Genomic DNA, 144179 nt, shown 5'->3' with positions numbered 1-144179 from the left:
GAGTTCCTGTTCCAATAACTGTGAATCTGAAGCCGCTTTTTTTAGTCTGTTTCCACTTTCCCTTCACACAGCTGATTTAGCAGTAGCACTTATCAGTTTTAAATTTGGAAAGATTTTTGTTTGATTAAAAAACTTCTTAGTATAAATATTTAGAGCCAGTACTACGATTTAGCTAACAGTTACAGACTCATTTAATCTAACTAATTCCCTCATCTGTATGGTTAGAGGTGGGGTGTGGACAAACAACATGTTTTCTTGAAAACAGATAACTGATGTCCTTTTTTTTTTTTTTTTACTACTTTCCCCTGCCCATGAAGCCTATGATTTGAATCATCTGGCCAATCTAACTTCATTTACAATACAAATAAGTTTATTATTACCTCTCTAATGAGTTCAAAACAAGTAATTGGCAACAGCTGAATAATTGTTGTTATAATACTGACTTGATATAATCCTGGCCCAAGTCATTTATTTGTTTTTTTGAAAAATGTTTATTAAGTGCCCATTGGGTATCACGTTCTGTTCTTAGGGATAATGGTGAACAAAAGAGAAAGCATCCCTGCCCAAGTGGTACTTGTATTCTAGTGGGGCTAGAAACAGAGAAACAATAGTTATCAAGATCAAGTAAATCTGTACAGCAGTATTTGATAATAAATGTATGACAACGTAGACTTCTAAATATTTGAAATAGCCTGTGGTTTTACACTGTTTCCTGTGTCTAGAGACCTCCTTTGTCCAGGGAGCTAGGGCACTAGATGCATTCTGAGGCTCCTTCTACCTTAAATATTCTGGTTGCATTTTTCCTGACTATATCAGTTTTCTATTGCAATGTAAAAAAAAAAAAAAAAAAAAAAGCACAAATTTAGGGGTGTAAGACAACACCCATTTATGAACTCACGGTTCTTTAGGTCAGAAGTCCAGGTGGGCTTGGCTAGGTTCTCTTCTTAGGGTCTCACAAGGCTGAGGTCAGGGTGTCGGCCTTGCGTGGAGGCTCTTCTGTGGAGGCTCTGGGACGATCTCACTTTTAAACGAATTCAAGCTGTTGGCAGAATTCGGTTCCTTGCAGATGTAGGGCTGAGGTCACTGTTTCCTGGCTGGCAGTCACTGGGGCCCCTCTCTTAGCTCCTTAAGGCTACACATTCCTTCTCATGGTCTCCTCCATAGTCAAAGCCAGCAAGGGCACACGGCATCGTACTCACACTTCGAATCTCTCCAACTTCTGCTGCCAGCTAGGGCAAGCGCTCCGCTTTTCAAGACCCGTATGATTCGATGAGGTCCACCTGGAGAATCGCCCTATCCTAGGGTCAGCTGTGTCCCATAACACAATCACAGGAGGGAGAGAGCTTCACATTCACAGGGGCTGGGATTAGGGTGGGACATTTTGGGGGAGCATTTCAGAACTTCTGCCTCAAGTAATCAGCCTTTCAGAGACCTTGGTTGCCAGACAGAAAGATTTCAGACCTGTGCCACAGATAAGGTTTTTAGAATCATATAAGGTTATTTTATTTAATCAAATAGAGGTCTTTTAATAGTGCATGTTGGAATTTTACAGAAAACTTTTTAAGATTGTTTTGGTCCCTTTTCTTTCAGGTCCTTTCCTTAGAAAATATCTTTTTGGGAAAGTGAACAGGTTAATCACAGATACAATGAGTACCTTCAAGTAAAAAGAATATTAATATTAATGAGTTGTCATTTATGGAAATCTTTTTATACCTAATCCTCCAAGGTATGAGTTAATAATCAATACAATTTTCTTTTGTCCATTTTGATCTATGATTCATTAAATTTTAGTATTTCACTATCTCATCAACAGTGAGATGTATTGTAATAGGGAAGAAACTTTGTATTCTATTACAAGTTAATCACTAAAGGGATGTTGCCTATAAGCTTAAATTATACCTAATGGCCCATCTTTGGGAACCCTGCCTCCCAGGTAATGGATGTTAAGCTAAAATATCTTTGCTTAGCTTACAGGAAACATCCTGACCAGGCCCACCTGTGAAGGCCTGCAGGGAGAAAGAAATTAACACATCCCCTCCGGAGGCTGACCAGAACCTGGAAATGTTTGACTTCACTCCCTCCCCTTTCAGTATAAAAGAAGCCTGAATTCTAACTCAGGCAAGATGTTTTTTTGCGACACGAGTCTGCCATCTTCTTCATCTGCTGGCTTTCCGAATAAAGTTGCTACTCCTTGCCCCAGCAACACGTCTCTAGATTTATTGGCCTATCATGTGGTGAGCAGTATGAGCTTGGACTGGTAACAATATCTGAAAGGGCAACATGGCAATAATGGTGCATAGAAATTTTATGCAGCATTTTTTACTTTAATGGAGTTGAAGAGTAAAGGAACTCATAGCTTTGTTTAAATTTTCTGATCTGTTGACTATTTAAGGTGACAGTTCAATTTTCCCTAAGTAATGATTACTTAAAACTCACTTCCTCCAACTTACCACGTGAGACATAACAATTGTTGTCATTGTGGTTGCAGTGAAATCATTTCTTATGCTAGCAGAGCAGAAAATGTATGATTTTAAGTTTCAAAAATCATTTATCCTTGATGGATGCATTATGGACAAATGAGTGAAAGCTTCAAAACACAAATCACTAAATATGATTTAGTTAAACATTTTTTATTAACCTACATATTTTCCTTAGTTTTCAAAAATAAGCTTATGAGGCAGACACCTCTACTCTCTGAAAATGATACCTATCCAAACGTATGAGACTAGGTTCATGGCCACCTACTTTAAAATCACCTGGAGTAGCTTGTTTACAATGAGGATTCATGGGGCAACCTCACAGTTACCACAACAGCTAGGACTTATTTCACTGCAAGTAATGACAACAACAAACAAACAAAAAACACCACAAACACACATATATACACACACATACACTGTTTCTCAAAAGAAACAGGAGTTAATGAGCCAAAGAAATTGAGTGGCTCATCAATGTCATTAAATACTTGGTCCCTTTTTTTCCTTCTCTGTCCTCCATGGGGTCAGCTTTATTCTGAAGAGTGGTACCCCTAACTCCCTGGGAACTTGCTTATTCTACCACATCTTGGAAGAGAGGAGGTTGTTCCTGTATGTTATCTATGTAAGAACACATCCTCCCCTAAAAGTTCCCATAAAACACTTCTTCACCTCTTATTGGGTCAGGTGCCCATTCCCAAGCCAAATACTGTGATGGAGAGATGGGATCATGCTGATGAACTCCAAGCAACGTGTCAACCCATACAACCAGACATGGTGACACGGTCTCCTGAAGCACACTGGGTGGGGATAGGGAATGTGTATATGAGGAATGCGTATTTACCAAAAGATGGGGAAATGGTTATTAGGAAGACTCTACAACACCCACTGTACTTCCAAGACTCTACAGGCACAAAGGTGGTACATTCACACTCTAGAGATTACCATTCTGTTGACTACAGCATGAAGGCCTGCCCTTCCCCCATTCCCACATGAGGATTTTGGAATTTGACAGTCTTAATCTCTGGGTGAAGTCTGAAAGTCTGAATTTTAAAAAGCTACCAAGAGAGTCTGCTACACAAAAGTTTGGGGACCATGGCACTACACTGTAAACTTCTGGGGATAGTTTCATAATCTTGTATCCTAAGCACCCAGTCCAATATGTTGCCTGCTGTATAGTAAGCGATCAGTAATGTTGGCTAATTGGTGATTGAATTATCAATTTTATCAACCAGATAAAGGTGGTCATGTAATCAAGCAGGACCCTACGAGGCCTTCCCAGAATAAGCCCCCATGCATGTCGTCTGGCTGCCTTTTGTCTGTAGAAAAAGTTTAGTAAAAGAATATAATCAGAGAAGTGAGAAAATGCAGAAAGAAAGGAAAACAGTAAAGACAAAATAATAATACTTTAGCCATTAAACAAAGTCAAGGACCTTTAGTTCTTCCTCAAGGACTACAGATACCATTCTGAGCCGTGTTCTTTGAGCTGTTTTACAGATACTGAAACCCCCCACCAGGTGGAAGAAGTTAACTTTATGCTGCCCACAAGCACTAGATCCCAGACCAGTTAGAACCAGAAGGTTGATGATGCTGACTCCCAATTATGTCACCACCAACCAATCAGAAGAATGCCCATGGGGCTTCTCTGGTGGCGCAGTGGTTAAGAATCCGCCTGCCAATGCAGGGGATGTGGGTTTGAGCCCTAGTCCGGGAAGATCCCACGTGCCACAGAGCAACTAAACCCGTGCACCACAACTACTGAGCCTGCGCTCTAGAGCCTGCCAGCCACAATTACTGAGCCCACGTGCCACAACTACTGAAGCCTGCACACCTAGAGCCCGTGCTCTGCAACAACAGAAGCCACTGCAACGAGAAGCCCTTGCACCGCAAGGAAGAGTAGCCCCCGCTCGCCACAACTACAGATAGCCCACACGCAGCAACAAAGACACAACACCGCCAATAAATAAATAAAAGAATGCCCACGAGCTGATCACACACCCCACAAACACACACCCCACAAACCCCCTTCCTCACCCTGTCTTATAAACCTTTCCCTGAAAGACTTCAGGAAGTTCGGGTCTCGGCACTAGCTGCCCTGGACTCCTTGCTTGGCACCCTGCAATAAAGCTATTCTTTTCTACCTCACCCAAAACTCTGTCTCCAAGATTTAATGCAGCACCGGGGCACAGAGGCCAAATTTTGGCAACAGTCAGGAACGCCTTCTAAAATTAAAACTTTCAGTGGCACATTATCTACAGTGGGAGATAGCCGAGGGCATTGACATTCACCCTGGCTTTTCTGGGCTTATGGACTAGTGTCCCATCTGCAGCGATGGACAAAAGAAACTAACTCTATGATAGGGCCATCACGAAGAGTACAAATTTATCGTTAGAAATGGGTTTCCAAAAGAGGTTTGTAATCAATATAATTATAAAAGCATTTGAGTATCAAGGTAGGCATGGAACTTCTTGACTTTCACCATGAGTTTTTTACCATGTATTAGTACTTCTACTCTGACAGCACTTTTTTTTCAAGTAGATGTTTTAGTGCCATATAGCATTCTGTCACAAAGCAAAGCTCCTGCATGGTGAAAAGAAGGCTCAGAGATAAGAAACTATGGTCCATGATCATCAGAATGCATTAGCACAGACCCTTAAGCAAGGAACTCCTTGACATTCTGGAAGGTGTCCTCGTGTTGGCAATCCTCACATCACAGGGTACCTTTATCCTGCCACTGATGAAGTGACTCAGGGCTTCAGCTTCCTATGAAGAAAAATCTGATAGAAATAGAGTCATCCCAGGAAGGTTTAATGCATCTCTTTTGGTTTTGGAGGAAATTTACCATGTGAGTGTACCCCCAAGTGCTAATGCCTCCACCTAAACAGTGATACTGGGAATCCCAATTTCATATTCGCCTGCCCTTCAGAAATAAACTCTAATACCTAATATATTTAAATAATGTAAGACTTATTCAGATCTTTCCAGAATATCCTCTGTTGCTCTCCTGATCAAAACATGACTGTAACAAAACATTTGCAGAGCCTCCAAAAGCAGCGTCTTGGTGAAACATTTAACATTCATCCATTCAAAAATGTTTGTTGAGCCTGTGGGCCAGGAGGTTACAAAAGGCTGGAGATCCTCTGTATCTGTCCTCAAAAACGTCTGGAGGCATGAGAAATTGTTAGCCAGAGATGCTGAACTTGGATTGCTACCTTAATAAAGGATGATTATTTCAGTATCTGTAGTAGAAAATATTCCATTAGGAAGTCAGGCAAGAGGGAAGTGCTGGGTAAGCCTTCAGTAGCCATCCTTTATCATGGCCAAATCTATGAGTTTACAACATCCTAAATGGTATACAATTACAGGATCTCAAAAGGAATAAAATGCACATCTGTTCCTGCCTTAAGTTTTTTTTTTTTTTTTTTTTTTTTTTTTTTTTTTGGAGCAACTATGCTGTGCTTTGTGGGAAGTAAAGAGATGAATCTGCACAGTCTACTAGATGATTCCTTAATTCCCCCATCTATAAAATGGAGATGAGACTGCTTACTGGTACAAATTGAAGAACCATGAAATAATTTCCCAGTAAAGTTCCAAACAAATATCTGACTAAAAAAGAAACTAACTGACTTCCGGGGAAGATGGCGGAAGAGTAAGACGCGGAGATCACCTTCCTCCCCACAGATACACCAGAAATACAGCTACAGGTGGAACAACTCCTACAGAACACCTACTGAACGCTGGCAGAAGACCCCAGACCTCCCAAAAGGCAAGAAACTACCCACGTACCTGGGTAGGGCAAAGCGGAGAGATTCCCGCACAGAGGATCGGTGCCGAGCGGCACTCACCAGCCCGAGAGGCTTGTCTGCTCGCCCGCCGGGGTGGGCGGCGCTGGAAGCTGAGGCTCGGGCTTCGGTCAGAGCGCAGGGAGAGGACTGGGGATGACGGCGAGAACTCAGCCTGAAGGGGACCAGTGTGCCACAGCTAGCCGGGAAGGAGTCCGGGAAAACTCTGGAGCTGCCGAAGAGGCAAGAGACTTTTTCTTCCCTCTTGGTTTCCTGGTGCGCGAGGAGAGGGGATTAAGAGCGCTGCCTAAAGGAGCTCCACAGACGGGCGCAAGTCGCGGCTGAAAGCGCGGAGCCCAGAGACGGGCGTGGGACGCCGGGGCTGCTGCTGCCGCCGCCAAGAAGCCTGTGTGCGAGCGCAGGTCACTGTCCACACCGCCTTTCCGGGAGCCTGTGCAGCCCGCCACTGCCGGGGTCCCAGGATCCAGGGGCGGCTTCCCTGGGAGAACGCACGGCGTGCCTCGGGCTGGAGCACGCCGGCCTCTGCCGCTGCAGGCTCGCCCCGCACTCCATGCCCCTCCCTCCCCCCAGGCCTGAGTGAGCCAGAGTCCCAAAGAGGCTGCTCCTTTAACCCTGTCCTGTCTGAGCGAAGAACAGATGCCCTCCGGCCACCTACACGCAGAGGCGGGGCCAAATCCAAAGCTGAGACCCAGGAGCTGTGAGAACAAAGAAGAGAAAGGGAAACCTCTCCCAGCAGCCTCAGAAGCAGCGGATTAAAGCTCCACAATCAACTTGATGTACCCTGCATCTGTGGAATACATGAATAGACAACAAATCATCCCAAATTGAGGAGCCCGGAGTCAGTGCTGTGCCTCTGAGGTGGGAGAGCCAACTTCAGGACACTGGTCCACAAGAGACCTCCCAGCTCCACATAATATCAAACGGCGAAAATCTTCCAGAGATCTCCATCTCAACACCAGCACCCAGCTTCACTCAAAGACCAGCAAGCTACAGTGCTGGACACCCTATGCCAAACAACTATCAAGACAGGAACACAACGCCACCCATTAGCAGAGAGGTGGCCTAAAATCATAAAAAGTCCGCAGACACCCCAAAACACACCACCAGACGTGGACCTGCCCACCAGAAAGACAAGATCTAGCCTCATCCACCAGAACACAGGCACTAGTCCCCTCCACCAGGAAGCCTACACAACCCACTAAACCAACCTTAGCCACTGGGGACAGACACCAAAAACAACGGGAACTACGAACCTGCAGCCTGCAAAAAGGAGACCCCAAACACAGTAATATAAGCAAAATAAGAAGACAGAAAAACACACAGCAGGAGAAGGAGCAAGATAAAAACCCACCAGACCTAACAAATGAAGAGGTAATAGGCAGTCTATCTGAAAAAGAATTCAGAATAATGATAGTAAAGATGATCCAAGATTCTATTTCCAAGATCCAAAATCTTGGAAATAGAATAGACAAAATGCAAGAAACAGTTAACAAGGACCTACAAGAACTAAAGATGAATCAAGCATCGATTAAAAACACAATAAATGAAATAAAAAATACTCTAGATGGAATCAATAGCAGAATAACTGAGGCAGAAGAACGGATAAGTGACGTGGAAGATAAAATAGTGGAAATAACTGCTGCAGAGCAAAATAAAGAAAAAAGAATGAAAAGAACAGAGGACAGTCTCAGAGACCTCTGGGACAACATTAAAGGCACCAACATTCAAATTATAGGGGTTCCAGAAGAAGAAGAGAAAAAGAAAGGGACTGAGAAAATATTTGAAGAGATTATAGTTGAAAACTTCCCTAATATGGGAAAGGAAATAGTTAATCAAGTCCAGGAGGCACAGAGAGTCCCATACAGAATAAATCCCAGGAGAAATACACCAAGACACATATTAATCAAACTGTCAAAAATTAAGCACAAAGAAATCATATTAAAAGCAGCAAGGCAAAAACAACAAATAACACACAAGGAAATCCCCATCAGGTTAACAGCTGATCTCTCAGCAGAAACTCTACAAGCCAGAAGGGAGTGGCAGGACATAATTAAAGTGATGAAGGAGAAAAACCTGCAACCAAGATTACTCTACCCAGCAAGGATCTCATTCAGATTGGATGGAGAAATTAAAACCTTTACAGACAAGCAAAAGCTGAGAGAGTTCAGCACCACCAAACCAGCTTTACAACAAATGCTAAAGGAACTTCTCTAGGCAAGAAACACAACAGAAGGAAAAGACCTACAATAACGAACCCAAAACAATTAAGAAAATGGGAATAGGAACATACATATCGATAATTACCTTAAGTGTAAGTGGACTAAATGCTCCCACCAAAAGACACAGATTGGCTGAATGGATACAAAAACAAGACCCATATATATGCTGTCTACAAGAGACCCACTTCAGACCTAGAGACACATACAGACTGAAAGTAAGGGGATGGAAAAAGATATTCCATGCAAATGGAAACCAAAAGAAAGCTGGAGTAGCAATTCTCATATCAGACAAAATAGACTTTAAAATAAAGACTACTAGAAGAGACAAAGAAGGACACTACATAATGATCAAGGGATCGATCCAAGAAGAAGATATAACAATTGTAAATATTTATGCACCCAACATAGGAGCATATCAGTACATAAGGCAAATACTAACAGCCATAAAAGGAGAAATCGACAGTAACACAATCATAGTAGGGGATTTTAACACCCCACTTTCACCAATGGACAGATCATCCAAAATGAAAATAAATAAGGAAACACAAGCTTTAAATGATACATTAAACAAGATGGACTTAATTGATATTTATAGGACATTCCATCCAAAAACAACAGAATACACATTTTTCTCAAGTGCTCATGGAACATTCTCCAGGATAGATCATATCTTGGGTCACAAATCAAGCCTTGGTAAATTTAAGAAAATTGAAATTGTATCAAGTATCTTTTCCGACCACAATGCTATGAGACTAGACATCAATTACAGGAAAAGAGCTGTAAAAAATACAAACACATGGAGGCTAAACAATACACTACTTAATAACGAAGTGATCACTGAAGAAATCAAAGAGGAAATTTAAAAATACCTAGAAACAAATGACAATGGAGACACGACGACCCAAAACCTATGGGATGCAGCAAAAGCAGTTCTAAGAGGGAAGTTTATAGCAATACAATCCCACCTTAAGAAACACGAAATATCTCGAATAAACAACCTAACCTTGCACCTAAAGCAATTAGAGAAAGAAGAACAAAAACATCCCAAAGTTAGCAGAAGGAAAGAAATCATAAAAATCAGATCAGAAATAAATGAAAAAGAAATGAAGGAAACGATAGCAAAGATCAATAAAACTAAAAGCTGGTTCTTTGAGAAGATAAACAAAATTGATAAACCATTAGCCAGACTCATCAAGAAAAAAAGGGAGAAGACTCAATCAATAGAATTAGAAATGAAAAAGGAGAAGTAACAACTGACACTGCAGAAATACAAAAGATCATGAGAGATTACTACAAGCAACTCTATGCCAATGGACAACCTGGAAGAAATGGACAAATTCTTAGAAATGCACAACCTGCCAAGACTGAATCAGGAAGAAATAGAAAATATGAACAGACCAATCACAAGCACTGAAATTGAAACTGTGATAAAAAATCTTCCAACAAACAAAAGCCCAGGATCAGATGGCATCACAGGCGAATTCTATCAAGCATTTAGAGAAGAGCTAACACCTATCCTTCTCAAACTCTTCCAAAATATAGCAGAGGGAGGAACACTCCCAAAATCATTCTACGAGGCCACCATCACCTTGATACCAAAACCAGACAAGGATGTCACAAAGAAAGAAAACTACAGGCCAGTATGACTGATGAACATAGATGCAAAAATCCTCAACAAAATACTAGCAAACAGAATCCAACAGCACATTAAAAGGATCCTACACCATGATCAAGTGGGGTTTATTCCAGGAATGCAAGGATTCTTCAATATACGCAAATCAATCAACATGATACACCATATTAACAAATTGAAGGAGAAAAACCATATGATCATCTCAATAGATGCAGAGAAAGCTTTTGACAAAATTCAACACCCATTTATGATAAAAACCCTGCAGAAAGTAGGCATAGAGGGAACTTTCCTCAACATAATAAAGGCCATATATGACAAACCCACAGCCAGCATCGTCCTCAATGGTGAAAAACTGAAACCCTTTCCACTAAGATCAGGAACAAGACAAGGTTGCCCACTCTCACCACTCTTATTCAACATAGTTTTGGAAGTTTTAGCCACAGCAATCAGAGAAGAAAAGGAAATAAAAGGAATCGAATTCGGAAAAGAAGAAGTAAAGCTGTCACTGTTTGCAGATGACATGATACTATACATAGAGAATCCTAAAGATGCTACCAGAAAACTACTAGAGCTAATCAATGAATTTGGTAAAGTAGCAGGATACAAAATTAATGCACAGAAATCTCTGGCATTCCTATATACTAATAATGAAAAATCTGAAAGTGAAATCAAGGAAACACTCCCATTTACCATTGCAACAAAAAGAATAAAATATCTAGGAATAAACCTACCTAAGGAGACAAAAGACCTGTATGCAGAAAATTATAAGACACTGATGAAAGAAATTAAAGATGATATAAATAGATGGAGATATGTACCATGTTCTTGGATTGGAAGAATCAACATTGTGAAAATGACTCTACTACCCAAAGCAATCTACAGATTCAATGCAATCCCTATCAAACTACCACTGGCATTTTTCACAGAACTAGAGCAAAAAATTTCACAATTTGTATGGAAACACAAAAGACCCCGAATAGCCAAAGCAATCTTGAGAACGAAAAATGGAGCTGGAGGAATCAGGCTCCCTGACTTCAGACTATACTACAAAGCTACAGTAATCAAGACAGTATGGTACTGGCACAAAAACAGAAAGATAGATCAATGGAACAGGATAGAAAGCCCAGAGATAAACCCACGGACATATGGTCACCTTATCTCTGATAAAGGAGGCAGGAATGTACAGTGGAGAACGGACAGTCTCTTCAATAAGTGGTGCTGGGAAAACTGGACAGGGACATGTAAAAGTATGAGATTAGATCACTCCCTAACACCACACACAAAAATAAGCTCCAAATGGATTGAAGACCTAAATGTAAGGCCAGACACTATCAAACTCTTAGAGGAAAACATAGGCAGAACACTGTATGACATAAATCACAGCAAGATCCTTTTTGACCCACATCCTAGAGAAATGGAAATAAAGACAAAAATAAACACATGGGACCTAATGAAACTTAAAAGCTTTTGCACAGCAAAGGAAACCATAAACAAGACCAAAAGACAACCCTCAGAATGGGAGAAAATATTTGCAAATGAAGCAACTGACAAAGGATTAATCTCCAAAATTTATAAGCAGCTCATGCAGCTCCATAACAAAAAAACAAACAACCCAATCCAAAATTGGGCAGAAGACCTAAATAGACATTTCTCCACAGAAGATATACAGACTGCCAGCAAACACATGAAAGGATGCTCAACATCTTTACTCATTAGAGAAATGCAAATCAAAACTCCAATGAGATATCATCTCACACCAGTCAGAATGGCCATCATCAAAAAATCTAGAAACAATAAATGCTGGAGAGGGTGTGGAAAAAAGGGAACACTCTTGCACTGCTGGTGGGAATGTGAATTGGTACAGCCACTATGGAGAACAGTATGGAGGTTCCTTAAAAAACTACAAATAGAACTACCATATGACCCAGCAATCCCACTACTGGGCATATACCCTGAGAAAACCATAATTCAAAAAGAGACATGTACCAAAATGTTCATAGCAGCCCTATTTACAATAGCCCGGAGATGGAAACAACCTAAGTGTCCATCATCGGATGAATAGATAAAGAAGATGTGGCACATATATACAATGGAATATTACTCAGCCATAAAAAGAAATGAAATTGAGCTATTTGTAATGAGGTGGATGGACCTAGAGTCTGTCATACAGAGTGAAGTAAGTCAGAAAGAGAAAGACAAATACTGTATGCTGACACATATATATGGAATTTAAGAAAAAAAATGTCACGAAGAACGTAGGGGTAAGACAGGAATAAAGACACAGACCTACTAGAGAATGGACTTGCGGATATGGGGAGGGGGAAGGGTAAGCTGTGACAAAGTGAAAGAGCGGCATGGACATATATACACTACCAAACGTAAGGTAGATAGCTAGCTAGTGGGAAGCAACCGCATAGCACAGGGAGATCAGCTTGGTGCTTTGTGACCGCCTGGAGGGGTGGGATAGGGAGGGTGGGAGGGAGACGCAAAAGGGAGGGGATATGGGAACATATGTATATGTATAACTGATTAAATTTGTTATAAAGCAAAAAAAAGAAAAAATAAAGAAAAAATAAATAAATAAATAAATGGAGATGAGTTCCTATTCTATGGCAATATTAAAAGTAGATTCCTAAGGAGAATACATGAACCTATCCTTGGAAAGTGCTTAGCAGATTCTCTTACCTAGTAAGAGCTCATTAAGTTAGACTTATTAAAATGCATTGTAATTCAAAAGGACTTTTGTTTGTTTTCTCATTTTGCTTCACAACACCCATGTAAGGATCAGGAAACTAACTCAAAGTTAGTTAGTTTTATTAATTAAAAACTGGAAGAACCAAAACTAAAAGCCAGTTTTCATAACTCCTAATCTCTTTCCAGTACCTTGAGTTGAAATTTAGAGGCATCTTTTCTAACTCTGAACAGTAAAGTTCATGCTTTTATAAAGGTTACTACAATTTTCGAAAATCTTAGAATTAAGATGAGACATTTTACTTGATTAGGGTTGTGTCTTTATAACTGAAACGACAGGTTAAACTAGTAGAAATCCAACCAATTAACTAGTTTGGGGATCAACTAAGAAAAAAAATTGTGGGTTAGTATGTTTGCAAGCTGAGTGTAAAAGAAATGTGTTTAGCTATAAACGACAGAAAAACCAGATATAGACAATCCAAGCTGGTATATCAGTTCCCCAATTCCATGAATATTCCAGAATCCTTCTGTCTTCCCACTACACTGTCCTGAGTCCTTTTACATTCATCCTCATGCTTGCAGCCTCATGGTTATAAGAGAGTAGCACCATATACACACATCATACCCTCATTTCAGGCAGGACAAAAGTAGCAAAAACTTCCCCTGAACCATTCAGCTTAAAGCTCATTGGTCAGAATTATGTCACGTGCCCACCTCTAGCTACAAGGAAGTCCAGAAAAGAAACCACTTTTAACTGGGCATATTGCCATGCCAAATTAAATCAGTGTTCTGCTAGCAACACAAAAAGAAAGAATGAATAACAGTGTCTGCCATTCTGACTTGTTTTGCCATCTTCAGCAACCTTAGTACATATAGAGTTTCTGTTAACTTAGACTCATGAAAATTTGAAATAGGTGCATCATGCATAGAATTATTAATTAAAATTATAAATAAATGCATGCTTTTATTGTGACATTTATTGTTTTATTTATTTTTGTCTCGTGTGTAGAAAGCAAATGTAAAATTGGGATTAAGATTTAGATGAGGTATAAATATATGTAGATATATTTATCTCTTTGGATATTGTTATTTCTTTGGAAATGTCTAAAGAGGGCATCCAAAACCAACTTGAAAACATATACAGACATTTCAACTTTACTGCCATTAACACTTTCTTCTCCGTAGCACCAGATTGCGGTCGTTTTTACATAGCACTGGGCTAAGACAAGAGGCAGTCAAATGTAGTTAATCTCATCCACTTCTGAAAATGCAAATTTCTGTGAAAATAGTAAAGAAAAGAACCGCCTCCCCCCCAAAAAGAAAGAAGCTATTTAGTCTTTTAGGCTTAGACATTTAGAGCTCGTTTAGACCTGCCCTCATCATTTGGGAAATGTTTGCTTGCATATATTCTGAAGCATGAAGTTAAGATACATTAGAGTTTATTAATAAGAGTGCCACTACTTTGGGGCTATTCTTTTCAAGTTCACACTCTAGAGCTGTGCTGTCCAATATGCTGGTCACCAGTCACACCCGGCTACTCAAATACAAGTTAACTAAAATTAACTACAATTTAAAATTCAGTTCCTCAGTCACGACAGTCACATTTCAAGTACTCAGTAGCCACATGCAGCTAGTGGCTACATATAGGACAGTACAGATAGAGAACATTTCCACCGTTGCAGAAAGTTCTATTGGACAGCACTGTGCTAGAAGATCAAGACTTTTTTAAGAAGCAATACCAGAACAGATCATCTAAATTAGTGCAGCTCAATAAAGAAGATGTGATATATATATAGATGTATGTATATATATATATATATATATATATATATATATATATATATATATATATGTAATGGAATATTACTCAGCCATAAAAAAGAATGAAATAATGTCATTTGCAGCAAAAAGGATGGACCTACAGATTATCATACTAAATGAAGTTAAGTCAGAAAGAGAAAGACAAATATCATATGATATCACTTATATGTGGAATCTAAAAAAAATGATACAAATGAACTTATCTATTAAACAGAAATAGACTCATAGACATAGAAAACAAGCTTATGGTTACCAAAGGGGAAAGGGGATGGGAGGGATAAATTAGGAATTTGGGATTAACAGATATACACTATCATATATAAAATAAATAAACAGCAAGGACCTCCTGTACATCAAGGGAACTATATTCAATATGTTGTAAAAACTTATTCTTTTCTAATAGAAAAGAATCTGAAAAAGAATATATATATACATATATATATATAAAACTGAATCATTTTGCTGTACACCTGAAACATTGTAAATCAACTTCAATTTAAAAAAAAAAAAGAAAAAAAAAGTGCATCTCATCACTTGAAGCATTTTTGTCATTCCTCTTTGGAAACAGTTTTCAGAGCCCCTTAAAAGCCACATTAAGAAAACATCTTATTTTCCTTTACTCTGAGCTTACTGAGTGCCTTCTCAACAGCACCCTCCAGCTAGTGTGCTACATGTGGGGATTCAAGGTGCAATTAGACATGGCCTTTCCCCTCTCTGCCATGACCTACTGGGGGAACAAATAACTACAGTGTAGTGTAACAGGTGCATAAATATGTGTGTACAACACTCTGGGAGCAGAAAGAAAGCAACAATTGATTCTAGTTAGGACATTAAGAAAAGGAGCTCTGGGCCTCCCTGGTGGCGCAGTGGTTGAGAGTCCGCCTGCCGATGCAGGGGATACGGGTTTGTGCCCCGGTCTGGGAGGATCCCATATGCCGCGGAGCGGCTGGGCCCGTGAGCCATGGCCGCTGGGCCTGCGCATCCGGAGCCTGTGCTCCGCAACGGGAGAGGCCACAACAGTGAGAGGCCCGCATACTGCAAAAAAAAAAAAAAAAAAAGAAAGAAAAGGAGCTCTTTATAAAGAATTCAGGTGAATGTTACACTAGGGGTTTCAGAGTTTTCCTTTGAGACATCATTGAAGTATTGTTAAAGAAAGGTCTGACAAGAAGTTATGTATTTTGAAAAGGGCATTCTGGTAGCAATATGAGCAGGTAAAACACTGAAGGCAAGACCTGTTGGAAAGCTATGGAAATAATTTGGGTTACAGATGTTAAGGGATTGACTAGGTTAATGGCCATGGGAATCCACAGAGAAAGAACAGATTCAAAAGAGGTCTGATTCAAAATATAAAGTTTGATCATCATCCACTCTATTCCTCAGTCTTGGCCCTCCATAACATTGAGTAATTTTAAAAAATTCATCCTCAAAAGATAGATTTACCACACCACTGGGGGTATTCTCAAGAATGAGTTGCATAGATACAAAACAGTATTTCAGGATGTTCTGTTTTTATAAAAACAAAGCAAGAAACACTATGTGTGTGTTTAGATAGATAGGTAGACAGACAGAGAGACGGGAGATTTTGTAAAGATACAGACCAAGGTCTTAGTGATTACCTGAAGTTGGGAAGGATCCAGAGTTTATTTTCTTCATTTTCCTAATCTGTATTTTATAACTTTTTCTGTAATGAAAATGTATTGTTCATGTAATAAAGACAAGCTATTTTTTTAATAGTAGTTTTTAAAAGCCACAGCAATTAAATCTAAGGAAGAGTTCTAACAATGTTTTTCAACAATGTCAACATGGCTAAAGTTAATTTATCCACGTTTACTACTGTAGAACAACACTCAGTTGAAATGTGAAAAAGATGTTTTCTTTAAAAAAAAAAAGTTCATGGCCCTGAACCAAGATGGCAGAGTAGAAGGACGTGCTCTCACTCCCTCTTGCAAGAACACCAGAATCACAACAAACTGCAGAACAGTCATTGACAGGAAGACACTGGAACTCACCAAAAAAGATACCCCACATCCAAAGACAAAGGAGAAGCCACAGTGAGACGGTGGGGGGGTGCAATCACGATAAAATCAAATCCCAAAACTGCTGGGTGGGTGACTCACAAATTGGGGAACACTTATACCACAGAAGTCCACCCACTGGACTGAAGGTTCTGAGCCCCACGTCAGGCTTCCCAACCTGGGGGTCCAGGAACGGGAGGAGGAATTCCTAGAGAATTAGACTTTGAAGCCTAGAGGGATTTGATTGCAGGACTCTGACAGGACTGGGGGGAAAAGAGACTCCACTCTTGGAGGGCACAGACAAAATAGTGTGTGCATTGGGACCCATGGGAAGGAGCAGTGACCCCAAGGGAGACTGAAAGAGACGTACCTGCTAGTGTTGGAGGGTCTCCTGCAGAGGTGGGGGGCAGCGGTGGCTCACCGTGAGGACAAAGACACTGGCAGCAGAAGTTATGGGAAGTACTCCTGGGTGTAAGCCCTCCCAGAGTCCAATATTAGACCCACCAAAGAGCCCGTGCAGCCTCCAGTGTTAGATTGCCTCAGGTCAAACAACCAACAGGGAGGGAGCCTAGCCCCACCCATCAGCAGTCAAGTGGATTAAAGTTTTACTGAGCTCTGCCCACCAGAGCAACACCCAGCTCTACCCACCACCAGTCCCTCCCATCAGGAAACTTGCACAAGCCTCTAGGATAGCCTCATCCACCAGAGGCAGACAGCAGAAGCAAGAAGAACAACAATCCTGCAGCCTGTGGAACAAAAACCACATTCACAGAAAGATAGACAAGATGAAAAGGCAGGGGGCTATGTATCACATGAAGGAACAAGATAAAACCCCAGAAAAACAACTAAACGAAGTGGAGATAGGCAACCTTCCAGAAAAAGAATTCAGAATAATGATAGTGAAGATGATCCAGGACCTCAGAAAAACAATGGAGGCAAAGATCGAGAAGATGCAAGAAATGTTTAACAAAGACCTAGAAGAATTAAGGAACAAACAAACAGAGATGAACAATACAATAACTGAAATGAAAACTACACTAGAAGGAATCAATAGCAGAATAACTGAGGCAGAAGAATGGATAAGTGACCTGGAAAACAGAATGGTGGAATTCACTGCTGTGGAACAGAATAAAGAAAAAAGAATGAAAAGAAATGAAGACAGCCTAAGAGACCTCTGGGACAACATTAAATGCAAAAACATTCGCATTATAGGGGTCCCAGAAGGCGAAGAGAGAGAGAAAGGACCAGAGAAAATATTTGAAGAGATTATACTCGATAACTTCCCTAACGTGGGAAAGGAAATAACCACCCAAGTCCAGGAAGTGCAGTGAGTCCCATACAGGATAAACCCAAGGAGAAACACGCCCAGACACATAGTAATCAAACTGGCAAAAATTAAAGGCAAAGAAAAATTACGGAAAGCAGCAAGGGAAAAATGACAAAAAACATACAAGGGAACTCCCATAAGGTTAACAGCTGATTTCTCAGCAGAAACTCTACAAGCCAGAAGGGAGTGGCATTAAATACTTAAAGTGATGACAAGGGAGAAACTACAACCAAGATTACTATACCCGGTATGGATCTCATTCAGATTCTTTGGAGAAATCAAAAGCTTTGCAGACAAGCAAAAGCTAAGAGAATTCAGCACCACCAAACCAGCTCTACAACAAATGATAAAGGAAGTTCTCTAAGTGGGAAACACAAGAGAAGAAAAGGACTTACAAAAACAGACCCAAAACAATTAAGAAAATGGTCAGAGGAACATACATATCGATAATTACTTTAAATGTGAATGGATTCAGTGCTCCACCAAAAGACACAGGCTTGCTGAATGGATACAAAAACAAGATCCATATATATGCTGTCTACAAGAGACCCATTTCAGACATGGGCACATACAGACTGAAAGTGAGGGGATGGAAAAAGATATTCCATGCAAATGGAAATCAAATGAAAGCTGGAGTAGCAATACTCATATCAGAAAAAATACACTTTAAAATAAAGAACGTAACAAGAGACAAAGAAGGACACTACATAATGATCAAGGGATCAATCCAAGAAGAAGATATAACAATTATAAATATTTATGCACCCAACATAGGAGCACCTCAATACATAAGGCAACTGCTAACAGCTATAAAAGAGGAAATCGACAGTAACACAATAATAGTGGAGGACTTCAACACCTCACTTACACCAATGGACAGATCATCCAAAGTGAAGATAAATAAGGAAACAGAAGCTTTAAATGACACAATAGACCAGATAGGTTTAATTGATATTTATAGGACATTCCATCCCAAAATAGCAGATTACACTTTCCTCTCAAGTGCGCACGGAACATTCTCCAGGATAGATCACATCTTGGGTCAAAAATCAAGCCTCAGTAAATTTAAGAAAATTGAAATCATATCAAGCATCTTTTCTGACCACAAAGCTATGAGATTAGAAATGAATTACAGGGAAAAAAACGTAAAAAACACAAACACATGGAGGCTAAACAATACGTTAATAAATAACCAAGAGATCACTGAAGAAATCAAAGAGGAAGTCAGAAAATACCTAGAGACAAATGACAATGAAAACACGATGATCCAAAACCTATGGGATGCAGCAAAAGCAGTTCTAAGAGGGAAATTTATAGCAAACAAGCCTACCTCAAGAAACAAGAAAAATCTCAAATAAACAACCTAACCTTACAACGAAAGGAACTAGAGAAAGAAGAACAAACAAAACCCAAGTTAGCAGAAGGAAAGCAAACATAAATATCAGAGCAGAAATAAATGAAATAGAAATAAAACAATTGCAAAGGTCAATAAAACTAAAATCTGGTTCTTTGAGAAGATAAACAAAATTGATAAACCATTAACCAGACTCATCGAGATAAAAGAGGGAGAGGACTCAAATCAATAAAATTAGAAATGAAAAAGGAGAAGTTACAACAGACACTGCAGAAATACAAAGCATCCTAAGAGACTACTACAAGAAACTCTATGCCAATAAAATGGACAACCTGGAAGAAATGGACAAATTCTTAAAAAGGTATAACCTACCAAGACTGAACCAGGAAGAAATAGAAAATATGAACAGACCAATCACAAGTAATGAAATTGAAACTGTGATTAAAAATCTTCCAACAAACAAAAGCCTGGTATCAGATGGCTTCACAGGTGAATTCTATCAAACATTTAGAGAAGGGCTAACACCCATCCTTCTCAAACTCTTCCAAAAAATTGCAGAGGAAGGAACACTCCCAAACTCATTCTATGAGGCCACGATCACCCTGATACCAAAACCAGACAAAGATACTACACAAAAAGAAAATTACAGACCAATATCACTGATGAATATAGATGCAAAAATCCTCAACAAAATACTAGCAAACACAATGCAGCAACACATTGAAAGGATCATACACCATGATCACGTGGGATTTATCCCAGGGATGCAAGGATTCTTCAATATATGCAAATCAATCAATGTGATACACCATACTAACAAACTGAAGAATAAAAACCATATGATCATCTCAATAGATGCAGAAAAGACTTTCAACAAAATTCAACCCCCATTTATGATAAAAACTTTCCAGAAAGTTTCCAAGGCATAGAAGGAACTTACCTCAACATAATAAAGGCCATATAAGACAAACCCACAGAAACACCATTCTCAATGGTGAAAAATTGAAAGCATTTCCTCTAAGATCAGGAACAAGACAAGGATGTCCACTCTCACCACTATTATTCAACATAGTTTTGGAAGTCCTAGCCACAGCAATCAGAGAAGAAAAAGAAATAAAAGGATTACGAATTGGAAAAGAAGAAGTAAAACTGTCACTGTTTGCAGATGACATGATACTATACATAGAGAATCTTAAAGATGCCACCAGAAAACTACTAGAGCTAATCAATGAATCTGGTAAAGTTGCAGGATACAAAATTAATGCACAGAAATATCTTGCATTCCTATATACTAATGATGAAAAATCTTAAAGCGAAATGAAGGAAACACTCCCATTTACCATTGCAACAGAAAGAATACCTAGGAATAAACCTACCTAGGGAGACAAAAGACCTGTATGCAGAAAACTATAAGACACTGATGAAAGAAATTAAAGATGATACCAACAGATGGAGAGATATACCATGTTCTTGGATTGGAAGAATCAACATTGTGAAAATGACTCTACTACCCAAAGCAATCTACAGATTCAATGCAATCCCTATCAAACTACCACTGGCAATTTTCACAGAACTAGAACAGAAAATTTCACAATTTGTATTGAAACACAAAAAACCCTGAATAGTCAAAGCAATCTTGAGAAAGAAAAATGGAGCTGGAGGAATCAGACTCCCTGACTTCAGACTATACTACAAAGTTACAGTAATCAAGACAATATGGTACTGGCACAAAAGCAGAAATATAGATCAATGGAACAAGATAGAAAGCACAGAGATAAACCCATGCACCTATGGTCAACTAATGTACGACAAAAGAGGCAAGGATATACAATGGAGAAAAGACAGTCTCTTCAATAAGTTGTGCTGGGAAAACTGGACAGCTACATGTAAAAGAATGAAATTAGAACACTCCCTAACACCATACACAAAAATAAACTCAAAATGGATTAGAGACCTAAATGTAAGACCGGACACTATAAAACTCTTAGAGGAAAACACAGACAGAACACTCTTTGACATAAGTCACAGTAAGAGCTTTTTTGATCCACCTCATAGAGTAATGGAAATAAAAACAAAAATAAACAAATGGGACCTAATGAAATTTCAAAGCTTTTGCACAGCAAAGGTAACCATAAACAAGATGAAAAGACAACCCTCAGAATGGGAGAAAATATTTGCAAATGAATCAATGGACAAAGGATTAATCTCCAAAATATATAAACAGCTCATACAGCTCAATATTAAAAAAACAAACAACCCAATCCAAAAATGGGCAGAAGACCTAAATAGACATTTTTCCGAAGAAGACATACAGATGGCCAAGAAGCACATGAAAAGCTGCTCAACATCACTAATTATTAGAGAAATGCACATCAAAAGTACAATTAGGTATCACCTCATACCAGTTAGAATGGGCATCACCAGAAAATCTACAAACAACAAATGGTGGAGAGAGTGTGGAGAAAAGGGAAACCTCTTGCACTGTTGGTGGGAATGTAAATTGATACTACCACTATGGAGAACAGTATGGAGGTTCCTTAAAAAACTAAAAATAGAATTACCATACGACCTAGCAATCCCACTACTGGGCATATACCCAGAGAAACCCATAATTCAAAAAGACACATGCACTCCAATGTTCATTGCAGCACTGTTTACAATAGCCAGGTCATGGAAGCAACCTAAATGCCCAACAACAGACGAATAGATAAAGAAGATGTGGTACATATTTACAATGGAATATTACACAGCCATAAAAAGGAATGAAATTGGGTCATTTGTTGAGACATGGATGGATCTAGAGACTGTCATACAGAGTGAAGTAAGTCAGAAAGAGAAAAACAAATATCGTATATCAATGCATATATGTGGAACCTAGAAAAATGGTACAGATGAACTGGTTTGCAGGGCAGAAAATGAGACACAGATGTAGAGGACAAATGTATGGACACCAAGGGGGTAAAGCCGTGGTGGGGTGGGGGTGTGATGAATTGGGCGATTGGGATTGACATGTATACACTGATGTGTATAAAATGGATGACTAATAAGAACCTGCTATATAAAAAAAAAAGTTCACTAATTCATAGCTTTACCTTATATAATTAAAGTGTTATTTATACCCCACTTTTAACCAACCTGTCAGAACTTACTTTGCTACTGTTCACTGTAGTATCACTGTATATAATTACAGTAGAATGTTATCTATAATTTATACCTTTCATTACCTTGTAATTTGGTCTTTGCTTTTCTTTCACGGAAAAAAACAGATCTCTAGCTTCCCCACCCTGCCCCCAAACTCCTATACCCCATAGGTATATGAATGAGCTCACGTTTTCCTCCTGGACTTAGGAAGGTGAAATGTTTCTCCTGTCTCACTCCCAGGTTTTCCTGGGCTAACGGGTTTGTACTTAGATGCCATCACTGTTGCACTTTTTGCTGACACTTGGCAGAGCTGAAAGGCATCTTCTGCACACCTCTGTACAGAATGACCAGAGCTCTCTGTATGTCCTGTACCACAACCCTCTCACTCCTACCTGGGCCTTCAGAAGCATGTTGGTGGCACGTAGGAGTATGTTTCTCAAGCCCACTGGAGCCATCACTCTGCAGCTTTCCAGCAGCCCCTTTCCCACTCTCCAGCCTCCATCCTGGAGCCCAGGAGGATGAAGAAGGGAGGCGGTGGTGCATTGAGAGCAAGGTATTTAACAGGAAGTAAAAGAGAACATCAACGAATTATCATTTTTTTGTATGTAACTCACAGGTGAATTAATCAGTGGACTTGTGTAGAAGTGGATTATCTATTCTGGTGCAGTAGCAGAAATTAAAATTTCCGACTTGCCTTGTTTTGCCAGTATTAAAGCATTTTGTTCTATTGAATGTGACATGTACAAACTTTTATTTAGTCTCACACATGAAAAGAGAAAGCATAAGGCATGTAATTCACGTGGCTTCTCATCCAATCATTTTAGTCACCGATTACTAAATCTAGTTGAAAACAATAGGAAAAAGGATACAGTTGTCCCTCCAACCAAGGGGGATCGTTTCCAGGGCCCCTGTGGGTACCCAAATCCAAGGATGCTCAAGTCCCTTATAAAATGTTATAGTCTTTGCGTATAACCTACACATATGGTCCCACATACTTTATTCATTTATTTTTTAATAAATTTATTTATTTTTGGCAGCATTGGGTCTTCATTGCTGCATGCAGGCTTTCCTCTAGTTGTGGCGAGCGGGGGCTACTCTTCGTTGCAGTGCTTGGGCTTCTCATTGCGGTGGTTTCTCTTGTTATGGAGCACAGGCTCTAGGCGCGTGGGCTTCAGTAGTTGTGGCACATGAGCTTCAATCGTTTTGGCGCACAGTCTCAGTAGTTGTGGGTCGCAGGCTCTAGAACGCAGGCTCAGTAGTTGTGGCGCCCGGGGTTAGCTGCTCCGCGGCATGTGGGATCTTCCCGGACCAGGGCTCGAACCCATGACCCCTGCATTGGCAGGCGGATTCTTAACCACTGTGCCACCAGGGAAGCCCCCCACATACTTTAAATCATCTCTAGATTACTTATAATTCCTAATACAATGTAAATGCTATACAAATAGTTGGTGGCAAATTCAAGTTTTGCTTTATGGAACTTCTGGAATTTTTTTTTCTAATATTTTCGATCGGTGGAGGCAGAGCCTGTGGGTGTGGAGGGCTGATCGTGCTATTTTCCCTACTATTTGTTCTATTAACCTAGCTTCGCAGTATAGACTATCTTGAACTGTAAAGTCTTCCGTTTATAAAATAACATTTCAGTTGTTGTATCAAAAGATCTGCATACTGACCTGCTAAAAGTAGGAAATAACTGTACGTTCCTCCCTATAGAATGAGTATTTCAGAGGTCTAAAAAGGAAAGAAAATCCTGAAAAAGAATTCAAGAAAAATAGAAAGGAGAATGCTTCAAAGTAATGTGTCCACATCATTTCCCTCCAAGGCTAATTAGCAATGAAATACTTTTTGCCGACTATATGGAACTTCAAACCTTTTCCTAACTAATATTTAAATAGGTGATGACAGCAACTATAGTAAAACTAGAAAGCCTTTCTACAAATGAACGTCAGAATTTACAATTTAGAAGGTAATCTGGAATACTAATTATTATATTCATTACATGGTTTGCTTCAGATCTGCTTGTTACAAAGTCTGGGTTTGAAAAACATGCAACCTCATTTCACGATGCACTGTAACTAGTACTTAGTTATGCTAATAACTCTGAATTATGTAAAATAATAGATAACCCAAACATCGTCCCAAACATGTTTCAGAGATATTTTTGGTTATTTGGATCTCGGTATCATTGATCTGAAAATTCACTCAATCTCAAGTAAAATAACAAAGCCGCAACCGAAAAATCTGAAGATGTGAATGTCAAGAAATTCCCTATTTTTAATAGGCGATGCAGCGCATTCTTGCTCTCTCCCTTCCCTTAGATCAGCAGGTGTCTCCGCAGCTCCAGCAGACTGAAGAAAAGCAAAAGGAGGGGCGGAAAGGAAAGGAAATGTCTATGTGGCTTCATCGTGGGGGTGGGGATGGAGGCGGGGCTGGGGGTGTTTTAGTATCATGATTAAAAGCTTTCCTCCTCGGTTTTAAAGTTCGTTCCCATATTAATGATGACATTAAGGACTATGCGGCAGAGCTTGGGTCTGTCCATCTGTAACTTATAAAAGGAAGGCATCGGAGGCAGCAAAGGGATGCAGGGAGAGAGCGAGATGTAGGCGCGTGGGGACGGGAAGGGAGAGGCGGATTTGGCAGTCCAAGTGGGGACGAGAGGAACAGGAATGGAAAGTGTGGCCTGGCCGTCCTACCCAGCGGTGCGGAAGGTGGAGCCCACGACGTCTCATTTCCCTTCCTCCCACCCTAGGCTTTTCCTCTGTAGGTGGGGGATCTCTGGGCATCTAGAAAGGGTCGGTCGACTAAAAAAGGATGCGCAGGCTCGAGACCTCTCTCCTGGGGCAAGCGGGCGGGTGGGCGGGCAGGGGTGGCAGGGACAAGCAGCGGCCCCAAGGCGACGGCTTTGCGGGCGCTGGGGAGGAAAAGGCCACCAGCCTAGATCCCGCGGGTGTACGCGCCCCAAGTCAGGGCCGTCCGTGCAGAGGAGGCCCCGTCCCACAGGCGCCACTCAGGCACGCTCTATCCCTGCGCGACCCTTTGCAGGCCTCGCCTTGTCCCCCCCAGTCCCGAGCCTCTAGTCCGAAACCCCTCCTTGCCATCTCGGGCGACAGTCCGCAAACAACATGGCGACGCGGCGGCGGCGGCGCCTCCTCTCCTGGCCCCAGGGGTTAGCGAGGGCGGCCGCGGCCAGCGTCCCGGACGCCCGACCCGCGAGCCCAGTAGGGGGCGGGGCGGGGGCGATTGAGGAGAGCAGCAGGCGGGAGCGGCTGGCGGGTGGAGCGAGCGGGGGCGGGGGCGGGGCATCCGGGCGCGCGCGCGGAGCGGGTGCGCGGCGGGTACGCGGCGGGTGCGCGGGCGCGGGCGCGGGCTGGGGCGGAGCGGCGGCTGAGGTTGGACGCGACGGCGCGGAGCCCTCTCGCGGCCGCGGCGGCAGCAGCGCCAGCCCCAGCAGCAGCCCGGCCGCCGCCGCCGCCGCCGCCGGTGCCGCCGCCGCCTAGCGCTCCCGCTGCTCAGCCTGACATGAGTGAGGTGGATCAGGTGCCCTCGCCCGCCGCGCCGTCGGCGGTGGCGGCGACTGCGCCCGAGGAGAAGAAAGGGAAGGAACCGGAGCGCGAGAAGCTGCCGCCCATCGTGTCGGCTGGCGCCTGTGCGACTGCGGTAGGTGCCGGGCGGGGGCCGCGGGGCGCCCCGACGGCAGGTCGGGACGGGGGGAGAGGGGCGCCTGGGGACCCGCGTATCCTCCGGGGAGCCCCGGACCCGCCCGGGGAGAAGCGCTCAGGGTCCCCTTTCTCGGGCCGAAATCAAAGAGTTGTGCCTCGTGGGCAGCCGTGATCACTTCGCGATCTGCACCTTCCACCCTCGGGAAATGTCAGGGTGGCCGGATACGCTGGCTGTTTTCGGTTATTTTCTGGCTTGGGGGGTTCCCACTTTCTCTAAGGAAATGACCAGCATCTTGGAGTCGGCATCATCTGTTGGATAAGGATAAGGTGTCAGGCAGGCGGGAGTGGGTTTTCCGCTGAGCTATCTGCCTGTCTTGGGAGAGCGAATATTTCCCCCTTTTCCTCGCTTTTCTTTCCGTTCCCCCATCAGATTGAACAGGCTCTGCGGCGAGTTTCCACCTAATTGTGACCTTTCCGTTGCTGTCAGCCTCGATGGTGGTTTTATTTTTCATATGATACAGGCGTGTGACGTAAGGTGGGGAAGCTTTTTTAACCTTTTATTTAAACTCAAGTGATCTAAGCTTCACGGGGATGATTTCCCAGATGGATTTTTTTAAGGATTATTTGGAGAGCGCTCTCAGGCTTCAAACTACATATTGCCAGATGATGTAATGGGACAGCCCCCCTTCCCCGTTTCTACTGGTGGTTTTGACTGTTTACTTTGGAGCACACACACAAAATTAACCTCTGATTTTTGAGATTTTTATTTGACATCATATTTAAATACTTCTTGAAACTTTAGTACATTTAAAGCGCATGACTTGTCATGCAGCCGTGCGTGACAAAATAGTAAAAGTTTAGAGACCATGGTACATTTTGTTTATTCCTGCTTGCAATTCATTTCTTAAAACCTCCCTCTTAAATGACTAAGAACTTACTAAAATAGCTCACTCTAAAGTATTATAGGAATAATGTTTTGATTTGGTAGGTTTTTCGAAAATGTGTAAGGACTGTGAACTGGAAATTGTTGGAACAAGCTCTTTACGTTAAATGAGCACAGCAGAGTGTAGACAGTGATAAAATGACACTTTAAAAAATTAGTACAGTTGATTGATAAGTTGGAGTTGTGGGTAGAAATTGCCTTGGGAAATACTTTGAAGGAATTTGTCACCCAACTGCTTGTAGACCCAATTCTTGCTGTTGGTTTCCTGGGCTTTCAGAGCTTATCTGGGAAGTTCTTAACTGGCAAATAGGCAGTGTTTCAACAGTTCATTTCTAAGTTAGTTTAAAACAGTGAATGCATACATGCTTATAGGAACAGTTATGTGAATGGGTTTAGGTCCTCAAGTAAGCACGCTCCCCCAAACTTATTTATTTCTGTGTAATTGAAAAACTGAAGGCTTGAAATAAAAACTTGGAGAAATTGATACAGCGTGGGTACAGGTCTACAGACTGTTATCTGAAACCTTGGGGCTTTGAAATTCAGAGTTCTTCTGATTTTAGAAAGGTAATTCAGTACATATATCATGTATAATATCCACAGTGGGGTCCTGGCCAGTTCCCCATAATCAAGCATATGAACAGCTCTGCCGTGAAATGTATGTGTTGTTCACACCAAATGAGGTAAGGTCTATCAGTAGCTTCCTGTCAGTTCAGCTCAGCTTGGACTGTCAGAGAGTTCAGATCAGGTACATGTTTTATCACCAAATAAGCTCTTTCAGTTTTAAGAGCTTAGAGGATTTTGGAAGTGTAATAAAGGAATATGGACTTGTACTACTAGACAAACAGAAGAATAGAATTCAAGAAGTTTTTTAAGATCTTGAATAAAACCTTGAGAAGACATAGGTTAAATCAGAAGAGGATACGAATGAATAGAAACACTTGAGATTTCTGAAGGCAGTTTCTGGTGCCTTACAAGCAGGGTTGTTAGCATTGTTTTTGTTTTGTTTTGTTTTTTTAAGTGGCATTCAGAATTTAAGCCTCTTAGAAATGACAGAGGTTTATCATTAGCACTGATGTTCTGAGTCACATCAGGAGAGAAAAAGACTTAGGTTTTGCAATAAGAGTTAGGAGAGCAAGGGAGAGATGAGCAACTTATCGATGATGATATGTGGTGTGTATTTGTCAAAGAGCTTTCTAGAGCTGGAATTCTGAGCTATAACAATGTAAAGCCTTAGTCAAGAAAATCTGTGCTTGGTCCTCCAGAGGGCGAGAAAACCAGGGAGCTGGCACAATGTCCGAATTCATCTGTAGGTGGGGAATGCCTTGGTGTGGGGGGCAGGGAAAGACAGCTTGTGGCCTGCTTAGCTGTTTTCCAGCCTCCATGTGGATCAAATAGAGCTTCTGGAGGTTTGCTTAGGAACCTGATTGCCATCAATAACTTATCTCTTTGAACCATTTTAGTGATTCTTCCTTTTTGCCCCAGGTTAACAGCTCTGTCTATGTAGATTGAGTTTATGACTCAATTACTGTAGCCCTACAGTAATAGCTTTTTCCAAAAATCATTGTATCACATTTCTGTGAGAGTTTGGAAATAGTTTAGAGTGACGGTTCCCTGAAATAAGTAGAAGGTCAGGTTATGATGACCCTAATTAAGCTTAAAGAGTTGGGATTGTATCCCAAAATTTTTTTTAAAGGTGCAGGGCTGGGATTGAGGGTACAGGAAAGGACAGGCCGAACATGATTGATCCTAAGACTGCCTAAGTGTGCAGGAAGTCCATTCTAGCCAGTAAGTGCCTAACATGGTGGTCTCAAACCTGGCCATCATTGCCCGGGCCCAAATGCAGGCCAGTTAAATCAATTTCTGGGAGCGGGGCTCAGGCATCTTTTTTTTTTTTTTTTAATCCTCAGATGTAGCTAAGATTGAAAATTGATGCTCTGTGTAGTGAATTAAAAGCTCCATGGAGTCTGTATTTTAAGTACACTGCCCCGAGTCTGCTTAGTTAATGGAGCAGCATTTGAAATGGAGTAGTGAAAGGTATGGATTAAGTGAATGAGGCATAGCAGAAATCAGATGTAGTGGGAATTGAGAGAAATGGCAGTAAAGGTGGTTCTAGTTAGAGATGCTCACAGGTCCAAGATAGAGCCCTCAGAGGGCTGTCAGTGTTCGGGGTTTGGCCTTGCTGCTGTGGAGAGGTGATACAGACCTACAGAGCTAAGGGCAATAAGGAATATGAAGGGCTAACGACGTGAATATTTACTGAAGTTGACAGATTAGAGTGGAGAAGAATATTATAAATTAGTTGCTGCTGTAATACAGAAGTTAGAAAAAATTGGTGAATGGGGAAGAAGAAAAGGGTCAAAGGAGGAGCAGATAATAGTGATAAGTGAGGATGAGTTTTTCTACTTCATCATTTAAATCAGGTGAGAAGAGAAAGGGAGATTCTCCATGGCATAGGGTTCAAGAAAGAGCTAGACTTTACTTAGGTCAGAGAGGTGAAAGGAAACGGAGGAAATCATTTTAGGATGGTGAAGGGAAGTTTGCCCACAATGAAGGTCAGGAGACTTGTCAAGCAGGGGGAAGGTGAGAGCAAAGCTAAAGGTATGTGGAGAGGATTTGGTAGGAAGTCGGTAACAAGAGTGAGAAGTTTGTACATGTTGTGTCAGGAGTGTGTAAATGGGCTTGATGGAACCTCTGGGCCAAAATGTAACTACCAATTATTGAACATCTATTATGTTGAGCTTTGGGTTAGATGCTACAGAAAACACAAAGTTTAAAAAAAAAAAAAAAGATTCCTGCCTCAGGGTAGGCAGGGCTGACACATGAAAACACAGCATAGCAAAGCAATGTGTAAAAGCCACCATGTGCCATAGAAACAATTTGCTCTATAGGAGATCAGAGAAAGGAAATCAGTGTGTACAGAACTGCAAAGAAAGGGCTTAAAGTAAAGGTAATTATTTAGGCTGGCTGGCCATTGAAGGATGATAGGATTTGGATGGGCAAAAGCAAGTGGGAAAAGTAATCCAGTGGGGAAAACAATGTGAACGAGGCTTAAAGGGAAGAATTAGGGAGTAATAAAGTAAGCCCAATGGAAGCATGCTGGCAGCTTGTGGGAGGTAAGTGAGATTGCATGGGGGCTGGACCAAATCAGCAGGTGGGGAAGTTGGGACTTTTTTTTTCCCGTTCTTAGCAGGAAACCATTGGAGTTTCTTAAATAGAGGAACAACATAATGAAATTAGTGGTAGTAATTAGAGGTAGTTAGACTGGAGGAGGAAGGAGAAAGAGGACAAGGAAGGAGCTCTGCAGTTCATACTGGAGATGATGGGGCATCTGCTAGAGTTGTGGCCATGTGATAAGGTATAAGGGATGGAAGAATCCACATGAAGTGGAATCTAGTGGAACCTAGATAACAGGGATGAAAGAGAAGGAAGATTAATAAAGAAAAAGGATTCTAAAGTTTGCAGATGAGTTCTCTCAGAGAAAAACATTTACGTAAAAAGGCAGTCCAGCCAACAGCATTCCAAATAAACGTGTATGTTTGAACTTCGATAAAACTTGCCCATCTAGGTGTTTGGAACAAACTTATTTTTGGAAAATTTTGTACCCTTTTTAAATGAGATGAGATGGGAGAGAATGAAGGCTATGGTGGTAAAAGTGTCTTAAGCAATTTAATAAACCACAGATATTATAAAAGTGCATCATTTATGCATATGTGTAATACATGTAAATAATACAAGTAATTGCCACTATTTACTTCAGTACCTACTCAGGCATTTTCCATGTATCTTTCATCTAGTCAGTTAGTGCAACCAAAGCCAATCACCTAACTGCTGTGACCATGAGGAAGATACTGTTCCCACTTAACAGACAGGAATCTGAGAGTCAGGTTATGTGTAGTATACCTTGCCAGAGGGTAAAATGGCTAGTAAGGGGCAGAGCTCGGTTTCAGTTGAGACTTTTCTGACTCAAAAAAATGCCATGCTCTTTGCCGTATTCCATGTACTCTGTATCTGTGGTCAGGGACCATGGGGTTCAAAGAACCTGTACCTATAGCAGTATTTCCTAGTTTAGAAAAAAGGATGTGGTCCAGTGACAAATTTGTTCAAAACTTTGTTACTAGAGATAGAACTGTTACGGGAGAGAAATATGTATTCTAGAATATCTGATAATATCAGTTTTAATTATGGTATGAACGTATCATTAAATTCTATGTAAAATAAAGCAATCTCATTAAAGAAGAGTGATCAGAGAGTCATAAGACACAAAAAGGGAAGGCTGTCGCTACATAAATACATAACCAAGGTGTGTCTAATTTTGAGTGGGTTGTAAAGTCGTCTGCCAACTTATTTTTAATTGCAAAGCCATATTGTAGTTGCCTACTTATCCTCCCATTCAAAATTAACTCAGGATGTTAGGACATGCATAATTTGACTATATTTACAGTTGAAGAAAAATGGTCATTATAAGTTACAAATCAGGGGCTTCCCTGGTGGCGCAGTGGTTGAGAATATGCCTGCCAATGCAGGAGGCACAGGTTTGAGCCCTGGTCTGGGAAGATCCCACATGCTGCGAAGCCACTAAGCCCGTGCACCACAACTACTGAGCCTGTGCTCTAGAGCCCGCGAGCCACAACTACTGAGCCCGTGAGCCACAACTACTGAAGCCTGCGCGCCTAGAGCCCGTGCTCCTCAACAAGAGAAGCCACTGCAATGAGAAGCCCGTGCACAGCAATGAAGACCCAACGCAGCCAAAAATAAATAAATAAATAAATATATTTATTTATTTTTTAAAAACCCATAAGTTATGAACCAGAAAACCTCTAGAAGTGTCCAGTATGATACTGCCTTGCTATTTGTAGCTCCCTTTCTATAAAATAGGGAAAATAGTAATAGAACTTACCTCACAGGGTAGATAAGAAGACTAAATTAGTTAATACACATAAAGTATTTAAGAAAGAGCCTTGACAAAGTAAGCATTCACGTAAGCCAGCCAGCCCTTTCCCGTCCTGTCCTGTGGCTTCAGTACTTTCCTTTACAAGCTTTCTTTTTTTTTTTTTTTTGGCTGCGACTTGCACGCATCTTGCGGGATCTTGGTTCCCTGACTAGGGGTCGGACCCGGGCCACAGCAGTGAAAGCCCCGAATCCTAACCACTAGGCCACTAGGGAACTGCTTTACAACCTTCTATATCAAGCCTCAAGCTCTACAGATACTACCTTTATCAACCTACCTGACTCCCTCCTCTTCCTGCACCACCCCCCTCCACACACACAAACACACACACACACACACACACACACACACACACACGAGCACTCTTTGAATTAAGGGATGTCATGTGCTCTCTGAACTCTTCAGGGCTGGGGTATGGTACATATGAATTTTTCTGAAAGGGAAAAGTAATGGCTTCAGAAAGGGGTACTGCTCACTGTTCCAGTGTAGCAGCTTAGTTTGGCATAGTGTTTGGAAATTAACTTGCTTATATTTACTTGAATTGAGGAAGAGAGAGTAGCGAAAGATCAACAGAAGATGAATGAAGAAGTAGGTGGAGCTGAGAAAGCTCTGGAAAGTTTGGATTTTTCTACTTTTTCTCCTGTGACAAGGATCCCTTCTTGCACTATAAAAATTTTAGACTGCTAAGCCTTATATGAATAACTAGTTGTTCTTAAGTTGATATTTATAAGTTGGTGACAGTTTAGTAAGCAGTCAAAAAACATTTTACAGGGAATAATTATAATAAATGTCTGCCTTTTAAAAATAGAAATTATTAAAATTTTACTAATTCAGCTTAATTGAAAAGTCATTGTGAAGTTTGAACCTAGTCATTAAAGAAAGCTATGTTTCAAATTAACTTGGTTTTGATCCAGACGTTTTTATTAAAGAACAGTAAATTGGTTGAGAGTTGTGACTACCTCAAATCACACATTTTAAAAGTAGTATTTTATCCTATAAGGGTAATCTGTTGATGCAATTTCTTTTTTTCCCATCTTGTCAAATAAGTGAGTAAAATCACCCAAGCTACTTTACCTTTCTGATAAGCAAACACTGAAATTTCTGAGCATCAGGACTAACATTTCCTCTGTATTAAGTAGAGTTAGTTTTCAGTTATCTATAAGGTCAATCGCATCGTGATTTTTTTTTGAGTGTTAAAATTTTGTTTCAGAATCCACATCCTTCCTAGTCTCCTTTGAAAGATGTGGTTTATATCACTTAAAGAAAGTAATTTCACTTGGGCCGGTGCTATTTAGTTGGGGAGGGAGATTCTTCACACCTTGAAAGTAGCCAACTTTTCACATCTTAGTAGAAGGATATAGAGCACTGATTTTATAACCTAGTATCCTAATAAGGAACTGTGAAGAAACATACAAAAAAGAAGAACAGGGCTTCCCTGGTGGCGCAGTGGTTGAGAGTCCACCTGCCAATGCAGGGGACACGGGTTCGTGCCCCAGTCCGGGAAGATCCCACATGCCGCGGAGCGGCTGGGCCCGTGAGCCATGGCCGCTGAGCCTGCATGTCCGGAGCCTGTGCTCCGCAACGGGAGAGGCCACAGCAGTGAGAGGCCTGCGTACCGCAATAAAATAAATAAATAAATAAATTAATTAATTAATTTTAAAAAAAGAAGAACAAAATATCTTTACCCAGGAACAGGGCCTCAAATAGTCTCCTTTGTAGACTCTAAATACAGTTAAGTTCTCTCATCTGGTGTGGCCCTAACTGGTAGTTTAGGTCAGTTTATTTTAAATGTTGGTAAAGCAAAGTATATTCAGTGCTTTTTATTTTAACTTAAAACATATAAATGTACATTTGTTCACCAATCTTTTGACATAGTAACATTTGTTCAGTATCTCAGGAAGCCACTCAAGTCTTTTGTAAAGTAGTTTTTCTATGCATCATAGGTATTCCCTGGACTCATTGAGACTGAAGGATCCCTGCTTTATATTAAGAGCACTTAATGTATTGCCGAACTATTCATCTTTGGGTTTGAAAAATAAATTTCATTGAGGTGTGACCGAAGTGTACAGATCGCCATTGTCCCTATATACATATCTGAAATGACCAAAGCAAGAAACTCAGTTTTTATTACTTCAGATATCTTTGATTCTTCGTCTATCTTTTATACCGTATTTAAATTTGCTACCTGTCCAGCAAATCTTTTCTTCCAGAATGATGCAGGGAAATGATGAATCAGAATAATAATTCTGTCCTAATTCCTAAGATTGTATGTTGGATTGGATCTAGTTTAGGAAAGTATGCTTTCATCTATATCAGCTCTGTCCAATAGAAATAGAATGTGAACCACATACGTAATTTCAAGTTTTCTTATAGCCACATTAAAAAGAATAAAAATAAAGACATAAAATAAATTTTAATAATGTATTTTATTTAATACAGTATATCAAGAAATTTACCATTTCAACATTTAATCAATATAGACGCTTAATGAGCTATTTTAGCTCTTCTTCATACTAAGCCTTTGAACACTGTGTATTTTACACTTACTAGCACATTTTAAGTGCTCAGTAGCAAATGGTTATATTAGTGCAGATTTAAATGTTGTCTTCTTGTTCTCCCAAGATTTCTTAGGTTCATTTTTTGTTCTAATTACTGTTTATTCCTACTGCAGCAGTACTCAACATGTGGTCCTCAACATCCTTTTAGACGTCCATGAGGTCAAAACTACCTTTGTAATGATACTGGGATGTTATTTGTGTTGTTTTGTTCTCTCTCGTTCTCTCGAGTGTACGGTGTAGTTTTCTGTGTGACACATGATATTGCAACAAGTTGAATGCAGAAACAGATATAAAAATAGATTTGCGGGCTTCCCTGGTGGCGCAGTGGTTGAGAGTCTGCCTGCCGATGCAGGGGACACAGGTTCGTGTCCTGGTCTGGGAAGATCCCACATGCCGCGGAGCGGCTGGGCCCATGAGCCATGGCCGCTGTGCCTGCGCGTCCGGAGCCTGTGCTCTGCAACGGGAGAGGCCACAACGGTGAGAGGCCCGTGTACCCCCCCAACAAACAAACAAACAAACAAACAAAAAATAGATTTGCAAAATGTAAACCATGCCACTCTTCTCACTGATTTTTGTCTGGGAAAACATTTAATTGTCCATAAATGGGTTTATTCTATTTTAAAAGGAATTGTACGTACATACAATAATTTTTAAGAATGCGGAGAGGTCCTGAAACTAGAAAGTTTGAGAACTACTATGCTAGTGTATGTATAATTTCCTTTGTATTATTACCATTAATGCTTTTTATTTGGTATTACTGATGACAGATATTCTACATTCACTTATCCTACATAAGTGAATTTTCCAACTAGCCAAGTGTTGTTGGACATTTTAGAATACCCAATCATTTATTGTATGGAACATTTTCTGAAATAACATTATGTACATCTCTTCTCAAATAGAAGATACTGAACATAATTTAACATATCCTGGTGACTGGATCCCCTATGACAACTTTGCACAGCCAACTAAACCAAAGAGCTCTATGTAGAATCCATCTACCTATGCATTTGTGTGTGTTGTCTCTATAATAAATAAAACTTCTGCCAGTCTCACTTATCTAATAGCTAGAATGCAACATTAATTTTTACTTGACATGATTTAAAATGCTAGCATTTCCAGCTGGTTGCAAAGCTAGTAGTTTAAAATATGTTGTGAATGAATTTTGTAAACATTACAAAATAATGAATTTTGTAAACAGTTTAAAAAATTTTACTTCAGAGACTCTAATATAGTGAGATATTATGACTTTAAAAAGTGTTTCATGATGGAACAGAGCCAGCAATTATTCTTCTATCAAAGATTGGTTTAGGGACTTCCCTGGCGTGCATTGGTTAGGACTCCACGGCTTCCACTGCAGGGAGCAGTTATAACAAGGAATGATATACTTTTTCAAATGTATAGGTTATTTTAATTTTATTTTTCTAATTAGCTAGGTCTGTGAACTTGAGCATATTGTTTTAATTTACCAAGATTATGCAAATTATGTAATTTACAAAGACTTTTATAGAAAAGTACTACATATCGCTATTTTATTAATCTCTTTCTCCAATTTTCTCTGTCCTCTTTGGGAATCTACATTATAAATCTGTTAAGGATTAGAACTGATAGTTGTTAAATGGCTTTATTGATTGAATCAATTACTTGTGGGTTTTTTTTTTAATTATTTGAAGATTCCACAAGTGAACCAAGCAATGTTCTTTGGGATCTCCTTTTATTAAGAAGGGGTAGGGGAGGGCTTCCCCGGTGGCGCAGTGGTTGAGAGTCCGCCTGCCGATGCAGGGGACACGGGTTCGTGCCCCGGTCCGGGAAGATCCCACATGCCACGGAGCGGCTGGGCCCGTGAGCCATGGCCGCTGAGCCTGTGCGTCCGGAGCCTGTGCTCCGCAACGGGAGAGGCCACAACAGTGAGAGGCCCGCGTACCGAAAAAAAAAAAAAAGAAGGGGTAGAGGAAGGGGGAGAAAAATAAAATATTGAGTCTTTCCCAGAGTGCTAGAATATCAAACATTTTCCTAGTTAGTTTTTCTGCTTATGTTAATTTCCTCTGGTTAGGTGAGTTGCTCCTAAAGCTATTATATTTCATTCAGCATATATCTATAAAAGTAGAGAAGATAACATCCACCACAAGAGTTGTGAAAACTGGCTGATATGTGTAACATACTTCCTATCACATGATAAATCCTTAATAAGTGATAGCTACTGTAGTGAGAAACTCTGAGCTATAGTGGTTTAAGAATACAGACATTAAGGTTATTCAGACTAGAGTTTGAATTCCCACTTCCCAGCTCTGTGAACTTCAGCATGGTACTTCAGTTTCCTCATTTGTAAAATGAAGTGTGAATGTGCAACTCATAGGAATGTTGTATTAAAACACCTAATATAATAGTAGGCATATACCTAGTACTCAATACATGACTTGTTTTAGTGTGTTATTATCATAGGAGTAACCATTTGTGGAACACTCAGCGTGTCATATGTTCTGTACAAGACGCTAGATGATGTTGTCTGTGATTCTGAAACTTCAGATTCATATCCTATATCTGTTAGAAGATGATTTTATTTCAGTTGGGCAATATGTTTAACTTTTTTTAGGCTGGATCATGTAGCCTAATCCTAACACAGAAATATTGATTCAGACTTCACTGAGCCTAAATCTAGCCAAAAAGCAAGCAAAAACAAATAAAGCAAACAAACAAAAAAACAAACCCAAATTCTTTGAGCAGCCAAAGATGTCACACACACAAAATCACATATGTACTTTCCTTATGGAAGCATTCCTCAAGTTCTCATTTAGTGCCCCTCACATCTCTGTGGCTTTGTTAGCTGAATGACTTTAGGTGAGTCTCAATTCCATTTTCCTCATCTATGAAATAAAGAAGTTAAATAACTAATTTCTAGAAATCTCAAGTCCAGAAACTTTTAAATTCTATGTGTATAGTATCTGAATTTTTTTCTGGGTTATTTTTCTATACTAATCTCTTAAAAAGAAAAACAATAAATTTACTCTGAAGTGTAGGATCTATGCACAGGATTCCCTGGACGTCGAGCTCTGTGATGAATAAGGAATTTCTAGTCCAGCATGAAGGACCAGTATGAGACCAATTATAATTTCAGTGGAATAATTTAAGTAAATCACAAGTATAAATAAGAGTGATTGATTTTTGTGGAAATGGTGACCACCAGAAAAAGCTTTGCAGAGAAGTTATGATAGAATGGGTTAGGCTGCATTTACAAGGTAGTCCCAAGTTTCAGTGTTTGAAAATTGTAAAGGTGCATTTATTGCTGATGGTATAATCTAATGTCGGTCAGCAGTGGCTCTGCTCCACATAGTGATTCGGGGACCCAAGCCAACGAATGCTCTAGCATCTCAGTTTGTAGCCTCTGGGATTACTGCAGTGGAAGAAAAGAGAGAGGAACTGGTGATTGGCCCACCAGCCTTAAATGCATTCGTACTTTCTGGTCCAAAAATGGCAGACATCACTTCTGCTTCTGGCCTATTAGAATTAATCAGATGACTCTATTTAGCTGTAAGAGAGTGGGCGATGTGGGAGAGTGAATATTTGGTGAGTGTAAATGTTTTTGCAACATGGCATCTGAGTTGATTCTAAAAAGCTAAGTGGAAATCAGTCTGGTAAATGAGGAAGGAGGAAATGAAAAACTCTCTACTCTGAAAGCAAAGAATGCCTAGCCATATTTTTCTTAAGTCCCCTTATACCCAAAGTCCAATCTCGTGTTTAGAGAAATAAATGAACTCTAAAAGATTTATCTTTTGACCTGAGCTTTTGAAGTTGCATCAAGACAAGAAAACCTTTAATGAATCAACCTGCGAAGTATCATATGCATGTTAACTACTGAAAAAATATTTGTGGAGGTCACAAAAACAGTGTTACCTAAATACCAAGTTAAAATAGCAGTTAACATGAATGGAACATGTACTGTGGACAAGGAACTCTGCTCATTGTTTTACACGCATTATCTCAGTTAAAACTCACAGTAACCCTGTGAGGAAGGTACTGTTATTATCCCCATTTCCAAACTGTATCAACCTGTAAGCAGTTAGATGGCATGACTGTTTTCCTTTTATACTTAAAACAATTTGGTCTGGAAAAGGTAAGTCAATAATATATAGAGGTTTTATCTATCTATCTATCGTGCATCTATCATCAGATTAAAATCCCTATTTTAAATGTTTATGATTTTTGCAAGAAAATAATTTAAATAGAGTGACTAGGAATTATGCTGCAATGTTAACTTTTCTGTTTTTAGGGTTTGGACAGGGGATCCAAAGGCCAGATTTCTACTTTCAGCAGTTTTATTTCAACTGTTAACCAGAAGAAAGAAGCCGCTGAAAACAGAAGTTCACCTACACATCTTGTTTTCCCTAACATCAAGAATGGTAAAAAATTTTTAATTTTAAAAATTAATGTAGTTACAATTATTAAAAGTATATGTAGTATGTGTATCTTGGTGCAAGTATATTATTGAACTATTAAAAAGTAGATTTTAATTATTCAATGTTCTACTAGGTCTAGTTAGTTAATACAATAAAAAATAAGCTATAAATATTTACAGAAAGGAGCAAAATCATTATTTTTAGGTAATTGTTACCTAGAGTAAGAGAATGACATACAAAGCTTATGAATAAGAAAGTTTGGTTAGGGAGCCTGACACAATATAAACATACAAAAATTCAGTAGATTTCCTTTATTTGAGCAGTAATCAATCAGAAGAGTTAATGGAAAATATATGAAATATTTAGAAATAAACCAAGGAGAAAGTGAGCAAAACCTATACAAAGAAAAACTATGAAACTTTATCAGAAGACTAAAAGGTGGTTTGAATGGAAAAACTTAAATATCATAGAGATGTCAGATACACCCAATTTACTCTCTAACATTCAATGAATTTTTCAACAGTTTTTTGGGGAGAAACTTAAGAAAATGATGCTCTATTTGATTTATAAGAATAAATGAGAGGATGCAAGAAAAAGTAATGAGGGAACCCATTCCTTCGTATTACTATATATTATAAAGCTGTACCAATGGTAGGACTTCCACCAAGGTAGCCAAATACATGGAGATGGATCAGTAAAACATAGTGTATATAAATGATATTAAATTATTCAAAAGATGGAATTAGGCCAACTAGCCAACTTTTTGAAAATGGTAACTTTAGATTTTTAAAAACTACAAAAGTACTAGAAGAAAACACAGGAAATTGTTTTTATAATAAAATTCTTGGAATGATAGCAATGTGAACAGCCATAAAACAAAAAAATTGAAAAGTTTGAAGACATATGAAAATTTTAAACTTCTATAGGAATTTTAGAAGGTCATAAACAAAGTTAAAGTAAGATGTCATAGTCAGTGAAAACAAACCCTTGAATCATAGAGATCATTAATAAATCAGTAAAATGAACATTTCATTAGGAGAAAAAGACAAAGTGTATGAACAGACCAATCAAAAAAGGAAATATGAATAATTAATACACGTGAAAGGATGCTCAGTCTCACTAGTATTAAAGGAAGTACAGATTAAAACAAGGAGCTAACATTTCTCTACTCAGTGGCAGAGACTGAAGGCATGTGTATCTGTTGGGTTGTCTAGGGAGTGTGAAAATGGGCACCTTTATGAATAGAGGGCTTGGAAATTGATACAACTTTTCTGGAGAGCAAATTATTTGACATACATTCAATTTTTAAAATGTTCATATACTCGTTGACCGTGTGTTAACATTTCTAGGAATTTATTCTAAGGAAATAACGTATGTTGAAAGACCTATGGAAAGAATGTACATTGTTTATAATAGTGGTATTTGAAGCAATCTAAATGAATTGGTTGACTAAATTATGGTAATCCATATTGTAAATACCATGCTTTTATTAAGAGATGACAGGTATATAAATTTTCTAGGAGAAATACTTATAATACATTGTAAAATAAAAAATGCAAGTTAGGGCTTCCCTGGTGGCGCAGTGGTTGAGAATCCGCCTGCCAATGCAGGACACACGGGTTCGAGCCCTGGTCTGGGAAGATCCCACATGCCAGGGAGCAGCTGGCCCCGTGAGCCACAATTACTGAGCCTGTGCGTCTGGAGCCTGTGCTCCGCAACAGGGGAGGCCGCGATAGTGAGAGGCCCGCGCACCGCGATGAGGAGTGGCCCCCACTTGCCACAACTGGAGAAAGCCCTCGCACAGAAACGAAGACCCAACACAGCCATAAATAAATAAATAAAATTAAAAAAAAAATAAGGACAAGCAAATGCTATTTTTTTAAAAAAATGCAAGTTACACAGTAATAGGTAGAATATGACTCCAATTTTTTTAAGTGTGGGGAAACCTTTTATACTTCTTTGAGCAGAATAAAGAAGTATGGAAGGATGCCCACCAGCCTGTTAATGGTTTCCTCAGGAAAGTAGGATTGGGTGGATATTATTAATATGCTCTATTTCTTTATACAACTCTATATTGTTTTATCACAGGGAACATATACTACTTGCATAATTTTAAGTGCCCCTTGCCCTGTAATGAAACAAAACAAATCTGCAAAGGTTTAAATGTCCCTCACATCTGGACAAAAAAAAAACAAACCTCAGAATGTTTAAGGACCTTGTTCCTGGTAAATTGCTGTGTCCATAAGCTGCACATGGCATAAATTATTCTTGCACATATTTTCTGTTGACACTCCAAAGGATTGCTAGACATATTCTACACTCTTGCAAGTTAGTATTTATATTGTCTCATTTATCAACCTTTGCCTTTGATAATTTCTTTCTTCTTTTATTTATATTTTTTTGGATTTTATTTTATTTATTTTTTTATACAGCAGGTTCTTATTAGTTATCTGTTTTATACATATTAGTGTATATATGTCAACTCCAATCTCCCAATTCATCCCACCACCACCACCACCCCCACCCCTGCCCCACTTTCCCCCCTTGGTGTCCATACGTTTGTTCTGTACATCTGTGTCTCTATTTCTGCCTTGCAAACCAGTTCATCTGTACCATTTTTCTAGATTCCACATATATGCATTAATGTACGATATTTGTTTTTCTCTTTCGGACTTACTTGACTCTGTATGACAGTCTCTTGGTCCATCCACATCTCTACAAATTACCCAATTTTGTTTCTTTTAATGGCTAAGTAATAGTCCATTGTATATATGTACCACATCTTCTTTATCCATTCATCTGTCAGTGGGCGTTTAGGTTGCTTCCATGACCTGGCTATTGTAAATAGTGCTGCAGTGAACATTGGAGTGCATGTGTCTTTTTGAATTATGGTTTTCTCAGGGTATATGCCCAGTAGTGGGATTGCTGGGTCATATGGTAATTCTATTTTTAGTTTTTAAGGAACCTCCATACTGTCCTCCATAATGGCTCTATCAATTTACATTCCCACCAGCAGTGCAATAGGGTTCCCTTTTCTCCACACCCTCTCCAGCATTTGTTGTTCATAGATTTTCTGATGATGCCCATTCTAACCTGTGTGAGGTGATACCTCGTGGTAGTTTTGATTTGTATTTCTCTACTAATTAGTGATGTTGAGCATCTTTTCATGTGCCTCTTGGCCATCTGTAGTGTTCTTTGGAGAAATGTCTATTTAGGTCTTCTGCCCATTTTTTTGACTGGGTTGTTGGTTTTTTTAATACTGAGCTGCATGAGCTCTTTGTATATTTTGGAGATTAATACTTTGTCCATTGATTCATTTGTAAATATTTTCTCCCATTCTGAGGGTTGTCTTTTTGTCTTGTTTATAGTTTCCTTTGCTGTGCAAAAGCTTTTAAGTTTCTTTAGATCCCATTTGTTTATTTTTGTTTTTATTTCCATTACTCTAGGAGGTGGGTCAAAAATGATCTTGCTGTGATTTATGTCATGGAGTGTTCTGCCTATGTTTTCCTCTAAGAGTTTTATAGTGTCTGGCCTTACCTTTAGGTCTTTAATCCGTTTTGAGTTTATTTTTGTGTACAGTGTTAGGGAGTGTCCTAATTTCATTCTTTTACATGTAGCTGTCCAGTTTTCCAGCACCACTTATTGAAGAGACTGTCTTTTCTCCATTGTATATCCTTGCCTCATTTGTCATAGATAAGTTGACCATAAGTGTGTAGGTTTATCTCTGGGCTTTCTATCCTGTTCCATTGATCTACATTTCTGTTTTTGTGCCAGTACCATACTGTCTTGATTGCTGTAGCTTTGTAGTATAGTCTGAAGTCAGGGAGTCTGATTCCTCCAGGCCCATTTTTTCCCTCAAGTTTGCTTTGGCTATTTGGGGTCTTTCTTCTTTTATTTACATACACACACACAAGCATATTTCATTACCTCAGTCTTACTCTAAGGAGGCACCAGTGCCCGTACGTCACAGTCCTGCAACCCACAACAAAACAAACTTATAATTGTGATACCATTATACCATAAATAAAGTGAGCCTATTTGATGGGGGAGAGAAGTTGAGAGAGATGATTTCTATTTTAGACATTAACTAGATACTAACTGTAACCTTTATTTGTATAATATTTACAATTTAGGGAAACCTTTCATATAATTTTCTTTGAGCAATCACATAAAATAGAATAGATATTAGAATCGTTGCTGTATAGTTTTCTGTTGCTGCTTAACGAATTATCACAAACCTAATGTCTTAAAAACAACACCATTTATTAGCTCACAACTCTTTAAGTCAGAGGTCTTGGTGGGTGTGGCTGGGTTTTCTACTTGGGGGTCTCTCAAGGTGGAAACTGGGCTGGACTCTGGGGAAGAATCCTCCTCCGAGGTCCTCAGGTTGCTGGCAGAACTCACTGTATGCAGTTGAGACTGAGGTCCCATCTCCTCGCTGACTGTCAGCCAGGGCTGCTCTCAGCTTCCAGGGACCCCCACAGGTTGCCACGGGCTTCCCTCAGGCCCTTTGGCGGTATCCCAGCCTACTGTTTCAGGACTGGCAGCAGGAGCCCTTGTGTCGAATCCCCTTAGTGCTTCCAGTGCCTCTGCCTTTCCCTTCTGCAACCAGTGGGAGAAAGCCCTCTACTTATAAAGGCCTCACGTTACAAGGTTTTGCCTACCTGGATAATCTCCCTATTTTAAGGTCAACCAGTTAGTAGCCTTAATCAGATCTGCACAACCCCTTTTGTCATGTTATGCAAGGTGATCAGGATGGAACACTAGGAGGCTGAGAATCGTCCAGCCATCTTAAAATTCTGCTTCTCACACCCATAAGAAAATTGGCTCAGACAGGGTAAGTGACTTTGCTGCAGTCATGCTGCTAAGTGACAGAACCACAATTCAATCCCACATTTTCTGACAACAGAACTCTTGTTCTGAGAGACTGAGGAAACTCCTGATTGACTTGTTTCTCTTGCCTGATTAATCATATCACATTAATCACACAACTCTAATTACATCACCTCCATACTCCCTAGCTTCCAAAATTAAATAAAAATTTTTTACCTTGACACACAAGGATATTTGTAATATGACAGCTTTTCAACTTTATCTTCCGTCTTTCTCCTACATACTTACATTTCAACTATTCTCCGGGATGCCTCACACCTTTTTACCACAGAGATGTGCAGTTTTTTCCCACTGCCTGGAACACTCTCTCCCCTCTTCTCTACCTGTCAGATCCTGTCTGTTCTTCAAAGCTACCTTTTTTTTAAACCTTTACTGATTCTCCCTAACCAGATGTAATTCTTCCCTTCTTACAATTTAGGGTTTTTTTTTTCTCACCTCTTTTCGTCTCTCAACCTTGTGTAGTATCACTTGTGTACTTTAATCTCCTAGACTGTATGTTTCAAGAGGGAATAAATACCTTTGTAACCCCTGCAGAGCCTAGGGCAGTCCCCTTATTCATCAGGGGATCTTAGCAAGTATTTATCGCATAGGGTGAAACAAGAGAGAACTCAGGACTGGAAAGAGCTGTGCGAGTGGGCACACCAGAGCAGTAACAACAGCAGCCACACCAGCCACTTCATATAGTGCTCACTGCATGTTGGCCACAATTCCAAGCACTGTACAGATATAGACTCCAGTAGTCCCTACAGCAGCCTGAGATAGGAATTATTTTCCTAGTCCAAGGGTAAGGAAACTTAAGCCACAGAGAGTTGTAAGTGCTTGCCCTGCATGAATTTATGTAGCTAATGAATGGCAGAGACAGGAAAAGAGAGTCAAAGGTAGTTTAAAAGAAGGAGAGTTGGTAAAAAGAAAAGGAAATGAGCCCTGAAGGAGCTAAGAGACCCAGGTTGTGCTATGACTTGGAAATTCAAGGGAAAGGAAAATTTAAAGAAGAGGATTTAGCCAATAATGCCATTGGTAAGAGAGAACAAGATGAGTAAGCACTGGGGCAGAGCCAAGGGTTTGTTGGTTAATGTGTTTACTGGTGACCTTGAGAACAGTTTCAGTAGGATGGGATGAGGAGAATTCAAACTGTAAAAAGTTAAGGGGTAGGTCTAATGAAGGCTACTAATTGGTCGACCTTAAAATAGGGAGATTATCCAGGTAGGCAAAACCTTGTAATGTAAAGCCTTTACAAGCAGAGAGCTTTCTCCCACTGGTTGCAGAAGGCAAAGGCAGAGGCACTGGAAGCACTAAGGGGATTTGACACAAGGGATTCTGCTGCCAGCCCTGAAACAGTAGGCTGGGATACAGCCAAAGGGCCTGAGGGCAGCCCGTGGCAACCTGTGGGGGTCCCTGGAAGCTGAGAGCATCCCTGGCTGACAGTCAGCGAGGAGACGGAACCGCAGCCTCACCTGCAAACAGTGAGTTCCACCAGCAACCTGAGGACCTCGGAGGAGGATTCTTCCCCAGAGTCCAGCCCAGCTTCCACCTTGAGAGACCCCCAAGTAGAAAACCCAGCCACACCCACCAAGACCTCTGACTTAAAGAGCTGTGAGCTGATAAATGGTGTTACCACTAATCTGGTAAGAATCTAGGGGCAGTATAAACAGCCTTTAGAGTAGCTTGAACTGGAAGGAAGAAAGAAAGAACAGTGGAATCTTTTTCTTTTTTTAAGCCGAGTCAAAAGAAATTTTTTTAACATCTTTATTGAAGTATAATTGCTTTACAATGGTGTGTTATAAAGCAGAAACTAGAACAGTGGAATCTTGCAGGGTAGTGTGGTCAAGCAAAAAGATCTGACCCAGGGAGAGGTTAAAGTTGCAGTAGGAACATAAAATAATAAAATGAACAGAGAGAATAGGATCCCAGATGAAGACAAGCACAGGGGTTGAGGTGTTGGCTCCAGCAAGGAAAGAAGGGCACTTCTTGCTCAGACTGTGGACTTGAGGGAAGAGAGGAAGTAGGAGAAGGAAATGGAAGTTTTTCTTGCCATGAACTTAGTCATCTCCTTGGAGAATGTGTTAGTCTCCTAGGGCTTCTGCAACAAAGCACCACAAACTTGGTGGCTTAAAACAACAGAAATGTGTTCTCTCCTGGTTCTGGAGGCTATAAGTCTAAAATCCAGGTGTTGGTCGGGTTGGTTCCTTTTGAAGCTTCTGAGGGAGAATCTGTTCCATGCCTCTCTCCTAGCTTCTGCTGGTTGCCAGCAATTCTTGGTGTCCCTTGGCTTGTAGATGCCTCACTGCAATCTCTGCCTCTATCTTTACATGGCCTTCTCTCCTGTATGTCTTTCTGTGCCCAAATGTCTCTCTTCTTGTAAGGACACCAGTCACTGGATTAGGGCCCATCCCAATCCAGTGTGACCTCATCTTAATTCAGTTACAACTACAAAGACCTTATTTCCAAATCAAGTCACATTAACAGGTCCTGGGGGTTTAGGACTTGAACATATCTTTCTGGCTGACACAGTTCAGCCTACAGCAGAGGGTTAGAAACCTTATGAACACTGAATTGTCTGCTAAGGAGAATGATAGGAAGTCAAAAGGAAAGGATGCATAGCCATAACCTTCTTCGTTTGGGCTGTTCGTTCAAATTCCTTAGCTTTTGATTCCCGCTGACACTATACCCCATTCTTTCTACACTGCTACTATCTTAGTCTCTGAGCCCAGCTCACCAGCATGTTGCCCACACCTGCCTGTCTCCTCCCTGGGTGCATGTATTGATTCAGAATGTGGTCCACCTACTTGGGCTCCCACCACTTGTCTGCTTCCCTCTCATCTGTTCCATTATTGTGGAATCTGCAGTCAGCCCGACCCTAAACTTGGAGTATTTGTATATATGTCACTCTACAGGAATAGGCCTGTTAGCAGACTTCCTTTACCATGTTGGAACTCCTAGTGCTGACTTCTCCTAGCTGTTCTGTCTGGATGCTGCTTGAATTCGGCATGGAGTTCATATGTCAAGGCTGCTGCAAAAGAAGTCTTTTATTGAGTGGGAAGTTAGACAAAGTCTTCTGAATGTAAGCGTGTTTATAATTCCATGATCTTTTGCGAAGCCTCTCTTGCCAATAAGATTGTTTCCTCAAAGATGCCTCATTCTTGGCATTTACTACAATTTCCCTCCCTTTAGCGGGACCTGTGCTGGGTATTCTCTAACAGCTTGTCTCCCCGTCTGATCTTCAAGTGGTATTAGAGAAGCTGCAAAAGCCCAGCGTGGGTTTACCTAACAGCTGAGGGATGCCTTTCCTCCCTGTAGATCACATGACTAGGTATGCCTCTCGAGTTGGCTGTCCTTTTAAAGATCAGAGAAGTGTGGGAGTTTTACCTACTATAACAGCTGCTGGGGATGATACATCTTCAGAAAAACAATGTAAATGGTAAGTAATGGTGTGGGGTGGTAAGCACTACATCCTCTCTTACTCTTTTGTACCTTCCTTTCTACAGTGATTATGCTCCTGTCAGATTATTTAAAACATCTTTAAACAGCACAGGCCATCTTTAAAAGAAAGGAAATTATTCCTCTCCAAACCTTTTAAAATATCTTTGCGCTCTTGGTAATTCAGAAAGAGTTGACATTAAAACTCTGACAGTGCTCCGGGGCACTGTTCCTCTCCCAGCTCAGTCTGTTTTATGAGTTTACTCTAGAAGAGCCCTGAGGTGACATAATGAACTGTGCAGTATTTACACACTCTGGAGAAATGCGTCCCATGCTCTTTGCTGCTCTGAAAGAGCCAAGAGAACAGAGTGGTCTTCAGCTCAGATGGTGCTGGATCTGTGTGTGGTGGGATGCTGTGATCTATTTGCAGGTGAAGTACCACAGAGTTTTCACAGTTTCTCCAAAAGCAGCTTTAGAGGCAGACAGGGAAACAAACTGTGAGAAGAAACCCAGCACAGGACTTGCCATCTGGGGAGAGAAAAGTACTCACAATAACTGCTGTAGGATTTCCATCTTAGAAAAAGTATCTCCAAGGCCTCGAATGACCCCATTTCCAGGATTCCTGGGAGAATGACTTGATTTTGGACTAAATCTCCAAGATCCTTTTGTAGGTCACTCAGTAACCTTGGACTTAGCTTTTCTTAACCATGCCTATGGGAGCGATATTATCTGTCAAGAACTTAGAGTACCTTGCTGGATTGATTTGTTGATTCGTCTATCTCTTTACTAGTCTATAAACTCCTTAAGCTTCTTTTTGGAGAGGGAAAAGCCTAGTCTAATTTTTTTTATATTAAAGTTAATTTTTTGAATGGATAGCACGCTTCTGTGTTTCAAAAATTAAAACTATAAAATTAGGTATGTTTCAGATGTCTCACTTTCACACTCTTCCCTGCTGTCTTCTGTATTCTTTCCTGTGTTTCTTTATGTAAATGAAAGCAAATATAAATATTCATTCTGATTTTCCACTTTATCTTAAAATAAAGTAACTACCTACACATTATCCAGCACCTTGTTTTTTTTCCTTAATGTACCCTGGATATCTTTCTATGTCAGTACATAAAGAGATTCCTTACTCTTTTTTTATAATTATATTCCATTGTATTGGGCTTACTAAGATCCTATTAAAATAAATTAGTTGTTTTTTTGTCTTTTGCTATTGTAAACAATGCCACAATGAATGGCTCTGTACATATGTCATTTTGTTCCTATACAGGTTTATCTGTAAGATTTCTTAGAAGTGGAATTGAGTCCAACAGTAAGTGCATTTGCAATTTCTATGTATCTCCAGGATCCAGTGTCCATGGTACACAGAGTCTTTACTCAGTAAATAATTTACTGAATGAGGAAATATATGGGAGGTACTTTTTCTGGGTTTCTGGCCAGTTCACTCTGTATCCTATCTCAAGGCTACAATAAGTTCTCTAAGATACATCCAGTATAGGGCATCTATTCTATTAGAGATAACCTTGTATAAAAAGGACTTTTGAATATTTTTATAACTAGACCCATAAAAGAACATTTTATGTATGCTTTCATTGTAGTTTTACAAACACACATAGCATTGAACTTAGTAAAAAGTACATCTCCAAACACTAATGAATGTGTCACTTTATTTGGCTCTGATGGCTAAAGTCCTGTGAGTCAGAGTGGGGTTTTTTTTCCCTTCTTTCTTCCTTTCTCTCTCCCACCTTCAATTTTATTTTTTGCCAAATGTTCAGAAAAGTCATCCTATAGACAAGGATGTAAACACCACCTGTTATGAGTAATCCACTCTGGTCTCTCCCTGTTTCCACGGCTTGCCACTACTGAAGTAGTCAGAAGCAGTACAGAGTACTGAACTGCTAGAGGGATCCTTCAGATTGTAGCTCGCTTATTACCTGCCCAGCACTCACAGGTCATCAATTATGATACTAAATAAGAACTGCGTCTTTGAGTTTACTACTACTAGTAGCTGTCATTGGGACCTTAGACTTTAAACCTAGCCCTCGAGACCCTTCGTTTACTCATCTATAGACTGAGAAAATGAGGAATTATGAGTTGTAAAATATCTTCTACACCTGAGTTTTTTGATTTAAAGGGTTAATTTTCCAACATACTGATTTTGTTTGATCCTTGTTGAGTTTTGTTTGACATTTCATAGTTTACTAGCACCTTCTTCCATGTAAATTTAGGATTTAGTTTTGCTACTTGTTTTTATACGTGATAGAAAGTTCAGCTTTATTCTGTAATCTAGTCATACAGCATTCTGCCACATTTTTCATCCGCAGAGAGCCAGGTTCAAAGGGAAAAGAATTAGACTCCATCTTTTGATAGGAGGAATATCAAAGAATTTATGGACATATTTTAAAACTACCACATCATGTGAATTGTAAGATGCAGATCAAGAAAGAGAAGCCAGGTCTTTTGAGGCTTATTTCAGAACTTTTCCCTTTACCCTGTTGTAGGGCAGGAGGTTGTAACTAAAATCAGGTGTTTAAATGACATATTCACGTTAAGTTTCCAGGCTCCTTCAATTTTTCTATTATAGGTCATTATATTATATTGTATAATAGAGAATTTTTACCTTTTTTGGTCGGTTTATAAGTCCTGTCCATTTTGTTCTTAAAAGTTTTAGAGATGGAAGTTAGAAATTATTGAACCAGTGGTTTTCAAACCTATTTTTATTACTTTTATTTTCAGAGCAAAACACTTTTTGAAAAACAATTTTTCTCAGACCATCAGTATATTAAGCAGAGAAAAGCTGAGCTTCCCTGAGTAGACACGTTGACACAGCACCATTCCCCTGAGGTGGCCCTTGAAGTTCTTAGGAGCCTTGGGAACAACAGACTTAGGCCATCTGTTTCATTTTATAATGTCACAGCTGAGGCCCAAGGAGTTTCACTGACTTGTCCACAGTTATGAAAGTTAGTAACCTAGCCAGCAACAGGACCTAGGGCCTTACTTCCAAGGCTGGTGCTTTTTCCATTACTTACTACTTATTTAATTACAAATTATTTGGGATGACACTTACGGTATAGCATTTTGCAACAGTGTGTCACCAGCAGCAAACCTTTATATCAGTGTTTCCTCTCCAGCAGTAGGGGGTTAAGGAACAGAGACCCAGGTTCCTCCTGTTGGACAGCTAACCTACATAGAGACTCTTGTTCCCTTTGATGCTGCTCTTGCTACCTGTGCTGGCCGACCAGGAACTGTCTTCAGTCTCCTAATCATATGACCAGTTTACAGTGTCAGTCTTCATCCTGGTGGTGCAGCTGTGGAAAGCTACATATTACTCGTCTCCAACCAGAGTCAACCTGCACTAGCTTCTTGAAAACAGTGAGCTGGTAAAATTTGGCTAATAATCTCACACCCATATATATCGTTATATTATGATCTTCACATTTTTAAAAATACACTACCAGCCCCCACCATAACCCTTATTCTTCTTGCATTGCATTAAGTGTTTTACTTAATGTTTCTAAGCAACCAACTAAAATTGGCAACACTATATTAAAAGAAAGGGAGAATGATTACCGTTTATCAGTTTAGCACAGAGTAGTCCCAAGTATTGGCTGAATGAAACCTAAATGACAGGTTCACTGGTAAATATATTTTGACTTTTTTCAGTGTATTATGATATTCTGTATTGCAAAGAAAGCTGCATATGATAGAATAAAGATCTGCCTGTTCTATTTATAATGTCGGTTTGAGATTTAATTAATCCTTCATCACCACAGTTATTGATTTTCTCTTTTGAATTAGATTTTAATAACCATCTGCGAGAACAGGCTGAAAGCCTGTCTCTGGAAACAATGCCTTGATATTCAGGGACATGAGAGCAGCTGTGAGCTGTTATTCTTCCTTTCTTAATAGCTGAATGTCATATCCTGTAGATTGGCTTTCATTCACTAATGTGAGCAAAGGATTCTGCCTTTCTTTCTGACTGAAGTCCCATTAACATAGTATGTTAGCATTCTGCATTACTCTTCAGTCCAAGTTACCTTCCAAACTAAAAATAAATTCCATCTAGGCCTCTAATTCTAACCTCACCCTATAATCCTCTCGGCTTTGGCATTGCGATTTCTCTTATGTAAGAATCTCCCCACTCTTAGTCTTTGCCAAAATCCAGTTCTCTTACTAAATAAAATTTCACTCTTCCACCTCAGTATGGTATTAATAAAAATGAGTGGGTATAAAAATGTGTATATATGCTCTATGAGTGAATAAGTTAATTTATATATGCATGAGTTTGTTTGTTTCTAATAGTGGGTGTTTATAGCCAGGTTGAGAAAGGTGTGCAGGAAGGGATAGGAAAGGGTAAGCCTGGTGAAGAGGAAGAGAAACTGAAGAGGAGCCTCAAAATATAATAATAAAAGACTGATGTTGGAGAGAGGTTCTTTTCTGCAACATTCTTTCCCTTTAATAATGATTGCCAAACATAACCCATAACAAATAATTTACAGAGATACCAAATTTTACTCACAAATAAATTGAACTTCTGTCCAATTTGTGCTTAAAGTACAAATTGTTAGAAATTAGTTATTTCCATATTTAATAAAGGGTTTAAAACTCAGTTATAGAACTAAATTAAAGAAATTTAATCATCTGTTTTATGTTGTCGGCATCATTGTTCTCTCCTTAAACCACTGAATAATATTTCTCAGTGTGATCCTCAGACTTGCATGTTAGAAATGCAGATTCTTGGGCCCCACCCCAGACCTACTGAATCACAAACTTTGAGAGGGCCTAGTAGTCTTTGTTTTAGTTCAACAAGGTCTTCAGGTGATTCTGATAAACAGTAAAGTTTGAAAACCGTTGCTGTTGAGTATAAGAAATTGGCATCTCTGTACTATCTTCTAATGTGAAAGGTTATTTTAAAAGATACTCTTGGGACTTCCCTGGTGGCACAGTTGTGAAGAATCCGCCTGCCAATGCAGGGGACACGGGTTTGATCCCTGGTCCGGGAAGAACCCACATGCCACGGAGGAACTAAGCCCATGCGCCACAACTACTGAGCCTGCGCTGTAGAGCCCACAAGCCACAACTACTGAGCCTGCATGCCACAACTACTGAAGCCCGTGCACCTAGAGCCCGTGCTCTGCAACAAGAGAAGCCACCGTAATGAGAGGCGTGCGCACCACAACAAAAGAGTAGCCCCGGCTCGCCGCAACTAGAGAAAGCCTGCACACAGCAACGAAGACCCAATGCAGCCAAAAATAAAATTAAATTTAAAAAAAAGATACTCTTAACACTAATAAAATTTGAAGTCAGTGATAGATCCAAAGTTAGCTGCTTGATTGGGAGAGTGAATAAAGAAGGAAGGAGGACCTTATAGCTGTGTTACTTCTGTGATGATTGGTGATTCTGTTTGCTTAGTAGAAAATATATTCTGATTACATTAGAATGGAATTAATGGAATTACATTTCATTATTGTAGAATTTAGAATCTATAGAATATTAATCTATTCTATTGGTTTGGAAGTATTAATACTTGACAAAATACAGTAACCAAAGTAAAATGCTTAAAGGATAGGCTCAGCAGCAGAATGGAAAAGACAGGAATTAAAAAGCTGGAATATAGAACAATGGAAATTACCCAGTCTGAACAATAAAGAGAAAATAGACTGGAAAGAAAAAAAGAATCATCTCAGAGACCTGTGGGACTATAACAAAAGACATTACATTCTTTTTTTTTAACACCTTTATTGGAGTATAATTGCTTTACAATGGTGTGTTAGTTTCTGCTTTATAACAAAGTGAATCAGCTATACATATACATATATCCCCATATCTCCTCCTTCTTGTGTCTCCCTCCCACCCTCTGTATCCCAGCCCTCTAGGTGGTCACAAAGCACCAAGCTGATCTCCCTGTGCTATGCAGCTGCTTCCCACTAGCTATCTATTTTACATTTGGTAGTATATATAAAAGACATTACATTCTTGTCATTGGAGTCTTAGAAGGAGAGGAAGAAGAGGGTAGGCTGAAAAAGTACTCAAAAAATAATTGAAAACTTCCCATACTTGGCAAGAGACATGAACCTATAGGTTCAAGAAGCTGAGCAAATCCCATACAGGGTAAACCCAAAGAAATCCTCATCAAGTCATATCATAATTAGACCTCTGAAAACTAAAGACAACAGCAACAAAATGTTTAAAAGCAGCCAGAGAAACAGGATACCTTTACTGCTAGGGGAAAACCTTTCAAATAACAGCAGATTTCTAATCAGTAACCATGGAGGCCAGAAGGAAGTGGCTGGGAGAACTGCCAGCCCAGAATCCTACACCTGGTGAAAATGTTTTTCAGGAATGCAGAGGATATCAAGACATTCTCAGACGGAAGAAAACAAACAGAATTTGTTGCCAGTAGATGGTCTAAAAGAGTGCACGAAGAGGTTCCCTAAACAGAAAAGAAACAATAAAAGAAGGAACCTTGAACATCAAGAAAAAGAAATAACATGATGAGCAAAAACTAGGTAGTACAATAGACCTTCCTCTTCCTTTTGTGTTTTCTAAATTATGGTTGACAATGGAAACAAACATTATAACACTGGTATGGTTCTAAATGTATGTAAGTAAATACTTAAGATAATTATAAACAGAAGTGTAAAGAGATGTAAAAGCAGGTACAATTTCTACACTTTACTCCAACTGGTAAAATGATGACACCGTAGACTAAAATAAGTTATGTGTATATAATGTAACATCTAGAGCAACCTTTCGGTAATGCTACAGATAAATCAAAATGGAATTCTAAAAAATGTTCAAGTAACTCACAGGGAGGCAGGAAAAATAAGAATGACCAAATAGAAAACAAAAATATTAAATGGTAGAACTTAAGCCCTAATATATCAATAATTATATTAAATGTAAATGGTCTAAATACATCAATTAATAGAGATTGGCAGAGTAGGTTAAAAACATGCCCCAACTATATGCTGTCTACAAGAAACTCAATTAAAATATAGCAATATAGGCAGGTTGAAACTGAAAGGATGGAAAAAGGTATACAGTAATGGCTATATTAATATCAGATAAAGTAGACTTAGAACAAAGAAAATTACTAGAGACAGAGATATGTAGTGATAAAAAGGATGATCATCAAGAAGATACAGCAATCATAAATGTGTACATACCAAACAATAGAGTTATAAAATATATAGAGCAAAAACTGGTAGAACTGAAAGGAGAAACTGAAAAATCCACAATTGGGTGTTGACGCCTCTAACTGTAACTGTGGATTTGATAGACCTAGACAGAAAAATCAGCAAAGATATAGAATATAGAAGATGCAGCTCAACAGCATCATCAACCAACAAGATCTAATAGACATTTGTGTTCCACCCAACAACAGTAGAATACACATGCCTTTCAAGTGCCCACAGAACGTGTACCAACACTGACCACATCCTGGACCATAAAACAAATCTCAATAATTTTCAAAAATTGAAATAATGCAGAATATATTCTCTGACCACAGTTGCATCAAATTAGAAATCAATAACAGAAAATAAAAGGAAAATCTCCAAACACCTGGAAACCAAACAACATACTTCTAAATAACCCATGGGTTAAGGAGGAAGTCTCTAGGGAAATTTAAAAAAACGAATGGAGCTGAATGAAGATTAAAATACAGCATATCAAAATACTTCTAAAGCAGTTTGTAAAGGGGAAATATATAGCAATCAATGCATGCATTAGGTAAAAGGGAAAGTTTCAATACCAACATCTAAGCTCCCACTTTAAGAACCTAGAAAAAGAAGATCAAAATAAACCCAAAGCAAACTGAAGGGAGGAAATATAAAGATAAGAACAAAAAATCAGTAACAAAGAGAAAAGAGAAAAATCAGTGAAGCAAAGAGCTGGGTTTTTTTTAACAAATGAATAAAATTGACAAACCTCTGTCATGAAATTGACAAAAAGAAGACATAGCTCATCAATATCACAAATGAAATGGGATATCACAACAGACCCCACAGGCAGTAAAAAGGGTGGGTGGGGGATGCCACAAACAACTCTGCATAAATTTGACAACCTACATGAAATTGACCAATTCCTCAAGAAAATACAAACTACCACAACTCATCCAGTATGAAGTATATAGTTTGAATAGCCCTATAAATATTAAAGAAATTGAATTCATAATTTTAAAACTCTTAAAAAAGAAATCAGCTCCCGATAGTTTTACTGGAGAATTCTACCAAATGTTCAGAAAAGAATTAACACCAATTTTATCCAGTCTCTTCCCAAAGTAGATAAGGAGAGAACACTTCCCATTTCATTTTATGAAACTGATGTTACTCCAACACCAAAACTAAACAAACATAGTAAAAAAAAATTATAGACCAATCTTTAACAAAATATTAGCAAATAGAATTCAGCAATATATAAAAACAATTATACACCATGATCAAGTGGAGTTTATTCCAGAAATGCAAACTGTTTCCATATTTGAAAATCAATCAATGTAATTTACTATATTAACAGTCTAATAATACAAATCACGTGATTATATCAAAAGCATTTGACAAAATTCAACACCCCATTCATGGTAAAAAAAAAAAAACAAAAAGAAAGTCTCAAAAAATAGGAAGAGACGAGATCTTCCTTAACTTGGTAAAGAGCATCTATAAAAAATGTACAGCTAACATTTTACTTAATGGTGAAAGACTAAATGCTTTCTCCTTTTAAGATTGGGAACAATGCAAAAAAATGTCTGTTCTCACCACCCTTATTCAACATAGCATTGGAAGTTCTAGTCAGAAAAATAAGGCAAGAAAAAGAAGAGCCATCCAGATCAGAAAGTAAGTAATAAAACTGTCCCTATTTGCAGATGACATAATTATCTACATAAAAAAATCCCAAGAAATCAACAACAAAACTCCTAGGACTAATAGACGAGTTTAGTAAGTTGAAGGATGTAACATACAAAAACCAATTGTGTTTATGTTAGCAATAAATACATGTGCCCTGAAATTTAAAATATATATCATTTATAATCACATTAAAAAATAAAATACTTAAATATAAATCTAGCAAGCATTACAAGACATATGCTAAGAATTACACATTGCTAATGAAAGAAATTTTAAAAGACTTAAATAAGTGGAGAGACATACTGTGTTCAGGGATGGGAAGACTCGATGTAGTAAAGATGCCAATTCTCCCCAAATTGATATACAAATTTAACATAATTTGTATCAAAATCCCATAAACCTTTTCTTTTTTTTTTTTTAGCAGCTATAGACAAGATTATTCTCAAATTTATGTGGAAAGGCAGAGGAACTAGAAAAACAATTTTGAAAAAGAATGAAGTGGGAGAAATTAGTCTACCTGATTTCAAGATTTACTATATAGCTACAAGTAATCAAGACTGTGAGGTATTACTGGAGGGATAAATACAGGGATCAGTGGAATAGAGAGCCCAGAAATAGACTCATGTAAATATGCCCAGTTACAATTTGACAAAGGAACAAAAGCAATTCAATAGAAGAAAGATAGCCTTTTCAACAATTGGTACTGGAGTAATTGGACATGTATAAATATCGACCCAGATCTCACACCTTATACAAATATTAACTGACAATGGATAACTGACTTAAATGTAAAACCCTAAAACACTTAGGGGAAAAAACCAAAACAATAGGAGACAATCTTCAGGATCTAGGGCTAGAAAAGAGTTCTTAGTCTTGACACCAAAAGCACAATTCATAAAATGAAAAAATTGTAAAATCTGACTTTTTGGTGATGGCCATTATGAGTGGTGTGAGGTGATACCTCACTGTGGTTTTGATTTGCATTTCTCTAGTAATTAGTGATACTGAGCATCTTTGCATGTGCCTGTTGCCCATCTGTATGGCTTCTTTGGAGAAATGTCTATTTAGGTCTTCTGCCCATTTTTTGATTGGGTTGTTTGGTTTTTTTATATTAAACTGTGTGAGCTGTTTGTATATTTTGGAAATTAATCCCTTGTCTGTCGCATTGCTTGCAAATATTTTCTCCCATTTCATAGGCTGTCTTTTCATAATATGGTTTCCTTTGCTGTGCAAAAGTGTTTAAGCTTTTAGGTCCCATTTGTTTATTTTTGTTTTTATTTCCATTACTCTAGGAGACAGACCCAAAGAAATATTGCTGTGATTTATGTCAGAGAGTGTTCTGCCTATGTTCTCCTCTAGGAGTTTTACAGTATCCAGTCTTATACCTAGGTCTTTAATCCATTTTGAGTTTATTTTTGTATATGGTGTTAGAGAATGTTCCAATTTCATTCTTCTACATTTAGCTTTCCCAGTTTTCCCAGCACCACTTAGTGAATAGACTCTCTTTTCTCTTGTATATTGTATATACAATATGTCTTGTATTTTCTCTTGTATACTGTATATACAATATGTCTTTTCTCTTGTATATTGTATATACAATTTCTCTTGTATATATATATTCTCTTGTATATTCTCTTGTATATCTCTTTTCTCTTGAATATACAATAAGAATTGTATATTCTTACCTGCTTTGTTGTAGATTAATTGACCATAAGTGTGTGGGTTTATTTCTGGGCTTTCTATCCTGTTCCATTGATGTATGTGTCTGTTTTTGTGCCAGTACCATACTGTTATTACTGTAACTTTGTAGTATAGTCTGAAGTCAGGGAACATGATTCCTCCAGCTCTTCTTAAAAAACTAAACATGCAATGACCATTTAACCCAGCAATTGCCCTCCTGGGCATTTATCTCAGAGAAATGAAAGTTCACCCAAGAACCTATACACGAATGTTTATAGCAGCTTTACTCATAGTAACTCCAAACAGATGTCCTTCAATGGGTGAATGGTTAAATAAGCTGTAGTACACCCATGCCATGGATTACTGCTCAGCAATGAAAAGGAATAAACTGTTCATACATGCAACAGCCTGAATGAATATCTGGAGAATTATGCTGAGTAAAAGAAAGCCAATCCCAAAAGGTTACATATATATGATTCTGTTTATATAGCACTTTTGAAATGACAACATTATAGACATGAAAGAACAGATTAGTTGTTGCCAGGGATTAAGCAAGGTGGAGGCAGGGGGAAGTAAGTGTGGCTGTAAAGGACACCATGAGGGCAACACGGTGATGAAATGTTCTATATCTGACTGTGTCAGGGGTACATGGGATGTCTCTGTATTATTTCTTACAACTACATGGGATTCTACAGTTATCTCAAAATTTTAAAAGTTTAATTATAAAATTAAGTATGGTAACTCTAGAAGTTTAGGGAAAAACAGGTTTTTGATCCTCAGATGTACAGAATTTGATTAATCACAATTCTGGTTCATGACACTGACCTTGGTCCATTCAGAGCTCTATTGGTTGCTTTATTTTAATAATAGGGATATGAAATAGTATAATATAACATATTATAGTGTCATAGTTTATTTCCACTGAATGCTGTGTAAATACTGTGTTGTCTAAATATACCACAATGTATTCAATTCTCTGAATAATGGATAATTGGATTATTTTCAGATTTTTTTCCTGAAACAATACTTTTGTGAATATTCTTGTATATGTCTTCTGATGTACTTATGCAAAATTTCTCTTGGACATGTGTTTAGGAGTGAATTGCTGGAAATGATTATAAGATAATGCCAAACTGCTTTTCAGTTTTTTAAAGTGTTTGTGGAAGTTAATACACCTACCAGCAATACGTGAAATATCAAATTAATCTACATCCTCTCTAACAGTATCATACTTTTTAATTCTTGCCAGTTGAGTGGATATAAGATTGTGTCTCATGTTCTTTATTTGCATTTTCTTAATCACTAATGAGACTGAATGTCTTTTGATGTGTGTATGGTATATGTGTTTCTTTCTCTAGAATGCCTGTTTGATTCTTCTGCACATTATTCTATTGGATTTTTTCCTCTTTTTCTCAATGATTTTTAGGAAATATCTTTCTATTCTTGGTGCTCATCCTTTGTTGTATGTGTTTCAGATTTTCCCTCCAACTTCTAACTTATATTTTTAATTCAATATATCTTTGATGATCAGAAGTTTTTAATTTTAACATAGTCAAAAATGTATGTTTTTTTATAGTTGCACTTTTTAGTTTCTCTTAAAGAAACTTCTCTGTCCCCAAATCAGAAGGATTTTCCTATTCCTAGTTTTTAACGTATGAGATAGGAATCCAACTTCATTTTTTCCCCATGTGGTTAACCATATTTTCAAATCCTTTCTTTCTTCCAATGATCTGCCATATATTTCATATATTGAACTTTCATGTGTGGATGGATATGATTCTGGGTTCTCTAGTCCACTGGTCAACTTATCTAATCCTGTGTCAGTAAAACACTGCCTTAGTTACTATAAGCTCAAAATTTTTGATATCTGGTAGAGAAAGGTCCCCACTTCTTACTCGTGTTTCTTTAGAAATGCTTTAGCTATTCTTGTGCACTTGGTCTTCCATATGACTTTCAGAATCAGTTCTATGACTTTTAGAATCAGCAAGTTCCAAAATATTGCTGGGATTTTTATTGAATTGCATTGACTCTGAAGAACAATTAAGAAAAATTGTCTTCTTTATGATCGTCAGCATTTCTAGCCATAAACATGGCATTGCTTTCTATTTGTTTAGATCTTTTTTTCAATCTCTCAACAATGTTTTAGTATTTTCTCTACAGAGATTTACAATTTGTTTATTAGTACTTAATTTTTAATAGTTCTACAAATTTTTAAAAATTGTATTTTCTAGTTGTTTGTTTCTGGTGTTTACAAATGCAGTTGACTGTTATATATTGATTTTTTTAATCCATCAACCTTGCTAAACTCCTGTATTATTTCTAATTGTAGATTCTTTTGGATTTGACTGTGTTTATAATCAAATCATCTGAAAACGACAGTGTTTTATCTTCCTTTCTAATCCTGAGTCTTTAAAATCTCTTTTCTGTCTTTATACATGCTAGGACCTCCAGCACAGTGTTGAATAAATGTGCTGATAGTACCTTTATTCCCATGTTATTCCACTCCTTATTTAAAAGAGAATGTTTATAATATTTCTCCATTAATTATGATGTTTGCTGTAGTTAACTCACTTTGTTCCCTTCAAATAGAATATAAATTTTTTTAAAACAAAATTTCATAATATATGGACAGAGTTGTTTTCAATAAATTATTCATATGAGGAATTGTTAAGTTTATATTCCTTGACCGCAATGCCACAAAACTAGAATTAATAATAGAAATTTAAGCATACTGACTAAAAAAAAATTTAATAGATTCTTTAATTTCTACATTAAAAAAATTAAAACTGAACTTACAGGTTTAGAAAATAGCAACTATGAGAACTATGAGAATACTGCATGATGAATTATGAGATAAGACTAGAGCTGTATTCAAAACAAAAGTCAAGCCTTTAATATTTTCACTCTGAAAAAAAAAGGGGGAGAATTAATTAGCTTCCAGTGTTGGATTGCTCCAGGGCTCAGTCCCCAGAACTCAGTTCTCAGGCTTCTTCTCTATTTACACTCTCCTTATGAATCTCATTAATCGAGCATTTTAACTGTGAACTATAAACCTTCACACTCCCCTGAACTCAAGATTCATAACATACAGCTACACGTGGAACAACTCCTACAGAACACCTACTGAACGCTGGCAGAAGACCCCAGACCTCCCAAAAGGCAAGAAACTCCCCACATACTTGGGTAGGGCAAAGCGGAGAGATTCCCGCACAGAGGATCGGTGCCGAGCGGCACTCACCAGCCCGAGAGGCTTGTCTGCTCGCCCGCCGGGGTGGGCGGCGCTGGAAGCTGAGGCTCGGGCTTCGGTCAGAGCGCAGGGAGAGGACTGGGGCTGGCGGCGAGAACTCAGCCTGAAGGGGGCTAATGTGCCACAGCTAGCCGGGAGGGAGTCCGGGAAAACTCTGGAGCTGCCGAAGAGGCAAGAGACTTTTTCTTCCCTCTTGGTTTCCTGGTGCGCGAGGAGAGGGGATTAAGAACGCTGCTTAAAGGGGCTCCACAGATGGGCACGAGTCGCGGCTGAAAGCGCGGAGCCCAGTGACGGGCGTGGGACACTGGGGCTGCTGCTGCCACCGCCAATAAGCCTGTGTGCGAGCGCAGGTCACTGTCCACACCGCCCTTCCGGGAGCCTGTGCAGCCCGCCACTGCCGGGGTCCCAGGATCCAGGGGCGGCTTCCCTGGGAGAACGCACGGCGCGCCTCGGGCTAGAGCATGCCAACCTCTGCCGCTGCAGGCTCGCCCCGCACTCCATGCCCCTCCCTCCCGCCCGGCCTGAGTAAGCCAGAGTCCCCGAAGAGGCTGCTCCTTTAACCCTGTCCTGTCTGAGCGAAGAACAGACGCCCTCCAGAGACCTACACGCAGAGGCGGGGCCAAATCCAAAGCTGAGACCCAGGAGCTGTGAGAACAAAGAAGAGAAAGGGAAATCTCTCCCAGCAGCCTCAGAAGCAGCAGATTAAAGATCCACAATCAACTTGATGTACCCTGCATCTGTGGAATACATGAATAGACAACAAGTCATCCCAAATTGAGGAGCCAGCAGTCAGTGCTGTGCCTCTGAGGTGGGAGAGCCAACTTCAGGACACTGGTCCACAAGAGACCTCCCAGCTCCACATAATATCAAACGGCGAAAATCTTCCAGAGATCTCCATCTCAACACCAGCACCCAGCTTCACTCAACGACCAGCAAGCTACAGTGCTAGACACCCTATGCCAAACAACTAGCAAGACAGGAACACAACGCCACCCATTAGCAGAGAGGTGGCCTAAAATCATAAAAAGTCCGCAGACACCCCAAAACACACCACCAGACGTGGACCTGCCCACCAGAAAGACAAGATCCAGCCTCATCCACCAGAACACAGTCACTAGTCCCCTCCACCAGGAAGCCTACACAACCCACTAAACCAACCTTAGCCACTGGGGACAGACACCAAAAACAACGGGAACTACAAACCTGCAGCCTGCAAAAAGGAGACCCCAAACACAGTAACATAAGCGAAATGAGAAGACAAAAACACACAGCAGGAGAAGGAGCAAGATAAAAACCCACCAGACCTAACAAATGAAGAGGTAATAGGCAGTCTACCTGAAACAGAATTCAGAATAATGATAGTAAAGATGATCCAAGATTCTATTTCCAAGATCCAAAATCTTGGAAATAGAATAGACAAAATGCAAGAAACAGTTAACAAGGACCTAGAAGAACTAAAGATGAATCAAGCATCGATTAAAAACACAATAAATGAAATAAAAAATACTCTAGATGGAATCAATAGCAGAATAACTGAGGCAGAAGAACGGATAAGTGAGGTGGAAGATAAAATAGTGGAAATAACTGATGCAGAGCAAAATAAAGAAAAAAGAATGAAAAGAACAGAGGACAGTCTCAGAGACCTCTGGGACAACATTAAATGCACCAACATTCGAATTATAGGGGTTCCAGAAGAAGAAGAGAAAAAGAAAGGGTCTGAGAAAATATTTGAAGAGATTATAGTTGAAAACTTCCCTAATATAGGAAAGGAAATAGTTAATCAAGTCCAGGAGGCACAGAGAGTCCCATACAGAATAAATCCAAGGAGAAATACGCCAAGACACATATTAATCAAACTGTCAAAAATTAAACACAAAGAAATCATATTAAAAGCAGCAAGGCAAAAACAACAAATAACACACAAGGAAATCCCCATCAGGTTAACAGCTGATCTCTCAGCAGAAACTCTACAAGCCAGAAGGGAGTGGCAGGACATAATTAAAGTGATGAAGGAGAAAAACCTGCAACCAAGATGACTCTACCCAGCAAGGATCTCATTCAGATTGGATGGAGAAATTAAAACCTTTACAGACAAGCAAAAGCTGAGAGAGTTCAGCACCACCAAAGCAGCTTTACAACAAATGCTAAAGGAACTTCTCTAGGCAAGAAACACAACAGAAGGAAAAGACCTACAATGACGAACCCAAAACAATTAAGAAAATGGGAATAGGAACATACATATCGATAATTACCTTAAGTGTAAGTGGACTAAATGCTCCCACCAAAAGACACAGATTGGCTGAATGGATACAAAAACAAGACCCATATATATGCTGTCTACAAGAGACCCACTTCAGACCTAGAGACACATACAGACTGAAAGTAAGGGGATGGAAAATGATATTCCATGCAAATGGAAACCAAAAGAAAGCTGGAGTAGCAATTCTCATATCAGACAAAATAGACTTTAAAATAAAGACTACTAGAAGAGACAAAGAAGGACACTACATAATGATCAAGGGATCAATCCAAGAAGCAGATATAACAATTGTAAATATTTATGCACCCTACATAGGAGCACATCAGTACATAAGGCAAATACTAACAGCCATAAAAGGAGAAATCGACAGTAACACAATCATAGTAGGGGACTTTAACACCCCACTTTCACCAATGGACAGATCATCCAAAATGAAAATAAATAAGGAAACACAAGCTTTAAATGATACATTAAACAAGATGGACTTAATTGATATTTATAGGACATTCCATCCAAACACAACAGAATACACATTGTTCTCAAGTGCTCATGGAACATTCTCCAGGATAGATCATACCTTGGGTCACAAATCAAGCCTTGGTAAATTTAAGAAAATTGAAATTGTATCAAGTATCTTTTCCGACCACAATGCTATGAGACTAGATATCAATTACAGGAAAAGAGCTGTAAAAAATACAAACACATGGAGGCTAAACAATACACTACTTAATAACGAAGTGATCACTGAAGAAATCAAAGAGGAAATTTAAAAATACCTAGAAACAAATGACAATGGAGACACGACGACCCAAAACCTATGGGATGCAGCAAAAGCAGTTCTAAGAGGGAAGTTTATAGCAATACAATCCCACCTTAAGACACAGGAAACATCTCGAATGAACAACCTAACCTTGCACCTAAAGCAATTAGAGAAAGAAGAACAAAAACATCCCAAAGTTAGCAGAAGGAAAGAAATCATAAAAATCAGATCAGAAATAAATAAAAAAGAAATGAAGGAAACGATAGCAAAGATCAATAAAACTAAAAGCTGGTTCTTTGAGAAGATAAACAAAATTGATAAACCATTAGCCAGACTCATCAAGAAAAAAAGGGAGAAGACTCAATCAATAGAATTAGAAATGAAAAAGGAGAAGTAACAACTGACACTGCAGAAATACAAAAGATCATGAGAGATTACTACAAGCAACTCTATGCCAATAAAATGGACAACCTGGAAGAAATGGACAAATTCTTAGAAATGCACAACCTGCCAAGACTGAATCAGGAAGAAATAGAAAATATGAACAGACCAATCACAAGCACTGAAATTGAAACTGTGATAAAAAATCTTCCAACAAACAAAAGCCCAGGACCAAATGGCTTCACAGCCGAATTCTATCAAGCATTTAAGGAAGAGCTAACACCTATCCTTCTCAAACTCTTCCAAAATATAGCAGAGGGAGGAACACTCCCAAAATCATTCTACGAGGCCACCATCACCTTGATACCAAAACCAGACAAGGATGTCACAAAGAAAGAAAACTACAGGCCAATATCACTGATGAACATAGATGCAAAAATCCTCAACAAAATACTAGCAAACAGAATCCAACAGCACATTAAAAGGATCCTACACCATGATCAAGTGGGGTTTATTCCAGGAATGCAAGGATTCTTCAATATACACAAATCAATCAACGTGATACACCATATTAACAAATTGAAGGAGAAAAACCATATAATCATCTCAATAGATGCAGAGAAAGCTTTCGACAAAATTCAACACCCATTTATGATAAAAACCCTGCAGAAAGTAGGCATAGAGGGAACTTTCCTCAACATAATAAAGGCCATATATGACAAACCCACAGCCAGCATTGTCCTCAATGGTGAAAATCTGAAACCATTTCCACTAAGATCAGGAACAAGACAAGGTTGCCCACTCTCACCACTCTTATTCAGCATAGTTTTGGAAGTTTTAGCCACAGCAATCAGAGAAGAAAAGGAAATAAAAGGAATCGAAATCGGAAAAGAAGAAGTAAAGCTGTCACTGTTTGCAGATGACATGATACTATACATAGAGAATCCTAAAGATGCTACCAGAAAACTACTAGAGCTAATCAATGAATTTGGTAAAGTTGCAGGATACAAAATTAATGCACAGAAATCTCTGGCATTCCTATATACTAATGATGAAAAATCTGAAAGTGAAATCAAGGAAACACTCCCATTTACCATTGCAACAAAAAGAATAAAATATCTAGGAATAAACCTACCTAAGGAGACAAAAGACCTGTATGCAGAAAATTATAAGACACTGATGAAAGAAATTAAAGATGATACAAATAGATGGAGAGATGTACCATGTTCTGGGATTGGAAGAATCAACATTGTGAAAATGACTCTACTACCCAAAGCAATCTACAGATTCAATGCAATCCCTATCAAACTACCACTGGCATTTTTCACTGAACTAGAACAAAAAATTTCACAATTTGTATGGAAACACAAAAGACCCCGAATAGCCAAAGCAATCTTGAGAACGAAAAATGGAGCTGGAGGAATCAGGCTCCCTGACTTCAGACTATACTACAAAGCTACAGTAATCAAGACAGTATGGTACTGGCACAAAAACAGAAAGATAGATCAATGGAACAGGATAGAAAGCCCAGAGATAAACCCACGGACACATGGTCACCTTATCTCTGATAAAGGAGGCAGGAATGTACAGTGGAGAACGGACAGTCTCTTCAATAAGTGGTGCTGGGAAAACTGGACAGGGACATGTAAAAGTATGAGATTAGATCACTCCCTAACACCACACACAAAAATAAGCTCCAAATGGATTAAAGACCTAAATGTAAGGCCAGATACTATCAAACTCTTAGAGGAAAACATAGGCAGAACACTGTATGACATAAATCACAGCAAGATCCTTTTTGACCCACCTCCTAGAGAAATGGGAATAAAGACAAAAATAAACAAATGGGACCTAATGAAACGTAAAAGCTTTTGCACAGCAAAGGAAACCATAAACAAGACCCAAAGACAACCCTCAGAATGGGAGAAAATATTTGCAAATGAAGCAACTGACAAAGGATTAATCTCCAAAATTTATAAGCAGCTCATGCAGCTCAATAACAAAAAAACAAACAACCCAATCCAAAATTGGGCAGAAGACCTAAATAGACATTTCTCCACAGAAGATATACAGACTGCCAACAAACACATGAAAGGATGCTCAACATCTTTACTCATTAGAGAAATGCAAATCAAAACTCCAATGAGATATCATCTTACACCAGTCAGAATGGGCATCATCAGAAAATCTAGAAACAATAAATGCTGGAGAGGGTGTGTAAAAAACGGAACACTCTTGCACTGCTGGTGGGAATGTGAATTGGTACAGCCACTATGGAGAACAGTATGGAGGTTCCTTAAAAAACTACAAATAGAACTACCATATGACCCAGCAATCCCACTACTGGGCATATACCCTGAGAAAACCATACTTCAAAAAGAGACATGTACCAAAATGTTCATAGCAGCCCTATTTACAATAGCCCGGAGATGGAAACAACCTAAGTGTCCATCATCGGATGAATGGGCAAAGAAGATGTGGCAAATATATACAATGGAATATTACTCAGCCATAAAAAGAAATGAAATTGAGCTATTTGTAATGAGGTGGATGGACCTAGAGTCTGTCATACAGAGTGAAGTAAGTCAGAAAGAGAAAGACAAATACTGTATGCTGACACATATATATGGAATTTAAGAAAAAAAATGTCATGAAGAACCTAGGGGTAAGACAGGAATAAAGTCACAGACCTACTAGAGATTGGACTTGAGGATATGGGGAGGAGGAAGGGTAAGCTGTGACAAAGTGAAAGAGCGGCATGGACATATATAGACTACCAAACGTAAGGTATATAGCTAGTGGGAAGCAGCCGCATAGCACAGGGAGATCAGCTTGGTGCTTTGTGACCGCCTGGAGGGGTGGGATAGGGAGGGTGGGAGGGAGACGCAAAAGGGAGGGGATATGGGAACATATGTATGTGTATAACTGATTAAATTTCTTATAAAGCAAAAAAAATTTTTTTAAGTTAAAAAAAAGATTCATATCTACTCAACATCTGCATTTGGATATCTCATGAGCATCTTACCTTTAATGGGGCCAAAAGAAAACTTTTGACTCCTCCCGCAGCCCAACTGCCCCATGCCAAAAAACTTTCTCTAGTGTTCTATTGTTCTCTATTTCAGTAAATGGTCTCACCGTTCACCCAGTTGGTCAGGCTAAATTATCAGTCATTTTGGCTCATCTCTATTTTAACAGATTCTGGCATTTCTACCTTTCTGCGAGTATACCTTCCAACAGCATATCCTATTAATTCTCTACGCAGAATATGTCACAAATCCAACCATTTCTCATCAGTTCTACTACCACCGCTCTGGTCCCAGCCACCAGCCGTCTCTCACCAAGCCTACTGCCTTACCAGGTATTGCTAGATGTTATTAAACTATAGTAATTGAAATTATTTGGTACAATAATAAACAGGTCAGTGAAATCATATGCATAGCCCAATAATAGACCCCAGTATATAAAAGAACTTAATATATGATAAGAGTATCAAAAAACATTGTGCAATGACATACTTTCATAAACGATATTCTGAAATGGGCCATTTAGGAAAAAATACTTATATTTTATATTGTACTACCTCTTATATAATAAAATAAATTCTAGAAATGATAGAGAACATTTATTGAGCATTTACTCTTTGCCAGGCAATGTGGTAAGTGTATCCTTCACAAGTGCTACAATGAAGAAAACAAATTAAAATAGATACATAGTTATCTGATCTCTAGAGAGGGAAGTCTTGGCTTACTAATCATAAAAAATACTAAAGGAATAGGTTGATAAAATTAACTAATACAAGTATTACAAGTATTATTTAAATACTTTTCTGTTTTCAGAAATAAAATTAAAAGGCAAAACATTTTGTGAAGGTAGCAGCAGAAGCAGCATTGTTTTTTAATCTCCCTGAATCCCCAATGAAACATGCACACCACCTATATAGCAGAATTAAACATCATGGACATCATTTACCACAGAATTAGCTCATAAGATGTTCCCATAATCCCCAAAGGATAGCAGGAGAGATCACCAAAATCAGAAGATCTCCATGGTGTAAGCAGAAGAAAGCATCTGGGCTGTTTGATGGACCTGAGAACAAGAGAGCTTAAGAATAAGCAACATGTACCTGTCCAGTTTTCCCAGCACCACTTATTGAAGAGGCTGTCTTTTCTCCACTGTATATTCTTGCCTCCTTTATCAAAGATAAGGTGACCATATGTGCATGGGTTTATCTCTGGGCTTTCTATCCTGCTCCATTGATCTATATTTCTGTTTTTGTGCCAGTACCATACTGTCTTGATTACTGTAGCTTTGTAGTATAGTCTGAAGTCAGGGAGCCTGATTCCTCCAGCTCCATTTTTCATTCTCAAGATTGCTTTGGCTCTTCAGGGTCTTTTGTGTTTCCATACAAATTGTGAAATTTTTTGTTCTAGTTCTGTGAAAAATGCCAGTGGTAGTTTGATAGGGATTGCATTGAATCTGTAGATTGCTTTGGATAGTAGAGTCATTTTCACAATGTTGATTCTTCCAATCCAAGAGCATGGTATATCTCTCCATCTGTTTGTATCATCTTTATTTTCTTTCATCAGTGTCTTATAATTTTCTGTATACAGGTCTTTTGTCTACTTAGGTAGGTTTATTCCTAGATATTTTATTCTTTTTGTTGCAGTGGTAATTGGGAGTGTTTTCTTAATTTCACTGTCAGATATTTCATCATTAGTGTATAGGAATGCCAGAGATTTCTGTGCATTAATTTTGTATCCTGCTGCTTTACCAAATTCATTGATTAGCTCTAGTAGTTTTCTGTTAGCATCTTTAGGATTCTCTTTGTAGAGTATCATGTCATCTGCGACAGCCTCTTCAATAAGTGCTGGGAAAGCTGGACAGGTACATGTAAAAGTATGAGATTAGAACACTCCCTAACACCATACACAAAAATAAGCTCAAAATGGATTAAAGACCTAAATTTAAGGCCAGAAACTATCAATCTCTTACAGGAAAACATAGGCAGAACACTCTATGACATAAATCACAGCAAGATCCTTTTGAACCCACCTCCTAGAGAAATGGAAATAAAACAAAAATAAACAAATGGGACCTAATGAAACTTAAAAGCTTTTGCACAACAAAGGAAACCATAAACAAGACCAAAAGACAACCCTCAGAATGGGAGAAAATATTTGCAAATGAAGCAACTGACAAAGGATTAATCTCCAAAATTTACAAGCAGCTCATGCAGCTCAATAATAAAAAAACAAACAACCCAATCCAAAAATGGGCAGAAGACCTAAATAGACATTTCTCCAAAGAAGATATACAGATTGCCAACAAACACATGAAAGAATGCTCAACATCATTAATCATTAGAGAAATGCAAATCAAAACTACAATGAGATATCATCTCACACCGGTCAGAATTGCCATCATCAAAAAATCTAGAAACAATAAATGCTGGAGAGGGTGTGGAGAAAAGGGAACACTCTTGCACTGCTGGTGGGAATGTAAATTGGTACAGCCACTATGGAGAACAGTATGGAGGTCCCTTAAAAAACTACAAATAGGGGCTTCCCTGGTGGCGCAGGGGTTGAGAGTCCGCCTGCTGATGCAGGGGACACGGGTTCGTGCCCCGGTCCAGGAAGATCCCACATGCCACGGAGCAGCTGGGCCCATGAGCCATGGCCGCTAAGTCTGCGTGTCCGGAGCCTGAGCTCCACAACAGGAGAGGCCACAACAGTGAGAGGTCCGTGTACCGTTAAAAAAAAAAAAAAAAAACTACAAATAGAACTACCATACGACCCAGCAATCCCACTACTGGGCATATACCCTGCGAAAACCATAATTCAAAAAGAGTCATGTACCAAAATGTTCATTGCAGCTCTATTTACAATAGCCAGGACATGGAAGCAACCTAAGTGTCCATCATCGGATGAATGGATAAAGAAGATGTGACACATATATATAATGGAATATTACTCAGCCATAAAAAGAAATGAAATTGAGTTATTTGTAGTGAGGGGGATGGACCTGGAGTCTGTCATAAAGATTTAAGTAAGTCAGAAAGAGAAAAACAAATACCATATGCTAACACATATATATGGAATCTAAGAAAAAAAAAAAAGGTCATGAAGAACCTAGTGGTAAGACAGGAATAAAGACACAGACCTACTAGAGAATGGACTTGAGGATATGGGGAGGGGGAAGGGTAAGCTGTGACAAAGTGAGAGAGTGGCATGGACATATACAGTACCAAACGTAAAATAGATAGCTAGTGGGAAGCAGCCACATAGCATAGGGAGATCAGCTCAGTGGTTTGTGACCACCTAGAGGGGTGGGATAGGGAGGGTGGGAGGGAGGGGGATGCAAGAGGGAAGAGATATGGGAACATATGTATATGTATAACTGATTCCCTTTTTATAAAGCAGAAACTAACACACCATTGTAAAGCAATTATACTCCAATAAAGATGTTAAAAAAAAAAAAAAAGAAGCAACAGGTATTCATTGGAAAGCTCAGGAGCCCAGTTTGAGAACAAAAGCTGAAACTGGGAGGGGTTTTGCCAAGAGCAGGTGAATGCAGAGGGCCCATGCTGAGATCTGAAGGGAGCAGGTAACCCCTGTGAATTCTCCAAACTAGGGATCCCTTCCAGGCAGGGGGGCGGGGGGGGTGCATTCTGAGATCAAAATCAAATTTGAGCAGCACTGGGACAATAAAGATTAAAGACAGAGATCACCTGAATAAAAGTGGAGGAGGGAAACAGGGCCTGGAAATCCCAGAAAGAAGCTACCATGTATCTGAGTTCTACATAAAAACAAAAAAAGGGGGAGCTACACCTCCTTCTGAAAGTTTGGGAAGATTAATTTCAAATAAAATTGGCTACAGAAAAGAAACAAGATCAAATTCTATAATTTTTAATTACAAAATTGTAATAAAAAAGAATAAGAAACAGAATAACAGCCACTTGAACAATGGGAGCACATCAGAAACACATGCCCACAAAAATAGATAAAATAGTATTTCAAAATGAGCTAAAGTTCATTAAGAAAATGGTATGACACTTGAAAGAATGCCATAAATCAGAATTGCAAACAATGAAAAATGAGGTGACAATAAAGGAAATAATTAGATTTTTTTTAAATTTTAGAAATAAACTAGAAGGAACACAAAAGCAAACAAATGTAACAGATAATGCCTTAAGAGAAGTAGAAGAGGAGAAGAAGGAAGTATTTAAAATTTTAAAAAGAAATGAGGAAAGAGATAAAAAGAAACTGAGAGAAATTAAAATTAGAATAGGCAGAAAAAGAAGGGGTTGGTAGCACTATTCCTTGACTGGTTAGTGGTTTCAGAGGTGTTTGCCTTATAGTAATTCATTAAGCCATACATTTGTTTTGTGAGATTTTTGTGTGTTTGTTTTATTTTACAATTATAAGATTATAAAATGCAGCAAAAAGGCAAACGATGAACTGGCGGATATTTGGGAAAAAAGAAAAATACATAAAATGTTCGTGCAAATTGATGATAAAATGCTAAAACTCCAATAAAGAATTGCAGAGGATGTAAATAAATGATTTACATACACAATTGACCGTTGAACAACATGGCTTTGAATTGGGTGGATCCACTTAATGTGCTGATTTTTTCAATAAATTTCAATAAATACATAGTATAGTACTACAGCATCTGTGTTTGGTTGAATCCACAGATGCTGAACCGCAGATGTGGAGGGCCAACTGTAAAGTTACATGGGGGATCAGTGCCCAAACTCCACATCATTCAAGGGGCAAGTGTATTCAAAAGCTAATAAACACTAAAAACATCTAGTCTCACTGAAATAATCCCTGAAAGAAAATTTATGGGAAGGGAGGCGATGAAAGAAAAACTCTGTATTGTATCAATAGATTACTTTTAATATCAGATACAGCCTAATTTATCTGCTATGGGTGAAGTTGGGTAGGTGGCAACAGACCCTCCAGTAAGTGCCCTTCAGTGTGCTGGGTTTTTCTGTTATATGATCCCAAGGGAATGCAATACAAACTAATCCATTGTTTTCTGTTCATGTTGAGTTAGCCTGGCATTTTATAATTTGGAAAAAATTTATGATTAATTACATTGAAAGCTTTTTTATCCTTCACAGTGAGAGACCTACCACCAATTTGCCTTGATGTTAGACAGAAACAGCGCATCTCAACAGATGCTTTGTCATCTGAAATGAAGCCCCCAGTTCTTCCAGAACCCATCCTTCCCGTTCAGCCCAAAACTATGAAAGACTTTCTGTAAGTTTCGACTCATTGTTACATGTAGACACATAGTCATCTGCATGTCAGCACTTTACATAATTTAATATTTTTGTGTGAGAAATTAATTGAACTTGTGGCTCATTATAAGGTATTAGCCAAGAGTGAAGACACAGAAGACTAGATGTCTCAAGTTGAAGGTGAAAACAAACATATAATTAACCAGTAAGGGATAGATAATGTTGCAGCAAAAGACACTAAATAAGAGAAAATGAGTCAAAACAGGCAAGAGAGACTTCCCTGGTGGCACAGTGGTTAAGAATCTGCCTGCCAATGCAGGGGACACAGGTTTGAGCCCTGGTCCGGGAAGATCCCCCATGCCGTGGAGCAACTAAGCCCGTGTGCCACAGCTACTGAGCCTGCACTTTAGAGCCCATGAGCCACAACTACTGAGCCCACATGCCACAACTACTGAACCCCATGCTTCTAGAGCCCATGCTCCACAACAAGAGAAGCCACCACAGTGAGAAGCCCGCACACCACAACGAAGAGTAACCCCTGCTCACCACAACTAGAGAATGCCCATGTGCAGCAATGAAGACCCGACACAGCCAAAAATAAATAAATTAATTAATTAAAATAAAGAAAAACAGTCCAGAGGAGGTAAAGGTGGTAATAAAATAATAGAACGTGTCCTTTTTAAAAAATGAGATTTCATCTACTATGTGACTTATAAATCATAAAAGCCATGTTAGTAGTAAAAACTACTAAAAAACCCAAATGGAGACTTGAAGGACTAAGTGGGAATGAGAAAGTAGAGACAGAATGTAAACAAAATCTGTCAAGAAATTTCGCTATGAAGTGAAGGAAAGGAAGAGTGATCATTGTAAGGAGCATGTCAAAAATTAACTTTTTAAAAAGCAAATAGGAGGGCTTCCCTGGTGGCGCAGTGGTTGAGAATCCGCCTGCCAATGCAGGGGACACGGGTTCGTGCCCCGATCTGGGAAGATCCCACATGCCGCGGAGCGGCTGGGCCCGTGAGCCATGGCCGCTGAGCCTGCGCGTCCGGAGCCTGTGCTCTGCAACGGGAGAGGCCCCACCGTAAGAGGCCTGCGTACCGCAAAAAAAAATAATGATAATAAATAAAATAAAATACTCCTAACTAACTAACTAACTAAATAAATAACTGGGGAAGTTGAAGCTGGATTAATATCTTAATCCAATTAAGAATTATAAATTCATAAGCTACCTTTACATTAACTGGAACATATTTCTGTATTCAGCTTCATTATTTCAAGTTGCATGTTGGGTGACATTTATCTATAAAGAATTAATGCTATTTTATCTGAATAACATTTTTATCTGTTATGGCTAATAAATGTTTTTATTTTAGGGAAGATGTAGAAAAAGCTAAGTCATCAGGAGATTGGAAAACAGTACATGATTTTTATCTCACAATGTTTGATTCTTTCCCAGAACTAAATGCTGCATTTAAGGTAATAATACATAAAGCACATTTTTCACTTTTAGTTTAAATTTTTCAAAGAAAGATACTATAAATTAACCTCTTTTTCTACCCAGTATTGGCTTAAGCAGCTGTTTAAGCAAACATAAATGGGTATTAATTCTGAAATTGTATGTATCACAAATAAATATTACTTAAGTGATATCTTAAAGATTGTTTTTATTTGTACTAATGTTAATGTTTGACTCCATTCTTTCAGTTTTAAAAAAGAAAGTAATTAAAATAACCCTTATATATTTATTTTTATTTTTAGCAATTTTGCCCTCACAGTCCTTTTTTATCATCATACTAGGAATATTAGAAATTATGTAGGAATAGTTATGGTACAGATATTACTTAGATTAGTTCTTAAAATGTTATATACACTTGGTTCTTTAATTGAATTTGCAGAAAGATGCCTCTGCCTCGTTTAATACTATCGAAGACTCTGGGATTAATGCTAAATTTGTGAATGCTGTATATGATGCCTTACTTAATACTGTAAGTATTATTTATGAACACATGCAAATAGCATAATTGTTTGACTCTTCTGTATTTTAAAAGCAGCCAGACAAATATTGTAAAACTCACCTTGTAACATAATTACATGAGAAACTCTGATATAATTTTTGGTAAATTTAGTTGAAATTCTCAGAGAGTTAGATCATTTAATTAGTGAAAATTCAGCAGAAAATACTTTTACGTTCAGTCCTTATTTAGAAAGGCTTGATAAGATAAAAATCATGCTTTACTGACTCAGCAAAAGGAGGTAAATTATTTGGTTGTATTGGAATTACATTGAATCTGTAGATCAGTGGTTCTCAAATTTTAGCATGTATCAGAATCACAGAAAAGGCTTCTCAGTATTCAGTAGGTCTAGGATAGAGCCCCAAAATTTGCGTTTCTAACAAGCTCCAGGATATGTTGATTCTCCTGATCTGGGGGCTCTCTATGGCCATGTGAGTTTGAATTTCATTGTAATTATAATTGAAAGTCCTTGAAAGATTTTAAGCTGGGAACAAAGGGATGACGGACCTCATTTATAGTTTAGAAAGATCTCTCTGGATGTTATGTGGAGGATGATCTATAGTGGGGCAAGAGAAAGGAGTTAGGAAGGCATTGCCGAAACCTAAACAAGGGTCAGTGTTTGGACTAGGGTTTTGGCAGTGGAACTAGTGAGACATATTCAGACTCTGAGTATATTATGGAACAGAGCTAAACATACTTCTGTAGATTGGATGTGGGACTTGAGGGAAGAAGGAAACTGAGTGGATGGTATTGCCATTTAATTAGATGGATAGGGCTCAGCCATCAGCAGAGAGAAAAAAGGTGTTTCAAGGAGGTAATAATCTTGTCAAATGCTGCTGAGAGATTTAGTAAGATTTGGACAGAGAATTGAGCACTGTCTTTGATAAGGTGAATAATTGATGACTGACTAATAAGAGCCGTTTCCGTGAAGTTGTGGAAACAAAGCCTACTTGGAATGGGTTGAAGGGACCATGAGAGGAGAGTAAGTAGGGATAGTGAATACGGACAGCTCTTGGAGAGTTTTGCTGTGAAGGGAAGCAGAGAAATGAAGGGTTAGCTGAAAGAGTACATGGGTCCAAATGAAAGGTTTTTAGCATGAGCAATATATTAGCCAGGGTCCTGGCAGGAAACAGATGACACACTCTAACTGGTAACCTGGAGAGGACTGTTTACAAAAGTGTTAGCAGAACAAGGGAGGCCCTCAGGAGTAGTACAGTAGAGTGAATCTGGAGATGAGCTGTCGGGGAGAGGGCTGCCTTACAGGAGATGAGGGGCATAGCCAGCCCATGGTGACCTTGCAGGGAGGGCGTTGAGGGAATAAATACCCCAACTTTCCTCTCTGCCCTCTTCTGTCAGTGTTCCCTATGGCTGAATCCAACCAGAAGGCAAAAAAAGGCAAAGGAGTCTGGTTGATGTAGTCCTTAGTAGTCAGCCTCTTAGGGCATAGACCAGGGTGGAGCAGAGTGAAAATGCAGAGACACATCCGTGCAGATGGTATTAGGATGTAGTGTTCTACTGATGGGAACAACCTAGTAGTGTGGGAGAAATGGATGATATGGGGGAGATAGAAGAAAACTGAATAACCAGGTCCTTGACAAGGTGAGAGAGGATGGAGCATAGGGCTCAAGTGAGGGGGTTGGGCTTGGTCAGTTGTAGTGCAGGTAAATGATTAGAATAATAGTGGCAAGATGAATCTGTTCTCATTTGGGTGCATCTGTTTTCTCTCTAAAGTGTGTGGCAAGATCAAAGCTGAGAGTGATGATGGGAAGGAGGTGTTGGAGGTTTGAGGAATGAGAAAAAGCTTTGAAATAGTTGTCATGGAGACCAGGGAAGTAGATGAACTAGGGAAATGTTGAAAGACTGTCAGTGGTGTTGAGTGTCCTTTTGAGATTTGTGACATAAACTCAGTGTGTCTAGTCAGCACATTTGTGTGATTTTTCTCCTGCAGGCTTCCATTGCTCTGGGGCGCTGTTTGCCTTCTGGGTGTGAAGGGTCACTGCAAGCAGAGGAGGAGAAAGGAATGATGTATTAAATAAGTATATTAAGAAAGGTGCTAGGCTGAATGAGTGCTGACAGACATGTCTTAGAAGTGATGATTGTGTTTTTTTTTAAATAAATCCATGATATACGCTTGTTTTCTTGACGTTTGCCCCTTTCATATAACAACATGACAGAGAAATTTTAATGACTGTTTGGAGCTTCTAGTTAATGAAGGTTTTAGTCATTACTTCTTATAAGCTAAAAGCACCATCTAGATGTGTTTTCATTAATTCTTATGGGACATGTTTGGTAGTAATTAAGTTTTTTTAGTATTTGAATTATTAAACTATAAAAAATGTTATTTAGTACCTTTTTCAGATCCTATAACAAAAAATCTTTATCTTGTTATTTTTTTTATTGAACATAATTTGGTTGTACTTAATAATGAATTGTGGGCTTAAGTGCTAATTATAACATGGTATTGGTAGGACTAAATATGTCCAAAATATATGCAGTCATTTATATTGTTAAACATGCTATTCTTAGATTTATGTTCATGATTTTATCCTGTCAATCCAGAGAAAGTGAAATTGTTTTTCTTTTTCTGTTTTCACTGTTATATAAAACTGATGGTAGTCATCAAACAGCCACCATGTATATTTGTGCAGGTTGTACAGTGCACATCCCAGGGAGCATTCTCATTATAATCTCTCAGATGTGAAATTGAGACTACCATTAAGTGGTAGTCCTTGGTCATCAAGTCTGGTTTTAGCTATTGAAACAGATCTGTAAATATAATTAACATATAAAAGTCACCTAAATAGCTAATCCTAATTATTTCATGATTTTCTTTTGCCTACAGCCTCAAGACATTCAGAAGACAGTATTAAAGGGAATCATTAACAGCCTGTTACGAGAATGGAAAGGGTAACTGAAACTAATATTTGGCTAATCAGTATAGATGGTTAATATACACAGCTCATCCATCTTTAATATATACGTATGTGTTTTACTCTCAGAAAAGATTTTAGTTGCTACAATAAAAACATAGATCAGAATGAAATTATAAACCATTTATAACAAAGCTTTTTAACTTGAGACTTATGACTTCTCAGGACGGTCCACAGGTGAGCTTCAGAGGATCTGTGAATTCTTTAAAACTGTATATAAGATTTGTCATGTACAGATATATGTGCTTTACAAAAATAGGATGGGTAGTTAAATCAGTCACCTAGAATGAAATAATATGGGCGTTAAATTTAGCCTTGGGCTTTCTGGTAGCAGAGCAAAATTTTTCTCATTTCTAATATAAGGAAAGTAAATTTAGCTACTGAAATATTTTTTCCTGGAACTAAATATTGAATTGTTACGTAAGGAATGATGTACATTGTAATTGATAATGTTTTGAACTGTGAATATGCAGAACACAAAAATATACTTTTAAAAGCACATATGATTTAAATTGGTGTTACTTAACATTATAATTTAAATGATAGCTTCTATTAAAGACAAATAATACCATTAAATTATAATTTAAATGTTTAAATTTAGCACAATTTGAAAATACCAAACTAGAGTTCTTAAATATAATGTTAAATGTACCCTATCTATTTTAATAACATTGTTCCAATTTTCAAAGAAACTTGTGGTTTTTATAGAAAATTGAGAAAAGTCAAGGTAGTATAAAAAAGTAAAAATGTAACATTTTGCAGTTTTTTTCTAGTCATCTTTTTAAAACAATTGAAATCATACTGTATTTTTCATGTGATTTTTAACTTAACAGTATTTTCCTAGTTTATCATTCTAGTAATACTTTTGCATTTTCCTTGAATTTTATGTTTCTGGTTGAATACATAATGCTTCATTGAAAATGAAGGGGAAAATTTGGAATGTAAAATGAACACTTAGGAGAGTGGGGAAGTCCAGTGGTCCAAAACTGCTGGGACCTCAGTTCCCTCCAAGCATGCTCACACAGCTTTCTAACCGCTGCTCCTCAAATGTGTGCCGGAGACAGATTAAAATAATTTGATGCAACTTACTTATCAAAGGATCATGTGGTCTTTACCCCCAAAATCTTGTTTTATTTTGGATTTATAATAATGACAACAAGATCTACAGTTTATTGACTGTTTACTATGGGCTAGGCACCTTTCAAACAATTTTGCATGTATTTCTCATTGAATCTTCACTACAATCCTGTGAAATAGATAATATGATTAGTTTCATTTCACACTTGAGGAAACTAATTTACAGAGAAGTAAATTGCCCAAGTTAACACAGTAAGTGCCTGAGTCAGAATTAGAACCCAGGCTGTCTGGCAAAAGAACCTATGGGGCTTCCCTGGTGGCGCAGTGGTTGAGAGTCCACCTGCCAATGTGGGGGACACGGGTTCGTGCCCCAGTCCAGGAAGATCCCACATGCCGTGGAGTGGCTGGGCCCGTGAGCCATGGCCGCTGAGCCTGCGCATCCGGAACCTGTGCTCCGCAACGGGAGAGGCCACAGCAGTGAGAGGCCCACGTACTGCAAAAAAAAAAAAAAGAGAGAGAGAGAGAGAGAGCCTGTGATCTTAACTACAATTTCTGTACCCAGAACTGTATACTGTACTAAAATACTAGTGCATAGAACAGGAAAATGGAAGTTTTCATGGCACAGCTATAAAATGGGGGAAAAAAAAAAACGGACTCTCCTATCACCAGGAATTTTAATATTTATGAATTGCTTTGGGCTTTTTAAAATGTTTTCAAATATAATTTCTAAAACAAAACAGTAGTCCTATTGAGAAAATAATCTGACAATTATGTAGAATAGTATAGAAAGAAATAGTTTAGATTTTATTTAAACCTAAATAATTTAAATCATTATTCAGTCAAGATAATTCTTCCACAGAGAAATATTACTACTAATTTAAAAATTATATATATACATTTGTATATATATCAATTTCAAAATGTAATACATATGTTATATATTTATATTTCAGATGATGTGGCTTTATGTCTTGTAAAGATCATCTAGTACACTTGGGCAATGATTTATGTTTTCAGGTTTAAGTCTAGTTTTTGGCTTTTATCAAGTCAATTCTCACAGAAACATTGAGAATTTTTTATTAGATACTATAAGATTAAACATTCAACTCTAATCAATTACAATTATTTCTGTTTCAGTCCACGAACAAAAGATGATCTTAGAGCATATTTTATACTTTTACAGGTAAGAAAGCAAAAACATAGTTGAAGTGTGTAATTCATATCTCAATCTATGCATGTGTAAGTGAAATGATATCAAATACTAAGTATTATTTTGAGCAACATTTTGGATACTTTTTTAGATTATAATTACTTATAACCAGAGAATTAAAGTTATAACAAATAAACAGTGGAAGGCTAAATTATCTCCAGGATTAATATTTTAACTTGCCTTCCTGCTGTGGGATTCTGGAACAAACAGAATGGAAGCACTTTTCCTCCTCCAGTCAACTTCCTTTCTTGTAACTAGTTTTTTAAGGGACTCTAAAACTTTCTTTTATTTCCCAATTAGTGGGTTTCTAACTTTTCTGTGTATTTTCAATAAATGTTTAAACTAGAATTCTAATGGAAAAATCAAAGTGGTTGTTTATATTTGCTAAAGCAAATATGATTAACTTTTTCCTCTTGAGAGACACAGATTCATTGATACAAAAAAAAAAATAAGGTCCAAACAAATGAAAAGCAATTTTAGTTTTTATAATTTTTTGAGAAGTATGTTATTCTCATAGCTAGTATACTATGTTTGTATTATTCTTTACAATTTACCAAAGGTGTTCATATAAATGATTAGCTCATTTAAAGATAAGAAAAAGTTATAATAAATAAGATAGGATGTTTAGTTCAATATTATGTCCAATAAAAGGAAATATGGAAGATAGGGGTAGAAGAAGGAGAAGAGAGGAAACAAAAACAGGGGAAATAGATAAGTGGTAATTGAGGGATGTAAGGAGAGGAAGGGAAGTAAAGAGGTAAGAGGAGAAAGACAAAACTAGAAAAAAGAGGAAATATACCTGGAGAATAGTAAAAGCTAGAAAGTGACAACATGAAGCTCAAATTTTTAAGTGAGTGTATTGGTCAGCAGTAAGCTCTGCTCATGACATCTTGTTCTTATGAGCTATCACTTGATGAGTTTATCATCTGGGGTCACTCCCTCATTTTGAACCATCCTGACCATAAGTCAGTTTTGAAAAACACATGGTGCTCTTTTATTTTTTACAATTTTCGTTTATTGTTCAATAGTACTCATTTTTCCCATGGAGCTCTGAAATGTACACTGTGATGGAGTTTTAGATTTTGGAAATATAACTAGAGGTTTTGCTTGGTTTACAAGCTCTACTCTAATGCTTAAAAGTTCTCTGAAGCTATTATGTGGTTCTCCCCTTGTTCTTTGTGAAATATGCAAATAACTCATTTCACAATGGCAAAATTTCATTACCAGCTTTTATTTTTCTAGCATTCTCTCTCCCCCTTTTTTAATCAAGGAAGAACCAGGTTTTTGTTTAGTTGGATAGTAGTAATTGCCACCATTTATACCAGGCAGTGAGCTACGTGCTTTACATACAGTTTTTTTTAATACTCAAAACAACCTCCAAGATAGATACTATCATTCCCATTTTTCAGATGAGGAAGTTGAGAATCAAAGTTTAAGGAACATTCTTAAGGGCATATAGTAGTAAGTGGTAGAATTAGCCCTCAGACCCAGATCTGTCTTAATTCCAAAGCCACTGGACCATAGTGGAAATCCAAGTCTCTGTTAATTAAATAATTAAACAAATAGATTCTTGTTTTCAAGGATTTCACCTAGTATTTCATAATCTCAAATTTAGTTTTCTGAATTTGCCACTTAGCTCATTAAGCATAGTGTCTTTCCTTTTACATGTTAACAAAATTTTAACGCAATTATCTTTAATATCTTTTTCAGAATCCTCAATTTAATAACACATCTACATATGTCATCTATGCTCACTTGCTACGACAGATAGCTACCTTAGTGGAAGCTGACCATCATTTCCTAGTTCACTGGTTTAAAAAGTAAATTATTCTATGATATTAAGAACTTTTATAATCTTAAAGTTTTAAGTTTGTTAGTAACTTTATAAGAAAATATATTAAATGTTTTCAGGTCTTGAGAAATGATACTTATAATTCACAGTGCTTCAGAAGCCAATTATAAGCATATTCTTTAGTACTACATAGAGGATACATTAAAGATCTGTTTTGTATGTAAGTAATCATTTTGCTTGTGCCAGCTGTTGTTGAGATTTCTTTCCACTGCTTTTGCATTTTATACAGCACATTCCTATCATTGATTTTTCATATATCTCAAAGATGGTGACTGGATTTGCTCATACATTACTATTTTAATTTGTGTCTTTTTATTTCCTATCAATAAATTTTACCATTATTTACACAATGCCTTTTCCTTACCTAAAAAATCATTGTAAAACATACTAGCCATCAATATCAATTTATAAAAGTACAGTACTTTTTTTACACAGAAAAATACTTACATTAACAATTACTTTTCCCCATGACTAATAAAAGTTAAAGAAGCTAAATATTCCCAAAATTAATTTTAAATACGGTCAATTCTTATTATTAACAATAGTTATGTTCTATAAAGCTACTGGGAACACTGAATTGGTGAACAGTGAAATACAGGGTTAGCTTCCTGCGAGCCTTTGGTCACAACATTTTTATCAACCAATCAGTACATAACCTTGCTTTATCTGTATTTCTATTTAAAGACACCTATTTGATATAAATTTTTGTTTTATTAACATTGAACTCACGGCCAACAGCACCATAACTCATGTCTGAGCAAATTTCATCTGACACAAGTACCTTCTCCATAAGGCACATCACATCCTTCTTTACTTAGGAACACTAGACAGAACTTTAGCACTATAGTTAAGGGCCATTTTAAAACAGCAGAATCGCTAACAAAAAGCACAAGAATTTGAAAAACATGACCCTAAGTAGACTGCATAAAGGACACTTGTTTGCAGTATGAGAGCTAAAACAAGAAGGCAGAGCGTGGCCTTGTTCAGCCTCGGCATAAGCAACTCCCATTTTTTGCCACTCTTTGCACAGCCATGAAATGACCACGAAAGCGCCACAATTATTGATTTGGGGATCAGAATTAAATTGTAGGGAATGGGTGAATTTGCAAATACAAAGTCTGCGAATGAGGATTGACTGAATACTAAAAGCCTTAAAAGTGAAATGTTTAATGCTAACTTTATAGTAATTTTGGTGTTTATTTCTTATTTAAGAAATGAAATTCGAGGTAAGATTTTGCATCTTTTCAAATTTTTGGCAATTTAAGAAATAGAATTGGGGGGAATAGTCTAAAATTTTATGTATAAAGGATGAACTTTGATCTCTAACAAATATATTGCCAAAGTAGAAAATGTGAATTTTGATTGGAATTATTTCAAAATCTTTACCAGATTATCCCAGAAGAGGTTCAAACAATTGGTAGAGAGATTGCTGCAGTTTATTTCTTTACGCCTGTTTCCTGCAAAGCCTGAAGAATTTCCACCTATATCAAAGTGTTCCTGGTGGATCCCATCAGCATCTAAAGTGTTGGCTTTACTTAGTAGGTTTTATTATTCAATCATCTTTACTTTTCTTTTGTTAAATATAAGGACATTTCCATAAGGATCTCAAAATACTATAGAAGCATTCTTACATCTTAAACCATTCCTTTGAGGAGAAGAGTTGTAGTGATTTATTTTCTATTTTGCTAATGGATTTCACAATTAATATATAAGCATGAAAAAGCTTTATGCATTTTATTGGACAATATTCTGTTTTATGGCTCTCAACTGCATATGACCTGCTACATAGTGATTCCTAAGAATACAAGAACTTCCATTCATTCCTGCAGCCCCCTAGAACACCCTGATGGGGAAATAGGATGCGTAGCTGGCCAGCTGCGTACTCCCTTTACTATAATCCCCACGATTCAAGTTTTTTTTTTTTTAAAGCAAGAAATTATTGGCTTCATTTTGACCACAATTTTAAAACTACCTTTTCGTTTGGCACTACAATTGCTTAAAGTAGGAATTTCTAGATAAAGCTTTCTGGTGGGCATTAAAGTGTTCTTCTTCTTATTAGAATGAATCATGTACATGTTAGGAAAGATCATTATGTTAGAATTTATCTTTACAGATACTGCAAACAATTTGGTTCATCCTCCCCTTATTCCTTATACTGATTTCTATAATTCTACATTGGATCATATTGATCTCATGGAAGAATACCACACCTGGCAGAGCTTTGGAAATTCTCACAGGTATGATCAAAAGCTCATCTGATTACTCACCTAAATAAAATGCTATTCAAAATAATGACTGGCTTTTAAGTTTGTGTAAATAAATTTAAATATACACATACCTTTGCATATAAACTTATAAATGTAGTTTAGATATCCAGCCTTGAAATATCATTATATTTCTTAAAGCATTTTCTTTTTCTATTACATTTTGAATTTATAGTTATGTTAATATGGTTTTGGCTCGATTAGTAGCATCTTTTTAAGAAGGGAAAAGTTCTATCTTGGTATGCAGTTTCTTATATCTTCTTATTCTATGTGCCGTCACCTAGCACAGAGGTCAACAAACTTTTTCTGCAAAGTACAGGATTATAAATGTTTCTGGCTCTTTGGGCTATACAGTCTCTGGTCTACCATTATAACACGAAAAACAGCCTTAGAAAATATGTAATTGAAGGGGTGTGTCTGTGTCCCAAAAGCTTTATTCACAAGCCTAGGTTGTAGGCTATATTTGTCCCATGGGCCATAGTGTGCCGCTGCCTGATCTAACACAGTGATCACACGTGTGTGCACATACACACATACATTCACTCTTTTTCTCCCTTTTTCTGTGGATGAAGCGTTTGTCCTTTATACACAGTATTAAAAGAATGGATGTTACAGAGAAATGGCTTTACTAGAAATGATTTATTACAGTAGTATAATAGATTTCGGAAACACTTGGCCGAATTCTTTATTACCCTGCACCTTATATTCACACTTACATTTTGGATTAAACCAGCAAGACTATCCCAGACTTAATTTATTCCCAGACCACAAGATATCCTGCAGAATGCATTATTCTAAAGGAGACTGACTAAGAAATAGGATGTGGATATAAGTAATCTAAAACCCCAGGTTACTTCATAAATTGGTTCAAGCTCCCAGGGACCCTTTCTACCAGAATTGGCCTAAAACATAGACTAGCTTTCTGGACGTATCTCTGTCCACACCTGAACTAAGAATTCCGTTTCTGGGGACCTTGGTCAGTCTGATGGATATTTTCTTGACAAAGTTTATCTTACACTTTAATGTAATTGTAATGTTGTAGACAAAACCACAATACAGTTCCGAGAGTTATTTTGCATATTTCAGTGACATCTTTTAAAAATGCAGAGCTCCTCTAAACACTGTGCCATAGCATTGTTGTACCAAAAATGAGTTAACAGAGGTTTGATTCTATGATCCCTTCAGCCCTTGGGAAGCCACCCTGGACCTAGAGGGGGACCGGAGCCCCAGGGCAAGTCACATGTCTGGCCATGGGCAGCCTCATCTGTTTATCTCAGTGTGTCATACACATAGTATGGTTTGTCTATGTGCCGTGACTGGGGAAAGGCTGAGACACACCGTTTTAAAGTACATAAGACCAACATTATCCTACTAAGTTCATTGCACTTTTTTTTTTTTTTTTTTGCGGTACGCGGGCCTCTCACCGCTGCGGCCTCTCCCGTCGTGGAGCACAGGCTCCAGACGCGCAGGCTCAGCGGCCATGGCCCACGGGCCCAGCCGCTCCGCGGCATGTGGGATCCTCCCGGACCGGGGCACGAACCCGTGTCCCCTGCATCGGCAGGCGGACTCTCAACCACTGCGCCACCAGGGAAGCCCTGCACTTCTTTTTATTTCCAAATTTCTAGTTAGCACTTAGTGATTCAAAATTATTACACATTAATCCTGAACAGTTTTCTTACTGCTTTCTAACAGTTTCATCCCAAGGGGAAAGCCATTTCATTTTCAGTTCACACTAGGGCTATTTCCTTTTTCCTCGTCATCCCTACATTGCACAGTGGTCACAGATGCACTGCTTGACTGTCCTCAGTGCATTCCAACTGTAACTGATGGATGCATTACAGCCACTTCTGGTGGGAGTCTAACTCCTGAAGTGTCATTGCTACGATACTAGTTCTTTCTAAGTGCATTTCTCTGTGTGGTTTGTGGCTCTTTTATATAAATAACATAGAATGAGCTCTGACCCAGGAAAGAAGTTATTTTCATAACTTTTGATCATATGTTGTATTTTTACAAATACATACCATTTCATCTTACTACATCATTAAATACAGTGCTAAAGCAACACACCTTTTTCTAACTTTTATTTTATTGCTCTTAAATTTACTACTTTTCCTACCATAGTTATTGCTACATTTCCCATTTCTGAAGCTCACGCATCAGAAAATATCCATATAGTAATGGATTCTTATATTAATTTCTGCACATGAATTTTCTGTCCTAAATCCTTCATCAGCACTTCTGCCTCCTGGTTCTGCTGTTGCCCATATTTTTCCCAGGTAATGATATACAAGTGACTATCTAAACTGAAATTATTTGTACAAACAATATAAGCAGTTAGCACATATTTCAGAACATTAGGTGTAGCTTCCTCTAGAGAATAAAGGCACTGCACATCTAATAATGAAGCATACTTCGCAGGGCTGTGGGGATTCAAAGAAGTGATGCATATAAAATCATTTTGTGAATGGTAAAACACAATACAAAAGTAATGTTTAATATTGTTAGAAGGGGTACCTTAGATTCCCTTAGTATAATTTTGCTAAAAATACACCATTTTGCTTTTTCTGTTTTCACTTGTTGAGCAGGTTTTCCTTCTGTCAGTACCCATTCGTTATTTCTGTAGCTGCAAAAAAAATCATTATTCAAAGAGACTCAGAGCAACAGATGATAAGCATCGCAAGGGTAAGCCAGCTATGAAAACATTTATGCTGACTGTAATCAATATATAGTAAATAATTTAACAAATAAGTCAAATGTCTTGTGAATTGTTCTAGCATAATCAGGAAATGTTAAAAGTAAAATTCATATCATACTCCCTCAAAAAGTACTTAAACCTGTTCATGATATGGGGAAAAGATACCCCTCATCAACTTCTCATTATATTATAAATATAGCATGGAGATTAAATGCCTCTCACAGATCCAAAGTACTCGGAACTTGTTGGACATCATTTTGTAGATAACATCCTCCAGGGTCACTAGCAGAGCACTGGTGAGAAAGAACTACAGTGAGGACAAGGAAAGGAGTGTCCTTAAGAGCAAACTACTCAAACCACTGACACATTTTCTAGATTTTATGAAAGTCAAATAGAAACAACTGAAAAATTAGGAAATGTAACAAAAAGTGTAGTCTTGAAAAACAGAAAATATGTCCAAAGGCGAGAGATGTTTAATGATCCTTAGGGAACCAAAATGCATGGAGGCCCATTGAAACTGGGGTAGTAGTCAGGCTGGCTTTAGACAAATTAATGGAGCAGGATGAAGTTCATCTCTGGGCCTGTCCTGTCCACAGCCTACCATGGTTTCAGCACAGCACAGTAAAGTTAGGTACTTTAATATATATCAGATTGACTGAGCTTTTTTTTTTTAGGTTACAGCTCTAGACTGTACATTTAAATGCTCATATATTTTGAGTATCTGCTTTTGTGACATGATTACTTGCAACTTTAAAACTTAGAGGGAAGGTTTGGCTGTAGTCTTCTTAAAGAGACCCAAGACAGACCCATAGAGTAAAAGGAAATGATTTCTGTGTCTTGTCTAAGAATATAAAAAGAATCCTAATGCATAAATTGTAATACTTCAAAATACGATAAAAATAAGAATTGTTTATTCTTCAGTAATTCACTGAAGGTGAGTATTTTTTCCTGTCACAGAGCAGGACAAAAGATTCGAGTGACTAGTGACATCCCAGAGTCAGTTTACACTGAGTATTGGAATATTACAAGAAATGTTATTGCCTATGTGTACCAAAGGAGTAACATAGCCACATTACCCTGCTGAAAAGTAGATTTCAACAGGTATATTTAGCACAGAATTATTACCTAATCTTGGATAGATATTGGCTCAAAGATTAGTCTACATAGCTTGTCATTTTGACGTTTTCAGTTAGTTGCATTTATGCAATTTCATGTGCCTTTTTAGTGCTTTTTTTTTTAACCTTGGGCTATGATTTTTTTATATTTATAAGGGAAAAATCCGAAGAGCTAGAAGTTTATCTAAGTTCCTCTGAGCAGTCTTCTGCTGTGTCACTTAAAATATTAAATAATCTTCTTTTAACTTTTCTTCCAATTAAAAGGAGAGTGACAGCTGTAGACTGTGTCCCAGGCTATCTTCCACAGGGCATGGGCACAAATGAGTAGCAATTGAAGAGTCAAGTGGCATTATCGGTTATGGGTGTTTCCCAGCATTTTAACTTGTAAACTGCCATACCACTTGGAATTAAGACTGGTAACTATTTTGACACAAGGACAGCCTTATAAGTAGTTAATGCAAGCAAGAGCTTATATAGTATACTTTAAAGTTGCAAAAGAGATTCCCCAGCCTAAAAATAACTTCCTCATCAGACTATGTCTAAAATTCTACCATTGTTGGTTATTTCTTTCATTTGAAACACTTTCTATTCAATATGAATTCCTGATGGGAGGAGTAGCCACTAAGCCTTGTCTTCCATTAGCATCCTAATTTAAATTTGTGTGTTGGATATTTCCAGTGTGACAGCTTCCCAGGAGCTAGACTGGGAATAGAAGAGAGTAAAGGGTTGGAAAACAGGTCCATGACACAGCATACTATCCCGGAAATATAGATCTCTTTGAGTACAAAAGAGAGGACAGAGAAGGAATAAAAACTACTAAAAGCCTTTAGAATTGAATATTGGAGAGATGAGGAAGGGCTCTGAATTAGTGTATTATTATAGTAATCTACAAAATCATGAAATTAGCCTTATGTAGATTTGGGGCATTAAAATTTTACCTAGTAAGCAAATTGCTGCATGTATTTAAAATATCTGAAGTGTTCATCTTTAATCTGTACAATAATTCATTTTCTTTGCTACCAAAGAGGATGAGGTAGTCTGAAAAAGATTTAGATAAATTAAATATACAAGCATGATATTTATATATTCCTTATATTTTTTTTTTTTTTTTTTTTTTTTTTGCTGTATGCGGGCCTCTCACTGCTGTGGCCTCTCCCGTTGCGGAGCACAGGCTCCGGACACACAGGCTCCGCGGCCATGGCTCGCGGGCCCAGCCGCTCCGCGGCATGTGGGATCTTCCGGGATCGGGGCACGAACCCGTGTCCCCTGCATCGGCAGGCAGACTCTCAACCACTGCGCCACCAGGGAAGCCCTCCTTATATTTTTTAAATCATATTTCCATCACTCAAGCATAACTATTGCTAACATTTTAGGAAATTTTCTTTTGATAGTTTTTACCTATATTATCTTTAAAAGGCAGCAGAGTTGAAACAAATTGTATATACAATTTTGTTTCTCCGCTTTTTTTTCAGTTGTATATTCCCTAAACATTTTCCATGTTATTTACATAGTTTTTATGACCATCATTTTTGATAACTGTATTATATTCCATTAGAGAGATACATACTTAAGATATTTCTAAAGTTTTGCTCTTATAGATAATGCTGTGACGAACATCTCACTGTATAAAATATTTTCTGTGTTTAGAATTCCCAGAAGTGGAATTACTGGGACAAAGGATATGAACATTGTTAATGGTTTCTGAAATATGTTGAAAATTACTTTCTGAAAGTAGACTAATTGTGCTTTTAGAGTAAATCCAGTATCTAAAAAAGCTTAAGCCAAGTTTATCGTCAGAAATATATACCTTGTTTCCAATGTTCCCGCTTTGTTTGTATTTACTAAACAGAAAACTTTGCTATTTAAGAGATGAGACATATGGAAACAGTAATGCAACATTATTTTACTAAAGAAGATGAATTACTTTAGGTCCTCCATTTTGGATCCCCTTCGGTTATCATTGTCCCCAAATGAAATAATTGTAGGGCATTATCATAAATCAAAATTTGTATAATTGAGTTTATGAAATTGTTTATGAGAGATGGCAAAGAGAAGAATATAAGTGATTTTTACTAAAGTGTTTAAATGTTTTAAATGAGATTATAGTTTAAGTATAAATGAAAATGTTTGCTTTCTTTTTTAATTAGCAAAGTCTGGTGGATAAAGTATCTCGAAGACAGAGACCTGATATGAATATGTTATTTCTAAATATGAAAGTAAGACGGACACATCTGGTCAGCGATTCTCTTGATGAGGTATTGATCATTTATTCCAGAATAGTATTATTTGATTAAAGCTTTAAATAAATTTGATAATATGGCTTATTACTAAAATCTTAGTAAGCTATCTTTTGTTTCTGTATGCCAGTAGTGTGCTTGCTTATATATATATATATATATATATATATATATATATATATATATATATGTTTTTTTTTTTTTGCGGTACGCAGGCCTCTCACTGTTATGGCCTCTGCCGTTGCGGAGCACAGGCTCCGGACATGCAGGCTCAGCGGCCATGGCTCACGGGCCTAGCCACTCCGAGGCATGTGGGATCTTCCCAGACCGGGGCATGAACCCATGTCCCCTGCATCGGCAGGCAGACTCTCAACCACTGCGCCACCAGGGAAGCCCTGCTTGCTTATATTTTGATACCATAGTTAAAAACAGTTCTGTATTCACAATTAAGCCTTATGTTCATTTTTATATGTTTATTAGTGGCTTGTTAAATCTTCAGAAAAGAATTTCATATAGAACACTTAAATGTATGTTTCTGAATATATAATTTAGATTCTAGACCACCTTTGTTAACTGGTTGGGTGTGTAACAAGTCATTTTAAATTCTCCAGACCTCAGATTACTCATCTAGAAGTCTGATCTACAAGGATACCTTGGGTCTATTTAGGGTCAAACATACTTTGATTGTATGTATATGTATTGTAGAGCTTCATGCATGTACAGTTCTTTAGCCAGATCTTCATGTGGCTATTATAAGATAATATTTGATTTAGTTATGTGATTTTTTAAAGTTTAGCGTTGAAGACAAGTTAAAAGGCAATGAACTACTTTGTACTGTATTCTGCTAAATTAAAATCTTGGAGACAATATGGTGCTGGGAGACAGTAACCTTGGGCAAGCTACCTGAGCTCTCTAATTCTGTTCCTTGATCTCTATTACCATACCTGACTAATACAGTGTTGGGAGACAGATGGATGGATGGATGGAGTTTTGTGACATTGTAAATAAGATAATACATATTCCAAAATTTAAAAAGTTAATTTCGTTTTTACTTCCCTTTATTCTCCTCTACTTTATAATTTCTTCAAATAGTTAACCCGGAAAAGAGCAGACTTGAAAAAGAAGTTGAAAGTTACGTTTGTAGGGGAAGCTGGTTTGGATATGGGCGGCTTGACTAAAGAATGGTTCCTTCTTCTAATTCGCCAAATTTTTCATCCAGATTATGGTGAGTAGTTAATTTTTATGAAAGTGTTTTCTCCCTAATTGTTAGATTCAAGTAGTCACTCTTATTTTTAATTTATCCTATGATTTTACAGATTTTTTTGTCAACCATAAATGTTGAATGATTTTTTTAAAGACTGTTAGTTACATTTTTTAAACTGACCAAATTGATGAGCATAATATTCATTATCTGACTGGGAATCCTACACAAGATGTATTTGCAAGGAAGTATCCACATGTTTTCTGACTAAGCCAAATGCATGAAAATTTGTCACTGAAATAAAAAGAACATTCGAAATTAAAAAACAGAACTATAGTTTGCTCTTCACTAATATTCAAAGTCTCTTTCATTAAAAAATGAGCCATTTTAATAAATAAGAATCATTAAATAAACCTTTGAAATTTATTTAGATTTTATTTAGAGAAAACACCTATATAATCCTTAGTATCATTAAATGTTTTTCTTCAAAAGAGAGTTTTAAGTGTTTTTCTTATTCTTTATTTTTCTTAATTTGGTATATATGTATATACAGCATCTCTCTGGTAATGGGAAATAAAGATGACAGAGATAAACTGAAATCTCCAGATAATCCTCAAAATTAATTTTGATCATAACTTATAAAGTATAAAACTATAGTTTTTATAAATCAACTGATTAATTTAGTTTCTGTCTTTTTTACCCTGTTTCTACCCTTGGTTCAGGATACCAGTGAACAATAAAGTGCTCTTGCAAATTCGTTGGACATGTATTTGATACATTTTAACATGAAAGGTAGTTTGTAACAGAACTATTGCTGAAATGTTTTGTTTCTAATAGATGAGATGCCATGTACATGTTTACCGCTCTGATTTTTTTAAATCAATCATATTGATGAAATTATGCTTCTATTTTCCAGGCATGTTTACGTATCATAAGGATTCATACTGCCATTGGTTTAGCAGCTTTAAATGTGATAACTATTCTGAATTCCGATTGGTTGGAATTGTATCCTTTAAACTTTCCACTAGGAGGTGCTAGTAGACTAGAGATTTTTAAGAATTTTATCTGAATTTTGGAAACTGTTAATAAGCATTTTATTCAGATTAAACATTCTTGTCAAATTACTAGTAGATTCTTCAGTAATCTTTATTATTTTGTAATATAGCTATGTAATATCAGCAGATTTAGTTAATTGGAAGGAGTGACTGAATTATTCACACTTTTCTCTGAAAACCTTATCTCAGAATAAATATTATTTCCTATTTCATATATAACCTAAATTATCAGAAATTTAAGACATTTTTTAAAAGTCATAGTATCTTTCCTATTCATAATGAACTATTTTTCTGTTAGTTCTTTCACTTTGTGCTTATTTCACCCAGTTTTCTAAACTGAAAGTATGGAAATTAAGTCTAACTCTTAACGTGGCCTGAAATCCTGGGACATTCATAAAAAATTAAAAGTTGAATGGAATGGGAACATTTAAAGCATACAGCATTATTTTATAGTGTCTTTTAAAATTATATAAATTTCTATGCCATCTTCTGATCCCTATCAGCTGTGTTGGAGAGGGCATTCCTGCATTGGGTGGGAGATTGGACAGGATGCCTTCTGCATTCATTTTTAAATTCTAAAAAATATAATTGTGGAAGAAAGGAGGGAAGAATAAATAAATAAGCAAACACTGGGGATACATAGGTTAAAAGAAGGAAGAAAAAACTACCTTTAAGAAGCTTACCATCTAGACAGACAGATGACCACCAATTCAGTCAGTTGTCAGAGTCAAATGACCATTTGGCATTAAGTGCTGAAGAGTTCTGAGAAGGAAACAATTGAGTATATTCCTCCCAAATTTTAAAATGGAACCAATATATTTGATTAACACAGGACTGGAGAGAGTAGGACATAGACCAGGAGAAAGGCTGGGGACAAGTCAGCGTTGTGCTGGCCCTGTTACAAAGCAATGTGGAGGTCCACTTGATGGGAGCAGAGGGCGCTCCGAGAGTTATGGAAGGTGCTGGCAAAATAAGAATTAAGAGCCATCTGATGGAGGGCTTTGAATGTCTGTCTTTCTTGCATTTGTTGGAGTAAATCCTGAAGAATGTATTTGAAAATTGAGAGGCTGGATGGAAGAAAAGGTAGTGAGGAAAACCACACCTTGTGATGGTAAACTTAATCTGAAATTTTGTATGTGTTTTCGTATCTAAAGGTCCAAAGTGCTAAGCCCACAGTAAGGAACGTTTAACAATTATTAGACTCCTGCTTTTACTCTCTTATCTCCAGTAGTCACTTGTTGAATATTTTGACTTCATTGAAGGCCTGAGTCACTGATACTTCTCACCACACTAGGAGCTATTTGAATTTCCTGATAAATATGTTTGTCATTACTTTACATTCTTATCATGGCTTAGATTTGGCTGATACTTTGACTTTCTAATATTTGTAATAAAGTATCAGCTCTTATACACATTTTTAGAGTGGTATATGTAATATTGTGAATTTGCTTTTTGTGTGTGTGTGTTTTTTTTTTTGCAATAGGCATTAGCTTCTATTCAATCATTACCCAAAAGAGCATATTAAGTGTATTTACATGTTGTATATTACAAGTTAAACAATCTAAAATTAAATTATAGCCACTATTATCTCATTATTATGTGTACTTATCTCACACACACAAAAGAAACTATAGAAAGTAAGATTGATGCCCTAAACAGCATGATAATATATACAAAAATGTGGGATGACAGTGGATTGTGATCACGTAAGTGGTTGAGAGATCTGTCAAAGGTGAGGAGAACAAAAAATTGAGAAGTAACAGGTATGATGATTTAGAAAATATAGGTGGTTCCATACATAGTTCCAGTTTCTAAATTTCAGGACCAAAGATATATTGTTCTAGTAGTTCTCACAGTATAGTATTTCTAATATAATTATTTTTAAATATTAAGGCCTTGGAGTTTACAAGAAGTGTTATAGTAAAACCTATAGAAATAATTATAAAATGTTTTGAAGATTGCATGAAGAGCCATAGTCTAACAGTTTTTTAGGAGTAGAATTACCAAAGGGGCACTGGAACTAAGGGTAGGGGTGACATAATATAGTGCAGGGTTTTCAAAGTCTGCTCTGTTTGCACCACATGACACTTCAGTGGCTCCAGCAGAATTCCCACATCCCCACCCCTGCTTCAACCAGAGCAACTTGATTTAGTGCGAAATGCAGCATGATTCTTCTGTGTATGGAAGTGCCCCGAAGCAGATCCTATGAACCTACTTCCTCATCTGTTAAAAACCTTCCTTCAGGATTATAATTTTTTTGTAATTTTTAATGAAAAATGCTTAGAACTTGTCACTATAGTAGATGATCATAAATGGTAACTACACTAGTATCATGCTTATTAATGTTATTGCTATAATCACAATTACAGGCATATATTAGAACTTAATTTCAGTATCTTTACCCTAGAACACATTGCTCAGTCTCTGTTGATATGGTTACCTGTAAAATCACATATCTATTCCTTAAATTATTATTAGCCTTCATTCTGCCTTAGCAAATTAAAATATTGGCTGTCTTCTAATCTTTTAAATTGTTTTCAATAATTTATCCAGCCCATATATTTAGATTTCCTTTTAAATCAATAAAATTTGACTTCCTTAAGCACTTGATATTATAATGTTTATTTGACAGTTGAAATATTATGAAATTTGATCTCAAACACCTTTTTTAGCAAATGGATAAATTACATTCTGCTGTATAACTGATAAACAAAATACAATTGGGCAAACTTTATAAATATAACATTTGTAGCTTTTTAACTTTAACACTTTGAGTAAACTCCAAGTAATAAGTCTTTCAAATATTACTGTGGCAGATTAATTGTCCTATTAACTTATCAGTAGTGCATGTGTATGTAGACGTCTGCGTGTGTGTATCCATAGGCCTACTCAATACAGCTCTCTCTACATAACCTGTATTTAGTTTTGGGTTTTTTTGTTGTTGTTTTTTTTGTGGTACGTGGGCCTCTCACTGTTGTGGCCTCTCCCGTTGCGGAGCACAGGCTCCGGACGCACAGGCTCAGCGGCCATGGCTCACGGGCCCAGCCGCTCCGCGGCATGTGAGATCTTCCCAGACCGGGGCACGAACCCGTGTCCCCTGCATCGGCAGGCAGACTCTCAACCACTGCGCCACCAGGGAAGCCCTGTATTTAGCTTTAAAATAGCCAAAATGATCACCAAAATCAACGGTGTTGTTCTGCAGTGAGTTCTGAATAAATTGCTGCTGCTTATGAAATCACCTACATCTTTGTTTAAATTTAGAAAATTTTCTTATATGTTAAATACTTTATAGAAATGTATGAAATTGCTATCTATTGTGATCTTAGATAAACTTTTCTAGGGAAATCATTAAATACTCTCACCTGAGCCTCTTCTTTTTACATGATTTTTGGTAATTATCAATATATTATGTAAAATAAAGGGAAAATAAATGAAAGGAAAGAGGAAGTATGTGGGATTAATTAGAAAGTCAGTGTTAGATCTGAAAGAAGTATGCAAGAAATAGACTGATGCATAATTCAAAACTCATTTGTTGTCATGGATTTTATGTTAATGCTTAACATTTAGTATGCATAGCTTATGGGACTAGCTGTTTATAACAGCATTACTTTGGATATTCGTTTCCCCCCCTGCTGCTACAAGAAATTATTGAGCCCTCCCATCGTTCCTAATGACCAAAGTATGCCAGTAGGCATCTGCAGTGTTACCACTGATGACCTGTGTCAAATTATGCCTGTAAGTATAAAGTCGTTTAGCATCTTATCCCATAATTCTAGATCATCTCTCTTCTACTGCAGTCTCTCTCCTCCTAACGCTATTCTTATGTTTAAATATGGTTTCCCTCTACCTTTGTAACCCATCTCCTTTTTTGTCTAATTTTCTCCTTCCTTATAGAGACACATAACCCGCTTTGCAACACTTCTAAGTTCCTCTAACATAGTAGAATAGGCTTTGAGTCAGGGGCAGAGATTTGAATCCAGCCTCTGCCACGTATTAGCTCTGTGAATTTGGATAAGTTGTTTATGTTTCTGAGCTCTAATTTCTTTATGTGAACAATGGGATAGTAAAACTTCCATACTGGGAAGATTACATGAGATAATAAAGTACTTAGTACTTGATTGCTTCTGTAGATTCTTATTAACGTGTCACTATGCAATATCGTTAACAACATCTGCAACACCATCCCTGAATAAAACTAATGAATTTCACAGGCCTGTCTCTGATAACATTCCTCAGTTCAGAAATTAGATTTTCAATCATCAAGTTTAATCCAGTGTTAAAATTTAGTAGAAGAATGGATAGTATACACATCATCCTGAAAATCCCCTACAGTAATAATGCTTTTTACAGCTGGGTTTTGGTAGCCATTGGTCAGCAGAGAATTCCCCATAATATTCTTAGTAAATACCTGGATGTGGATTAAGGGCCTGTTTAAATATCTCTGTGTCTGAATGGTCAAATGAGTTTGGTGTAGGGTTGGAACCTTCCTATCAAAGTTGAGAAACCTCTCCAGAACATGTGACTAATTAGAAAACCATTCTTCATGTGATATCAGACACATTTTTGGAAGTTGGTTTGGATTCTTTCAGATTAAGAGCCTAAATCTATATATTTATAAAGCTCAGTAGTTGGAAGAAGTTGCAAAAGGTATAGAGCAGACTCTACTTAAGAAACTGAAAGATTTGCCCTTTATAGTCTTGTATTTTGGCCACACACTACCTATGAGCCCTGGACGATTCAATTAATTTCCTTATTTGTATAACAGTGGGAGTTATTGTTATATCTATACACTGATATATATACTAGTTAGTATATTATATATATATATACTAATGGCTGAGCTACCTTCTGATTTAGATTTCTGTGATTTTTTAGTCCCATATATGCAGTTTTTGTCAGATCTTTTACCAATAAATTTCCTAATTTTATTATTGGTTTTTAGCAATAAATTGTCTAATTTATGATTAAAACTATTTGAATTTGACTCATTTAGATCCAGGTTTTTTTAGTTAATAATAATGGATATTTTATGAATGATTATACCAATATGTTGTTTTATATTATGGAGCTGAAGATGATGCTGAGCTAATTTCATATTCTTATATTGCCTCTTTAATAGTGAATCAAGATTGTGCATATACTATGAGATCAACTGTAGAAAAAACTGAGTCTCTATGAATGCATGAATAAAGATTGAAAGGAAGCAAGAAAACTGCCGTGTTAGGATAGTGGAATGTGGGGAATTTTTTTAATTTAAAAATGGATTATCGATTTATTAATGGCATCTATTAAAAATTAACACCTAATTCCCATTTCATATATGGTAAAATATATCTATAAAAAAGTTTTAAGTGCTTTTTTATTCAGTACTTTATTTACCATTTGTATTTATACACTATGTGTTTTAAGAAGAGTAAACAGGAAAGCAAAGAGAAACCTATAGTGATACATTTCTTAATTTAAGCACAGTATCTGTGAACAAGGACAAAAAATACAGAAAGTAAGCAAAATATTCAATGATGGAGCCTTCAATAAATATAGTGTTAATAGGCCAGTGCTTTTCGATGACCATGTTAAATGAAAACTCCATTGGTTTTATAGAGACGGATCCATGACTCAAAGCATCAGAACTGTCCAGCAGCAGCAACCAAATCTTCCCCACACAGCCTTGTGAAAATTACCCTTGAGGGTTTTGGTTGAGAATGGAGGAGAGGCTAAGTGTAACCTTGAATCAGGAACTGCAATAGCTCTTTTCTTTTTGCTTAAGTCACTCTCAAATATGCTCTATTAAATAATAACAGGGTATTCAAACAGTGTGTAAAACCAATAGTCTGTATCTTCACACACTCAATTTTACATTTACAAAATTATAAAGATGTTGAACTATATGGGTAATTAATATTTTAGAGATAACATATTACAGTTAAGAGTCTAAGTACAGATAAACAACAAATCAACAGAAATTGGGTTTTGAAAATACAAAGCCTGGGAATAAAAGGCGCTACAGTCCTGAATAAAGCAGATCTGAGTATATAACTTTACTACCTAATTGACTTTGTATTTTATCATTAAAAATTTAATCTTTGAAAGAAGATGGTAAATACTTTCCATTAGATTCATCTACTAGTCCCTTGAATTGTTTAAAAAACTGCAAATCTCCGAATTATAATTTTCAGCATCCATAATTTTATTAATAATTGAAACAAATGATGAAAATCATATCGGAACCTATGCCAGCCTAGATTTGTTTTAAAATTTCTTAATTTAATGGAATGGAAATTTTAATATGTAAAGTGTGTAAGATCATTCTAACCATGCTGTTCCTTATATTTTCTACTAACATTTAAAATAAATTAAAACTTTTTTTCATAAAACCTGAAATTTTTAAAAATACTGGCTTAGTTTTTCTATTTTTCAATCTCTGTTCAGGGAAATCATGAGTTACAATGTAGGAAAATATTTCCTCCAGTGTTCTCAAGTTGTTCTTGGGAGAGGAAGGCACTGTAACTGAAATGTAAAAACCACTTAACATGTATGAACTGTGTATTTTTATGTTTAAAAGATGAATCCTAAAACATTAACAGTTTTTTAAGAATATAAACTGAAAGTGAGAAATACTGCAAATTCATAAACAGTGATGTTACAGATAGCAGTGAATTATGATGGAAACTGTGCTCTTAGCTCACTGAATAAGAATAGACCCCAGAATTATGCCTCTGTGGGTATAACTGGGTATTTTCCTTTATGTGACCTTTTCCAATAAATTTTTCCAAGCCTTTTACATGGTAGAAATCATTAACCAGCATTTTGTGCCCTGGAAAAAAATATATCAAATATTATCATTATTTCAAAGTCTGAGTTTATCTCACATGTAACTGAACTGTAGTAGATCTGCTTAACTATTTTGGGTAGTACTATTTGATATAAAAACACAGATAACAGATTTCTCTTTATAGGAGTTGGCCCATGGATTAAGTGAACTCCTATCATATGAAGGCAATGTTGAAGAAGATTTCTATTCAACATTTCAGGTATCCTTAAGGGCAAATAGCTTTCTGCTAAACAGGTATTTCATATGTGAAAAATACCCTTTGTTACCATACACCCACCATTAGAAAAGATGAACAAGGACTGATCAGTACATACCACCCCCTATCTTAAAGGATCTTAACCTGATAAAGTAGAAATAAAGAAGCAGACACATATAGGTGAGCAGTCAAGGAAAGTGCTTAAAGAACGTCAGCAAGGGTGAGGGTACTCTGCCAGGCACCTGGCCTATGCCCTTGACTCAATTACTTTCTCAGAGCTTTTCAGCTTCTAAAAACAAGCCTCTTCTGTCACTTCAATGCAAGAAGTTAGAAGCAGAAGCTAATCGATCAGACCAAAACTCTGTCATTTCCACTCCCCTGACAATAATCAGGAGGTGGAAATTATAGTAATCCACATGGCTCCAAAGACCTGAGCACTTCCCTAAATGCCCGCGCAAATTTTGTTAACATCAGTAAAGTATTTAACTGTATTCAAGAGGGTTAAGACCCTACTTTTTTACCCCAAAATACTTACACGACTCTCTTCTTAATACAAATATCACAAAAGCCTAGCCATTCTGTAGTTTGTATATTTAGAAGAGGGGGGGAAAAGTCTTCTTTTAAATTTTACAAACCTGTTCACTGAAGTCTGTTAATATATTAGCCATACCAATAAATATGCTGTGTTGGAATCTCCCATCAGGTGTTTCAAGAAGAATTCGGAATAATTAAGTCCTATAATTTAAAGCCAGGTGGTGATAAAATTCCAGTTACCAATCAAAATAGGAAAGGTAAGTTAAAACACTATTAATTAATGTGCATTAGTGTTTGCCCTTTACTTTTACTATTTAACAGATATAAAATTGTTTTCCAGAATATGTACAGCTTTATATTGACTTTCTTCTCAACAAATCCATCTATAAGCAGTTTGCTGCATTTTATTATGGATTTCATAGTGTGTGTGCTTCAAATGCCCTAATGGTGAGTTTAAAACTTCATGCTTTCAGTTAGGTTTTGTAATACTATGTTATTGACAAATAATCCCTTAAATATTTTAGTAGATAGGCTTTAAAAAAATTTTTTTTAAATGTTTTCTAGTTTTTTTTTTGTCTTGAGGAAAATAATAAAGATTTTTTAACATCTTTATTGGTGTATAATTGCTTTACAAAGGTGTGTTAGTTCTTGCTTTACAACAAAGTGAATCAGCTACACATATACATATATCCCCATATCTCCTCCCTCTTGCGTCTCCCTCCCACCCTCCCTATCCCACCCCTCTAGGTGGTCACAAAGCAACGAGCTGATCTCCCTGTGCTATGTGGCTGCTTCCCACTAGCTATCTATTTTACGTTTGGTAGTGTATATATGTCCACGCCACTCTCTCACTTTGTCCCAGTTTTCCCTTCCCCCTCCCCATGTCCTCAAGTCCATTCTCTACGTCTGCGTCTTTATTCCTGCCCTGCCTCTAGGTTCTTCAGAACCATTTTTCTTTTTTTAGATTCCATATATATGCGTTAATATATGATACTTGTTTTTCTCTTTCTGACTTACTTCACTCTGTATGACAGTCTGTAGGTCCATCCACCTCCCTACAAATAATTCAATTTCATTTCGTTTTATGGCTAACTTTCCATTGTATATATGTGCCACATCTTCTTTATCCATTCATCTGTTGATGGACACATAGGTTGCTTCCATATCCTAACTATTGTAAATAGAGCTGCAATGAACATTGTGGTAAATGACTCTTTTTGAATTGCGGTTTTCTCAGAGTATATGCCCAGTAGTGGGATTGCTGGGTCGTATGGTAGTTCTATTTTTAGTTTTTTAAGGAACCTCCATACTGTTCTCCATAGTGGCTGTATCAATTTACATTCCCACCAACAGTGCAAAAGGGTTCCCATTTCTCCACACCCTCTCCAGCATTTATTGTTCGTAAATTTTTTGATGATGGCCATTCTGACTGGTGTGAGGTGATACTTCACTGTAGTTTTGATTTGCATTTCTCTAATGATTAGCTATGTTGAGCAACGTTTCATGTGTTTGTTGGCAATCTGTATATCTTCTTGGGAGAAATTTCTATTTAGGTCTCCTGCTCATTTTTTGGATTGGATTGTTTGTTTTTTTGATATTGAGCTGCATGAGCTGCTTATATATATTGGAGATTAATCCTTTGTCAGTTGCTTCATTTGCAAACATTTTCTCCCATTCTGAGGGTTGTCTTTTGGTCTTGTTTATGGTTTCCTTTACTGTGCAAAAGCTTTTAAGTTTCATTAGGTCCCATTTGTTTATTTTTGTTTTTATTTCCATTTCTGTAGGAGGTGGGTCAAAAAGGATCTTGCTGTGATTTATGTCATAGAGTGTTCTGTCTGTGTTTTCCTCTAAGAGTTTTATAGTGTCTGGCCTTACATTTAGGTCTTTAATCCATTTTGAGTTTATTTTTGTGTATGGTGTTAGGGAGTGTTCTAATTTCATTCTTTTACATGTAGCTGTCCAGTTTTCCCAGCACGACTTATTGAAGAGGCTGTCTTTTCTCCATGATATATATGCGTGGGTGCATCTCTGGTCTTTCTATCCTGTTCCATTGATCTATGTTTCTGTTTTTGTGCCAGTACCATACTGTATTGATTACTGTAGCTTTGTAGTATAGTCTGAAGTCAGGGAGCCTGATTCCTCCAGCTCCATTTTTCTTTCTCAAGATTACTTTGGCTATTCGGGGTCTTTTGTGTTTCCATACAAACTGTGAAATTTTTTGTTCTAGTTTTGTGAAAAAATGCCATTGGTAGTTTGATAGGGATTCCACTGAATCTGTAGATTGCTTTGGGTAGTATAGTCATTTTCACAATGTTGATTCTTCCAATCCTAGAATATGGTATATCTCTCCATCTGTTTGTATCATCTTTAATTTCTTTCATCAGTGTCTTATAGTTTTCTGCATACAGGTCTTTTGTCTCCTTAGGTAGGTTTATTCCTAGGTATTTTATTCTTTTTGTTGCAATGGTAAATGGGAGTGTTTCCTTAATTTCTCTTTCATATTTTTCATCATTAGTGTAGAGGAATGCAAGAGATTTCTGTGCATTAATTTTGTATCCTGCTACTTTACCAAATTCATTGATTAGCTCTACTACTTTTCTGGTAGCATCTTTAGGATTCTCTATGTAGAGTATCGTGTCATCTGCAAACAGTGACAGTTTTACATCTTCTTTTCTGATTTGGAATCCTTTTATTTCTTTTTCTTCCCTGATTGCTGTGGCTAAAACTTCCAAAACTATGTTGAATAATAGTGGTGAGATTGGGCAACCTTGTCTTGTTCCTGATCTTAGTGGAAATGGTTTCAGTTTTTCACCATTGAGAATGATGTTGGCTGTGGGTTTGTCATATATGGCCTTTAGTATGTTGAGGTAAGTTCCCTCTATGCCTACTTTCTGGAGGGTTTTTATCATAAAGAGGTGTCGATTTAAATATGACAAAGGATCTGAATACACATTTTTCCAAGTAAAATACACAAATGTTCAAGGGCGTATGAAAAGATTCTGGGTATCATTAGTCACCAAGGAGATGGAAATCAAAACCACAGTGAGATTCCACTTGACAGCAATTAGGATGGCTATAATCAAAAAGTGAGGCAGGGGCTTGCCTGGTGGCTGAGAGTCCGCCTGCCGATGCAGGTTCATGCCCCGGTCCAGGAAGATCCCACATGCCGCGGAGCGGCTGGGCCCGTGAGCCATGGTCGCTGAGCCTGCGCGTCCGGAGCCTGTGCTTCGCAATGGGAGAGGCCACAGCAGTGGGAGGCCTGCGTACCGCAAAAAAAAAAAAAAAGAGGCAATAAGTTTTATCAAGGATACACGGAGAAATTTGAACTCTCAAATGGAGTGGAATGAAGATAAAATGGCAAAGCTGCTCTGTATAAAGGTCTGGGAGATCCTCAAATATTAAACCTAGAATTATCATATGGCCCATCAGTCCCACCTAGGTACATGCTCAAGAAAATGAAAACACATGTTTGATCAAAACTTATATATGAATTTTATAGTAATGTGATTCATAGTAAGCAAAAGGGAGAAACATCCAAATGTCCATTAACAGGTGAATAGATAAACAACATGTTTTATCCAATCAGTAGAATATTATTCTGACATAAAACAAAGGAAATATTCACACATAGTTGTCTCTTGAAGAAATTGTGCTGAGTGAATGAAGTCCTTAAAAGGCCATGTATAATTCTTTTAATATGAAAGAGCAGAATATGGAAATAGAAAGTAGAGTAGTGGTTTTATAGGCTGGGAGATTGGAGGAGGAGGATAAGAAAATTAGCAATTATAGCTAAAGGGCAGATGAGTTTCTTTTTGAAGTAACAAAAATCGTCACAAATTGTGGTGATAATTGTGTGTATCTGCAAATATACTGAAACCATTAAAACGTACACTTAAAGGATGCCTTCTAAAGTATGTGCTTTATATCTCCATAAAGCTGTTCAAATAAATCAATGCATGAAGTATTTTGCAATGTAAAAAAAAAAAAAGAGGTGTTGAATTTTGTTGAAAGCTTTTTCTGCATCTATTGAGATGATCATATGGTTTTTGTCCTTCAATTTGTTAATACGGTTTATCACATTGATTGATTTGCATATATTGAAGAATCCTTGCATTCCTGGAATACACCCCACTTGATCATGATGTATGATCCTATCAATGTGCTGTTGGATTCTGTTTGCTAGTATTTTGTTGAGGATTTTTGCATCTATGTTCATCAGTCATACTGGCCTGTAGTTTTCTTTTTTTGTGACATCTTTGTCTGGTTTTGGTATCAGGGTGATGGTGGCCTCGTAGTATGAGTTTGGGAGTGTTCCTCCCTCTGCCATATTTTGGAAGAGTTTGAGAGGGATAGGTGTTAGCTCTTCTCTAAATGTTTGATAGAATTCACCTGTGAAGCCATCTGGTCCTGGGCTTTTGTTTGTTGGAAGATTTTTAATCACAGTTTCAATTTCAGTGCTTGTGATTGCTCTGTTCATATTTTCTATTTCTTCCTGGTTCAGTCTTGGAAGGTTGTGCTTTTCTAAGAATTTGTCCATTTCTTCCAGGTTGTCCATTTTATTGGCATATAGTTGCTTGTAGTAATCTCTTATGATCCTTTTATTTCTGCAGTGTCAGTTGTTACTTCTCCTTTTTCATTTCTAATTCTATTGATTTGAGTCTTCTCCCTTTTTTTCTTGGTGTGTCTGGCTAATGGTTTATCAATTTTGTTTATCTTCTCAAAGAACCAGCTTTTAGTTTTATTGATCTTTGCTATCATTTCCTTCATTTCTTTTTCATTTATTTCTGATCTGACTTTTATGATTTCTTTCCTTCTGCTAACTTTGGGATTTTTTTGTTCTTCTTTCTCTAATTGCTTTAGGTGTAAGGTTAGGTTGTTTTATGAGATGTTTCTTGTTTCTTGAAGTAGAGTTGTATTGCTATAAATTTCCCTCTTAGAACTGCTTTTGCTGCATCCCATATGTTTTGGGTCATTGTGTTTTCATTGTCATTTGTTTCTAGGTATTTTTTGATTTCCTCTTTGATTTCTTCAGTGATCTCTTGGTTATTTAGTAGTGTATTGTTTAGCCTCCATGTGTTTGTATTTTTTACAGTTTTTTTCCTGTAATTGACATAGTTAGCATTGTGGTCAGAAAAGATACTTGATACGATTTCAATTTTCTTAAATTTACCAAAGCTTGATTTGTGACCCAAGATCTGATCTATCCTGGAGAATGTTCCATAAGCACTTGAGAAGAAAGTGTATTCTGTTGTTTTTGAATGGAATGTACTATATCAATTAAGTCCACCTTGTTTAATGTATCATTTAAAGCTTGTGTTTCCTTATTTATTTTCACTTTGGATGATCTGTCCATTGTGAAAGTGGTGTGTTAAAGTTCTCTACTATTAGTGTGTTACTGTCGATTTCCCCTTTTATGGCTGTTAACATTTGCCTTATGTATTGAGGTGCTCCTATGTTGGGTGCATAAATACTTACAAGTGTTATATCTTCTCCTTGGATTCATCCCTTGATCATTATGTAGTGTCCTTCTTTGTCTCTTGTAATAGTCTTTATTTTAATGTCTATTTTGTCTGATATGAGAATTGCTACTCCAGCTTTCATTTGATTTCCATTTGCATGGAATATCTTTTTCCATCCCCTCACTTTCAGTCTGTACGTGTCCCTAGGTGTGAAGTGGGTCTCTTGTAGACAGCATATATACAGGTCTTGTTTTTGTATCTATTCAGCCAAGTCTATGTCTTTTGGTTGGAGCATTTAATCCATTTACATTTAAGGTAATTATCGATATGTATGTTCCTATTCCCATTTTCTTAATTGTTTTGGGTTTGTTATTGTAGGTCTTTTTCCTTGTCTTGTGTTTCCTGCCTAGAGAAGTTCCTTTAGCATTTGTTGTAAAGCTGGTTTGGTGGTGCTGAATTCTCTTATCTGTTGCTTGTCTGTAAAGGTTTTAATTTCTCTGTCAAATCTGAATGAGATCCTTACTGGGTAGAGTAATCTTGGTTGTAGGTTTTTCCCTTTCATCACTTTAAATATGTCCTGCACCTCCCTTCGGGCTTGCAGAGTTTCTGCTGATAGATCAGCTGTTAACCTTATCGGGATTCCCTTGTATGTTATTTGTTGCTTTTCCCTTGCTGCTTTTAATATTTTTCTTTGTATTTAATTTTTGTTAGTTTGATTAATATATGTCTTGGCATGTTTCTCCTTGGATTTATCCTGTATGGGACTTTTTGCTCTTCCTGGATTTGATTGACTATTTCCTTTCCCATGTTAAGGAAGTTTTCAACTATAATCTCTTCAAATAGTTTCTCAGATCCTGTCTTTTTCTCTTCTTCTTCTGGGGCCTCTATAATTCAAATGTTGGTGTGTTTAATGTTGTCCCAGAGGTCTCTGAGACTGTCCTCAATTCTTTTCATTCTTTTTTCTTTATTCTGCTCTGTAGTAGTTATTTCCACTATTTTATCTTCCAGGTCACTTATTCATTCTTCTGCCTCGGTTATTCTCCTGTTGCTTCCTTCTAGAGAATTTGTAATTTCATATATTGTGTTGTTCATCATTGTTTGTTTGCTTTTTAGTTCTTCTAGGTCCTTGTTAAACATTTCTTGTATTTTCTCCATTCTGTTTCCAAGATTTTGGATCATCTTTACTAGCATTACTCTGAATTCTTTTTCAGGTAGACTGCCTATTTCCTCTTCATTTAAACCCTCTTCTGGTGGGTTTTTACCTTTCTCCTTCATCTGCTGTGTATTTCTCTGTCTTCTCATTTTGCTTAACTTCCTGTGTTTGGCGTCTCCTTTTCGCATGCTGCACATTCGTAGTTCCCATTGTTTTTGGTGTCTGCCCCCAGTGGCTGAGGTTGGTTCAGCGGGTTATGTAGGCTTTCTGGTGGAGGGAGCTGGTGCCTGTGTTCTGGTGGATGAGGCTGGATCTTCTTTCTGGTTGGCAGGACCGCGTCCGGTGGTGTGTTTTGGGGTGTCTGTGACTTTATTATGATTTTAGGCAGCCTCTCTGATAATGGGTGGCGTTGTGTTCCTGTCTTGCTAGTTGTTTGGCATAGGGTGTCCAGCACTGTAGCTTGCTGGTCGTTGAGTGGAGCTGTTTCTTAGCACTGAGATGGAGATCTCTGGGAGAGCTTTTGCCATTTGATATTACGTGGAGCCGGGAGGTCTTTGGTGGATGAGTGTCCTGAGCTTGGCTCTCCCACCTCAGAGACTCAGGCCTGAAACCCGGCCGGAGCACCAAGACCCTGTCAGCCGCATGGTTATAAAGAGTTCCACAGATATGGCTTGAAGTCTATAGACAAATCATTGATCATCAACTTGTATTGTCCTCTTCCCTCACAGCCTGGATACAAACCTCCAAGCTCATTTAGATTGATGGCAGAATTCAGTCCCTTGTGTTTGTGGACTAAAGTTCCCATTTCCTTGAAGACTTGGATGGGGTGACTCCCAGCTCTCTCCGATTCTCTCACATGCTCCCCTCCATTTCAAAGCCAGCAGCAGGGCCTCCCTGGTGGCGCAAGTGGTTGAGAGTCCGCCTGCCGATGCAGGGGATACGGGTTCGTGCCCCGGTCTGGGAGGATCCCATATGCCGCGGAGCGGCTGAGCCTGCGCGTCCGGAGCCTGCGCGTCCGGAGCCTGTGCTCCGCAACGGGGGAGGCCACAACAGTGAGAGGCCCGCATACCGCAAAAAAAAAAAAAAAAAAAAAAAAAGCCAGCAGCAACATGTACTTGGAAACTCTCTGGCTTCCTCTTCGACTACCAGCCTGTGAAGACTCTTTTCTTCTTTTCTTTTCCTTTGTGCTTAGTCTTGTTTCACTTGCTCACAGGGTGCCGCATGGGGAGGACTCGCACCAGGCACTTCACAACAGAGTCCCTAGTCAGTTTTCTAGTTTTTAGAGGCAGAGCTAGAAATAAAAATAGTTCTCCCATTTTAGCCTTAATTTTCTAAAGGGAAAAAAAACCAGTCAACTCCATTCCCTCCCCATCCCACTCCACCTTACACTGTATCTTATACTATGGCTTTTAAGGCTTTAAAAAATTTCCTCAAGCAGAGTGGATGAAGAGATCCCAGGGGCTCCAGGTCTTTAATACTGCAGGGCAAAGCACAGAAAATAGTCAACAATAAGCTCCAGGGCAGAAGCCACACCTTCTTACTGTTTAAGTAACAGGTTTATAACTGCTTCCTGACTCTTCAGGGGTCCCCCCAGCAACTCTTGAGTTGCCTTTTAACCACAGGATGTAGTTTGTCACCAGAGTCATGGTGGACTCCAGTTAGTTTGACTTTTTCTTAGCCTTGTGAGTATGGGTCAGTTGCTGTTGAGAACACTATGTTGGAAATGTCATAAGATAAAAGCGTAGTTTTCTCTTCAACACTGCTCCCCTGGGCACACTCCATCAAGCCATTTGCACCTCCAGGCAGTTTTATAAGGGGGTTGGGAGCAAGGTCTTCAATGTGAATTATTTTGCATAGGAGAGAGCTTGTTTTAGAGTGATCTTTGTCACATGTTTATTGAAAGTACCTTTGAAAATGGAGCACCTGTTGATTTCTAATTGAGTTTTGTCTGTGACGCAGGGGTGGAGGGAGGGAAAATAAATAAATAGCATAACAGGTCTCTGTTTTTAAAATTGTAATCTCTTTAGGTGGGAGACAACCTATGTAAATGAAAAGAAACAAGTGAACAACACAAGACAGACTAACATACTACTCAAACTCTACAGTGTACACAAGAGGCTTTATGGATGTTGGACCCAGGCATGTCAATAGATGCTGGAGTATTGATAGCTGAAAGAGTTTCAGGCTGGGTTTCAGGGAAGAGTTGTAATTTGGATTTATGCTTAGTCATCTGCTTATTTTTCTGGCAAACTGCTAATTGCTATTATTTGCAAAAGGGGGAACCTAACAGTTTGACAAGATTTATAAACTTTCAGAAGCAAAAATACCTTACCTTAGTAGGAAAAATATAAATGGAGATTTTTCTTTAGCAAAAATGGTTTGATTTACTATAAGAACGTCATGATTTTTGTTATTTGATTCAGTGAAAATAGTTCCAATTTCACTTTTTTTAATCATCACTTTTTCTTATCATTTTTGATAAATAATTATTGGCAGCTGCTTCGTCCAGAAGAGGTTGAAATTCTGGTCTGTGGAAGTCCTGAACTGGATATGCACGCCCTGCAGAGAAGTACTCAGTATGATGGCTACGTGAAAACCGACCTGACTATACGGTGAGCTTTTTTACTTCTGAGAGTGAGGGTGCTGAAGAGGGAATGAAAGAGAATGTGGTTCGTTTATTTGCATAACTTACAATCTTTGAATCAAGTTAAGTCAGCTGAAATACTGTACAGCCCACACTGCTTTCTTTTATCTCTTGAAAATAATGTGAGAATATTAAATATGAAAGCACTTAGCAGTCTCCTTAGGAGAAAGTAATATAAGTAAGTTTCTACAAAAGTATAGAGGTTTGACTTTTTTTAAAAAAATTACTTTGGTTCTAGAATTGCAGGGATGCCATGCTTATAAATAGCCTTTTAATAGCACTGTGTTGAAAAATAAGGAAAATTATATAGGAGAAAAACGGCTTTTGTTCTCTCTGCTGTTGGACTATTTTTATAATGATGTTAGTCAAAAATCTAATTTATATTAGAAGCCTGTCATTCCTCAATTTCACATTAAGCATATTATGTACCTTTAAGGGAAGTTGTTTCCCTAGAGCTTACTTTATATTACTTTATTCTGATCTGCAGGGTTTTTGTCAAGACATTTTATATAAATATCCTTTGGTGTTCTCTAGATACTTTTGGGATGTTGTGCTTGGATTTCCTCTTGATCTTCAAAAGAAGTTGCTACATTTTACCACAGGAAGTGACAGAGTACCTGTAGGAGGAATGGCTGATTTGAACTTTAAAATCTCAAAGAATGAAACTTCTACTAACTGGTAAATTTCCATATTGTAATTTTTTTAATCTGTAGGTTTTGCTAATAATAATATGTTTGGAATTAGAGGATTCTTTGATTCTGAAGTTGTTTTCATAGAAAAATCTTGAGAGTAAGCATGGCTTTGAAATAAGAGAGACTATGGCTTAAAGTTCTGTATGAATTTTGAGAACTACCAATACAAACTGATAATAATTCCTGTGCATCAACTTTTTACTTTGCTAAGTCAACTGCTTTGTAGTTGCTTCCAGAATCTAGCTTGCTTTTCATAGTAGACTGTCTAACCTTCATTTTTACTTAAAGGTGTTTTTTATTTAAAATAGTACGGTGACTTTTTTAGCTATTATAATTAGTTCTTGTGCTGGAATACCTCTAGTGCTAGTCTTTTTTTCTTTATCTGGTGCTCTTTGCATATGAAAGTGATGCCGATGATGGCTTTAAATTATTTTCTGTAGTGTTGATGGGTTAATGCTAATCTACTTACTTCTTTTCCCAATCTCCTTGTAATTTCTAAAGCTAATTTGAGTAGACACTACTTTGATTATAATCATTTTTTTCTCCTGCCCCATATATTCCCTGAGCTTTGTCAGTTCTTGCTTTCATAAATTAGAACTGAAATCTGTCCTTTCCTTTCTCAGCGCCACCACCGACAGCTGTTCTGATGCTGTAGAGTTCCTAAAGACTGAGGGAAAGGGTCTAAGAAATCTGTAGGAATTTTGAATAAAGATAACAGTGTCATCGAGTAGAGGGTTGGGAGAGCTGAACAAAAAGATTCAGAGGATGAATGTTGCTTGTACCTTGAGGGCAGCAACATGAGAAGCATGGGTATCAAGTGTCCCAGAAATGTTCTTTTTATTATTTTTTGACAATCAAGACTAAAAAAGTAGTAACAGTTATATTATCCACTATTCTGCTGGGTGTTTTATGTAGATAGCTCTTTTCATCTTCCCACCCATTCAAATAGTTTGCCTTATGATGGTGATGAGGCAACTGAGATTTGGAGACATGAAGCCGCTTGAACAAGGTCTCACAGCCAGAAAGTGCAGGAGATGGTATTCAAATTCAGATTTGTCTGACTCCAAAAATAATGCCTGTAGAATATAAGTTTTGTGAGAGCAGTGACATTGTCTTGTTGGCAAACCCAGCCCCAGTGTCTAGAATGGTGCCTAATACATAGCAGGTCCTCCAAAAATATTTGTTCAGTAAAGGAGTGGATGAGTCATCTCATTGTAGTCAAATAGATTTGAATGTGTGTATCAAGGTACTTTGAAAGTTGCTTACCAGTCATTCTGTGTTTGTTTTAGGGCTTGGTATCTTTAAAAAAAATTTTTTTCTCTAGGTTGCCTGTGGCCCACACCTGCTTCAATCAACTTTGCCTTCCCCCCTACAAGAGCAAAAAGGACCTGAAACAGAAATTGATTATTGGAATTTCAAATTCAGAGGGTTTTGGACTTGAGTAACCTAGAAGACTTGAAATATATTTTATATGTAGCATTCACTTCCCTCTTACTGTGCCTTTAACCTTTTCATGTTTCTGTCTCAAAACACCTTGACAAAGCTCACCAACTTTAAAATACTGATTTTTTAAAAATCAAATATGAAGTATGTTCAGTAGAGGCATGGTTTTCTAAAAACGCAACACTGCTTGAGTGAGAAAAAGACCAGATGGCAGAGACAGGTGTGGGTCCAGTCCCTCTTTTTTATAGCACTTTATCATTCTCCATAAGTAGTTTGTCACAGGTGTTCCACTGGGAAAGCATCGTGCAGTAAAGAATGCACAGATGACAGAGTGGAGACCAGTGGCACCTTGTGTGCTGCTAGCACACAGTAGCAACACAGATAGCTACATTATCATTAATGTAAGGCATGTAGCCATATTTTCATATAGTGGTTAAACAACAGTATAATTGCAAATGCAATTTACAGGGGTTTTTGATATACTGGCTTTGGTCCTCTAGATTCTTTTCAACCGTTGCTGAAAAGCATGTAAATAACTACATAATAGCCTGAGAATAATGGGATTTTGATAGTGCCATTTATTGCTAAAGATTTATTTTTACAAAGTAAATTCAGGGTTTTAGATGTGTATACAGCTTTTACAAATCAATAAAGATGATTGTACAAGAGTGTAACTATTTTCAGACTAACTGTATTCAAGGTTATATTCTTTTACATATTGTTAGTCTGCATGCATATGCGCAGTAAGCTAGTTACTTTGAGTACTCTGTAATATTTGTATAATCATTTCTTCTTAAGGGTCAGAATATTATATAGAAAGGAAATAGAACTGACTAATCACTGATAAATTAAGTCAATTACAAGCACAAAAAAAGAGAACTGTTTTTATATATACTTTGATTGATGTACAAGACTTATTTCTAATATTTTTTGATCACCAGTTGTACTGAAACACTAATTTTTGGGAAAAAGTAGGATAAGATATTTGACAAAAGTGAATACAATAATATTTGTGTCAAAATGACGTAGCTTGGTGTAAAAATAAAGTTCAACATTTTGGCCAAAATGTTTGTTTTCCACTGGATTCTGAATATAGCAAATTCAAAAGTACCCTTTTTGGAGTTTCTTAATAAAGTAGCATGTAAAAAGAAACTGCATTTTTTAAGTCAGACAGTAAATGGTTTTCTTTTTAATTTACAGCAAATGAAGCAGTTTTATTAGCATGTTATAGATATTTCCAAATCAAGAATTCTCTATTATACTTTGATAGCTTTCCTTCAGAAAACTCTGAATATATATTTGCAATAATAATGAAGCCAGCACTTAGTACCAGCACATGGTTCACAGGCAAATAATACTTTCCCAAAATCTTTTCTGAGTTACACTACTATCTTATTACTATGCTTCCTACACCCCACCAGCAGAATTCTTTTAGGGTGGAGGAACTAATCAGCTTGTTCTGCATTTCTGAAGCCAACTTGTGAATCTTAGAGGAAAAGGAGTTAGTTTACTATTCTCTTGAGACAGAAGTGACTCCGCTTTTCCACTTGGACATACTATTTAAAGGATTTTTCTTCTTACAATTTTTGGAACACCTAAGATTTAAAGGCATGTTGGTTTTGTTTTGTTTGCTCTGTTTTTAATCCATATGCAAATAAAACTGCTTCTCTCTTACACTGCTTGAACTAGAAAGTAAGATGTTTAACATAGGTTACTACTAACTAATAAGCACAAAAGAATCATGTGTAAGAAACCAGATTTAAGTGTTTTAAATAAAATGTAAACAAAGTTTTTATTTGGTAGAGACGGAAAAATTGTGTTGGTTTGGTCTGCATGTTTAATGATGTGCTTGTATATCAATAGCTATGTCATTTTTAAATAAGAAGTACACAAGCAAGCCAAATTTTTAAATGACGGAGTCCATAAATAACTGGAAAATTTTTGTTGTCTGTTGTTGAAATTTATCACTAAATTGCACATTGCCTTTATTTATTTATGCTCTGGTTTTGGTTTACAGTGTAATTAATACCTCATTTTTTAAAAGAACCACTACTGTTACATTTCGTTAATTTAAACAGCTAGAAAATTCATATAGTTGCTTTTTTTATATATAATCTGTTAATGAATTCTTGATTTTTGTATCTGCCACAGTAAATTAAAGCATTGCACAGTATTTATCAGGATTTACAAAATGTCCTGTCCTTTTTTAATCTTTCCTTAATTAGTCATATTTTTGTCTGTATGATCAGAAGTTTTAACAGTCCCTCTTTTTTGTACAAATGTGTATTGTATTACGTTGTTAATTTCTGGATAAATTTTTTTCAAATATTAAAATTATATAATCAGCCAGGCTTCAGTTCATTTTTTGAACATTAGGCAATGAATTAAAACCACAAGTTTAAAATATAAATGTAAACTACTCTCTTTGTCACACTGTCTCTTAAACTGGTGCTTAGGAAAATTGCTAATACATACACCTTCAAAAGATATGTGTTGTTGACACCAAATATAACTAACTTCTAGCACTATTTTTCAGTACAAAACAATGTATAGCCAATGGCTGGATGATCACACAGATATTCCACCAAATGAACGTTATACCACCATCAAGGCCACCTAGAAATGAACTAAGTATGACATTTCATTGGCCATCGATAGACAACTTCAGATCTTAAGTATTCCCCTCCAAAACCATTAATTTGGCCCTTTTTTCCCACATTTCCTATGCTTAATGGAAGAAGAGAGGATATTATGAGAAAGTAGGAGAGAATGTCATGGGTGATGGATGGAAGAAGAAGGTAGTTGGATGGAAGACTAAGGAGGGTACAAGATCAATTCACCCAGACCACACACAGCCTTTAGTCCAGTGAGTGGTTAAGAACTGTGCTTTGGAGCCAGACTACCTGGGTTTGAGTTTACTGTTCAATAGTTGTGTTTCCTTGGGTTACTTAATCTGCCCATGCCTCAATTATCAAGTGAAAATAATTTATAAAGTGGAAATAATAAACCTATCTATCTCTCTGATAGGGTTCTAGGGAAGAATAAATGAATTAAGATGTGTAAAGCACTTACACAGTGCCTGGCATATAGTAAACCATATAATGTGATGCCAGAGGAACCGTGGTGCCAATGGGATTACATCTTTCAACCACTGCTTCTGAAGCCTTCTGGAGGTTTTTGACTCTCAGACATCAGGTGCGACCGCAGATTAAAGAACACAAAGTGTTTCTGAGGCATTAAAATTGTGTTAGGAGAATATTCTTATTCTAGGAACAATGCTTTAGGATTTATCCTTATAGATGTCTCAGTAGGCAAGGGCTTTTAATACTGTTTTGCAGATGTGTAACAAGATGTCATTTTAAAATTCAAAACTAAATGAGCAGTTTATTTTATTTTTTTAGCATCTTTGAGTATAATTGCTTTACAATGTTGTGTTAGTTTTGAGCAGTTTATTTTTAATGAAACATTTCAAATATAGAGAAAAATTTCAGAGATGAACATAATAAAACGCCACGTCCCCACACTCAGATCTAACAAATGTTAACATTCTGCCAGATTTTTTTTTAATTAAAAATTACAGATGGAGTGGAAGCCCCTTTTTGTGCTCCTCTCCAAACCCAATATACTCACTCTTTTCCCCATTAAGCTGCAGTTGCTGTGAATCCTTCCCACAATGTCTTACATTTGTACTATACATATGTCTTTCTCTAAACACAGTTGACCCTTGAACAATGCAGGGGTTGGGGTCACGACCATCGTGCAGTCAAAAAATCCAAAATCTGCATATAACTTATGTGGTTCCTCTGTATCCACAATTTGCCATCCTCAGATTCAACCAACTGCGGGTCATGTAGTGCTGTAGTATTTACTGTTGAAAAAATCCATGTATAAGTGGACCCTCACAGTTCAAACCCATGTTGTTCAAGGGTCAACTATATAGTATTGTTATAGTTGCATATACCAAATATCATACTCTCCGTATTTTCACACAACTTTTTACACTCAGTATTTTCTTTTCTAGATTTATCCCTGATTATACCTTAATTCACCCAGTTTAATGCAGAATAGAATCCTGTTAAATGAATATACCACAGTTTGTTGATCCATCCTCCTAAGAACTAACGTTTCCATGTTTTCTCCAGTGTGGCCCAGGCTGTGATGAGCACCTTGCCTATACTAAGTATGCACGCACAGTCCCCCAAGGTTGTAGCCCAGGTGTGGAGTGGCGGGATCACAGGCTGCATATCTTCAGCTCTACCAGGTATCATCCAGCTGCTCTCCAGAGTAGTGCTTCCAACATGAATTTCCATATTATAGGAGTTGTAATTCTCCACGTTCTCCCAACACCAGGTTTTAGTAGATTTTTTTTTTTTGCTAATCTGACCAATGTGTTTTAATTTGTCTTTCCAAAATAGATAATGATGTTGCACATTTTTGTATGTTTACAGGCCATTCAGATGTCTTCTGTGAATAGCCAGTTCAATGTTCTTTGCCTAACTTCTATTCCTTTCCTCATTGATTTTCAGGAGTTATTTCTTTATTCTGGACATTGATCCTTTGTTAACGGTTGTAAGCTACATTACTAGTTTGAATCCCAGATCTGTCAATGACTGTGTGACTTTGGACAAATTACTTAACATCTCTTGACCTCAGTTTACCTGTCTGTAAAATAAAATAATAATGCATAGCTCATAGAATTCTTAAATAAGCCTAAGTACAACAGAAGTATATATGTGTGTGTATATATATATGTATATATCTTTCTTTTTTCTTTTTTTCGGTATGCGGGCCTCTCACTGTTGTGGCCTCTCCCGTTGCGGAGCACAGGCTCCGGACGCGCAGGCTCAGCGGCCACGGCTCACGGGCCCAGCCGCTCTGCGGCATGTGGGATCTTCCCGGACCGGGGCACGAACCCATGTCCCCTGCATCGGCAGGCGGACTCTCAACCACTGCGCCACCAGGGAAGCCCTTTCATGTGGTTTTTAAAAAATAATTTTCAGCATAATTATTTGATACTCTCTTTTAGATTGTTTTACTCTTCTCAGTTCTCAAAGTACTAGTTCTTGTTTTGTTCATACACTGGCTCTCATAGTGATTTGGTTCCTTGAGTGATTTATAATTTTTTATTTTTGCATTTTTTATTTCATTTTGTGCCCTGAATAGCACAAGTGCCCCTAGCAGAGTAGTTTCATGTTGTTCTCAACCAAGGCCCTATGGGTTTCCCACACCAATTTTTTTTCCTTGGATTAGGGTTCCTTCCCCACTTGTGTACATTTGGACCCCCTCACCTAAGTGGTACAGGTTGGGGTTTATGAGTAAAGTTTTTCTATCCCCTTTTCATAGACATAGTAACCCTTTTAAATTCTAGGCTTTATGAAGTGGGATCAGCTATGGCTCCTCACCTTGAATAGGCTTAAGGCATATCTGTTGAATTCATGTGGACATTAAAATCCATTAGAGAGTTCATGACCCCCGTGAGTCACCTAATCCTGCTTACTTCTTCTGACTTTTCATTTCTTCCTCATTTCCTATAATTGATGACTTCCCTTCTTCCCTTCCTTTTAATCTTGGACATTTATATTTTAAGATTTTTGTAGCTATATGTTGCCCAAAATTTATAAAAGTTTAGAGTAGTAAATGGCCTCTTCCCTTTCATCTCAGCCTATAAGGCCTGCCCCTTGGTTGTTTTTTTTTTTTTTACCCTATCCAGTGCATACAACTTTTAAATACATTGTTCTCTGTAGATTACTTGCACCAATGTTTATTTATTTGTTAATTTGACATTTGTGTATTTAGTGCCTATTATATTTCAGCTGGAGGCTGATCTTCAGCTCCATACATCATTTGCTTATTGTTTACAAGCATAAGAAGCAAATGTAGTTCTGAATACGTACCTTGTAAAGCATTAAAATGTGTATCATAGCAAGAAAATTTCTCCAGGACTTACATGACAATTATACAAATCAATGGTTTCCTGCCGTTTAGATATTACAACTCTGATATACATACCATAGAAGCATTAGTCACCACTGAGTTAAGCTGCTAGATTTTTTTGGCAACCCAACTTGACATTTTCTATGTATGCACACACATGCACACACACACACACACACGTTGTGATAGAAAAAAATATAGAATTATTTCAGTAGGGTTCCTCAAGGAGCATAATCTTGTGCTGTGTTTCCACCTGCAAATAGACCAGCTCTGCTTATAAGGCCTTCAATATGCCTTCCTTAGGTGTCTCTTTCTGTCACTGGCAATCTTATTCTCCTGATTCGCTTGGCTTGTAAACATTGGTCTCATTTTGACTTTTCATTCTCTTTAACCTCATGTCTGCAAGGCTCATCTTTATGCTGTTTCTCAGGTTTGACCCTTCTTTCTACTACATTCCTACAGACCCCTTCTTAGTTTAGACCCTCAGTCCTTCATAGCTGACTGGCTTCTCTGACTATAGGCTTACTCTTCCCCATTTATCCTAAGGTCCCTGCTGTTAATCTTTATAAAATGCTGTTCTTACCACGTACCTTGGGATCAAGTGCTTATCTGACCTCCCAACTCCAAAGCCTAGCATGTGTTCCACTTTCATTTTGCACATTCCCCAGTACTGACTTCCAAAAGGATCGCTCCTTTACTGTCTCCTGAGCACACCCTGCACTGTCACATCGCTCCTCAGCTCCGTGCTTCTGAGGTGCTCAGTCTCTTGCACTCCAAACTTCCCCAGAATAGAATTTTCTCTCCCCTGCCAAACCTTGTCCTGAACTACCACCAACCCCCAAACAAAAAAGCTAGCTGGAAGGCATCTCTCCCTCTTTTTCACACCCATCCTACCTGTCTTCATTGCTCAGGTGGCTCTTAGTATTTTCAGACTTGCTGTGGTTCATTGTGTACATATCAGCAACTTGAGAACAGAGGCATTTCCTGTGTCCCCACCTAGCACAGAGCAGGGCCAGTCAACTCAGATAAAATCCTACCTGACTTGTTGACTTGACTGGGCAGGTGAAACACTCATCAAATCAGTGGAGCAAACCACACACCCGCCTGGGTTTCATCTTTCATTTGTAGCCTCTTGCCCTGACTCTTACAAACCTGCTGTCATCCCGGTTGTCCAGGCTTCAGTGTGTCAGCCTCAGGGAAACGCCTCTGAACCCCCATCGACCACCATGTTCCCATCAGTCTAGGCCAGCCTTTCCACTCCCAACACACAGAGCCTTCGCCTGCCCACCTCCAGTTACCAAGTGCTCGTTCAGCAGACGAAACAAAACCAGTGAGCAGTGGTGCCATCATGCATTAACTGTGTAAGGGGAAAAAGGTGGTTGCAGAATAGCTCTGAGGTATCATCCAACTTTTGAGGGTGCGTTTGGGACTGAGGGTGAATATATATGAATGTGTGTATGTTCTGAAAGATCATATCACACTTTGTTAATAGTAGCTATCACTGGGATTATACATGATTTAATTTTGCCTTTTTGCTTTGTTTGTTGTGTGTGTTTTTTTTAATTTCTCTGCAATGAACACTTTGTAATAAGAAAAGAAACCATTTTGTTTAATTTTTTAAACTAGTTATCCAGTACCTCAAGCATCTATAGAATATTACTTGAAGGAGCAGAGATGGATGTTTATTGATCACCTGTGGTGTATGAGGTACACCATTTCACCTTTCATTTAATCTTTACAACAGCATAAAATTGATGTTATCATCACCATGCTATAGGTAAGGAATTGAAACTCAGAGAGACCTAGAAGCTTGCCCAAGGTCACACAGGCGTCAAGGAGCCAAGGCAGAATTTGAACTCATGTCTCTCTGACTCTAAACATCACGATTTCCCATTTCATATGCTCCCTCAGCTAGTGAGCCTTTCCAGAAACTCCCAAGCTTGAACTATTCTGCTAGGTATGGATAAAACACGTTCTCCCTGTTCGAACCAGGAGTCAATCAATGTGAACTCTAGACCTGAGTCTGACACTTAATGGCTGTATAACCTTAAATGATTTTTTTGCTTCCCTTTTTGTCTTCCAAAAAAGTGATAGATATCCCTAGAATTTTAAAATGTAGTACAGATTAGAATTTGCTCTGGGTCAAGGAAGAAATTAAGTCTATAATAAGGACTACTTAGAAAACCATGACGGTGACAACACTATGTATTTGATCACCTGGGATATAGGCAAAGGGTATTCGTGAGGAAATTCATAGCTCTAAATATTTTTATTACTAAAAGATAAAATTAACAAATTCAACAAATAAACTTTCAGGGAAAGGGGCAATGGAGAGGGAACAAAGAAAAACAAAGAGAAGAAGATAAAAGCATCAATAAATAATTCAATTAGAAAACATAAAAACAGCATAAACTCAAAAGGAGATTTGAGCTTAAAAAAGCTGATAAAATCCATAAACTTCTAGCAAGTATTAATCAGGTAAAAAGGAAAAACACACTAGATTAGAAACAATAAGCAGTTGCAAATAAGCAGGGGTGTGCCATGGAGCTCGTTGATCCTGCTCAGCAGACATTCACCCCACTCAGGCTCTCCTTCCAGGTCTGCTCTGTCCCTCACCCGCCCTCTCCTCTGACCTCCACTCTGCTCACACCACCCTGGAGAACGCTCGGTCACACACAGTCGCAGGCTGGATTCTCCAGACTCAGGTGCTGACATGAAGTTTGGGGGCACATGAAGGTTATTGGAACTCAATACCTGTGAAAGGAAAAGGAGAGGAAGCAGAATTGGGCAGTGGGAGAAGTCAAGCTGTAACACAGTCCTGACAAAGCAATAGAGCCAATACTGCTGGTCAGAGTTGTCCTCTCTTGGGCGGAAATGGCCAGCCTTTCTGTCAGGCCTCAGGCAATCAGGCAGCCCCTTGGAAGGGTTTGACATGGGGCGAGGCAGCTCTCCGCAGCTGAAGCCGACACCGAAGGAGCTGACAGCCAGGGCTCTCTGCTGACCGTACTTCCTGGCCCTGGGCAGCAAGGCCTTCCTTGGGGGCGTGGCTCTGGAGGCCTGCCGTCTACCTCTCATGGCCACACCTGACTGCCAGCGAGTGGGAGGAATGTGGTCCCGCTGCCTAAGAAGAGGGAGAGCCGAGTGTGGTGGCATCTGGCAACCAGACAAGATCTCAGCACGTTCGCCAAACCGACTTTCCAAAGGAGCCTGTGCTTGGGAGTTACCTGATAACAGCAGGCAGTATGATCTCCATTTAGCCGCTGGTTTACCCCACCCGCTAGGACCCTAAGGGGAGCGGGGTGGCAGGCACGGGACCTAACCCTAGCAATAATGTCTGTAAAGTGCCTGGACAGGTGGTGCCCGATCAGTGCGGCTTCCGTCTCCAGCTTTCACGGCTGGATGGGCTGCTTCCGAGAGCATGACCAGCCCCACTGGAGCCCCACTCATCACTGCTCAGTGATTTATTCAGTAAAAGGGGGAGATGAAAATGGCCTCTGGGTTACACAACTGCCCTTGTTTATGTGAGAGCCTGTCAGCCTTGACCTCCGAGATACCAAGGCCTACAATCACTTTCAGGTCCAAGAGAAAAATCTGGAGACCTAGAAATAAATCCCCCACTTTGTACCAAGTGACCTACTTTTCCCTTTTGACTGTCACTTCTGAGGTTCCCATGGTCAGAGGAAAAGTTGGGCAGTTCTCTGTGTAGGTCACAGATGCCAAGCACTCCTCTATGACCCCTCACATGAGAACATTAGGAAATTCCAGCCAAACACAAGTCCTGACCAGCCAAGGAGGCTGCGGGTTAGCTCCTGGTCATCTGGAACCAGGATTGGGTACCACAGCACCTCGCCAAGCAGGAAACCTGGCTGGCTACCAGCTGAGGTGGGTGAGGAAGGGCCTGGCTGGATGGGCAAATGTGGGCCCTCCCCTCCTCCTTCCACCCCTCAGTGGTGCCCAAAGCTGGCATTCCCTTTAGGGAGCCCAGGAACCATCACAGAACCAGGTGGAAGAGACCATATCAGCCCTGCTCAGGCCCTAGCCCACTCCGTGACCTTGGGCAAGTGACCTCACAGAGCCTCCGTGATCCAACGATTAAATGGAGCCAGAATACTAAGTCCCCCTACCTCTCTGGTGGCCTTGTAAACCAGGAGGTCCATGTGCATTCTCTGGAGGCCAGTGGGCTCTCCTCTGTCATTTTTCTTTTTTATCTTGATAACCTAAAATGATTCCCACAAGCCGCCACTGGCTAGTTCCTGGTCATCTGGAACCACAGATGCATCATGATTTAAGTAGGACACAGCATTTGTGTTTGGATCCAAGGGAGGACCAAGTGTCAGCATGCTAGAGACAAACAAGTGAATGGAGGTGTCCTCGTTTCCTATTGCTGCTGTAACAAATTACCACAAACTTAGAGTCTCAAAACAGTACATATTTATCATCTTACAGTTCTGGAGATCAGACGTGTGAAATGGATCTTACTAGGCTAAAGCCGAGGTGTCAAAAGGGCTGCATTCCTTCCGGAGGCTCTAGGGGAGAATTTGTTTCCTTACCTTGTTAAGCTCCTAGAGGCTGCCTGCATTCCTTGGCTCATGGCCCCTTCCTTCTTCATCCTCAAAGCCAGTAGTGTAGCACTCTGACCCTCCTGCTTCCTCTTTCACTTATGAGAGCCCCTGTGGTGACATTAGGCCCACCCAGATAATCCAGGATAATCTTCCCATCTCAAGATCCCTAATTTAATCATATCTGCAAAGTCCCACTTGCTACGTTATGTGAGGTAAAAAATTCACAGGTTCCTGAGATTAAGACATGGACATCTTTGGAAGCCACTATTCTGCCTACCACAGAAAGTTTTCCATTGTCCAAACAGTCCAGTTGAAGGCAAAATGGACAAAAACAAAATAATAAGGAATGGTTAGAATAGGGAAGTGCGTCTTCCATTTATTCACTGATTTCCTACAGCAATCCCTATCATTCCTGTGATCTTTTTTTTAACTATAAATGAAGTATCTAAAAACTAATTTCAGATATTCTCCATTTCCTGAATACAGCAGAAACAATACTGAAAATGAAAGAAAAACAACAACAACAAAAAACAAGCTTTATATACTTCATGATTACCTCCTTTTTCTAGATTCCCTAATGCATTAAAAAGACCTCTTCCTGTTAAAAGGAATGAAACAAATCAACATGTGTTAACATGGACAGATATCCAAAACAGGTGGTTAAGTATGAAAAGCAGCCTTCAGAGCAGCATGTTTAGTGTGATCCAATTTCCATAAAAGTCATAAGATTTATTTTTGTTTTTACATAGAAAATACCCACAAGAATATAAACCAAACTGTCAACTGTGTGTGTTCGCCCGGGGACTGGGGCCAGCAGGAAGGGGGCAGCCATAGAACTCCAGGAGATTTTCACTTTCTAAATCATCATGTCTGTAACGTTTAATTATAGTTATATGTATTATATATATTATAGTGTTGTACTTAAAATTGTAAGTTTACATATACAATATATCGTTACTGTATATTATATCAATATAACAATATGACATAATACATATAACATATCATAAATAATATAATTACATAATATGATAGATATAATAAACTCGTCTTACTTTTTGTAACTATGAAAAAATAGAACAGTGCTTATTTGTGTTTAAAGACTAAGGGGCACTTCTAAAATACAGCTTTTTCTGGAGAATAGCATCAACCGGAATTTCAGATTCTGCCCAACTGATGTGAGCCTCAGCCTCACCTCTGAGTGCTGTCCATTTCCTCCTTTCCAATTCTTCCTTAGAAATCTTAGCTCGGCCCCCTGCCATTGCAATCACAGGGCATGTAGGTCAGGTAATTAGTAACCAGGGTTTATTTCCTTTGGAAAACAGTACATTTGGGCAAAATAGGCCAGTTCCCATTCCTGATGGCAGAATCCTAGAGCTTTCTCGAGGGGAGGGGCGCTGAGGTCACTGAAAGCCAGGGCCCCCCGTTGTACCCTGGGGCCCACAGCTAGGTCACCAGCTAGTAAGCACTAGTACTGGGATGCAAGCCAGGTCCATGGGACTCCTGAAGCCATGTTCTTGCCACTTGACTGCCCCTGGTCATGGTCCTCCCTGGGATTCCAACGTGGGGCTCCAGAGACGGGCAGAGCCCAGATGTGCAGTCATGGCCCCACTCATGCCCCACTTTACCTTGGGCTGGGACACTGGTGACCATGGGGAGTGACTGGGAGCATTTGTCACCCAAACAGCCCAGAGATGCACATGTCACAAATGGCTGGGCTGCCCCTGCTGCAATCCAGCACCATCTGGGTAAACATTGCAGTCTTGAGGATCTCTTGGGTAGATTTTGGCTCCTTAAATGTGAAGTTTTACAACCAGGCCACTTTCTTTTTTTTTTTTTTTTTTTTTTTTTGCGGTACGCGGGCCTCTCACTGTTGTGGCCTCTCCCGTTGTGGAGCACAGCTCCGGACGCACAGGCCCAGCGGCCATAGCTCACAGGCCCAGCCGCTCCACGGCATGTGGGATCTTCCCGGACCGGGGCACGAACCCGCGCCCCCCGCATCGGCAGGTGGACTCTCAACCACTGCGCCACCAGGGAAGCCCCCAGGCCACTTTCTTGACTGAACTGAATGTGATATGACTCATGGATCCCAGGATGGTTCTGGCTAATGAGACTATCAATGCAGACAAGTAGGAGCAGCTTCCAAAAATCACTGGGGGGGTGTTTATATCACCTACAAGCATCAGTAGAGCTGGAAGACTCACGTACAGAAAAGCCTGAGATCCACCCAGAGGGTCAGGACAGGAGGTCCCAGGACACAGCGGCAGTTGCCCCCGGGCTCACAAGTAGGCAGGAATCTAGACAGAAAGGTAGACCAGCTGGTAACCAGCTTGGAAATGCTGCCGGGCATTTTCTTCCCAGACTCTTTGCTGGTATTGATGTGGCCACCATCCCCTCCCCCAACCAGGACAGGGCAAGCAGCGGTGGATGCTGGGGACACATAACGTTGGTGAGCAGGGTAGAGCTGCTTCTGTGTGACACCCCCAGGGTGTCACCACCTGTGAGCAAAGCCTGACCCCAGGAAATCACCAAGCTTTGTCTCCAGGGAACTTGGATCCCAGCGCCACACCACATGGGTCCAGCTGCTGCCCTGCTCCGTCCCTTGAAAGCTGGAAACACGTGCTTTGTTCTGTGGGGGTGAGATGAATAAGAACTGGAGTGCCCACCCCAAATCAGCATTCTTTTACCGCTAAAGCGTCTCCTCCAGAGCCGCCTACAGTTTTGTTCTCATTGATCCCAGTTTTCAAGGACTCACCAGTGGGGGAAGACAACCAGCTGTTCTCTGTGCCAGAGGAGTGGTCCTTCTATCCCACCGAAGAGCACAGAGAGGACCCTGGAAAAGGATCCATTCTCCCTCCCACTGCCACCCCCAACACACACACACAGCTTATAAGCCTGTGTCGATATGCAGGGAGCACCCCATCCCTAGGTCTTCCACCTAGAATCCTACTCAGGACAGCAGGTTTGGGCATGTAGGTCAGATGTGAGACCAGATCTCAGACATCAGGGAGCTCTATCTCCCGATGGAGGCATTTTGTTCCTTCTGAGTTCCTCTGTTCAAATGCCTGGAGACCATGGTGAAGTCCTCTCTGTATCACTATGGGTTGACTTGTTGAAGGCCTGCCTCTTTCTTGCCTCCTTACCGTGGCCAGTGTGGCAGCCTGACCTTAAGGGAGGTTGGAGCCCACAGGACCAGAAACCTCCTAAGCTGGGTCAGAACTCAGAGACCACCTAGGAGGGAACAGAGTCACAGCATTGGGAACTTTGTACACAAGTTCACAAAAGAGATGGATGATCTTATGGCAAATACGGCCCCCAGAGCTCTGGGAATCATCTCAGGAGAGTAACCACCTTTGCACGTCAGATTTTCAGTTTCACTCTCCAGGCTGTGCCAGAAAGCAAGAAAGGGCAGGTGGCTTCCCCTGCACCCCACTGGGCCCCCGACCACCTTGGCAGTCTTCCCTCCTTCCTCCACTCCCAGGAGTCGAATGACTCACCACAGCATCGCCTTCCCTTCCTGAGGCTTCAAGACTTCCCTGTCTAGGGGAGTGGGCTGCACTCCCCTAGAAGGAGCCAGGGCCCGGGGTAGGAGGAGAGAAAGGCGGTGAGCAGAGATGAGGGAGCCCGGGGACCTGCTCTGCGAGGCCCCGCGTGGATGGAGCAGCGCTAAGAGGAGGCCATCTCTTCACCCCTTTCTGGATTCCGAATTTTGAATGTGTCACTGTGAACATGCAGTAAGGAACCAAGTGGAATTTCTTCATGGCTTGTGCATGTGTATGTGCACATGGGCTCTTCAGCAGAGGTGGGGGAGGAAGGCAGAGCGCTGGACAGCACGGGCTGGAGGAGGGAGAGAAGCTTGCAGCCAAGCACACAAACCAGCGAGGAGCGGCTTCATGTAACATGGGGGTGAGGGACTCAGGCCTCCGGCCACCTGGCCTCCGTCTTGCAGCTCCCCCGAGGCCTCTTTGCAGAACCTCAGGGCTTCCAAAACCCTAAGTAGAAAATGTCACCCGTCCAATCCAGCCCCTCAGGGTGCAGCTGCGGGAGGGAAAAGCTGCCCCATCGCCTCACAGTCCTGGCAGGGCTCTGCCCTTGCTCCCCAGGTGGCTCAGCCTTTACTGAGCCGCTCTTCCTCTTTTCAAGATTTCTTGGAGCTCTGACAGCCACGTCAACTTGCAGCAAGGCCCGCGGTTGCATCATTCCTTCCTTGCCCCAGACAGTATGCAAGAGGGTTTGGTAACCTTGGTTCCTCAGTGCTGGTTGGCCCAGAGCTGAGACACAGGGTGGGGATGGGGGCTGCCCTCACTGTCTCCCTGTCCCCAGTCCGCCTCTGCTCACCGTGCCTGATGCCTCTAAACGAGCGACTGTAGGACACTGATGAAGCACTGTGTGGACAGAGGGGTGACAGCAGGGACGACACAATGGTCTCTCTGGCGTCTTTTAAAGGGCATTCCAAACAACAAGGATGCGGGGTGGGGGGGGACGTGTGTCTATAAAGCCCTGGGGACTGGCCTGTTGGCTGGCATCAGCTCTCAGAGCCTCTTGTATCTCTGACCCCCTCGCTGACCTCCCCACTCCTCCCTAAGTCCTTGTGCAGGTGTTTAATCCCCAAAGAACTTAGGATCTCCACCCCTCCTCTGCCCTCCATTAATGGGACCTTTGTCCCAACTTACTACTCCCTGCCTATAAGATCTCAGGATCCTTTCTGCTCGTCTCAGCCCCCAAAACTCTGCCCAAGGACTCTACAACCAAGCTTCTATACAGTCCTGCTCTGGACCACCTTCTCTGCTCCCTTGGCATCGAAAACAGAGATGAAGTAAGACCTAGCCCCACCCTGGCAGAGCTCTCCACCTGGTAGAGATGGTATCTCTATGCACTGGTCCCATAGAGCTCATGGCAGGGTGTACTGTGGGAGAGAATCATCACAGAGCCATGGAATCCCAAGAAGGGAGCAATCATTTCTGTGAGCAGATCCGGGATGGCTCAGGGTGGGTCAGGAGCATAGAAGCATGAAGAGCAAGGACTCTTGGGTTGGGCAGATCAGGTGTAAGCCTTCCACTTCCTGCTGTATCTCTTTGTCCATGTTAATATCTCTGTGCACAGTCTCATCTATAAAGTGGGGATAACACCCCCCTTACAGGGCTATTGAAGACTTATTGAAGATTGCATACTTAGTGCTTCCCCCCTTGTGGGTGCTCAATAGGCATTTTTTTTCCCCTTCAAGGAGCAAATAGTGTAAACTCTCTGAAGCCAAGGGCCAGAGCAGGATTTGGACATGCCTGTGGAATTAGAAGACCTGGGTTTGAATCCTGGTAAAGGATGTGGCCTTCCTAAACTTCAGTTTCCTCATCCATAAAATGGGAATGATAACAGGACCCAACTCAGAGGGTTGTTGGGAGGACTAAATGCAACAAGCTTGTAAGACGATTAGCTCAGGCCCTGGCATTTATTAAACACTTAATAAATGTTGGCTACTGTCACAGCTTGTGGGCTCATACAGCCTAGGCTGACTGGCACATGTCACTCCCCAACCCAAATGCCAGATGGCCTGTAATGACAGAGGGCAAGGGTCTCTCAGGGGCCACAGTGAGAGCAACCACAACCACAAGCTTCTGATGGGTCCTTCCACCAAAATGGATCCTTTCTGCCCAAAGTCGCAAAGGCTTTGTGGAAACTTGTGTTTGCTCAACTGGTTTTGACACCCCTCCTGTTCGCCCCACCTCCATCCCATGAATTCTAACCTGTTTGTGTGAAACTTTCCTCCTGACGAATGGTTTACAAGTTCAGCTTCAAGTAATCAATGGTATGTATCATCCACCCACTCCTCAATCTGGTCACTCTAAAGACAAGTCAGGTCGGACTTTGATCTCGCCTCTGAGCTGTTATGATAAATGTTATTTACAATGGTGAATAACATCTGTCCAGCATATGCAGGATCTTTGGTACACACTATCACTCAAATCTCACAACCCCATGAGGCTGATGGGGCAAGTCTGTCCCAGCAGGTTAAGAGTAGACGGACCTTTGGCATCTGCTCTAGGTTTTCTAAATTGTCATTTCTTTGGGTCAGCAACCTGAAAAGGGGATTATCTTGAAATTTGATGTGCATGGAACACACTGTTGTGGGTTGATTTGGGGGTGGCTTGGGGAATGGATAGCTGCCCCTGGGGACCACCAGACCTTCATTATCATGTAATTTAACTTTCTCATTCTACAAATGGAATAAGTTGAGGCCCAAAAAAGGGAAGCAACTTCCCCAGGGTCATGAGACCGTCAGTGCGGAGCCTGGGATAAGACTCTGGTCTCCCAAAATTAACATTTTGTTGGCCACATAATAGGTGCTCAAATTGAAATTTAAAAGGTTTCTGTATGGCAGGGCTTCTCAGTCTTTAATGTGCATTAATTTCTAAGAGTAAAATCATTTTTAAACTTCTTCCAAACTTTAAGTCCTTTTTCCACAACAAACACTTATCAATGTCATGGTAAAGAACACAGTTGAGAACAGTTGGTCTCATCTTGCCTGTCTATTTACATGTAAACAAAAATCATTTTGTAAACCAAAAATCAATCCTGATTAAGAAGACAAAGATAGGGACCTCTTCTTGGGAAAAAAAAAAAAAAAAAGTCCCAAGAAAGATTTGTTATGAACATGAGATTACCTTGGCTACAGGTCCTTCTGCCAGTACCCAATGCCTGGAAGTTTGTTCCCCAACTCTCAGCAGGGGAAGCTTGGGGGAGTGTACCAGATTGAATCTTTCAAAGATGGCTGCAAAAATCTCTCCTGTCCCACATTCTTTTCTACAATGCAGACTTGCTAAGATGCTCTTAGGAGGCAGAATCAGTTTCCCTTCCCCTTGAGTGGCAGGAAAGTAATGCTGTGTGACTTCTGGGGCTGAGTCATAAGAAGTGATGCAGCTTCTGCCTTGCTCACTGGAAATTCATAGCCATGCAAGAAGTCCAACTACCCTGAGGCTGCCATGCTGTGAGGAAGCCCAAGCCCCATGGAGATGCCACATGTAGGTGCTTCAGTCAGTAGTCCTGGCCTTGAAGTCAAATCAGCCCAGTACCAGACAGGTAAGTGAAGGAAACTGCAGATGATTCCAGCCCTGTGGACGAAGAATGTCGCCTGCCTTTCAGTAAACAAATGATGTTGTGGCCATCGAGTCATCAGCCACTGTAGCCATCCCAGACTGTGCACCCTCAGGGGATTCAGAATGGAGAAAAGCAGGATACTGGCCCTAGATAGTTAAAGTGCATAACAAAGGAATGATTTCAATGAGCCCAGACTATTGCATCTTCCCATACATAGAAAAGCACTAAATTTATTAACTTGATTTAACTTTATTAAATTAATTGATTTATTTATTAATATCTGTTTTTCCTTAATTTACAGTAATCTTTCGATGTTCCAACTACCTGGGGTTTTGTTGCAAAAACTCCTATGTATCCTGGCTCCTCCCTTACCTCTTCAAAGCAGTCCCTCATAGTTATCTTAGAGGCTGTCTTCTGGGCTTAAGACCTCAGTATGTCCATCAAATAAAATATAATTCTCAGCTTTTAGGTTGTGCATATTTTCAGTCGACAGATCCCTGTTGAGTCACCCCCAGGCTTTGAGTCTTCCCAGCTGAGGTCCCAGATGTCACGGAGTAGTGACAAGCCATCCCTTTTGTGCTCTAAATTCTTGACCCAAAGAACCTGTGAACATAATAAAAATGGCTGTTGTTTTGAGCCAGTAAGTTTTGGGATAATTTGGTATACAGCAATAGGAACTGGACTGTGCATAACACAGGCATGAGTAAGCATGTTTAAGTTGAGGGTTTAGATTGGTATCAATGTTCTCTTTTATATCGATAGGTGATTCTCTTCTGTATGCTTTTTTGTTTGGCACTCAACTTTTTGATGGAGGACTCATTTACTCAACAATACATGTTAAGATATAGCTATATGCAGGATCAAAGAGACAAAGCACTAATATGGTACCATCTGCATGGAGTTTCTATTCTATGTGGACACTTAGACAAATGCTAGTATCACACAACTGGAAATACTCAACAAGAAGGAGTGACCAGGGGAGGAAAAAGGCAGAGAGACGCCCCTGGGTAACCAGGAAATAAATAAAGCTCTGAGAGCTTCAAGTCATGGAGACAGCAAGTCAATGGCTTGAAGCCGGAAATGGTTTTCCAACCAGCTGTGACTCTGAAAATCCCATATGTGGCACAACATTAAGCTGCTATTTTGGATATTCTTTCATCTTTTTCAGAGACATCTCAGGGGCCCTTCCTTCCTCTTGGAAGACAGCCAGTTCTCTGCAGAAATCACTTCATCAGCAGGAGCTGAGGCATTTCACATGCAACTGTATAATTCTGAAAACGTGGCTTGAAAAATATTCTCCCCTGGGTGAAGAAAGGAAACTTGCAGAGCAATGTTTCTGTAAGCACCAGCTAGGCGGCTTTGGATGCACTTTCTTTTTCTTCTTTTTCCCTTTCGAAATGGCAGAATCCTGGCACCTGCATATGAGCATAACGCAGCCCTGTTGATTTCCTTACAAGAGTGGTGAGTCCACTTTGGAGTTACTGGGGTTTTCCATTATCACTAGTGTCCGTGGCACCAGTGGTATCCTCTTAGATGTTCGATTGAATTTATAATTATTCATTAAGTATCTGTGCCTAACACTGTGTTAGGAGTTGTCGGTGGAGTAATGAGCAAGACAGTCATAGTTCCTGCCTTTACGTAATTCACACTCTAGGAGGGACAGCAGGTGTTAAACAGTTCTAGGGGTATACGTATGACAAAGGGAGAGTAAGTTGCAGGTGCAACTCAAGGCCAGGGAAGTTCTCTCCAAGCAGATACTCAAAGGAGGAGTGGGAGGTACCAGATGAAAAGAGGGAACAGAGAAGAGCTGGTGGAGGAAGAAAGCATGACCAAGGTCTGGCCACTAGAGACAACTGCAGGTGTCTGAGGAACTGAAGGAAAACCAGTGGGTGGAGACAGTGGGAGGAAGAGTGGCCTGAGGTGAGTGTGGGGAGGGGGCAGGGCTGGACTCAGGCAGAGACTGCAAGCACGCGGAGGATTTGGATGTCGTCTGAAGCACAATGGGACACCACTGATGTATGTTAAGCCTTGTGAGCGCATGAGTGTCTTGGAAAGATCACTCTAGCTTTAGTATAAAGTACGCATCGGAGAGACCTAAGAATGATGCCACAGAGGCCAGGTAAAAGGCTACTGCGATGGTCCACGTGAACAACTGTACTAGCCTGGACGAGCGCAGTGCCAGAGGCTTCAGAGGATGTAGGGACGGGAGTTGGGAAGCTGAGACCTCTGACTTTTGTTTAACACAACACTCTGATGGGCCTTTTCATTGTAGTAAAAAGTCCTAGGGCTTGTCCAGAGGCAGAGGAGTTAGACCGAGGGAATTTGGTGCCTGGCCTGATAATGTGAGAAGAAGCTGAGGTCACTATGAGCAATCCCAAAGGAAGCACAGGGGTGGAGAGACGTTGTGGAAATCGCAATGGAGAGGGGGCCCAGCAAGACGGGCAGAGGCCAGGATTCCGGAGAGAAGCAAAGACCAGGGAGAAGTCTCAGGTGACAGGGGTAGCAAAGGGACATTTAAGAACCAGGATGCGGGTTTTGTGCTGTGTGTTGCTACCACTGAACGAGTTCTCCTCCCATACCACTGCTGTTTCCAACCCCCTCCACCTCCGAATCCCCTGAGAGCTATATGCAAGTAGTATTTTGAGAAAATGAAGGGAAATGGGCCACCATCCATGTCTGCGTGGGTGCTGGAAGGAGAAAAGCAAGAAACCTTGAAAAGTGTCTACTGAGCCTTCACAAAACGGAAAATTGGAACAAGAGGTGCCCAGAAGTACTGTCCAGGGAAAGGCACAGGACACAGTGTGTGGAAGGGGTTTGAGGCATTTGTAGCCAGATACCACAGGTCAGGTAAAATATCAAATGAATACTATCTGTGAACTGTGTTTGGATTCTGATTTGAAAACCATCTACAAAAAGTACGAGCTTTCCTGCAGGAACAACCTTCCTATAAGAACACGCCTCTCGGGCTTCCCTGGTGGCGCAGTGGTTGAGAGTCCGCCTGCCGATGCAGGGGACACGGGTTCATGCCCCGGTCCGGGAAGATCCCACATGCCTCGGAGCAGCTGGGTCCGTGAGCCATGGCCGCTGAGCCTGCGCTCCACAATGGGAGAGGTCACAACAGTGAGAGGCCCACGTACCGCAAAAAAAAAAAAAAAAAAAAAAAAAAAAAAGAACACGCCTCTCAAAGGATCTCCTTCATCTCTTCATCCCTCTCCAGAAGAGGAGAGGAAACACAAGAAGTGCCTGGTTCAGAGCCTCAAACCCTACGTGGATTCAAAATGCCCAGATGCTATCGAATCGCCATGGCCTGTAGCCAAGCACAGATGGTGGTTTTGTGTGTTGGCTACTGCACTGTCCCTGCCAGCCTGCAGGAGGTGAAGCAAGGCTTACAGAAGGATGCTCCCTCAGAAGGAAGCAGCACTAAAAGCAGCAGGATGAGGGGGAAACCATCCTAATAAACACATTTTGGATAATACAAAAAGAAAAAAAAAGTAATTGAGACAATCAGAGAAATTTTAATGTGAACTGGATCTTAGGAATTATTAACTATGTTTATGTGATAATGGCATTGCATATGGGTGGTTTGTCATTTGTTTGTTTTTTGCTTTAGTCCTTTTCTGTTACAGGCACATACAATATTTATGGGTGAAATAATATGCTGTCTGGGATTTGCTTTCAAAATGTCTGGGAAAACACACACACACACAGAAGAGCCCCAGACCCAGACAACTTTCTAAGAGAATTCTACCAACCCTTCAGGAACAGATCATTACAAGGCTGTCTAAACTGTTCAGAGTACTAAAACTGTATTCACGCATTTAATCCTCACAACACCCCTTGAGGCAGATGGTATCCTTAGTTTGCATGAGGTCACTAAGTCACAGAGATGTGAAGAATCTACCCAAGATCACACAGCTGGAGGCGATGTAGACAGATTTGAAACCAGGTGATGCAATCCAATGCAACTGCCCCTAACCTAGGGTTGCCATATATGATCCTTGTGAACAGCACCCCCTGGAGTTGTGCAGAGCATAGCACAACATTTAAGAAGGTTCATGTGGGGCTACATTTACCACTATGCTACTCAGCCTTTCATAAATGAATAAATGAGTGAATAAATACATGATAAAAGAATGAATGAATTCTCTTCATTTCCTCTTACTAGTTTCACCCTCAGCAGATGGGTTCCCTAAATTCTGCCTTGTTCTCAAGAAGGCTGAATGCAGAGATATCCATGCCAAGACTGCACTGATGGAGTTCCAGCAACCTCTTTGCTAATTCGGCTTTCCTGCTTGGGAACAAATCAATTGTCAAAATTGCCTGTTGGGAGATGAAGTGATGTTGGCCTGGTTCCTTTTGGCTACCCTGGCTTCCTCCAACTGCGAGGGACAGCAGTCAGTCCCCTGTCAGAAATCCTAGCCTGAGATGAAGGAAGAAGCCACCCACGCAGTGGAGTGCAAAAGAAGCCAGAGGCCCAACTGCCCCAAATTACTTATCTTCCCTGGACTGCTTCTGTGCTTGAAACTCCTGCCATTGGCTTCTCTTGCCTGGATTAAGTAAGGCCCAGTCAAAAATGTGAATCTGTAAGGCGAGAGTAAGAGCGCACAGCTAATCCTTGGTAACACGTTTACATGAACACAGACTCCTTTATCGTCGAACTAAGAGAAAGCAGCACCAAGAGGAATGGGATCCAGGTAGATGTGATGAGAGGAGAGAGGAATTCCCAAAAGCCCTAAGTGTGGACCTTTTTTTTTTTTTTTTTGTGATACGCGGGCCTCTCACTGTTGTGGCCTCTCCTGTTGCGGAGCACAGGCTCCGGATGCACAGACTCAGCGGCCATGGCCCACGGGCCCAGCCGCTCTGCGGCATGTGGGATCTTCCCAGACCGGGGCATGAACCCGTGTCCCCTGCATCGGCAGGCGGACTCTCAACCACTGCGCCGCCAGGGAAGCCCAGTGTGGACCTTTCTGTTGAGAGGAATCTGCCATTTTGGCGGGAGGGATGGTCTGGAAAGATGGAGCCATGTGCACAGGTGGACATCAGGAGACCAACAAAAGAGGATCTGGGAGACTGGGAGCTGTGAGAAGAGAGAAGACTGACAGAGAGAGCTGTGATGGGTATGATGGTTTTCATTTTTGTACATCCAGCATTCCTTCCCATGCTCTTTCCTTTTTATTCTTTGCAGAATTCTTCCCATTTCATAAGGTCCATGGCATGGCTGTCAGTCACAGTCTGACCCTCATGAAATGAGTATGTGACACAGGCTAATCAATTAGACTCTTCTATGAGATTGATACGTGGACTTTGAGAGATAGAAGTCTGCCATAACGACATTTTTTGTTAATTTTTCAATTTAAATTTTCAAAAAATTCAGAAGACTTCCAGAAAAGTAGCAAGAATAGTACAATGAACTTAGTTTGTCCTTCACCTAGATTAACATTTTGCCAAAATTGCTTTATCATTCTCTTTCTCTCTTCCCCTTCCCTGCATATCCTATTCTAGTCTAGTCTAGTCTATTCTGATATTATATTGTTGTTATCGTTGTAATTATTACAGTATTTGAGAGTAAGTTGCAGACGTCGTGCTCCTTTATCCCTAAATACTTTGCATTTATCTCTTAAGAACAAGGATATTCTTTTATATAATCACAATACAAAGATCAAATTCAGAAAATTTAACATTGAAACCATACTACTGCTTAATATACAGTACATTTCTTTATAACAATTTTTTCCAAGCTCCAATCCAGGATCCAGGTTGGTGCATTGCATTTAATTTTCATAAATGAAAGTGAGACTCCTTAGTCTCATTTAGTTTGAAGAGCTCCTTAGCCTTTCTTTGTCTTTCATGACGTTGGATTTTTTTTAAATATAGGCTAGTTGCTTTGTAGAATGTTCCTGAATTTAGGTTTGTCTGATTATCTTCTCATGATTGGGTTCACTTCTGGCAGGAGTGCCAGCAGCTTCCTTGATAGTCATGTAGAGAGAACCAGTCGGAGGAATGAAGCTTCACAGAAACTAGGTGAACAGGGAGATGGAGAAAGACAACCCTCATGAGCCCCTTGATCCAGCTGAAGCCACTTGCAGCTCTGGACCCTCCAGTTACATAAGCTAATAAAGTCCTCTTTTTTGCTGAAGTTAATCTGAGTTGGGTTTGTGGCTACTCTGACTCACTCATACCTTAGCCAATAATCTTGGGCCACACAGTATCCTCAGAAGGCCCCATATCAGTAGGATCAAATGAATTCTGACTAGAAGAACATACCCCAGGCATCCCTGACTAAATTGACCATCTCTCCTAGTAACAAGCCAGAGACCACACAGAGGTAACTACTTTCTTTCACTCGATTCCCACCTGAGAGTCCTTGTCTCTGGACAAAGCCCATAACCAGCTACGGTCTGTCTAAGACCTCGTGGCACAAGAGGAATCTTTCTTTTCGCTCTGCTTCAGGACCTCCCCATGGAGACCCCCCTCACTGTGCCAAAACTGTGTGTGAAAATAATATGGTTTATGTTGAACACCTGCTTTCCTTCTGGGAGTCTGGAATATTGGTACCTGCTAGGCAAAAGGTGCCTATATGACCAGTCTCCTGTACAAACCTGGGCACTTGAGTCTCTAATGAGCTTCACTGGTAGACAACATTTCACATGTATTGTCATAACTTGCTGGATGAATTAAGCATGTCCTATGTGACCCCACTGGGAGAAGATCCTGGATGCTTGTGCCTGGGTTCCTCTGGACTTTACTCCATGTACCTTTTCCCTTTGTGATTTGGCTTTGTATCCTTTCCCTGTAATAAACTTTAGTCGTGAGTACAACTATGCACTAAGTCCTGTGAGTCCTCCTAGCAAATCACAGGAAATGGGGGTGGTCTTGGGACTCTCAACACAGATACCTTCCAGGATCTTAGATTTATCCCCTGGGGCTGGTCACACTGGGGTTTTGTCAGTGGAGATGAGTGGAATGGCTGTGGGGAATGTCAAAACTCCACCGGACATATTGATATTTCGTTGACAGTATCAGTTAATCATTCCAACGGTTAATGGAATGCCATGGACACCAGAAAACATCTGTAGGGTTTTTGTCACTTGCAACCAGAGATTCCTGACTCATTACAAAGGTAATAAAGACGTGTATCATAACTGGAACAGAAATCTAAATTGTAAGGAACCTTACTGATAATCTCATTCAAATCCACCCTCCTCTTTGACCTCTTATTCTGTCAAAGAGAAGCCACAACATCATGGAGAGGAAGTATAGGGGAAAATTCCAAATGCCAGGGACAGGACGACCAGCACATTGCCCCATCGCAGGCAGCTTTGCACTCTGAATAAGGGTGGATGTCCCCACAGTCAGAAATATTGGAGATTCAACGGATGGTCTTAAGATCCAGGGAGCTCCTGGTCACTGTAATTGGATGCAGTGGTTCAGTCTGAAACCCCGTGTAATGATTAGTCAAATCCATTTCACCTGCCTTCACTAATCAAGGTTTTAAGACTTGCATGTCCTCCAAGCTGGAGGACAATAAGCCTAAACAATAAGATGTTTGCCTGAGCTATTTTCCAGGAACTTGGAATCAGCTGTGTCTAGTTGGAGCTGAGCTGGTTAAGACTGGCTGGAACCACCGACCCTCCAACTGGGCATGCACGAGTGTCCGCTAGGTGACCTTCTGAACGTGAAGCCTGGAGCCTAGTTACGCCTACGCAGAATGATTACCACACCTTTTTCCAATCAGCTTTCCCCAAGCCTCAGAGCGCCCTGCTGCTTTATTCGTTATCCTGTAAGTACCCTAGCCCCTTGCCTTCCTGGAGGCGGATTTGAGATTTTTTTTCTCCTGTCGTCTCCTTTGGCTGCCTTGCGAATAACCCCTCTTTTTGCTGCCTGCCTCTGTGTCTCAGGGTTTTGGCTTGCTGTGCGTGGGGTAAAAAAAACCTGGGTCAGCAGCAAGATCAGTGGTCGATTCTCTCATCACAGAATGAGCAGGGGAAATAACTCCCAAGTCTGTTTTCACTCTGGTGTTTTCTGTCTCTGTATATCCCTCTGGGCTATGTCCATGTGAGGAGGAGAAAGTAGAAATGGCTCTAAACAACTGAACACCCAACTGTTTGCCACAGTGTTTGACACCTAGGATCCCCAGACATGTGAACATAGCCATGGCCTAAGAAGACCTTGGTGGAAGAATCTGGGCTATCTAAGCACTCTGACTCCTCTAATCTCTTGCGATCGTTCTCCCATTTCAGTCAATCAATTATCCCAGTCTTGGGTTGGGACAGAGAGAGAAGAAAGTAAAAGGCATGGTTTATGCCCTAAAGGAGCCTGCATGTAGCTGGGGACAGGAACAATGAGAAGCAGACTTGTGGGTGTTCTGAACCGTATATGCAGTAGGATTTGGGGAATGGGGTTGTCATTGTGGGCTGAAGTGACCAGGGAGGCTCTCTGAGGCTTCCAGAACGTGAAGAGGTCTTGAGAGAAGAGTGGGCTTTAGACTAACATAGGAGGCATAAGAACTGCAGCAAAGCGAGGCACGGCACAGAGATGAAGTCAACCTATTGGGGGCTCACCAGGGAGACCAGCGGCTTTGGTGGGAGAAAAGCAGGAAACCCGGCCATTAAATACGATGAGGCTGGGGAGGGGGAGGGGATCTTGAAAACAGAACAGTGCAAAGAGTTTGAGGCTGATGAGGGCCACCAGCCATCGGCAGCTGATGCAGGCTCTTGGGCAGTGGTGTGGCCGGGGTCCAGCTGAGGTGCACAGGGGAAACTGGAGACAAGGAGAATGACTAGGAGACCTGCCCCCGCTGGCCTCCCACCCCCCACTGCCCCAGAAATGGAGGTCTGGGTTTGGAGGCTCGAGGGAGGAGGATTCTGCCAGAACTAAGAAAATGGACAGATTGGAGAAGCCCAGGTGCAGGCAGGAATGGCAGAGCTGCAGGATTAAGCACAGGGAATAGACGCAGAGACCAGGGTCTTCTGCCCGGGAGATGCGAGTTCCTCGTGCAGGCTTGAGCACACACAGTCACTCCCTCTCTGCCTAACCCTCACACGGGCACCCTGAAGTGGTTAGGAGAGGAGCTCTCAGCACGGATGTTCCTCAGGCCCTTCCAGCACAAACACTGGGCTTGGTTAGAGAATCTTGCTACGCCCTCTGTGCCGGGAGCTCCCTCGCACGTCAGTACTCCCCTGGGACTCTGCTCCCTGCACCCTCAGGACTGAGAGGCACTGGGACGGAGTTGGTGATACCAGGGGGCAGAGTCTGAACCTGATCAGAGAAGCTGCGCTGGAGGCCAGAACCAGACTAGGGATTCCAGGCCTGGGCAAAGCCTCACCACCTCCTCCTCATGCAGGAAGTGCCCTCGAGGTGCTTTGGAGAACCATGCTGCACAGTAATTACACCTGGTGACCCCAAGTACTTTTTCTTCTTAATTTTCAAAAAAATAACAAAAACGTCATTTTCAGCAAGCTCTGAGCACTTTCTACCTTGCTAAATGATACTGTTTGATCGTCCCTGTTAAAATGTGGGCCCATTAAGTGCAGCATCTACTACGTACTCATCTCTATTATCCCCAGGGTCTAGATAATTCCTGAGATATACAAAGTGTACAGTAAATATTTCTATGTCTTACTAATTGATTCTGATTACAAACGTGATAGCACTCATGTTGTTACAAAGTCCCAACAGCACACAAATGATTAAACTTAGTAAGTAGAAAGTTTTCCCAAACACAAGTCCATCTTCCTTCCCCACCAGTAACCATTACTAACAGTTTGGCAGCAAACATTCTTTTATACTAGGGCTTTGCAACCTTGCATTATTGGCATTTGGGACCAAATAATTCTTTGTTGCAGGATGATCAGCAGCGTGTCTGGCCTCTACCCAGAAGATGCCAGTAGCATCCCCTCAGTTTTGACGACCAAATAATATTGCCAGACATTGCCAAATATGGGGGGAAGGAGACAAAATCACCCCTAGTTGAGAACTACTGTTCTATACACCTAGAGAGAGAGTGAGACAAGTAAGCAAGAGCAAGAGAGCAGGGATAGCGATGGGTAGCCATAGGTAGAGACAACTATATATAAATGGTTGAACGTAAATTACATTTCCTGTGCCTGATTCCCAGTCTTCTGTGGTCCTAGTCCACACATTCTTTCCTTCATTCACCCAATATTTATCGATTACTTACTATGTTCTAGGAACTGTGCTCAGAGATATATTTAAAATACTAAACTGTAACTAAATTTTCCACCACCACCCCCTTCGTCACAAATATTTTCACCCCCATAATGAAGAAGGGAGTGGGAGCGAGTCATCCCCAGGTTGGGGACAGTTACCCCTCAATCTCCCACCAGCACTGACCAGCTCCCTCCCTGCCCACTGCCCACACACCTCCATCCGACTGGCTGCCATACTGGGCTGGGAAGCGAGAAAAGGGCAGACAAGAGGAGAGAAAAAGGGAAAGGTGTTGCCTGTAACCTTGGCCTTCCTTGGAAAGGGACAGCTGGAATAAATGCCATCAGGAAAACCAGGGGCTCTGGGTCCTCTCATGCCACCCCCCCATACCCAGCCCCACAAATGCCAGCTCCCTGCAAGAAATCCCTAAGCACTTTGTGAGGATCCCCCTCCCAGAAGTATTTACTCCCAGTCTTGCTCAATTGGTCTCAGCCTTAACTGTTTACTTGGTCTGGTCTGTGAGCGGAATCTGTGGCCACCTTCAAATCAAGCAACTGGCACAGCCTCTGGCTATTGACTAATTCAAAGATTACAGTTCAGCAAACAGGAGCATGTTAATTTTTAATTTCACTGTGTTGACTGGTGATCAGGCTTCCTCCTTGTCCTGTAACCGATAATTACCTCATCAGAATAAACAAGCAATCCTTGCCCCACAATAAAAGCCCACCTGTCTGGCCTTCCTGGCCCTAGCTGGGCTTCTTAAAGCAGCTCCCATATTGATTTGACCTTAATCAACAGAGAAGTAAGGGACTTCTGAGTTGGGCAACCCTGGATCAACATGAGACCCCCCAGTGGGGAGTACAGTCCTCTAAAGATTAAAGAGGATTCCCAGTGCAGGTCTTTGAGTCTTGGGCTTTTGGGTAGGGACAGGGCCTTTCCTCTGACAAGGAGAGATGTGACAGAGAAAGTGTTTCTTCCCATGGCTCCCAGCTCATGATAAGTCATCTCCTGCCACAGATACGTTTGCACCCTGGAGCCGGGTTGTTCTTAGCAGTGACTTCATCACAGCCCATGAGGCCAGAAAACAGCAGGGACATGGCGTCACCTCATCCTCACGGGAGCTCTGCTGTTTGCTACGTCCCTTATTCACATGGACGTCGTGCCATCCCCTGGGAGGTCATGGCCAGCACCCCACTGTGTGGAAAAGGAAACTGAGGATAGTTGTCCTGCCCAGGCTTCCACAGTTCACATCCTTACAGGGTCTGGTCATTTAGTGCAGACATCTGCCAGAGATGTTCCTCTTTCTTTTCTCCTTTTGCTTTTTGGGGCCAAATCGGTTTCAGTTTGAAAACCGTGATGAATTTAACATAGATCAAGGAGAGCCACAGAAGCAATTTTTCTCATCTGAGATGGAATAGATGCTTCAATTTTATGCCATTTGTCTACCCTGTCACTAACTGCAGAGAAAACATTCGAACACTGTCCTTTGTGGCCTCAAACCATTTCCCTGGGGCTGTTGAACTAGAAAAATAGAAAACCAGAGAAATGAAAAATGTGGTCAGAGCCTGAGTGAAACTGAATTTTAGAGACCCACGGAGCAGGAATTCATTCAGTTGGTTACTTTAAATAATTCACTCCAGAAAAAGACTGGTTGAGTACAATGTGCTCTCATATATATATATATATATATATATATATATATATATATATATATATATATACATACATACATAGATATAGATATATAGATATAGATATAGATAGATATATATAACCAACTTCAACTTCATTCACAGTTGTTGGCAAGTGACTAAAAAAAGAAGGGAAACTTTGTTCAATGCTCAGAGATGAATGTACCAAATTATACAAGCCCCACAGAGTTTGAGAACTGCAGGGAGATGAGGAAATCAGTAGAGCAAGTCAGGGCTGGTAACTTTTTTCTGGGGAGCTACTTCTGAGTCTCCTTAAATTTCATGGTCACCAAAGACATAGCTGGAAAAGGAAAGGGTGGGGTTTACTGAGTTATCATCTTCCTGCTTTCACGTCTCACAAGTCTCCCCACTGCCTATAGCAGTGTTTCCATGAACATCAACCTCATGGGATTCTTCCCTGTAAAGCTTTGCCTGGTCACACATGTTTGGGAAATGCTACTCTGGGATAGTTGCAATGCACATCTGCATACTGAATGCTGCTGCATTGAGAAGTCCTGGAATCAAGAAAACCTCATTCACTTTAAATCCCTAGTCTTATTTTGTGATGGTATCAGGTAGGACATAGCTGCAAGTAACAGAAACGCTGACTCAAAGCTGGGATAGGGCCTCCCTGGTGGCGCAAGTGGTTGAGAGTCCGCCTGCCGATGCAGGGGATACGGGTTCGTGCCCCGGTCTGGGAGGATCCCATATGCCGCGGAGCGGCTGGGCCCGTGAGCCATGGCCGCTGAGCCTGCGCGTCCGGAGCCTGCGTGTCCGGAGCCTGTGCTCCGCAACGGGGGAGGCCACAACAGTGAGAGGCCCGCATACCGCAAAAAAAAAAAAAAAAAAAAAGCTGGGATAAACAATAAGGACTTCGATACCTCACAGAGCAGATGTTTAGAGATGTGGAGCAGGCTCTGGAGACTTTTCCTCATGTTTTTCTACCCTGGCATCCTCAGTGTCAGCTTCCTCCTCAGGCAATCATGAGATGGCTATTCCAGGTGTCACATTTAGGCCTGATACAGGGCAGAGAAGGAAGAACGACCATTTCTCCATGAGCAGAAACTTTCCCACAAGGACCCTGGCATCCATTCAGGTCTCGTTGGCCCGAATTAGGTCACAGGTCCACTCCTGAATCAACCATTGGCAAAAGGAACAGCCTTTCCATCTGACCAGTCCCTCTCAGGCTGGTGGTGGGTCAGCTTCCCTGAAGCAGGTGGCTGCGTGGAACTGGAAGACATCTCTGAACGAAACTGGAGCCCTGTTAGGAGACAGAGGAGAAGGGGTGGGCTGCCCACAGCATCTAATCCAAGTGCAGACCCCCTTTTACACCCAACAGCTGTCATGGTTCATTTTCTGTGTCACTTGACTAGGCCATAGCGTGCCCAGACATTTGGGCAAACGTTACTCTGGGTGTGTCTGGGAGGGTGTTTCTGGGTGAGCTGGTAGACTGAGCAAAGAAGATGCTCCCTCCACCCCCCCAGTGTAGGTGAGCTCATGTGGTCAACTGAAGACCTGAACAGAATGCAAAGGCAGAGTAAAAAGTGAGCTCCTCCAGCCTGGCTTCCTGAGCTGAGACATGGGTCTTTTCCTTCCTTTGGACTCAGACTGAAACATCATCTCTTCTTGAGTCTCGAGCCTGCTGGCTCTCAGACTGGAAATTATACTGTCTCTTGGGTCTCCAGCCTGCTGACTGCAGATCTTGAGACTTCTCAGCCTCCCATTCCTTATAATAAATCTCTTTATACACAAACATTTACTACTAGTTCTTTTTCTCTGGAGAATCCTAATCCACACTTCTATATGTCCCTTAGAACTTAGGCTCCTTTGTATACTTTGGAAAATGCTGGAAAGCTTTCCTGGATAGAGTTCAAATTCTCTCATATAGGGCTTCCCTGGTGGCGCAGTGGTTGAGAGTCCGCCTGCCGATGCAGGGGACACGGGTTCGTGCCCCGATCCCGGAAGATCCCACATGCCGCGGAGCGGCTGGGCCCGCGAGCCATGGCCGCGGAGCCTGTGTGTCCGGAGCCTGTGCTCCGCAACGGGAGAGGCCACAGCAGTGAGAGGCCCGCGTACAGCAAAAAAAAAAAAAAAAAATTCTCTCATATAGCATTCAAAGCCCATGATGGTGTGGGTCCATACTGTTTTCTAGTCTCTGTACCAGTCTCCTCTCTAGCAAACCAAATGGTCTTTCAGAATCCTGTGCTTTTGCGTGTTCTATTCTCTCTGCTAGTTGCCCCTTTCCATCTTTCAAGTGCCTACTCAGCTTTCAAGCATGGTTCAAACCTCACATCCCTATGAATCCTTCAGTGAACCTCAACCTCCAACCCCACCATCAGACTGGGTCCTGGCTCTGCCGCTTACTAACAGTGGAAACTTGGGCAAGTTACTTCACCTCTGTGCCTCAGTTCCCTTTCCAGAAAATGGGGATCCTACAAGTAGATACCTCACAGGATCAAAAGAGCCAATGCCTGCAAGCGTGTGGAACAGTGCCTGTCTTTTCTCTTTGAGACTTGACACAAGTGGTACGTGACTAGTGCTCAGCAAATGCTTGGTGAATGACTGGCTGAATGGTCATCAGACCCGAGGAACTGAGATTCCAACAAGGTGAAGTGAGTTGCACCACATCCCACTGACATGAAGTGCCAGAACCTGGAAACTGGCTCTCCTGACTTCGGAAATCAGGAGCTCTGCCTGACACCTAGAGATGGCTTCCCACCATGTGACGGCATTCCTGTATTCAATTCAACAAATCTTTATTGAATACTTATGTGCCCGATGCTCTGCTGGGAGTCCATGATGCAGAAGACACAACCCCTCAAGGCATCAGAGAGCCTTCCCCTGGAACAAAGCCTCCGCTGGCCTCCCTGCATCCCGGCGTCTGCCCCTCCCATCCATCCTTCAAGACACCATCAGAATGACTTCTTGAGCCTAAGCGCTCCAAAAGTCGTGGCCTCGTGGGAATAATGTGTACACTCCTGGGCTGACACTCTGGTAACCCAACCAGCATCTAACTCCATTTATCCACACAGGCTCATATCTGACCACTGGGCAACCCACCCCTTCCCACTATTGGGACAAGACTTCTCACCACACCACAAACCACACAGCAGAAGACTTGTTTCCGTCTCCACATCTTTGCACATTGGGTACATCCCACCTGACAAACTTCCTTTGCTTCTCAACCTGTAACTGGCGTAATCTACCTCATTAGCCTGGAGTTGTCACTTCTTTTTTCAGTGAAGGCCCTGGAGGTCCTGTATGTTCCTATTAGAACTGTAGTTCCCTCTTTATACTCTCCTAAAACTTGTCTAAGAACCCCAGGAGCTTTCTAAGTACAAATGAAACAACTAGAAAATCTAATCTGTTCACTTCTGCCTTTGCTTCTTGTCCCCTCATGCAGTTGCAGGATCACCC

The 144179-nt window shown here is 39.5% G+C and overlaps 1 protein-coding gene across 5 annotated transcripts; it reads left to right on the top strand.

Moving 5' to 3' along the window:
• The first annotated feature begins 25912 nt into the window (after positions 1-25912).
• HECTD2 (HECT domain E3 ubiquitin protein ligase 2) lies at positions 25913-113410 on the top strand. 5 transcript variants are annotated; one of them, XM_060102058.1, is made up of 22 exons: positions 25913-26132; positions 38851-38980; positions 67730-67825; positions 72596-72734; positions 74089-74191; positions 74611-74700; positions 77570-77634; positions 79872-79917; positions 81655-81764; positions 83186-83334; positions 83910-84033; positions 86646-86742; positions 90018-90125; positions 91200-91332; positions 92225-92313; positions 95940-96098; positions 99320-99394; positions 100095-100182; positions 100266-100372; positions 109034-109149; positions 109716-109859; positions 111198-113410. In XM_060102058.1, exons 1-22 carry the CDS (start codon positions 25995-25997, stop codon positions 111316-111318), a joined length of 2427 nt encoding a protein of 808 aa, XP_059958041.1. In that variant the 5' UTR covers positions 25913-25994; the 3' UTR covers positions 111319-113410. The 5 variants fall into 5 exon arrangements, with proteins under 5 accessions (XP_059958041.1, XP_059958050.1, XP_059958056.1 ...); XM_060102067.1 differs by lacking the exon at positions 67730-67825 and having other exon boundaries at positions 111198-113409; XM_060102073.1 differs by lacking the exons at positions 109034-109149; positions 109716-109859; positions 111198-113410 and adding exons at positions 107266-107363; positions 108565-108891.
• Positions 113411-144179: the final 30769 nt, after the last annotated feature.

Source organism: Mesoplodon densirostris, chromosome 1 (genome assembly GCF_025265405.1).
Source record: "Mesoplodon densirostris isolate mMesDen1 chromosome 1, mMesDen1 primary haplotype, whole genome shotgun sequence".
Lineage (NCBI taxonomy): Eukaryota > Metazoa > Chordata > Mammalia > Artiodactyla > Ziphiidae > Mesoplodon > Mesoplodon densirostris.
The sequence above is the reverse complement of the archived record's forward strand: the minus strand, read 5'-3'. Positions and strand labels throughout refer to the sequence as shown.

What these genes read in the sequence shown, in the direction of transcription:
- HECTD2 (XM_060102058.1), top strand. Translation starts at nt 25,995, where the DNA reads ATGAGTGAGGTGGATCAGGTGCCCTCGCCCGCCGCGCCGTCGGCGGTG. An exon ending in ATGATGCCTTACTTAATACT is followed by an intron (nt 74,701 to 77,569) that starts GTAAGTATTATT and finishes TTTTGCCTACAG; the next exon opens with CCTCAAGACATTCAGAAGAC. An exon ending in AATGAAACTTCTACTAACTG is followed by an intron (nt 109,860 to 111,197) that starts GTAAATTTCCAT and finishes TTTTTTCTCTAG; the next exon opens with GTTGCCTGTGGCCCACACCT.